The sequence below is a fragment of the Lupinus angustifolius genome, chromosome LG12, assembly GCF_001865875.1.
Source record: "Lupinus angustifolius cultivar Tanjil chromosome LG12, LupAngTanjil_v1.0, whole genome shotgun sequence".
Lineage (NCBI taxonomy): Eukaryota > Viridiplantae > Streptophyta > Magnoliopsida > Fabales > Fabaceae > Lupinus > Lupinus angustifolius.
In genome coordinates, this window is record NC_032020.1 from 13,426,813 (window position 1) to 13,546,762 (window position 119,950).

At 31.6% G+C, this 119,950-nt stretch overlaps 15 protein-coding genes and 1 long non-coding RNA gene across 25 annotated transcripts; 9 read left to right on the forward strand and 7 right to left on the reverse strand.

The window, feature by feature from the left end:
- LOC109362304 (pentatricopeptide repeat-containing protein At4g39530) lies at positions 3,866-7,335 on the forward strand. Its single transcript, XM_019608009.1, has one exon. The coding sequence runs from the start codon at positions 3,902-3,904 to the stop codon at positions 6,482-6,484; it is 2,583 nt and encodes an 860-aa protein (XP_019463554.1). The 5' UTR covers positions 3,866-3,901; the 3' UTR covers positions 6,485-7,335.
- On the reverse strand, positions 7,407-8,759 carry LOC109362312. Of its 2 annotated transcripts, none has more exons than XM_019608023.1 (2): positions 8,190-8,759; positions 7,407-7,672 (listed from the first exon to the last, which is right to left on the reverse strand). In XM_019608023.1, the coding sequence occupies exons 1-2, from the start codon at positions 8,435-8,437 to the stop codon at positions 7,474-7,476; spliced, it is 447 nt and encodes a 148-aa protein (XP_019463568.1). In that variant the 5' UTR covers positions 8,438-8,759; the 3' UTR covers positions 7,407-7,473. The 2 variants fall into 2 exon arrangements, with proteins under 2 accessions (XP_019463568.1, XP_019463567.1); XM_019608022.1 differs by having other exon boundaries at positions 7,407-7,678; positions 8,190-8,595.
- LOC109362310 (ras-related protein Rab7-like) lies at positions 12,072-14,701 on the forward strand. 5 transcript variants are annotated; one of them, XM_019608018.1, is made up of 8 exons: positions 12,074-12,284; positions 12,343-12,442; positions 12,568-12,594; positions 13,097-13,196; positions 13,330-13,476; positions 13,918-13,998; positions 14,203-14,348; positions 14,501-14,701. In XM_019608018.1, the coding sequence occupies exons 2-8, from the start codon at positions 12,384-12,386 to the stop codon at positions 14,562-14,564; spliced, it is 624 nt and encodes a 207-aa protein (XP_019463563.1). In that variant the 5' UTR covers positions 12,074-12,284; positions 12,343-12,383; the 3' UTR covers positions 14,565-14,701. The 5 variants fall into 5 exon arrangements, with proteins under 5 accessions (XP_019463566.1, XP_019463563.1, XP_019463564.1 ...); XM_019608019.1 differs by having other exon boundaries at positions 12,074-12,275; positions 12,336-12,442; XM_019608020.1 differs by having other exon boundaries at positions 12,074-12,442; positions 13,330-13,479; positions 13,921-13,998.
- Positions 16,245-20,210, forward strand: LOC109362309 (probable ATP synthase 24 kDa subunit, mitochondrial). Its single transcript, XM_019608016.1, has 7 exons — positions 16,245-16,367; positions 17,477-17,570; positions 17,777-17,921; positions 18,172-18,282; positions 18,697-18,843; positions 19,355-19,477; positions 19,910-20,210. The coding sequence occupies exons 1-7, from the start codon at positions 16,329-16,331 to the stop codon at positions 19,971-19,973; spliced, it is 723 nt and encodes a 240-aa protein (XP_019463561.1). The 5' UTR covers positions 16,245-16,328; the 3' UTR covers positions 19,974-20,210.
- On the reverse strand, positions 21,038-21,489 carry LOC109362313. The gene is made up of 2 exons (XR_002109387.1): positions 21,430-21,489; positions 21,038-21,346 (listed from the first exon to the last, which is right to left on the reverse strand). It is a non-coding gene; the product is annotated as an uncharacterized LOC109362313 (long non-coding RNA).
- Positions 25,964-28,898, forward strand: LOC109362307. The gene is made up of 2 exons (XM_019608014.1): positions 25,964-26,273; positions 27,406-28,898. Exons 1-2 carry the CDS (start codon positions 25,980-25,982, stop codon positions 28,714-28,716), a joined length of 1,605 nt encoding a protein of 534 aa, XP_019463559.1. The 5' UTR covers positions 25,964-25,979; the 3' UTR covers positions 28,717-28,898.
- Positions 31,273-33,568, forward strand: LOC109361767 (glucan endo-1,3-beta-glucosidase 8-like). Its single transcript, XM_019607307.1, has 2 exons — positions 31,273-31,675; positions 32,263-33,568. The coding sequence occupies exons 1-2, from the start codon at positions 31,326-31,328 to the stop codon at positions 33,368-33,370; spliced, it is 1,458 nt and encodes a 485-aa protein (XP_019462852.1). The 5' UTR covers positions 31,273-31,325; the 3' UTR covers positions 33,371-33,568.
- Positions 35,254-40,614, forward strand: LOC109361495 (S-adenosylmethionine carrier 1, chloroplastic/mitochondrial). Its single transcript, XM_019606962.1, has 12 exons — positions 35,254-35,388; positions 36,071-36,172; positions 36,646-36,728; positions 37,036-37,112; positions 37,528-37,618; positions 37,970-38,023; positions 38,112-38,207; positions 38,318-38,407; positions 38,686-38,737; positions 39,500-39,561; positions 39,752-39,832; positions 40,141-40,614. Exons 1-12 carry the CDS (start codon positions 35,334-35,336, stop codon positions 40,276-40,278), a joined length of 981 nt encoding a protein of 326 aa, XP_019462507.1. The 5' UTR covers positions 35,254-35,333; the 3' UTR covers positions 40,279-40,614.
- Positions 42,764-46,489, reverse strand: LOC109361902 (brassinosteroid LRR receptor kinase-like). Its single transcript, XM_019607429.1, has one exon. The coding sequence runs from the start codon at positions 46,487-46,489 to the stop codon at positions 43,139-43,141; it is 3,351 nt and encodes a 1,116-aa protein (XP_019462974.1). The 3' UTR covers positions 42,764-43,138.
- Positions 51,050-55,005, reverse strand: LOC109362054 (UDP-galactose transporter 2-like). Its single transcript, XM_019607625.1, has 6 exons — positions 54,909-55,005; positions 54,302-54,490; positions 53,243-53,427; positions 52,939-53,139; positions 52,422-52,583; positions 51,050-51,544 (listed from the first exon to the last, which is right to left on the reverse strand). Exons 2-6 carry the CDS (start codon positions 54,444-54,446, stop codon positions 51,212-51,214), a joined length of 1,026 nt encoding a protein of 341 aa, XP_019463170.1. The 5' UTR covers positions 54,447-54,490; positions 54,909-55,005; the 3' UTR covers positions 51,050-51,211.
- On the forward strand, positions 62,145-62,809 carry LOC109362159. The gene is made up of 2 exons (XM_019607769.1): positions 62,145-62,255; positions 62,498-62,809. The coding sequence occupies exons 1-2, from the start codon at positions 62,180-62,182 to the stop codon at positions 62,632-62,634; spliced, it is 213 nt and encodes a 70-aa protein (XP_019463314.1). The 5' UTR covers positions 62,145-62,179; the 3' UTR covers positions 62,635-62,809.
- On the forward strand, positions 63,863-68,793 carry LOC109362158 (26S proteasome non-ATPase regulatory subunit 12 homolog A-like). 2 transcript variants are annotated; one of them, XM_019607767.1, is made up of 12 exons: positions 63,863-63,993; positions 64,222-64,416; positions 64,922-65,029; positions 65,132-65,236; positions 65,329-65,385; positions 65,495-65,691; positions 66,362-66,461; positions 66,884-66,996; positions 67,080-67,230; positions 67,360-67,437; positions 67,866-68,121; positions 68,480-68,793. In XM_019607767.1, the coding sequence occupies exons 1-11, from the start codon at positions 63,991-63,993 to the stop codon at positions 68,082-68,084; spliced, it is 1,326 nt and encodes a 441-aa protein (XP_019463312.1). In that variant the 5' UTR covers positions 63,863-63,990; the 3' UTR covers positions 68,085-68,121; positions 68,480-68,793. The 2 variants fall into 2 exon arrangements, with proteins under 2 accessions (XP_019463312.1, XP_019463313.1); XM_019607768.1 differs by having other exon boundaries at positions 67,866-68,118; positions 68,477-68,793.
- On the forward strand, positions 70,903-77,167 carry LOC109362157 (RNA-binding protein 39-like). 2 transcript variants are annotated; one of them, XM_019607765.1, is made up of 13 exons: positions 70,903-71,369; positions 71,943-72,024; positions 72,305-72,361; positions 72,840-72,895; positions 73,714-73,942; positions 74,701-74,787; positions 74,870-74,944; positions 75,076-75,156; positions 75,626-75,684; positions 75,759-75,939; positions 76,016-76,104; positions 76,231-76,342; positions 76,974-77,167. In XM_019607765.1, the coding sequence occupies exons 1-13, from the start codon at positions 71,005-71,007 to the stop codon at positions 77,013-77,015; spliced, it is 1,515 nt and encodes a 504-aa protein (XP_019463310.1). In that variant the 5' UTR covers positions 70,903-71,004; the 3' UTR covers positions 77,016-77,167. The 2 variants fall into 2 exon arrangements, with proteins under 2 accessions (XP_019463310.1, XP_019463309.1); XM_019607764.1 differs by having other exon boundaries at positions 70,906-71,369; positions 76,228-76,342.
- Positions 79,010-85,749, reverse strand: LOC109362156 (cellulose synthase A catalytic subunit 2 [UDP-forming]-like). 2 transcript variants are annotated; one of them, XM_019607763.1, is made up of 14 exons: positions 85,158-85,749; positions 84,190-84,385; positions 83,876-84,096; positions 83,664-83,766; positions 83,393-83,576; positions 83,011-83,277; positions 82,521-82,866; positions 82,270-82,407; positions 81,812-81,937; positions 81,507-81,719; positions 81,155-81,419; positions 80,861-81,057; positions 80,412-80,762; positions 79,010-80,044 (listed from the first exon to the last, which is right to left on the reverse strand). In XM_019607763.1, the coding sequence occupies exons 1-14, from the start codon at positions 85,236-85,238 to the stop codon at positions 79,457-79,459; spliced, it is 3,276 nt and encodes a 1,091-aa protein (XP_019463308.1). In that variant the 5' UTR covers positions 85,239-85,749; the 3' UTR covers positions 79,010-79,456. The 2 variants fall into 2 exon arrangements, with proteins under 2 accessions (XP_019463308.1, XP_019463307.1); XM_019607762.1 differs by having other exon boundaries at positions 83,393-83,579.
- On the reverse strand, positions 100,759-104,488 carry LOC109362744 (probable mannitol dehydrogenase 1). The gene is made up of 5 exons (XM_019608749.1): positions 104,336-104,488; positions 104,096-104,209; positions 102,470-102,983; positions 101,719-101,872; positions 100,759-101,166 (listed from the first exon to the last, which is right to left on the reverse strand). The coding sequence occupies exons 1-5, from the start codon at positions 104,431-104,433 to the stop codon at positions 100,964-100,966; spliced, it is 1,083 nt and encodes a 360-aa protein (XP_019464294.1). The 5' UTR covers positions 104,434-104,488; the 3' UTR covers positions 100,759-100,963.
- On the reverse strand, positions 111,210-115,104 carry LOC109361771 (probable serine/threonine-protein kinase kinX). 2 transcript variants are annotated; one of them, XM_019607311.1, is made up of 3 exons: positions 114,772-115,104; positions 111,719-112,070; positions 111,210-111,613 (listed from the first exon to the last, which is right to left on the reverse strand). In XM_019607311.1, exons 1-3 carry the CDS (start codon positions 114,976-114,978, stop codon positions 111,492-111,494), a joined length of 681 nt encoding a protein of 226 aa, XP_019462856.1. In that variant the 5' UTR covers positions 114,979-115,104; the 3' UTR covers positions 111,210-111,491. The 2 variants fall into 2 exon arrangements, with proteins under 2 accessions (XP_019462856.1, XP_019462855.1); XM_019607310.1 differs by having other exon boundaries at positions 111,210-112,070.

The window sequence follows — 119,950 nt, forward strand, 5'->3', positions numbered from 1 at the left end:
CTTTTTGAAAAATAATATGAGTAAATGATAAATGATAAACAATATATTGATTGTATAAATAATAAATTTATTTGCATTATTTTATTTGAAGAGTTAATAATAATTAAACATAAATAATAGATAATATAGTGATATTATAAAAAACTCATATTATTAATTAATATTTTATATATTTTTTCCTAACAATTATTTATATTATAATTAAGTATAATATTTATGTATTGTTAGTATACAAATTATATTTACTTAAAATATTATTTTACTGTATTACTTATATTTATAAGTTAATAATAATTAAATATAAATAATGAATAATACAATAAAAAATATATACACTTTCAATCGAAATAAAATATGATGCGCGGTTTGGTAATTTGAATAGTATCTCACGTGATGTCCTCATCAACCAATAACATTGCATGGGAGGTTGGTGGAAAATACTGAGATCAACTGTTAATAGATTCTCATTCTCTATCTTAAACTAATCATATATTGACAGTGAATAAAAAAAAATCTTAAAAACAAAAAATAATAAAAGATAATATTCTAATTAGTACTATTTAGGATAGATGATTTTCATATGGTGATAAAACAACTTAGACAGAAAGGAAAGTGCATGTACATTTTATTGATATTACATCTAACGATTCAATTATTTTGGGACATATAAAATAAACAATTAAAATCAGCCTATGTTTGTTATCTTACCTGTCATAATCTCTCGATTATTTCATATTTAATAAATTCTAAAAAATGATAATCTCGTCTAATCTTAAACAATATCACAGCTAAAAAAATTAAATTTAATCATTAATCACTTTAAATTAAACTAAATCCGTCATAATAATAATTTTTTTCATACACAAATTAAACTAAAATCTTGTTAAAAAAAACTCAAACTCCTGATAGTTGATGGGTAAGTTGGTAAGAAAGAAGTTATTGACAGATGATAATGACATCAAGTCAACTTTGTTAATGAAATTAATTTTGAAGCATTGCATTCACAATATATTGTGAAGTCTGCTTCTATGGTGGTCTCAGTCACTATCAATGTAGAATGGTTAGGTTTGGAATCATTTGGGCCACACAAGATTTTGCAATATCTTATTTAAAGATGGATAAATTTAACGCCTGCATTTGTAGTTTTTGGTCAATTTTTTAAAGTTTTTTTAATGTGTGTCTTATGACGCATTTTAAATTAAAAATCATAATAGATAAGTTTGTAACTTTGTATTTAAAATTGATATATTTATAAAGTTTATATGCATGAATAATATAAATCTCCAATGCATGGTCACCCATTATAAATTTCTTAAAACACATCATAAGACACGCATGAGAGAATTTTTTTTTAAAAACTATATGTTAAGTAGGTGAATGTTTTTCGGTTGCTATTTTAGCTATCAACGGATTTTTATCTCTATATATACTCGTTCTCTTAATATAATTTCAATTACCGCATGTGATGTTGATTACTAAATCTTGAGAGAGATATGTGTATCTTTGAAGTTAAGAAAGAGTATGGAAGCTAGACTAAATTTATTTGACTTTTTTGACAATTATAGTGAACAAATAACAATATCTGTTTTTTTTTTTAAATTATTGCTATTGTTTTATCAAAGGTTCAACATGTGTGTTTTCAAAAGGTTAATTCATCACCAATATCATTTAGGCAATTAAATTGTGATAATGAAAAAATTATTGTCCTTTAGTTTGTAGATGAGTTTATTTAGATGTGAATAAAGATTGTTCCACTCCGGTCATGTGGATGTCCAATCTGTCTGAATGATCTTCTCTTCTAATTGACCAAGGTCTGGACATGACGGGTTGAACACTTTAAACAGACTCGTCATCGTTAATCGGACGTATTAGGTCAAAATTGAGACCACTCTCGCCTGACACTCTGCCAACAATGTACTGTCACGCCCCTTGTAAATCTCACCTACCCTCCTACCAACACGACAAGGACATGCCTGAAATACGGCCACCAGACTTGCCACGAGCAACAAGTCAACTATGCACAAAGTATGGATTTGTCAAATCTACTTGACACAGGAAAAGCAGCCTCCGACAGGCCAAACGGTGGCCATATCAGTAGTATCCACCGGAGTCAAGTCATCCATTATAAATAGGGGTTTCCCCCAAAGTGAAGTATCATTCTATTATATTTATCATCACTTATCAATTGTCATTATTATTCTTTACTTACTTCTTGCCTCTTATTTCTTGCTCCTGAGCATTACCTTTTTAAGTTTCATATTGACTTGATCGTCGGAAAACCTTTAAAGGTACCCTACCAGTAGGTCTAGGTCTACTTTCATCTAGACACTAGAAGAACATTGGTTCGGACCTCCGGTCTGACCAACCTAATCAACCAGGAAAGAATAAAGATAAAACGTAAAAATTTAAAGTATTTGATTTATTATAAAGAAGTTAAATTTATCGTCTGAAAAGAAAAAACTCTTTTTAGTTTAGAGGAGGGATCCACTTACTCCAATAATAAGTTTTTTAAACTTATTCACCATTCTAGTCATTAATTCTAGGGAAATCCAATGATTTGAATTAGTAACTAGATCTAAACTATTAGATTTCTCTAAAATTAATGACTAAAATAATGAGTAAGTTTAAAAAACTTATTTTTAGAGTAAGTGCATCTCACTCTATACTTACTTTATTACTTTAACATGCAGTTTGCATTTTGAATAATGGAAAGGGTAGGTTTGGGTCATAATTTTGCCAATGATTCATAGACTTTTGAATTGGTGATGTACAGGCTTACCCACCCAACGGTGACTTTGTTAGTCTTCTTTATCATAATTCATATAATTCAATAAAGTTGAACCATATATGTTATATGTGTATTATTCCTTATACCTCTTTTTTTTATTGATTAGAAAATTAAAATATGAAATGTATATTAATTTTATATTTTGTGAAAATAAATATCATTATCAAGAAACTAATTTGTTTTTAGGAAAAAAAAAATGTATACACTAACAATAATGTATTAGTTTTATACATTATTACTGAGTTATTCATTATTCATGTTTTATTATCATTATTAACTTTTCAAAATATACAAATGAGTAATGAATAATGCATTAACCATATATAAATCTTTACACTAAAAATATATAGTTATTATACTAGATCATAAGGATAGTAAAACATGGCAAAAAAAAACTATGTTTAATGAATATAATTTTAAGTTTTTTCAATTTAATAAGAATAAAATTAAAAAATTCCCCTTCTATGGCCAATTCCTTGTTTTTACATATACTAAAAGTTTAGGTGAGTTTAATCTCATTTAACCAAATTAGAAAATATTTTATGACTCACACTTTATACTTTATACAAATACACTTATACAAATATGAGTACAGCACCCATGTACTTTTATCAAAAAACATTATATACAATCAACACATTATCTATCATTCATTTGTATTATTTATATTTAAAAGTTGATAATAATTAAATATAAACAATTGATAATATAACAATAGTGTAAAAATTCTTTTATTGTCGATGAATACATCCTTTTCTCTACCAATATTTATTCAAACTTATTATTCATGGTTGAGGTATTGAAGTTGTCGAACTTACATCCTTTTAAAACATTGGCATTGAATGGACTCCCACTAAGAAACTAATTTAAGTCTTGAAAAACAAATATTACTCTTCAAAGTTCAAACCCAACGGCCTAAAAATTCAAGAGAATGTAGAATGCGATATAGTTGCAAAAAAGAATCTTGTCATCTTGTGTACTAGTAAATTGAGCCTGAACTTAATTCTAGTTGGTGTTAACATTTGTATCATCACATAAGTAGAAAATTTGTTTATATAAAATGTGTTGTCACTTTAAACTAAAACTAGACCATGCATTATTCTAAACCTTTCTATGATGCCAAGCCAACATAGACTATTACTAAGATCACAATTCAAATTCCTTCACCAAATCCAGTTGAAACAAAAATTTCACTTTTCCACCTTATCACCACATTCTCTTCAATCACATGATCCATATATAAATATTCTTCCAATCCCAAAACAATATGAAATTGGTCATGAATTGGCCAAATTACTGCAATTACCATGCCCAAAAAATCCCACCCCATATTACTATAAGAAAATCCATACCCACATTGTGGTTTTGGGTTATCAACATGATGTTTTCATTATTAATACTTTCTTGCACTCATACTCAAAACGGGGTCTTATTAGTGATGCACAGAAACTGTTTGATTATATGCCTCATAGAAACCTGGTTACTTGGTCTTCTATGGTTTCTATGTATACTAAACATGGTTACAGTGTAGAAGCACTAGTGTCATTCTGCCGGTTCAGAAGAAGTTGCGATGAGAAACCAAATGAATACATTTTAGCCAGTGTCGTTCGAGCTTGTTCGCAATTAGGTAGTCTTAGTCAAGCTCTCCAGGTGCATGGTTTTGTTCTTAAGGGTGGATTTGTTCAGGATGTTTATGTTGGTACCTCTTTGATTGATTTTTATGCCAAGCATGGTTATATGGATGAAGCAAGGTTGCTTTTTGATAGCCTAGAAGTGAAAACCACTGTTACCTGGACTACAATTATAGCAGGGTATTCAAAACAGGGAAGGAGTGAAGTTTCCTTGAAATTATTCAACCAAATGAAAGATGGTGATGTCTGTCCAGATAGATATGTAATTTCCAGTGTTTTGAGTGCTTGTTCAGCACTTGGGTTTCTCGAATGGGGGAAACAAATCCATGGCTTTGTATTAAGGAGGGGAATTGACATGGATGTTTCATTGCTCAACGGACTTGTAGATTTTTATTTGAAGTGCCGCAAAGTGAAGACAGGTCGGATATTATTCGATCGGCTGGTAGATAAAAATGTTGTTTCATGGACCACGATGATTGCTGGTTGCATGCAGAATTCATTCCACTGGGATGCCATGAACCTGATTGTTGAAATGGCTAGAATCGGGTGCAAGCCAGATGCATTTGCTTGCACTAGCATTCTCACTTCTTGTGGTTCACTTCAGGTTCTAGAAAAGGGAAGACAGGTGCATGCCTATACTATCAAAGCCAATATTGATAATGATGATTTTGTGAAAAATGGTTTGATTGACATGTATGCAAAATGTGATTCGTTGACTGATGCAAGGAAAGTCTTTGACCTTGCTGCTGCGATTAATGTAGTATCCTACAATGCAATGATAGAAGGATACTCAAGGCAAGACAAGTTGTATGAAGCATTGGATCTTTTTCGGGAAATGAGGCTAAGTTCAGTGCAACCAGTTCTATTAACGTTTATAGGCTTACTTGGGCTATCTGCTTCCTTATTTCACCTGAAACTAAGCAACCAAATCCACGGCCTAATTATTAAATATGGGGTTTCTTTAGACAATTTTGCTGGAAGTGGTCTAATAGATGTTTATTCAAAATGCTCATGTGTTGGGGATGCAAGACTTGTTTTTGAGGAGATATATGACAAAGACATTGTAGTATGGAATGCAATGTTTTCTGGATATTGCCAACAATTGGAAAATGAGGAAGCTCTCAAACTTTACAAAGATTTACAGTTGTCAAGACTAGCGCCCAATGAATTCACTTTTGCTGCTGTAATCACGGCAGCGAGTAATATAGCAAGTTTGCGACAGGGTCAACAGTTTCACAATCAGGTTATAAAAATGGGTCTTGATGATGATCCCTTTGTCACAAATGCTCTTGTGGATATGTATGCCAAGTGTGGAAGCATTAAAGAGGCTCACGAGGTATTTAGTTCTACAAATCAGAGAGACATTCCTTGTTGGAATTCCATGATTTCAACCTATGCCCAGCATGGAGAAGCAACAAAAGCTCTTGAGGTGTTTGAACACTTGATTAAGGAGGGACTAAAGCCAAATTATGTCACCTTTATAGGTGTGCTATCAGCATGTGCCCATGCTGGACTTGTTGATCTTGGATTTCATCACTTTGAATCAATGTCCCAGTTTGGAATTGAACCAAGAACAGAACATCATGCTTGCATGGTTTCTCTCTTGGGTCGAGCTGGTAGAATACTTGAAGCTAAAGAATTCATTGCAAATATGCCAATAAAACCAACAGCAGTGGTATGGAGGAGCTTGCTCAGTGCATGTAGAGTTTCAGGTCATGTTGAACTGGGAGCATATGCAGCTGAGATGGCAATTTCATGCGACCCCGCAGATAGTGGATCATATATATTACTTTCAAATATTTTTGCATCAAAAGGTATGTGGTTAAATGTGAAGAGGGTGAGAGAGAAAATGGACATAAGGGGGGTAGTGAAAGAACCAGGTTGTAGTTGGATAGAAGTGAATAATGAAGTTCACAGGTTCATTGCTAGAGACACATCCCATCGTGACACCACACTTATATCTTTAGTGTTAGATAATTTGATTTTGCATATCAAAGGGCTTGGTTCTGTGGCTAACGCGGCTGCAATTTTGCTTAATGATCGAGATGAATCAATCATACTATGATAATATCACAATTAGCCAAGCTTTTGCTTTCCTCATAAACTATGAAGTAAAAGTTTGTGACACTGCTTGCTACTTAGTTAAGGAATATTGGGCTTCAAACTGTTTTCTCCAGAAGATTCTTTTTACAAGTAAAGAATGTTAGTTTTGTGGTGCATGTAAACTTGAGCTCACTCAGTGTCAGCAAAGTATGTGACTGTCTAGTGGTTTTTCCATTGCATTGAATCATAGCAAGTTGGCAACCATATTCAGACTTTGTTGCCTCACATAACCAAAGATATGTTTTCTTGAAATTGACAAGTCAAAGGAAAAGCAACCTTCAGCCTATTTAGCAGGCCAATACTCCTCCAGATCAGAACCAGAATTTATCCATTGAACTACTTGAAACCCAATCCTGCATAGACCCTATAAAGAAATTGCTTCTTTTACAAGAAGAATGGGTTCAAATTCAAACAAAAGAAGCAAGTGGACAGTCTCTCAGAACAAGAATACTTGTCTCTGTTTCAGAAGGGCAATTGTGAGTTATTTAAAGTATCCGTTATATCGATTTTGTTTAAAAAAATAATTAATCAAGTTTCTGTATATTAAATCCTTAATTAAATTAAAGTATTTTAAATAGAGGTACACTTTTTTATGAATTTATGTGATTCCGTAGTTAGCTTTGACACTACAGGTGACAACTACAACTATTGAAATAGTTTTATTTGCTATGAATATCATCAAGAATCATATATGAAATCGACAAAAGATAAATATTGAAGGGTTGTTTGGCTATCAATGTAGTGATGAGAGATACTTTTTTGTAATATTAAAGAGAAAATCATGAAATGTTTTAAAAGCATTAAAGCTCATAACAAATTATGAAAATTCATGAAGTTCCTCTATTTTGAAAATACAATGTTGTCATTATAAGCTCATAACAACACATCTAAAGTTTTGATTAAAATGACCAAAAAACAAAAAAAAAACATTAAAAAGAAAAGAAGATTTGATCAAAGCTCTTCTTTAGATTCTCTGTCAGAGTCAGCACTCTCCTTCATGGTTTCTGTTGTCTTATGAAATGCTTCTCCAACCACTTTTGCTGCTAATTTAGCAGATCCCTCTACTGTTTCTTTGCTTCTCTCAAAACTCTTCTCAACAGCTTCTTTCATTTTTCCTTTGGTACCATCAGATCCTCCCTCTCTCCCACCCCTGAAACTGAAAAATACATAAATAACATTAAACTCCAATGTGTATTATATATGTATTATTACAACAAATGTTTCTATTGTTTAATTATGGTGAAAAAGGTGGTGTAAGACTGGTGTAAATTATTTAAGGTGCAAATATCATTTCTATATTCATATAGATCAAAATAGGGATATTATATTCCATGAGCCAATAGCCAAAGATTAATAATTTCTTTGGGAATGATCTTTTTATCCTATCTTTTATATATCTAACAAGAATAACATAGGGTGTTTCTTTGTTTTGGCAAAGTATTTTTAAATGTTTGATTTTTGCTGACGTTACTTGTTGAGAAGGTTAACCACACATCCCGAAAGATATTAATTTCTTACTTAGTTATATCAAAAAATGTATTTTTAAATGTGTGATGTCAAGTACAATGAAAAAAAAAACTTATGGTGTATACAATGTGATGTATAAACATGACATTTAAATAACAATACTCAAATTAAATGGGATATCTAAGAACCTTTAAACTTACTCCAAATTGGGTGGGGAAAACTGCATTTGTAGATCATGTATAACAGTTTTGAGTTTATCCCAGGAACTTTCTTGGGACTTCTTGAGTAGAGAAATAGTGTCCATCAGAATCTTGGGAAAACGTGGTTTTTCAGGGTGGTTTTGTTCAAAATTTTGGCTACCTTCATCAAGTGTTGCTGGATGGAATTGAAGAATGAACACAATGCAGAAAAGAAGAAACAAAAGGTTGGTTCTGCAGAATTTATCCATACTGATAATAAAGTAACAAAATATTTGAGGTAGGAAAAGAAGAATGATAGGTTATTTTGGGTTGGGTTGGCAGTTGCTACTGAAACATGTTCATGCTACGTGGCATTTGCATCTTGCATGTAGTGGATCCACGCTTGAATGTTTCAAACAGTAATAATACTAATAAATTTTCCATCGAGTAAAAAAGGGAAAGAATAAAACAGGTAAAAGATCAAATAAAATAACCAATAAGTAAAACATAGTAATACTCCACATATTTTCTTGTGACATGAGAAACATTTGTTTGGATCATTTGAGTACACTTGGTAAGAAGCACTGCGTATTATCCTTAACTTCTCTTCATCACTAAAATCTACAAGTAGCCTTTGGGGGGAAAAATCCCAAATACTAACCCTTGAACTTGTGGAATCCATGTTCAATAAACACCATCCATGTCTCATGTCCATTCTTCATCTGATTGGTAATATACATACTTCATATCACTCAAACTCAAGCATTTAAAGGCGGGGCGACATTGAATTGCACTATCAAGCAACATATAAGTGGATCTCCATGTAAAGGTCACATCCAAATGCAAGGCATATGTACTATCAATGCCACCAGCTTTTCAACACTGATAAAATTGTCTCAGCCTGGATTCTGACTTACTCACATACTTCACACTCTTCCTTATTTTGTGCATTACATCACTTGCTTCGATCAAACCCTCTTCAACTATAGGATCAACGAAATGCGCACAGCGTTTAACATGGAAGAAATCGCCATTACACAACAAACTATTAGACGAGCAAAGCCTCGCTTTCAAGGTTTGCAAACTGGCATCAGGTGGTGAAGTATTATCCAAAGTAACAGAAAAAATCTTTTTTTCTATTCCCCACTCTTCTAAACAATCAAAAACCTTATTTGATAGCTTAAGTTATGTACATGGAGGCTCCAAACGAAAAAAATTCAACAATTTGTCATTTAACTTCCAATCCTCATCAACATAGTGAGCTGTTAGAGCAATATAACCAGCTTTAGCATAAGAATTCCAACAATGTAAAGTCAAACACACTGCCACTAATTCTAGCCAATTGATTTTTCAACTTCTCTTTTTCAAGCAAGTAAGCTTTCATCACTTCAGCAGTAACAGTATCTTTAGAAACACATTGAACCTCATCAGAACACATATATTTAGTGAATCCCTAAATCCCTCCCATTCAACAAATTGTAAAGGAAGATCGTGTTGTATAATCATTGGACCTAAATGGTTTTTTCGCCTTCTTGTTAGGTGGTCGAGAATCAGCACCAACATTTGATAAGTACGATTCTATAATTTGACAATTATCTCCAACATGAGTATAATAATCACTATTACTATCACAAGCCATGCTGCAAAAATTAAATCAACAAACAATAACTCAAATTCAAATGGCACAAACAATTGCATTACAAAATGAAAACGCAGGGACACTATGCATTGATAGAAACACTCAATACAGAGATTCAACAAATCAGTAACAAGATAACAAACTATCGTTGGAAAATCATATTTGACATTGTAAATATTTATTTATTTTTTAAAAGACATGCATTTAAAAAATAAATAAAAATGACCGCAAAGATTTGAATTCATGACCTCCTCTTCAGAATTTGAAAATTACATAAATGAATGAATGTGGTTATTTTGTTAAGGAGAGATGATGATAAAATTAAAACCTGTGAGTCTCTCTTACTCGTCGAAGGTTTCCTTCAGTAGCTGCAGAAAAACAGAGCATAAATATGAAGAGAGAGAGAGAGTGTGAGGAGTGAAACTATGTTATCATTCAGTTTCGTTCATTCCCGCTAAAGGAGTAAATTTTGGAGGGAAATTTTACCTTATTCGGCCTTTGAGTTTCTTCTACCCCAATGGGCTTGAGTTTCACAAATCACAATCTTCTTATATAAATTTTTATAAAAAATTTATTTGAAACAAAAGGAATAAATTTTTTATCTCTATAAGCTCTTTTATCCAATTATACATTAAAAGTAAGGTTTCTACTTATTCAATACTAATCCTAGATTGTGTTATTTTTTAAATGTGAACTCGACTCTAAATCTAATCAATCAAATCAATTTTTGACCTTGAACTTATATATGGTTAATTATAATATATGTTCTTTTAAGATAAAACCTTCTAAATATTACTTATTATTATGAATATGTAATTTGATATATGAAATAATATATGTATATATTGATAATCATATATATGATAAAAAAGAAATAGAAAATCAATGATACTATCGACCAAAAAGAAATGTACTATCTTGTACATAATTGAATAAACACTCATAATGAATGTGTGATAACAGGACAGATTGAGTCATGTTTGTCTCTTACCCACTTCTAAATATTGATCAGTCTAACTTTTAAACTCGACTCTAGACCCGATGAAACCCGACAATATTCAAACCCGATCATTATCATACCAAATTAAATGAGTGGATAAGGTCAAGTCATACTCACCCTAATTAATTTTAGTTGGGATATGAGATTAAAAACAAGAATTACCATGCAGGTGGGTAATGTTTATCCACAAACTGTTCGGAGAAAAATATTGTAACACAAAAGACCTTCAAGTGTAATTACATAATGACCGTAAACTTGTCACCGTTCATTGTTTAGTTATGCTTACAATGGTAGAGAGGACCTCTCACACACAAAATGGCTAGTCTATCACATGTCGAAAGTTCAATAAATGAGAATCAAGAATGTGCAAGAAAAATAGCTAAATTTGATCTTCATTAATGCATTCCATCCAAATTTCCCTTCCATTCCCAATCCCCTTATTAGGGAATTATCAAAAGATCTTGTTAGTAAGCACTTTTGCAGCCCAAAGGGAAAGTATAAGCCTAAAATACATTATTCATCTATATCCAAATCTGACAATGCTTCATAAAAAATTAAAAGAAAAAAAATACATTTTTTTATTACCATGTCAATCAAATATTCATATGATAATACTAATAAGATAAGATAATAATAGTAAAGTATAAGTTGCAGTGGCAATGAGATTAAATTAGTAATAATTCAGTTTATCTAAAGGAAGAATATAACATGTATACTCTCCTTTTCTTCTCGTGATTCTAATAACAGAGAAGGTGAAATTAAATGCATGCATCAGTTCATTGAGAAGTAGTTGCAAGTTAGTTTCTCAACTGTCCAACTGTCAAACAATGAGATGCAAGCACGTATATCCAAAGTTTAATGTGTATATATACTATATATGGATTATCAATCTATTAAGTCATGGCAAAACTTGAATAGGTCAAGTAATCCATGAGCAATTATGTTATGAAAGTAATATCTATCCATTATTATTATAAAGATTCATGCATACTACATTATTTATTTATATTACTCTTGTTTTGAATAGATTAAACATAAATAATAAATGATGTAGTTATAATGTATAAAATTCGTAAATTGAGTGCATATATAATGTAGGTATACATTTTTTTTCCTTACATTATTTGGTTAAAACTTGGTGAAACCATCGAAAATATCTAATATTAGATTCAGGGTTTACATATATAGGAAATAGGTTACATCAATTTAAGGCAAAGATACATGTATACCTAGACCTAAAACCTTTTCTTCTAGGTTGAAAATATTAATGCTCAGATGTCACAAGAACGTTGGTTTTGGTTGGCGAAACTCACATGGTTCTCACTTGAATCATTGTAATGAAGAAAAAGGAGCAGAAAGGAAAAAAACAATTCCCTACATATAAGGGTATCATCAACAAAGAAGAAGAATCATGAAGTTTCTTTGATCATTGCACCCTTTGTTTTCCAAGTGTATGCTGTTAACACATGTTTCCTTCTTTTCCAATAATTTTCACATTATTTCCACCAAAGAGGAAAAAAGGTTAAAGCTGTTCTTTCTGCTTCTGTTGATCACAGCTTTTGATTGAATCTCCATAATGAATAATTCTCAGAAAATAAGAACTTTGTCTAAGGTCATTGTCCTTGGTGATAGTGGGTATGCCATATAGTTTTCTTTTATCATTTTTATCCATTCCAAATATGTCTTCCACTTTTCTTCTTCCCTTGCTTCTATGTTGTTTTACTATGAATTGTATTCCTCTTTATTCTTCTTATTTTCAGGGTGGGAAAGACATCTTTGATGAACCAGTATCCATTTAGCTTTAAGTTCAGTTTAAAAAAGTGATAGTTTGATCCTTTTCCAATGTCAGTATTTTGCTGTAGACGCATTATTAATTCCAAATCATGGGTGCTTTTGAGCTTTTAAATGTTTTTTATTATTTTATGTGTAGTCATTAAATATTGGTGTATGAGTTGGCATATTAATTAGCAGTGTAAATAAATAAAAAAATGTTTGGGCATTCAAAATAATTTATTACTTTAGTAGTTTGTATATTGGCGCAAATTGATTCATAAAATAATTAGTATGGATAAATTGTGATGTTTCCTTGGTTTTACTGAGATCAAAGTGTTCTATTTTTCATTTTATGTTGGTACTCCTTTTCTATTTATAAAAAATCACATGAAATATAGAACACAATCTATATCTTATATCTTACTTAGAACGTCTACCCAATAGTACCTTATATCAACACTATGCATGCAACTAGAAAGCAATTTAGATATTGTGGAGCATTAACTTCCAATTCAGATACGCCTATAAAAAATTTAGCCAGCAGTATAAAGCCACGATAGGTGCTGATTTTGTTACCAAGGAGCTACAGATTGATGACAAACTCATAACATTGCAGGTGAATAATATAAATTTACCTACTGTTCAGCTTTTTCTTAATATTTTCTCTTGCTTTATTTCTGAGCTGTAGACTATAAAACTTTGAACTTTATTACCTTTAATGGGTAAAAATGGGTACAATATTGTGGTAGATTTGGGATACAGCAGGGCAAGAAAGGTTTCGTAGTCTTGGGCCAGCATTTTACAGAGGAGCAGATTGCTGTGTTTTGGTTTATGATGTAAATATACACAAGACTTTTGATAAGCTAAACAATTGGCATGATGAGTTTCTTCACCAGGTATTTTTTACTTGTACATGCTCTTTTATTTTAGTACTGTTAAATATAGCAGTCATTGATAAACAGTTTTGACTAATAATTGACTAGGTTTACTTTATATGTTATTTACATGTATTGTGTTACTACAATCTTTCTAAGTGGTTTGTGACTTTTGGATACATTGTTCATTGGTTGAAGCTAAAACCAAACCACGCTAGATATGTCTTTCTTCTAATCATCACTGAAAAAAATATAGATTATATCACTGGTGTTGCTAATTTGTTAATCCACTAAGGAAGTGATGGTAATATGTGTAGTGAACATTTATAAAGATTTTTATAATGAGCTAGCTTTGGGTAGAGTTGAACTCAATTATTCTAACAACTTAGAGAGTTAGAATGAACTCATTTGAATAACTGATTCACATTGTTAAACTCATTTCATGTATGTTTTTAACCTTAGGCTGATCTGGATGGTTCTGAAACGTTTCCCTTTGTATTAATCGGCAACAAGGTTGATCTAGATGGTGGAAACAGTCGAAGGGTATAGAAATGACCCTTTAGTTTTCTTATTTTTTATTTTCACTCTTATTTCTGTTGTCATATCTTATCAACAAATTTTTTTTCTCATTTTACTAAAATTTTCTTTATTAAATCTATATTAAAAGTTAATAAAAGTGGATGTCGTTGAAAAATGGTATGCACTTATATAAACTGCCATCACTATTAGCTATGCTAGTTGTTGCAGGTTACAGAGAACAAAGCTAGGGAATGGTGTGCTTCTAGGGGAAACATACCATACTTTGAAACCTCTGCAAAAGAGGGCTACAATGTTGATGAGGCTTTTTTATGTGTTGCTAAAATTTCACTAGACAATGAACATGTCCAAGACATGTGAGACTTAACTATCTTTCATTTGTTGACCACTTCATTATTTTAATCAACATGTGTGTTTTTAACAAATGTGTGTTTAACAAACGCTGGTGCTACTCTTTTTTTGTTTGTTCTTGTTGTGTTAGCCTCTAATATTGTTCTGTTTATGGCAGTTATTTTCCAGGAATATCTGAAACTGCTTCAGAGGCAGAACAACAAAGTAGGTGTGCATGCTGAAGTTGAATGTTACAGGATTAATGTATTTTAATGGACATATTTTATGTTGTACTACTATGGTATAATTGCTTAAGGACTAAAGGTGTATCATTTAGTTGATAGATGATTAATTGATTAAGGTGGGTTCTTCTTTGTTCCTTCTTGTTGGTACATGAGAGTCCACATCGTTAAATATTTATTTGTGTTAGATGTTATAATCTCCACTTAGTAATGGACCCTCTAGTCTTAGGGAGTATCCAGATTCTTACATGAGTTTCTTCATCCTTTTAGTCATGAAATATATGTCTAATGGTTTTCTCAGTCTCAATATGTTTGAAAACCTTCTCTGTTTTCTCTGTACTTAGTCTATATATGATTATTTTTATAAATTAAATTCAGCTAAATAACATTTTATGACTTTATTGAAGTTATTTTGATTTTCTTTATTACTTTATCCACAACAAACTTTAGAGGAGGCAAACTAAAAGTCAACCGCTTATTTTATAAAAATAAATAAAATATATGATAGATGTAGTTATTCTTTATGGTACATGAGAATGTTCCTCTTGTGTAGTTTTCTTTTTATAGAAATTATATATTTTATAGCAAATCTTCTGTTAGTTCTTCTGACAGGTTACTTCGAAATTTTAGGACAAATAGACCAAACTACTAGAAATAATATCTGGATAAAAGACTATTAACCACACATACAAAAAAACATTGTTATATTTTCACATTTCACCACTATTAATCTATTACATTATTTTATCAGGTTATGCCACTGTTACATCTTGCATTTAGTTTGGTGAGTATTATTATTTTTAGTTTTATTTTGTAATTCAAAAATGAAGAAACGTAACAATAATAAGTACCAAATATACATGTCATAACATTTGACCAATTTATTCATTATATTTTCATTGGGCCACCAGATTCTCATTCATAGGCATAAGTGAGTGAGCCAGTGATAGTGCAATTTTTTTTACGGTCAGTACTAAGGTGTTACGTAATTAGGTGTCCAAAAACTGAGCCCAAATTAGATCGGGTTAGATCAGACATAAAATGGACAAATTTGGATTGGCTATAAAAGACATAATTTACGGGCCATGATTTTTTTTGATAAATGGTATATTCATACATTTTTTTATAATGAATTAATTCTTTAGGGGTATATATTTGGTATGGATAGTTTTAGGAATTGAACATTTGACATTTTGTTTATCTTAAAATTTTAGCGAGTTCTTACAGATCAATAACTTATTGGTTAGGTTTGTTATAGTTGATTCATAAAAAACACTTTGGAATATTTTATTATCCATATAATCTCTTTACAAGGCTTTTTTTAAGGAAAAATATATGTTGTAAGACCTATGTAATATTTATGAATAGTTAACATACAAATTTATATCCAATCAATTATTTATTTATATTTAAAAATGATTATATGATGAATAATGTAATTTCAATGTAAAAAATTCTTACTTTAATATATTTTTCTTTCTCTTTTTTTTATGTCTCCATCTATCACCTTTAATGTATTAAATACACGTTTGTATGAATAATAAATTAATGTTATCTCCTAAAATTTAGTTAGTAAAAATGTTACATTTCTTTTTAAATTCTAGTGGATTAATGTTGATATAATAGTGTAAATTCTAGTATAAGGCTACCTTTGTTAATACCAAAATTATATTGATTAAGATTGTAATATATTTAGGTTGTAGAGTGCAGATATATTGGAATTTACTTTTGAACAACACTGAACTTCTTCGATTCGATTTCAACATGGCACTCGCTTCTCGCCTCTTTCCCAAATCCAAATTGGTCTCTCTATTCTCTCATTTCCATACTCTTTTATTATTATTCAATTTCGTTTCGATTCCTTCTCTGCCAACACCTAGCATTTGTTTCCGAATACGATTGAATTTCATTTTTTTTATGTTCTGATTTATGAGTCTATTGCTGTAATATCGAGATTTACAAAGCTTCTGTATTTTTTATTTTTATGAATCGATTTCTGATTATTTCTCTGATTTTTAGGAATGAATTATTTGAAAAGGAGAGAATTGTGTCCAGGGTTTTCAATAGATTGGGTGGATTAAGATATCATTTATTAATTTATGTTGTGAGCACAAATTGAGGCTACCAAGGTGTTCTTTTTTCCTTGATTTTATTAATTGGGGCAGTTAAATTTTGCACTTTGGTTGAGCTAGAACTAGTCATTACATTGTGTTTGAGTTGCATATCAGTCTGTAAGTAAAAAATGGATAATATGATTGAATAATTTGCGTATACACATACAAATACTTGATTTCTCACAAATTCCACAATTGGATTGTGAAAAATGATAATTCATTAAGAAGCTATTGACGATGTAAGAATGTTTTTAGACATACATTGGTATAAATTGATCCTTCCTCTCATATATATATGTATATGTGTGTGTGAGTCTGTTCTTTCTAGACAATCGAAAAATAAAGAAATGATTGATATATTGAAGATAAGTATTTAAAATATATAAACTCAATTCATCCTATTTCACCAGATTTGGGATGTGATATGATTCTCAAGGATGAACTATCCCGTTCCAATAAGATTTTATTCTTGAACAAAAATCTGATACACTCATTGGTATTGTAGGGAGGGTCCCTATGGCGTGCATCCAGTTTGATTGAACCTATGAATTTGCCATTTATGAGTTATATATGTGTGTAATGTGTATGTGTATGTGCCACCTTATATTTTGTAGAAGTCATTATCAAAGTACCTGTAGAGTTCCCCCTGCTGGAACTGATGCTTTCATGCTTAAGCATCCTAGTTAATAATTAGTTAATGTAAGAAAACAATTATTAATAAAATTGATGGACTTTGTGATATATATGTACACCTACTGATTTCTTGGCCTTGTGCTCATTTTTATCCTCTTCTTGTAGGTCTATGGAAGTCAAGTACTTCTGCAAAAGGAGTATGCTGTTCCAGTTCGTCACTTTGCTAAAGAGTCTGCCCCTCCCGCCCTTAAGGGAGATAGTGAGTTCTCCTCGATTTTATTGCTATTTTACAGTTCCTTTACTGAGTTGATCACTGTACTTAGATGTTTCTCTGATAGTGTATCTGTGCAACTTCTATTTGCTTTATGCAAAACAGAAAATTACATATGCAGTTTCATCTTTAATAGAAATTTTGTTCTTTTTATGTCACCTTCTTACAATGTACTCTTGATTTTGTGTAAATAGCCATGCTTAAAAATATCTTTGTTGAGTTGAAGAACAAATATGAGACAGCCATTGGACTATTAAAGAATGAGAAGATCACCATTGATCCAGAGGATCCATCTGCTGTTTCTCATTATGCAAAGGTCATGAAAACAATTAGGGAAAAGTGAGATTCTGCTGTACCTTATTGTTTGCATCATATTCTTTCTGTTTAATACATTGTTTATTTCTTGTAATATTCCAATCATTTGCTGTACCTTTTTTAAGATGGTTTAATGCCTACAACTAAATTTTCGGTATAGGTTCAAATCCTATTGCTTGCAAATTATTTGCACATATATAATTATATATATAATTGATTTTTTGTTTCTAATAAGATTTTGAATGATTTGAGAATTGACTTGTGCATTTTGCAGGGCAAGTTTGTCCTCAGAGTCCCAACATATCCAAGAGTCCATCGAAACACAAACCGCGGATATTCCAGATGCTCGAACTTATCTTCTGACCCTGAAGGAAATAAGAATCAAGTGTGTGATGGTCTATTCTACTTTCTCCATTCTGTTACTAGATGAGCATATTGCTATATATTGTGCTTATTTAATTTTTAAGTTATACTAAGTTCAGTACTATTTTTGTGATATGTAATATGGTCTTTTCATTTTAATTTACCTTTTTGAGCTCATTGCTAAATGGTACTTTCACCTTAACACCTCTGGTTCAAAAATTTGCCAAGTCTTTGTTTTTTCCTGAAAACTGCAACTACTCTAAATTACTATTGGACTTTACCTGATTAGTTATCTTTACCAAAACCTTTGTGTATGGATGTGTTTTATATATACAATTTAGAGGAAAGGCATAACAATTCACACATTCCTTGCTTCAAGATGTCTTGAGTTATCTACTGTATGCATTCTTGTATTGATGTGTTCATTCTTTTACAGGAGTGGTCTTACAGATGACCTTGGTGCAGAGGCTCTGATGATAGAGGCATTGGACAAAATTGAAAAGGATTTAAAAAACCCTCTGCTGAGACATGATAAGAAAGGAATGGACCTTCTCTTGGCAGAGTTTGATAAGATTAACAAGAAGTAAGTTCACATCAATGTTCGATATGTTGAGCTAATATTTAGTGACATCTAGATTCTAGCCTTTCTAGCTTTCATCCATAATTATGTAGTTCATTTACATTGTTGTGAATTGTGAGCATGGTATTCTCTGTATAAATACTTATTTGGTGATTTTATAAATGATATTCTCTGTTTGAGCGGCATTTATTTACTATAAACCTCATGGAATTAGAAAATTCTTGCTTCTTCTGACAGTGGAGGGGAGATAGTTTTATATGATAAGTACAAGAGAGAAAAATATTGAACCTTTTGCATCAATGTTGATACTTCTTAGTAAATTGTTTAGTATAGCCTACTGGTTGCCAATTGACATGCCTCTTTGGCTGATTTTAAAAGGCCTTGTATATCAGTGGGGATTCTGACGCCTTTATTCCTATTCAGTTGAGTTGAATGAGTAGCTGGATTGTGACGATTTACCTTTTCACTTTTTGACTTCGTCTGTTCCTTTTAACACCTTTGGTGGTGCCACCAGAATTGGAATTCGGAAAGAGGATCTGCCAAAGTATGAAGAGAAGTTAGAACTTAGCATTGCCAAAGCACAACTGGAGGAGCTGAAGAAGGATGCTCTCGAGGCTATTGAAACTCAATCCAAGAGGTATTGTTCATGACACCATTTCTTACTATTGTGTATTCTGTTTTTTCTTGACACCATCCCCTTGATGATTTACACAGAACACCTTTGATAATCACATAGTAGTGGTCTTTGTTTTGGGCTAAAGTTTAACTCATAAGATAGCAGTACAGAATGATGATCCCTTGGTCTCTCCTATAATTGTTGTTTTGCTTTTGAACTTGTAATATATGAATGTGACATTGTGACCAATTGAGGGGGAAGGTTGTACCTTGAGATATTTAGGACTACTAGTTATTGCTTACAGCCACATGTGGAATACTGCTAAAGAGGATTATTCTCTTCCTCAAACCTAAATAATGATAGAACTACTACTTATTTGTGTTTATGTGCAATAGGATAGAAGTTTTTACCATTTCGAATATTCAATTTTCATTTTCATGTTCGCCATTTCAGGGAGGAATTCAAGGATGAGGGAACAGTTGATGTCAAATCTCTGGACATCAGAAACTTCATTTAAGATACCTGTTTGCTTGCGTACATTCAAAATCATTACGTTTGGATAATGGTGGAAACCTTGTTTCTTTAGTAAGTATACACCACTGATTTAGAAGTGCAACACCAATGCCAGTTTGAAAATAATTAAGTTTTCAAGGCTCTTTATATTCCCAATCACTGGTTAAAACTGGAAATTCGAGCTATCAAATTTAATAATTTTTGTGCTGTCACATTGTTTCTATGTATTTATTTTTACTGAGATCTTACGTGTGTTCTAGTTCATGATCGTTTCCATTATGTTCTTTTACATTTTAAAATAAGCGGCCTAGAATTCGTGAATAATATTATCATCTTCAAAAACCGTTTAAAATAAAGTAGTCCACAGAACGAAGGAAAAAGAAATATGTTTGGTTTCAAACATTAGTTACACTAAGGTTAACCTTTAGCAGGTTCTCAGTGTGTGCTATATTTAATCGTTCCAATTTTATGTTGCTTTCACCGACGTATATAGTGTTGGAAACATGATCCCTCTCAAAAGCAAGTGGAATTCTCTAACTATTTACGGTGGTGTTTCAATTTATTTATTGTATTCTCAGTTTAAAGTTATCACTATTTATTAAAAAATGTTTCTTTTATTTTCACTTTCAAGAGTTTGTATAAGTGCCGTAAACAAGACACTGTCCATGAGTTTGGAAATTTTGGAATTCAATTGAAAACACGAAAGTGGTGTTTTTAATCATTAATTAAAAGTGAATAAATTACAAATCAGGCATCACCTAATATTTTGCTTATGTTTGAAAATAATTATATTGTATTTAAGGAAATTACTATTGGTTTTTATACGTTTTACATAAAGATGTGAAGGATAAAGGGTTTTGTTTTTATAAAAGAACGATAATGACAGGAGCAGAAACTCCTATTACACCATTAAGGCAAAACACCCTTAAATCCCATTTTCTTGGCCAATCTGAAGCCTTCGTAAACTCCCCTAAGTCTAGCAGAACTAAAAGCCACTGTCCCTAATGACCATGAAAACATATAATAGCTAAGTATGTTCAGCAAGCACATAAATATAAAAATAAAATAAAAATGATGGTTCAAGTTAGCTTGACAAGCCAGGCATGTGGAATGGTATAGCAGCAGCCTGTGATCCCTCCACTGTCAAGAGCCAGAGGTGATCGCTGCTCTGTGAAACCAGCCTCACGCTTTGCCCTCCTGTTTAGGAGACATGATACTTGTGTCTTCACACAAGCACCATGCCTCAACTCTCAACTTGGAGTGGGCAGGCCAACATTTGCTAAGCCACTCCCACCTAGTGTGCTGTCTTCACACAAGCACCATGCCTCAACTCTCAACTTGGAGTGGGCAGGCCAACATTTGCTAAGCCACTCCCACCTAGTGTGCTGTCTTCACACAAGCACCATGCCTCAACTCTCAACTTGGAGTGGGCAGGCCAACATTTGCTAAGCCACTCCCACCTAGTGTGCCATAGCCATGTTCCATCACATTAATGCCCCCACTTGGGTTACAAGCTACAGTTACTTGGCTCGGCAGACTGACATAAATGTCTGACATTTATAAACACTAGTTTCTGCCATTAATTTGTTAATGTGGGACTAATATGGTTGAGATTGAAATGAGTTTTCTTGTTTATGCCCAACTAACTTATTGAGTAATGTAGTCTCATTATGTCTGAGCTCTTAGGATCACACCGTTGATTATAATTAGGACAGCCTGTTTGATCTCTTCAAATACATCCTCTGATTTGAGTTTTGTTTTCTGAATATCCTCACGTTCCTTTCCACCCAAATGAGGGTATATAGCTGCAGTCAAGCAAGCATACATAGTTTTCTGCTTCGTTCGACAATATTTATATTCATATAAAACAAACTAAATCCACCTGTTAGAAGTCGGGATGGTTCTGTAACCAATCCGGTGCTTTATGTGATTCAAAATAGTTAGAAGTAAGGGTACTGTGAAAGTTCCATCAGCAAACAGAGTTCAACTGCCACTGTTATAACATTTGTTCTGTTCTGTTCTAACCTTTGTCACTTTTTTCCAATACCAACTTGAGTGTTGTGGGGGCTATATAAGACCATAAGTTTCTCTAGTTCATGTAGATACCATTTATCCACCTAATCCAAAGGGAATCAGCCTTTCATGCTATATCCCAAACATACCTTTCATACTATATCCCAAACATACCTTCATTCTGCAGCTGTATTCCAAACATTATTTCTCCTAATTCCAAGCCTACCCAAGATTTTTTATCCCACAGAAAATCCTCACAAACTTTATCCATTCATTTAATAGTGGATTGTGGAAGAAGGAAAATACCTGCCTAATAAGTGTGTTAGGTTAACATCAGAACTAATGAGCTAAACTCTACCAGCATAAGATATAAATACTTAGTTGCCCAAGTTTTGATCCTAGCAGTAATTTTCTATACAAGAGATTAACAATTCACTTCCTCCAATCCAGTAGATAATATAAAGGGATTCCAAGGTATCTAAAAGGATTAGCTTCACTAAGGAAAAGTTGTCAACTGTTGCATCATTCAGCCCAGCTGTGGACATTTATGATTTAGCCACCACTACTCAGCAAGAGTAATGTGCTAAACACTCAGCAGCCAGAAAATGGTGTACCTTACATCATTCACTCTGCTATGAAAAGTTATGATTAAGCAACCACTCTTCACCAAGAGGAATGTCCAATCGAAGCCAAACAACATCTAAAGCACCCTTAGCAGCCAGAAAATGGTAAATTAGTTGAAGATCAACACATTTTCCAATTTACAATCGTAACAACTAATGAAAAGTTCTGATTCAAGAACATAATAAAAATAAGAGATAAATAACATACTCCAAAATGGATTTACAATCGTAACAGCTAATGAAAAGTTCCGATTCAAGAACATAATAAAAATAAGAGATAAATAACATACTCCAAAATGAATTAACCCAAGCAGACAACCTTATACACAAAATGAACAAATTAGTTCAAATAAATTTGTTATGATCAGGCAAGCCCAAGTTGCAGAAATAATTGAAACTGGAATTGAGAGGGGCCGCGCGAACGCAGGCCCCCACTGCCACAAATTATGACGTAGGCTCCACCACTTGGGTAGACCTTAGGGTAGCACCCCTCCTAAGTGCAATGGAGGTCACTATCCTAGACCATAGGCCTTCTTGATCACCCATTGACCCCGTCCAGGTAAGTATGTTTCTAGTTGTCACCCACTTTACTTTTATAACCCATTCTTGACACTGCTCCAATAACACTCAGCAATGTGGGACTCTGAGATCTTGGTGCTGCAAGTGCTTCCATGCAACCATTCTTGACTGTACTGAAAGGTGGGTCGAGAGGTTAGGCCATGTAAAAAATGAATCTTTTTATCTAAGAGTACTAAGTCATCTTCACATCAACAAGTTTTACTCACCAATCATTATAAAAATAATAGTGGTTATGTGAGATTGAGAAACGAGTAATTAGTGCATAATGGCCAAAATCTGAAAGTTTCAATGATGAAGAACTTGGTCCTGTTCTATAAAAAAATGGAACGATACTTGTACCATGTGGTAAAAACATCAGTTACAACAACAGAAACACTGGGGTAAGGTATTGAACATATGACTAAAATGTGGTGAAATTGCTTCAATCACAATGCTTGAAACTAATAAGGATGCAGCCGGTATAACATTTTTCCATAAGTGAACCTAGTTATTTTTTTCTTAGATCATACATAAGTTCAACAAAATATCCAGAAGCTGAAGAACCAAGAAAGTATATGATCACAACAAAGCCCATGAATTACATGGTACTTATAATCTAATTGGTTACTTTACTTATGGGTATGGAATATAGATCTTAGGAGCATTCTCACCTGCTACTTCAACATCAATTCATGTAAAAATTTGTCTAGAACCTTATGCCATGATACTACATATGTGAAAACATTTCATCCAAATATGGTCACGAGCTGAAAACGAATCTGCTATTATGATCATAACAAAACAACAAAACCCATGAATTACATGGTACTTATAATCTAATTGGTTACTTTACTTATGGGTTTGGAATGTCAATCCACATGCAATGCTTCAACCTGCACTAGTTTATTATGATTAGACAAATTTATCCTTCAACCTAAAGGGAAAAATTGCACTTGCCGCCTGACCCCGTTTGAATGAGACTCCTCTCCAGTAATGGAGATGCAAGTGATGCCAAAAACCAAAGAAAATGTGATATGCTTTTACACTTATACTCTTATGTTTATTATGATAAGACAAATTTACCCTTCAAACTAAATGGAAAAAGTGCACCTGTCTCTCCATTAATGGAGAGGAGCCTGACCCCACTAGTTTACACACTTTAAAGGAAAATCATATGCAAATTATTTGCTACTACTACGGTTAGTATGGTGAATAAATTAATATGATTACTGGAGAAACACTACATGCCCTGGATCTTCTGGTAGATCCTTAGTGACTGTCTTTAAAATCATGATAGAACATATTTTGTAATTTGAAATAAGATGTTGTTTTGTTTCCCCTTACCTGTTTATGATGATAACATTAGTAAAGTGTGAAGTTCTTATGAATCTATCTCTCTTTTTTATCATCCTTAATGATTTTCAATACAAAAAGTTGAAGTGACAAAATTATATAAAATAAATCCTATTTCCCCAGCTTAACCATGATGGTTATAAAATAATCTAAGTGGAAAGGGCCATAAAAAACCTTGAATCAAACAAAACCATTAGGTATACAAGTTAGAGTTGGAAAATAATTTATTGTGCTGCAAACAAAATAAAGAGTTAAGTGCAATTTTCCCCTTAGTTTCACGAATAGGTGGAATTAGTATAGTAAAATACTTAGAATTGATTCGAAAAGTAAAACTGTAATTAACTAAATAAAAAATTAATCTAAATTTTAATTTAACAAAATCCAAAGCTGAAAAAATGTCACAAAACTTATCAGCTCAGAAAGAGCTCCCCTCACAAGGTTTTTGCTCAGTGATGAAAATAGTTTAATATATATTTTATGATTAGTAGTATTTAAAAGTCAATTATAATAATATATAAATGATATATGATAAATTGATAATATAATTTTTTTTATAGATTATTTTCTCTAAAAACATAATGCAACTCCTAGAAAAAAACAATTTGATCCCAAAAGTAAATCATTAGAGAATGGATGTAACTCCATTTAATATACATTTTTTAAGTGTGCATTAATTTGATGAATAAGATAAGTAGTTGAGATTATTTTATTCAATTAATATATATAACACCTTTATCTAATATGGGCTATATAGAAATGATATTGTTTTATCATAAAGTCGTATTCATTTGATCTTTAAGTTTTTTTAATTATTTTATTTATTGTTTTTGACTTTCCTCTATAAATTAAACTAACATTCTATCATTTGGCATACTTTTCTTACAAACTATCAAACTATTTCCTCCAACATGTCCAAACAATTTAAGGTTTAATTCCACTGTCATTCCTATCTTATTTATAATATTATTTTATTTCTACAGACTTTTTAGTCCTCCAATATAACATTCTATTATTTTTATGGGTGGCACATTTTGTTTCCTAAAAAAAATATTACTGTCGATTAAAAAATATATATTTAAGTTAAAAATTTAGTAATTAATTATTTTTCTAACCAATCATAAATGATAATACAAGAATGACACATATTTTGGGACAAAATATATCATATCAATTTTATTATAGGCATATTTTTTATCCTAAAAATATATCAATCTATGTACTATCAACTTATAATTGCTCAAAAAATATATTTAAATTAGTTTTATAAAGAAAATTTTAATTGAAATTTCATTCACATTTTTTTATAGTATAATGTGAAAACTTCCAAATTAGAGCAAACTTTTCATGTGAAGAGAACACAACATGAAAACGCTAGAATGATGAAGTTACCTCTTAAAGTATAAGTATATTGACTATTGAGTGGTTATTCTCTCCCTGTTTTGTTTATCACTATACCAATTTTCATGTCTGTTCTATCACCGCAACCTCTACATGTTTTTCAAACAACATCCCCTTCTCTTCCAAATCTTGCTTTTCCTTCTCAACCTCAAGCCTTTCCTTTCTCACTCTCTTCTCGCCATGCCTTTTCTCATTCTCCACAATTACACCTTCATTTTCGGCCATCCGCAACCGTCTTATCCGCCGTCACGCCAGAGAATCAATCACCTGATGCTCCGGTGAGAATGGTGGCTGTCGTTGGCCATGAGGCTGTTAGCCCTCTCAAGTCACAGCCATGGGAACAAGTCATGCTTCATACTGTATGTTAAAAATCTATTGTTTCTTTATTACACTTTCACTGGTTTTTTTTTATTTAGCAGAATGTTATTTTATGTAGAATTATGTGTCCAAATCAGTTTTTAAGATAGAGTTACATTGGATTCCCGGTTATCTTACTAGGCCAAAGGTCAAAAATCCGATTCCTTGGAGAAACACTTGTTCGGAAGGACAACCACATACTCGGAAGAAGATTACTTCATTCCCTTGCCTATACCGGGAGGAGATACCCTTACTCATACCAAAAATATAATCAGATAGAGTTTTTAATTGGTGGGAATGTTAGGCTAAGTATTTCTACCTCATTAACCACTAGATGTGAGTTTCGTGTAATGAGCTGCCTTTTTTAACTTAGGTTATTGGATGATGCATGGTTTCAAACTGGTTGTGGTTACAGTCATGTTGTGATTATTGCAATTGCGGGAAAGAGCAGCTGCTTGCAAGGACAGCCATCGCTGTAATTTAAAACCTTGTGGTGGATTGATAGATGTTGTTTCAAAGCGCCTTTTGTTTTTATGGTCCAATTTTAGCATTCATTTAAAGAGAAAACTTGGATGACTACTATTGAGAAGTGTTACACGTTGAGTAGGAAAAGGTTGCTTGGGTAGTGTACTATCTATAAAATTTAGTTCCTTATCATTGGCTGATGAAGTTTATACAGATTTTTACGTCTGATAATGAATCAAATTCATTCAGGCGAAGTTAAGTTCTGCAACGGTATTGGCACAGCAAGGCTGAATGAGTAATTCAATATTGATATTTTCTAGGAGAGTAGAGTGCATACGTGGGGAGTCCATCTTAGGTGTACTAGAGTTGACACAGACTATGCTTCAAGTGGAACTAATAGTGGTGAAGGAGGAACCGAAGGATATAATGTGATCGTGATCTTATTAAAACAGCTAATTACTTTTAAATTAGTCTGCATAGCTAACATATTTGCTTAATGTATTTAAAAAATCAAAACTGTGACTGAAATATTTGGTATGTGATGTATCTTTTGCTACACCTAACACCTGTAGTATGTTTGTCAACAGAGTTTTTTTGTTATACCCAATCTGTGATTAACGTTTTTGTCGATCCAGTGCCACCATTAATAGCCCCTTTTCCTCTTATCAGGCAAAAAGATTGAAATGGGTTGATGAAGGGTATGAACTTCTTGTATTTACTGATGAATGCATTCAATCTGATGGAAAAAAGGCCATGAGACTCCAGGAAGAATTACTGAAGGCTGATATATTAGTAATTGTTGCTGTTACAAATACAGAGTCAACCAAGTGGATTAATATCAATGGCAATGATATTGAAAATGTAATATGTTTTGATTCTTCACCAGAGTTGAAGAACAAATTAGGAGGCTATGATGTTCCCACTCAAGTGAGAGGAAGTATATTTGGGAAAGTGTTGGGTAATTCTCAATTCGATAAAACTAAAGAGTCGTATGAAGTAGTCCAAACTGTTTCTGAAGCATGGAATCGACATAATTCTGATGATATAAGGTTCTGTTTACTGCTATTAATCAATGCATATATAAGGCCAGTTCCAGTGTTGAAGAACTTGAGAGCAAAGGGGTTTTCTACTCTAAACTGTATGTTAGGGAACTGTGGCCGTCAGGTGCTTAATTGTTTGTTGGATCCCAATTGTAGAAAAGCTCTTCAATGCTTGAATAAGTGCAGTCCTGTTGATCAAGTATGCAATTATCGATGTATTGCTTCGTATGAAAGTGCTTATCTAGAAGCCTTTTCACTCTGTGTTTTACAGAAAAACAACTGTCTAGAGTTGGAAGCAGAAATCCCTGATAAGCCATACGTGCCACCGATGGATAAGTTTCGGGCACAGGACCTAACTTTCGAACTGTCAGAAGATCTATTTGTTGGTTGGTTGGGGAAGTTGGAATGGAGCTGGCGTGTTGTGGCAGGGCAGAACCCAGCATATGATCAATTTCCATGCCAATACCAGCTATTCTACAGGGGAAAAGCAAAAGGGTCGTTCTGGTATGAACCAGTATTCCAGGTGAAAACATTCGAAGGCCAATTGGTCTGGAGGAGGAGAAAATATAGGGTTAAGAGAGGCAAGATACCAGGGACATTCTATTTCAGTGTATTGGATAACGGAGTTGTTTCGAATGAGTTTTGGACAATTGTGGATGTAGCTAATGATCTTAGTTGGGGCTTGTTCCACTATCATGGAGCTGCTCGAGCCGCAGGGCAGTCTTATACAGGGGCAGTACTTGTTAGTCCAGATGGAACATTCCCAAATGCCAGAGAGATGACAAAAGTAGTTGCTGCGTTAGAGAGATGTGGAATCAAAGAGTGGGAGCTATTTACTGTTGACAATTGTTCATGCATAGATGCTCCTTTGGGAATTCCAGAGGGTTCAAGTTTACATACTGTTGTCCAAATTGAAGATCCAAATTGGATATCTGTCTGATTGCTTGTGCCTGAAACTCATCAGATATTAATATTTTCTCACTTTGCTCATATCTTTGGTTGTTCTGTTATTGCTCATTGTCCTGTAAGTTACTTGTTTATTATCTCTGTCTATTACAATCGAATCATGCATATTCCAGATTTTAGTTTACTGTTGAAATGTGACTCTAAAATGCACCTCCACTCGCTTTAGTATCAAACAGATTCACTTATTGTAGTATTCCAAAAAACAATGAACACAAGTTATATCTATGTTGCTACTTCATGATAACATTTCAATAATGCTTATCACATTTCATACTAGAATCACGCTACCACAAAATTCTCAATAGACACTCTACTATCAGATATAACTTTTCTTGGAAAAAATTTATAGCATTGATATAGCCCCCCAATGAATAAAAAATGACAACTACCTTTTATACACTGCCATTTGTTTTGCTCTTCACTGTCCAGGGTTCTGAATCCTGTCCAGGACCACTATTCCTAAAAGATGTTTTAACTTTGACAGTTCATGTCATGGTCAAGATCTTCTCCTTTTGCTTGGTTTTGAGTTGTGTTTGTCTTTACCCTTCTTTAAGTCACTCTTATGCCTTCTCTTTTTCTTTTCTAGACTTGACTACATTCCTACTGGATTTCACACTAGCATGATCAGACGCGGGTATTTTTCCACCATTATTTTGTAAAACATTCCCAAAGCCAGTGTCACAAAAATGATGCCCCAAGATGAGCCTAAAATTATAGATGTATCAGACAAGAATTCAAGACCATTTAATTTAAGAGTGCATGTGGACATCCATGTAATATAATGATAAAGATAAAAAAAATGCAGCAAGAGCAAATGCTTTATAATTCAAGGGTATGTTAGTTAGGGAATATGAGATGGAAAAATGAAAGCAACTTAATTACGGGGTGTACATAGGACAAGTAAGATTGGGCTCTCACTCATCTCTAAATGTTAATTGGATCTGTTATTTTTAGATTGTTGGACAAGTCTAATTGTGTAGAGAAGAAAATGAGATGAGAGAATATAAAAAAAAAAAAAGTACGGATAGAAAGAAATAAGAGTTGTTTGGTAGGAAAGAAATATGAAAGAATTAGAAGAAGAGAAAATGTATTTTTACGAAAAGAACAATTTTACTCTTTAACTAATAATGAATATTTGATAAAGTTAAGGACATTATTGTAGATACCAAAAAACCTCTTCATTTACCATTTCTTCTCACATTTGAGAAAAAACTAAAAGTTGGTGAGTCTCACCACTTTTATTTTCTTTCTCTCTAACTCTCTCCTACCAAATGAGAGAAAAAATTTCTTTCTCCTACAATTGTCTCTTTCCTTTCTCTTTCTTTGCTAATTCTCCCCCGCCAAGAGGGTTATAATAAGTTATGCTCAACCCAAAATTTCAGTAATATAATAATTATGATTCACTATAGTCCTGAAACATCACATTTGGAGCTGCCTATCAGGAAAGTGAATCACATGCAAACCAGTAATATTTTCCCTCCTTTCTCTTGTTTGTCAGGTATTCTGCACAGCCATTCCTCCAACAAATAACACAATTATTTTGATTATGTGATCCATTTACCGCTTGCAACTTTATCCTCTAACATTAACATTAAAGCAAATGTATAAACAATCTAATATGCACAGTTTTGAAGAATAAACATATTTTAGAGCATCCACAATTTTGCAACCCATTTTTTCATTCTTAAAGGACCTCATTGATTATTTTATATTTGTTTACATATTTCAATAACTTAAATCAAAATTACTTCCAATAATACAGTTTTATTTTCGTTATTAAATGGATCCCACAAACCTACCACATATTTATCTTCTTCTTTACTTTTATTTTATTTTATTTAATATTGATTTCTTCTTTCTTCTCAACTATAAAATTAATGTTTATTTTATTCACTGTTGTGAAATAAGCACAGAAACAATTTTTCTTTAATAGTGAGATTGGAAAAGAAGAACATTATTATGTCACTATAAACTTAGTTTTTTTTACGACCACTGTGGGCGGTGCTGTTACAACTTACATACTCCATGTGTATTAGAATGGTGGGTTAATTACTTCAAATATTTTTCGGACACTATGGAATGATGGGCTGTAGAATATTGTATAAGGTATCACATTAAAATTGTTTTTATTTATTTTCCCCTCAATGGCAAACAAGAGGAGGGAAAATACATTGTGGAGATAGTGAAAATAACTTAATCATGCAATTTAATCACAATCTCACTATCCATTTCTTATTTTTACTTCATAAGACCAATTTTTAAAATTTCAATATGTGAAGATGTTATTGGCTATGCAAATTGTATAATAATGAATAAACCACACATGAGGCTCATCAACTAATTATTTGGTCAACGTATTTTTATTTCTTCAAAACTTTAAATTGATTGTGGATGATTGCAAATGACTACATTTAGAAAGATAGTTAACGACCCTAGTATTCTAATGCTTTATTTAGATAGTGTAACTACCCAAATTTGGAACATATGTTGCTGACCATTCAATCTTAACATGTTATTTATAAACTAACTATTTTATGTTCTTTCTAGTAAAAAGCTTTATCATTTTTGTTACACACTTTAACTATGGCTAGAACTGAGTTCCTCATGTGGATATTGGTTATAACACTTTGCCAATTACAAGATGCACAAACACAAACTATATCAAGTATTGGTGTCAATTGGGGTGCACAAGCGTCTCAGCCAATGGAACCTTCCGTTGTGGTGAAAATGTTGAAGGAAAATGGAATAAAAAAGGTAAAACTTTTCGATGCAGATTCATGGACAGTGAGTGCTTTTAAAGGCACAGACATTGAACTCATGGTTGGAATTCCTAATGATCAATTGAAGAAACTATCAAAGAGTAAGGATGATGCAGAAGATTGGGTTAAAGATAATGTCACCAAACATCTTAAAAATGGAGATGTTAACATTAGGTATTCCCTTACCCATATTGTGAGAACCAATCAAAATCTCATATACCTTTAAAATCATTCTACCATGCAATTTCTTATCTATTAAATTGTTACTTGATTAAGTATTAACTATTGTTAGATGTGTGACTCTCATTCTACACAAGCCTTTCAATACTTCCTTGGCAAGCTTTATCAATCTTGCTTGCTAAGATTGCCTTACTTCCCGACAAGTTTAATATCTTTGTTGCTAATTGATCCGATCTTATACTTAATAATTGCCTGTGATCAATAGACATTAGTTAAGCGATTTTGTTGAAAAGTAAGTCTCACATCGCTTACCTTATTGTTTCAATAATGGTTTGAATACATGTACTATTCATTTCATTGCCAATTGGTTTTGAGATGAAACCTTAACATATTTAGACAAAGTTTTGTTCATGTACTGGGAGATAAAATATTAACTTTTATATTATCCTACGATAGATTTTTATCCTAGAGCCAAATTTAAAAATAAAAAACAAATTGGAAATGTTGTAAATGGACAAAAATGTTGTAATGTCCCTACTATTTTTAGCAAATTATTTATCTTCCTTATTCATTATATGTAGATACGTATCTGTTGGAAATGAGGCATTTCTGAAAAGTTACAATGGTTCATATATACATATCACATTCCCAGCAATGCAACGCATTCAAAGTGCTATTGAAAAGGCTGGTCATGGAGACCAAATCAAGGTCACTACAGCTTTAAATGCTGATGTTTATGAATCTAGTTCAGAGAAACCATCAGATGGAGATTTCCGCAAGGACATTTATACTGTCATGAAACAAATAGTGCAGTTTCTTGATGAAAAGAATTCACCATTTGTTGTCAACATATACCCTTTTCTTAGTCTATACCAAAGTCCAGATTTTCCTAAAGAATTTGCATTCTTTGACAGTACAAATAGTCAAATTGATGATGATGGTGCACATTATTCAAACATGTTTGATGCAAATTTAGATACTCTTGTGGCTTCACTTAAAAAAATTGGCCACCCAAATGTGTCAATTGTGATTGGTGAAATTGGGTGGCCTACAGATGGTGATATAAATGCTAATATACAAAATGCAAAAAAATTCTATAGAGGGTTCTTCAAAAAAATGGCTACCAAAAAAGGTTCACCACGCCATCCTAAAGCTGTGACTGTGTACCTTTTTGGTCTATTTGATGAGAACCTTAAGAGTGTTGCACCAGGTAACTTTGAAAGACATTGGGGCATTTTTCGTTATGATGGAAAAGCAAAGTTCCAAGTTGATTTTTCTGGCAAAGGAGAAGATAAATATCCTATAAGTGCAAAAGGGGTTAGGTACCAAGAAAACAAATGGTGTGTCCTTAAGAAAGATGTCAAGAATATTACTAGTCTTGGAGGTGCTATGAGCTATGCTTGTGCTGGTGGTGATTGCACAAGCTTGGGTTATGGTTGTACTTGTAATGGAATTTTGGATGGTGCTGGTAATGCTTCTTATGCTTTCAACCAATACTTTCAAATTAATGAGCAAAGTGTTGAGGCATGTGATTTTGATGGAGTTGCTGATATTGTATCTAAAGACCCTTCAAAGGGTAATTGTCTTTTCCCTGTAGCAATTTATAGCAGTGGAAACATGCTAAAAGTTATGCATAAAGTTGGAGGCTTTTTTATCATATTCTCATCGATTTTCACATTATTTATGTAAAAGCCATGTAGTTTGGTGAGGATTGCATTATAGTGGTGAGAGATTTGAAGTAGTTTATAGGTTCAGTATGTTTTATAGCATAAGCTTTGATTTTTATAAAGACATGACTAGTACAGAAACTTTATATCAATTTTGTCACGCTTGGTTTATCTCTCTGTTTTTTTACCATGCTTCCAAAATGCAGGTATAATCAACTTTCTAAATAATTGCATTTGCATTAATGTTATAAAACTTTTTTAATTGAAATAGATGCAGAATTGTAGTTAGTATGTTTGAATTGACGAGTCAAAGATATATAGAGCAATAAAGAATTTCAACTTTGCAAAAGTCCCAACAAGAAACGAGTAAGAGAAACATGGCAACCTAGATTAATTATTTAATTGATATGCTGTTGAAATTAATTTTTGTGTTTGCTATTTTTAAGATTCTTCTTCCATAAATTATTATTTAATCCTAATAACAGTAGTTTTAGGTATAAATAATGAATTGATCTAGTAGTATAATGTCTATTAAATAAATTCTTAAGAGCAAATGCTGTTAATATAAACAGTTATGTACTCCAAAATGGATTATTTCTATACCATAAGAGATATCATTGGTAGTATAATAAAATAGCAGTTAAATATTTAAGAGCATGAAACAATGGAGTTCTTCCCCAATGATATGATATTTTTTTGTGTTTGTTTATTAACATTATTTTTTAGGGGTTTATAGGTGAGCTAATCAAATTGTTTGATAAATATAAGTTAATAATATTGTTTCGTTGAGGCCTTTTAAAAGAGTCCGCACTATAACTTGGCTTGATAAGTCAAATTGAATGACTTTTGAGATATATGTGAGGCATATAATTCATTTTTATATCATTTTATACTGGGATCAATTAATTTTATGAAACACTTCAAATTCAATTAATTCCCATGTCATATCTTTCCCATCTTCAAATAAATTTTCTATCTTCAGTTAGCTTTAAATCTTTCAATCAACTCAACCACACTTTAAATAAGAAATTATGATAATAGGTAGATTTTGATCCAAAATCTAAGAATACCAAGTTTACAAATCCATTTATGTATATCATAACTATTTTAATTTCTTATCCATGTAGATTTCATTTTACTCACTATTTGAAATGGTCACACCCTTTCCATGAGAATATGGTATACTCTTTCAAAATAATATAAATTTTATATATTATTATTGTATTATTCATCATTCACATATAATTATTATTAATTTTTAAAAAAACAATAAATTATAAATAATATATTAATTATATATAAATTTTTATCTTAACAGTACCAATACTAAACCCAATAAAATTTTAATGGTATTATTGAGAGTTGAACTCACCTTTTCAATTGTGAATAAAAGTTGGACACTTGTCCCACACACCTATATAGGAATGTAGCAACTATCATTTTTATGGAATAATCTCCAAATACTCTAATGGCTTTTTTTATAGAATACTATATTCAATTTAAATATTCAAATAATATTAATAATATAGTGACAACATAAAAAATACAAACTACATTTTTTATTTTAGTATAATATAATGAAAATTTTAAACTTTAATTATAATTCCATTTACTTCAAACAAAATAAGTAAAATAATGATTTTGTTAACCAACTTTAAGGATTGTATTCCAAAAATATTTTTGGACTCGAGTTAACTTTCCAACATCAAATAATAGATATTCACACTAACACTTATAAATTTCCTTTGTGTAACGAATGGTAGTCAAAGGTGATAACAAAAAAGCCAGAATAAAACTTAAAAAAAGTACAAAAAAATATATTTAAAAAATTAATTTAATATGAATTTTGGAGTGAGAATAAAAAAGAGATAACCTTTTTTTTTTTTTTTAAGATAACTTCTTATTCCTTAACACTTGATAGTTAGTTCTGTTCCGTTGCTCTCATCAACTTCATTTCACACTGTGAATTGTTCCGTTGGACCACGATGGGTCCGTTGACACTGTCAGTTACTGTTCAAGACTCTTCCATTTCATCACCAGGTAACACTCCAATTTTGAAATATCTAAGTAAAACTTTTTATCTCTGTGAATTTATTAATGTGAGATTCAAATTGTTAATGCAAATTACATTTCTGATGATTGGTGTGAAGGGGGGAATTTTTTTGAAATTTTTATTTCATGGTATGGCATGTTCAAATGGCATATAAGATAATGTGAAATTTACCAATTATTTGAGCACTGTAGGGTTGATATGATTGAATTTTTTATATTTTAAATTTTAATTACTTTTGCGGGAAAATATCAATTTTCTTAGATTTTCATAACTGCAATGCAAGTACATGATGGAAAAATATATAATTTTGTTGATATTTTTCGAGTCCGGATTATACTGGTATGAGCACTAAATGGAATTGGAGCTTATTTATTCGCCGTTATAGTATGAGGATAGGGAGAAATTGCACTTTATAAAGTTTAGTAGAGTTGATTTTTGCTGCTCATATTTGTTACGAGGATTTATGATGTATTAGCACTATGGGACAAGAGCAATTTTACTAATGTAACCATATTCTTGATAGTTAGGAAAATTTTGAAATTTCACTTTCAAGAAGGAAAAGAATGCTAATGAATAGTGTATTTGTTATTTAGGTAATGCTTTAGCACTCTGTTTGCTGCTGTATTCTGCTCTCTTCTTCTCATCTGAACAGGTAATATGTTTTTGCAGACGCTTGTACTAAGAGGAAACAAAACTCACGTGTGAGGAATTCTTTTGCATCAGTTAGCATTCGAGATGAAAATCCCTTCGACTTCGTACGCACTTTATTTGGTAAGTCGCCTACTCTCCTTCAGTGGTGTTCCTAATGAAGAATTTATTAGTGTTATCATTCCATTTTAGCAAAAGAATAAGAATAAGAAATTATCTGCATTGATGGAAAAGAATAAGAAATTAACTGATAATCGTATAGACATAGTGCTGAATATATTCTATTAAGAGGAAAAGAGTAAGAAATTTTTTATCTGCGTTGATGGAGGCTTATTCGTTTTATGAGAGAGAGACCATTATTGATTAATACTTCTCAAGGGAGTGCCAATAGATCATATATGTTGATTACCATTAGGCCCTCCTTAAGTACAAGACTGGCCAACAGTAAAATGCTATCCCCCAATCCTTCATATATGAAGGGACAGATTGGAGCATCCCCCCTGATATTATTCTGGTTAATTGATAAGTTGATATATATTACTATGATCTTGATGAGTTTATTTCAACCTTTCTGATGGACCCAATGTATTTTGCAGAGGGTGTTATCGCAGGAGGTACAGCGGGAGTTGTTGTTGAAACAGCTTTATACCCAATCGACACCATAAAAACACGTCTGCAGGCAGGTTTATATGACAAAAGACAAACTACAATAAATATTGAGGGTTATAGTTTCCTTTGTTCTGTACTGGTTACTGTTTGATGCTGGAATCTGGATGCAAGTTATTACACTAAATTTGGCTACTTTTTTTAAACTAAATTTTGCTTAAAAAAATTTGATGCACCTCAGTCCTCATGGCATTTTTATATGTGATTCTTTTTCGTTTCTGACTACACAATTATATTGACATGCCTCCTTTTAATAGGCATCTAAATGATTCCCGTTTGGCATAAAATAAACTGATAATATATACTTATGTTTTTTCCAGGCTGCTCGTGGTGGAGAAAAACTAGTTTTTAAAGGCCTCTATTCTGGATTGGCAGGGAACCTTGCTGGTGTCTTACCGTAAGAACCTCATGAATAGAATTATATTTTGAACATTCTAGGTTTTCTATGTAGACTACAGAATTTGAGAACCTCAATGCTCTTAATTTTTACAACGTTCGATCTTTTGGTGATATATGTCTGTCTAGCTCAAGTTTCCTTCTGTTTTTACAAAAGAGTGGTTTAGCATCACTTATCAGGAGTTATTACTTTTTGACCTTTTTCTTATCCAGGGTCATGTTCCAAAGAGTAGAATCATGAAAATGTAACTATTTTTTTTTACTGCCGTGCATATTTAAAGCCAGAGTTTTTTTTTATTTCATATAATAATTTAAGTGGTTTTCAATAATTTTGTTCTCTGCTTATGAAGGTAAGGATTCATGAACCATATCTATGTTCTTTATTTAAAACCTTCATATTGCTTTTAAATGTGCAGGGCATCTGCTCTATTTGTTGGAGTTTATGAACCTATGAAGCAGAAATTGTTGAGGGTGTTTCCTGAAAATCTGAGTGCTTTTGCTCATTTGGTAAGATACTGCTTATATAAACATTGATCTGGATATATCAGCATATGAAGATTCAAGTGAATAAAGGTCACATTACCAGATTTGAGCATAAAGGTCAATTTGATCTAATAAAATGCTATGCTAGCTTTGGTAAAATACACCTGCTAGATACTTTAACAGTTCAATGCTATTGCTTCTCATTGCCTTCAACTTTGAAGTCTGGTGCCAATTATGGCTTGTACTGCAGTGCCTTGTCTATGTTATCATTCCTTTGTCGTTGGATTGGAACATACTTTTCATGATATAAAATTCGTTAATATGCTTTAATTTTTGGGGATAAAAACCTTTGATGAGATTTTTTCCTTTCACCAGACTGCAGGTGCCCTAGGGGGTATTGCTGCTTCACTGATTCGTGTTCCAACAGAGGTAGATAGATTATCTTATTCGTAAAAGTGATGTTTCCATGACTGAAAATTGTTTCACTTGACAACTTAATTTTCTTTAATGCCCCCAGGTTGTTAAGCAACGAATGCAAACTAGGCAGTTTACTTCAGCTTCTGGTGCTGTTCGCTATATTGCTTCTAAGGAGGGATTTAAAGGACTTTATGCGGTATAGACTTTTTCATTATTTATCCCTTTAAAAATATGGATAAATTCTATTCGCCATGTTTGTGATGATATACTAAAATGTTTGTTTCATACTGGTCTTTGTAATCACAGGGATATGGATCATTTTTACTGCGGGATTTGCCCTTTGATGCTATTCAATTTTGCCTCTATGAGCAGATTCGAATAGGTTATAAGCTTGCGGTAAATTCCTCAAGTTCTATCTTTATGTGTGTTAAACACAGACTTTTGCATTTTAGTTTACCTGACACAATTTGCCATTTCCATTTATATTATTTATTATATTTTAAACCTTACAACATCTCACATTTCTGTCATAGAATGTTGTTAAAGTGTGAAGATATTCTGAGACATTTTAAGTTTTTAACAGATATAATTGATTGTGGTTGATTAAAAAAATGATGGTTGCTCCTCCATTTCTTTTCTCGATTGGTGATGTGACTTCCATTCATTTTTGTTAGGCACGGAGAGATCTGAACGATCCAGAAAATGCACTTATTGGTGCTTTTGCAGGTAACTAGACATGTACTCACAAAATAAAACTTTTTTTTATCTTAGATTATTTAAGAGATGATCTTTTAAGATTTATGAACAAAATGGGTTGGGTGGGGGCATTGTGCTTGTTGAGAGCACCTGTTTACACATGACAAATTTTATAATCTTTCATCTCCTATCCATGTATATAAAACATTAGAACTCAACTTTGTTACATAGTGGAGAAATCGGTAGGTAACAACAAGATAAACAGAATACAATTTTATTTGGTGTTGGTGATAAGCTAATTATTTTATATGAACTATATGCATGAAGTGCTGAGAAAACTAGCACCTCCAAAATTTCAGACATGCGAGTTTGTATCCTAATGTCCTAACCAAGGGTGAACCTAGAAATTAAATTTGAGAAGACCAAACTGAATATATATAACATAAAAGAGAAATAAGGGTGGCGGACCAAACCAAACATAAATGAGCATATAAAGATATTGAAAAGGTGGGAGGACCATGGCATACCCCAGTCCCCCTCCCTCTGCCTCTCTGGTCCTATCCCGACATGCTTACACAAAAACATGTGTTGCTTGTATCATTTTCCATTTTTTACTTTAATTTTTTACGGGGTTAGCCAGATGTGTATATGGCTAGGGAATAAGGATTAGACAAGGTAAATAATAAATTGCTATATCTGGTTTTCTTTGTACTGATTTATTATGCGTTTATGCTATGTCCAACTAGCCTTGTGTTTGTGTTCAAATATGATTAACAACCTTGTTTCTTGTAGGTGCGCTAACTGGAGCTATAACTACCCCCCTTGATGTCATAAAGACAAGGTTAATGATTCAAGTAAGATAATCCTGTTTCCTACTATTCCTTTTGTTCTCCATTATTTTTCTTATTAATCTTGTTTTTACACAACAGCCATGTAGCACCATACACAGATGATGCTTACTGCTTTGTGCATTGTAATCTGCATGCAAGTTATTTAGAATATTCAGTGTAATTAATTAATTATACTTTGTGTTTTCTTCATCAGGGATCTGGAAACCAATACAAGGGAATCGTAGATTGTGTTCAAACCATTATAAAGGAAGAGGGACCTAGTGCCCTTTTGAAGGTATGCATTTTCTTCCACACAATGTAGCTTGAGTGGTAAAGTAGCATGATCCAAAATCCAAATCCTCCCCATCATAGAAAAATACTTTTAAAGTCACATGACCATAAATCAATTTTGATGCTTATAGATATGATAAAGGGGTGTTTGGAAACATTACAAAACCAGATCTGTAACCTGAATTTAACCCTGTGCTTCTATGATTTCAAGGCTTGACTAAGAAAATGAAAATGTTATAAAATAACCTGAATTTATATGACCACATTTCTTAACTGCTTGAGAATTTTGAAATTGCTCTTTATTAAATGCAGGGTGTTGGACCTAGAGTACTATGGATAGGTATAGGTGGTTCAATATTCTTTGGTGTCCTTGAGAGTTCAAAACGTTTTCTTTCTGAGAGGCGTCCTGCATTGACTCAGTCCTCAAAGTCAGACAAACATGAAGATTAAGATATTTTCTTCTTCTCATTTTAGTCTTATTTTTTCAATTGTAACACTTTCCTAGTTCAAGGTTAGCCAGTAGCTAAAACATGATTGTATTTATTTTTGAAGAGCATAACATTGGGATTATTCTATTCTACTGACCTCAAAATCAACAATAAACTACCCTTTAAACCCATGGGACCTTGACCTTGTATCCCTTAAAAAAAATGGAATCCAATAAGTCTTCATTCTGCTCCTTGACACCACTGTTCAGCTGATTGCTCTGCACTTCACTCTAGAAGAGTGCATGTCTCATCTTTCATATCAAAATGATTGTAGACCTGTAAAGAAAGCACATTTTAATTTTAATGCTTATTCACAGATATGTTTATATATAGATATAATATTTGTGTGTGCTTAGTAAAAACAATGAGCACTACTATGCTTCATGGTTCATTTTGGCTGCAAGTTTTTGGAGAACCATGAGCAACTATAAGTTGGTTTATTTTATGCTTCCATGTGATTGAATACCATGAATTAAAAATTAACAATTGTGAAATTGGCAGTGAAAAAATGGATTGAATATATATAGAGAATAAAAAACATTTCTGAGATTTGTGGAGTCTTTTCTTTGAGTGAAAATGAAATAATGCAATCGTCGACCATATCCCAGAATTCATTCGTTTATTCATGTTAAATCCAAAACTATAGATGTATATGATAATATGCCTGATAATGATAGTGGCCCAACTACCAGGGCTGATGAGAATTATTCACAAAGGCCCATAAGAAGTAATCAAGTCCATTTCGTTTTCTAACTATTTTGAGAAGTGATATTTTAATGACTTTAATATCTCATATCAGTGTAAAGATTTATATACATTATACTATATTTGTATTTTTTTTTTTAAATAGTCAATGATAAGTAAATATAAATGGTGGATGATGCGTATAAAATATATGCACTACCAATGCATGTATTTTTTTCTCTATTTTTATTTCATGAAATGTGATATTAAGAATTTTTCACCTTGTTTGCATTTAGAATTAAGAGATTCTTGTGGGAATGACTCGTGGGCCATCTGGGCACCTTATTCTGTCGGAAAGTTTACCTTACAACGTGGCCTTCGAATGCCATTGATATAAACAGAAGCATAGAGTCATGCATCTGTGCCATGCTGAAAGGCCAAAGGAGTGAAAATAATACAAGATTGCTATAAGTGATATATATATATATATAATAATTTAATTCGTTATAAAGAAAATTATAAGTATTATTATATAGCACTACCGTCTTCATCGACATTGAATCCAAAACCACCATTCCCCTCATCGTTTTGAAGATTCTTTCCATAATTAGTTTTGATGCAGATTATTATCAGAGATGGTATGTCCAATCAATCTATTAAGAAATATATATATATACTCATATATATAAATTCTCTTATAAAATCATTCAAGAAAATTTTCAGTAAACATAAGCTAGTGATATTTGTTACACGTTAATATTTTCCTTATTAATATTTGATTTAAAAAATGATATATATTATTTTCTTATTATGGGTAAAAGTGTGTAGATTGCTTTTATTAACTTTTATGGTATAAGATCATATATATTATTTCTTCCATGTTGATAATCATGGGAAAACAGAGGAGCACCATGTCGATCACTTCCAACAGTTTTATTAATCACCCCATTGACAATTATAACCAAAGCACTGAGTTTCTTGATTTTTTTACTTGTATCTTTTGAGTTTTGACAACTAAACCTTAAAAAATGTCTCCAGTCATTAAAGTTTGTTGTCTTGAAATTCAACAAAGCTGAATTGATGAAAAAGATACAAAATAAGTGAAGTTATTTTTTTAATTGATTAGTTTATATTAGTTTTTGGTTTTAAATCTAATCCATTTTAATCTGATTAATTAGTATTTGTATAGTATTTTTATTGAATTTATATTTGTACTTATAGTATTTTTAGTAAATGACTATTGCAGTGTTCAAAGACATCTTTTACAATTTTCTCTCAACTTGCAAAATAGGGGATTTTCAATCATTTTCTTGGCTGAGAGAGACACGTGCACACAAGTCCTAAATTCAAGTGGTTTATCTTTTCCTTTTAGTTCATTGTACAACTTTAGGAAAATGGCTTATAGTCCTTAAATTAGCAAACAGAACAAGAGTTGGAACTAATTGATGAGGGAATGAAATGTACTTCTAATTCAAGAAATTGATGTGGTTGTTTGGGAAAAAGTTCACATTCATTTTCATAGATATGTATTGTTTAAATATGTACTGAGTTACTCTTCTTATTGTCAATTATTTTGAGAAGAAACATTAATATCATATGAGAATAAGAACTCCACTTATATTTTGGTTTTCATGAGCTAAAAAATATTCTTTCAATAGTTTAGTCATGCATCTAAATTGAGCCTTCCATACCTCTATGGATGCCATGTGTGTGAGAATAAGTCAACATCATCTACCAAACCTTAACCATAGTAATTAGAACACATGCTTTGACATATAATATTGCAAATCAGACAAAAGTTTGAAAGTGGTAAATAGTTGAAAACTAATGAAACCCTTCAAGAATGAACCATAAGTTTTATTCTATGTTTATATTTTGTAAAAGAATAAAATAGAATAGGTCACCAAATTAGTGAGATACTTCAATTCTACACAAAAAAACAAATAATAGTATAAGATCCATTTCATAGTGCACCTTAATAACCATTGCAGATTCAAAAGCCTTTTTTTTAAGGGTGATCTGGATGAGGACTAAGAAGTACATTGAAAATCTAGGACACAGGTTAATATTTGGATCATCCTACATTCTTCTTCCTTTGTGCACCAAGGAATCTTCTTGAGTCTTACTGATTTTATTGCCTACTCCTTGCTCAATGCAGTGGCTTCTTTTATGCTCATGTCCACCATTTCAACAGCACCTAAACCTCCATCTCCAGTGGCAATTGTAGACTTTGGAACTTTATCTGACCCTGCTTGGATTTTCTTAAACATTGCCATGACCTGAATCATTGTCGGACGCTTCCTTGGTCGGTAATCCAAGCAAGCAAAAGCAACATGTAAGTACTGTACAAGCTCAACCTCAGGACTAGGGTCCTCCTTCCTAAGCTCAGGATCGAGCACATCAAATTTCCTCGGTTCGGCATGTTGTTTAACCCATCCCACAAGATTGTCGTCACCAAAATCACTTAAGCCTGTTGGTTTTCTCCCTGTAAGAAGCTCCAGTAAAACTACACCATAGCTATAGACATCACCTTTGGTGGAACATCTAAAGCTTTGATAGTATTCAGGAGGAACATAGCCCGGGGTTCCGGCTAGTGTACTGACACTTAAATGAGTATCCATAACATTCACAAACCTAGCCATTCCAAAATCAGCAACTCTTGCTTCCAAATTTTCACCAAGCAGTACATTGCTGGATTTCATGTCTCTATGAATGATGTGTGGAGTACAGTAGTGGTGAAGAAAAGCCAATCCACTAGCAGCACCAATCGCAATTTTCTTCCTTGCTGCCCAATCCAGCTTGATCCCGGCTTTCTTTTCATCATGCAAAATATCTAGGCTTCCATATTTCATGTATTCATAAACCAAGAGCCTTTCTTCCCCACCCTGGCAGTAGCCGAGAAGTGGAACAAGGTTCTGGTGCTTGATTCTCCCTATGGTTTCCATTTCGGCAGTGAATTCCCTATCCCCTTGTCCACTACCATGTATCAGTTTCTTGATGGCCACAACACTCCCATCCTTCAATTTAGCCTTGTAGACAACACCAAAACCACCAGAACCAACAATGCTATCGCTATGAAAGTTGTTGGTGGCTTCAAGAAGATCTGTGAAAGTAAGCTTTTGAAGGGAATTCTCAAATGTCTCAAGGTTTATGCTAAGTTCTTCACGAGCACCGGTCAGCTTCCAGCCAACATTAGCTGTCCCTGAATGAGAATGGCTGCCAAAGTAGACACCAAACATAGCTTCCAATTCCTCCCTTCTTCTTATGGTCTCAATGGCAATTATGACAAAAACAAAGATGCAGAAGGACAGAATTCCCATGACCACATTTGCTGGTCGAGTTACCTTTCCCCTATGCAACTTCTGATGCTGGATATTTTTACTATATCGTGATTCTTCCCCACACGAAGTGAGAGTAACTCCACATAGACCAGAATTATTCAAGAACCTATTAGCAGGAAAAGTTAAAAATTGCCCTGATCTAGGAACCAATCCTGATAGATTGTTGTTTGACAAATCAATTTCTGTGAGTAAGGAAAGGTCAGTCAAGGATTGTGGAATTTGTCCTTCGAGCCTATTGCTACCAAGATCGAGTATGCCAAGATTTTTCAAGTCTCCAAGCTCTTCTGGGATGTTTCCAGATATACTGTTATGGCCCAAATTCAGAATGTATAAATAGAACATGCTCCCAATCACCTTAGGAATACTACCAGACAACATATTATTTGAAAGATCCAAGAAAATCATAGAACCGTTATGGTAAAATTTAGGTGGCTGCAGCTTACCTTGATAAAATCTAGTGATAGGCCAAGAAGTCCTGATTGAAATCCTCTTCAGCTGCTCCTTCCTGATCCTGGAAAACTCGAGCAAACTTCCTGCTCCATGGAACCCCTTACTACCGTCATTCTTGATGTACACAAATGTATTCCTTCCCATAAAATTAACTGCTATCTTGCCCGATTGCTTAAACAACTCTGGAGGAATCGACCCACTAAGTAAATTAGTATTCAGATCCAACCATATCAACCTATGACAATCACCAAGCTGCGGTGGAATCCTCCCAGAGAATGAATTATTACTCAATTTCAGGATAGCAAGATTTGATAACCGGCCAATCCCCGACGGAATCTCCCCACCAAGCTTGTTATTCGACAAAGAAATCCATTTCAAGTTGGTGCAGTTGCTTAGACCAGAAGGAATCTCCCCAGTAAATTCATTAAAGTCAAGAATCAAATTTTCAAGTGTCTTAACATACATCAATTGCTCTGGAATTTCTCCACTAAGACGATTAAACCAAATGATCAAATCACGAAGATTCGAGAGAGACCCTAAACTTGAAGGGATAGTGCCCTTCAAGTAATTTAAACTCAAATCCAAAGCAACAAGTTGAGAACAATTACCAATTGAAGGTGGAATAAAACCGGTTAACAAATTATCCTCTAAGTACAATCCCTTCAAACTATTCCTAGGATCCTCACACAACCCTTTTGGTATTGACCCTTTAAACCTGTTGGAACCCAAATGCAAAAACTCCAAACTCACCATTCTTGACAAAGACTCTGGCATCGGACCAGAGAACCCGTTGAACGAAAGCGAAAGCCTTCTCAAACTCTTCATTTTCTTCAATACCTCAACCGGTAATTCACCAGAAAATTTATTGTGTGAAACATCCAATGATTCCAAAGATGAACAAGAACTAAACTCAGAAGGTATTGAACCGGATAGAGTATTCAATGAAAGATCAAGTTCCACGAGGCTTGAACATAATTGCGCTAGCCTCGCCGGAATCTCTCCCCGGAAAATATTTCCGGCGAGGTAAAGGAACTTCATAACGCCACCGACGGGGAGCAAGGGAACCGTACCGGATAACTTATTGCTGGAAGCGTTCAGGTAAATTAAATTTTTGCAACCGAAAAGTTTACCGGAGATATCGCCGGTAAACTGGTTACCGGAGATATCAAGATACTCCAGTGAAGAAGAAGCACCAAATGAAGGAACAGTTGAAGAGAAATTGTTGTGAGAAATATTAAGGTAATGCAAGTTAACGCAACCCGAAAAATCAGTTTTACCGTTAAGTTCGTTATGAGAGAGGTCAATAAAAACGAGTGAGTTGGTGCAGGTAGTAACCGTTGGGAGAGAACCTGAGAGGTTGGTTGATCGGAGAGTTATATTCTGAAGGTGCGGTAGGGTGAGGAGATGGGCGGAGACCGGCGCAAAGGTGGTGGATAAAGCGACTCCGGCGAGGTTTATGGAGGACACGTGGCGGGTTTGTGGAGTGCATGTGATTCCAGTGAAGGAACAAAGGTTTGTTGTGTTATTTGGAACCCAGTTTGGGAGAAGAAAAGGGTTTGGTAGAGAGTTTTTGAAGTTGATAAGTTGTGATAATTGCACCTCATCAGTGAATGATGATGTTGATGTTGTTATTGTTGCTGTGAGGAATATTAATAAGAAGGAGTAGAGGTAGTTGATGATGCTATGTGAGGGTTTCATTTTAATTTTTCTGAATGGGTAAAGGGATAAAAGTGTTATTGAAAGTTATATTTCTCTTTATTTTTTGAACCATTTGTCTCTCCATTAATGATGAGGATTATAACTTTAGATGAATGTTAGTTCCATGACATAGTTAAAAGTTTGACAATTTTTAATATTATTTTAAGTGAGGAAATCTAGTTACTCTAAGAAGAGTAAGTTTGATAAGTTTTCTAATAGTTTCTAATTAATGATAATTAAAATCTAGAAGGTTAAAATATTCTTTAGGTCATGTTAGAATATCTCTATTTTGTAGTATACATTTTCCTATGGAGATGACGTCATTTTTTAATACAGTAATGATACTCTTTGAGTTTTATTGAAATTATAGAAATCATTTTTTTCTTTTTAATATCTATACAAACTACTTTTTTTTATATACATACATTAACTAGTATTCATGCACAATACATAAGTGTAACATTTTTTTAAATTAAAAAAATGTAATTAGTGTAACTTTTTTTAAATAAAAAAAATGTAACGAGTGTAATAAAATTAAACAAAATATGATACATATGAAATTAAATTAAAAATGGATGTTAAGTGTAATCAAGTGATATTATATTGTAATGAACATTGTTGTTAAAAGTTAAAATTGTTTCATACCGGGTTGGTTGAACCGGTATCAATATTGGTATCATACAATAATTATACCGGTCATGTAATTATACCGGCTAAAATCGGTCATACTGGTTGGTTTTCAATTGAATTGTACCAATCATACCGGTCGAATTTTATTTAATATTAATTTTTAATAAAAATTAAAAAAGATGGTTTTTTATTGATTTTTCAATATTAATGTTAATATGTTATATATCTAATTTCGCCGGTATATGTTTTAATTAGTGAACCACCAGTTGAACCATTATACCACTATACCACTACTCTGATCAATTTGATGACTAATACAATATTAATAACACTCATAATAAACCAAAAATAACGAAGAAATATTAACTCTTATATTATTTGTAGTTATCTCTACAATATACTATATTTTATTTAAATTAATTATATTTATCACTTTTTCTTAAAGATTATAATTATATCTCCCGCATGAATTGTAAATGTAATATATGTGTATAAATTAGGGTTTGTATAGGTATAGAATAAGAAGTGGTAGTTTGTACAATTCTAATAAAACTTAGGAGTGTGGGAGTAGTTTACTTGTTTTTCATCTTTCATATTAAAAACGTAATAATCTTGCATATAATATATATGTATTATCTGTATAAAGATTTATATATTATTATTATATCAACTTTTCCATTATGGTTCAGTGTATAATTGAAGATAAAATATTTCCGTTTTTAATAGACGTGATAAAAAGTACTTTAAATTTAAACTCAACGCAAACTATATGATGTGTAAAATATTTGCAATATAATAACTTAATACATATTATAAAACTTTATTTCCAACTTCATGTTTTTAAATATGGTAATTGAGATTAACTGGTAATTTAAAAATTACCTATACACAATAAATAAATATAAATCATTGAGTGGCATATTTGTTTGTTCAACCATCCAAATTCTTATATTGAAAAGTGCAATATTTTAATTTTAAAGTATAACAATTTTTCATTAAAAAAATTATTACCATTTTTATTACAAATGTATTTTAAAATAATATTTAATAACTTTTCTTATTTTTTTAACTAGTATTTTATTGGTTAAAAAACACAAAAGAAGCAAACAAGTATTGAAATATATTAAACATGTTATTTAATTTAAAGGCAAACTACATTTGTATGGATTTTTATTATTGGTCAATTTGGATATTGTTCGGTAATATAAGTTTATAACTTGTAGTTTTCTGTTTCTAGAGTTGTTCGATAAACAAAAAATTGAAGGGAGATTGTAGCTTTAAAAAAGATTGTAGCATTTAAAATCTACTTGAAGTAACATTTAAAAAATAAAAGTAGGTTTTAATAATTGACTTACCTATTTTGCCGTTCAAAATTTTAATAAATTACATAGTTACCCCAACTAAAAAACTTATTATTTTTATAATGCATAAATTAATTTGATGTTGGATTTTTCGTGATGCGTAAATTATTCTTGACTTTGGCAAATGTATAAACTATTTCCATGTTATATTTTGTAATGATGTATAGTGTCAACAATAGAATAATATTACAAATTTATGCAACTTAATTGTACTTTTAGAAATAAAAATATTAAAAATGGCTAAAAAAAATTAAAATAGACCAAATAAATAAATAAAATATTGCATGTCCAATTACTGAAAAATATTAAAATAAAGAATCTAAAATTTTGATTTTAAATTATCTATGTACTTAATTACTCCAATTATTAATTATTTAACAAATAAATAAATATTATATATACTTTTTACTAATTTTCAAATTTCAATTAATTACAAATCTATTTTACCAAATAACTTTAGTTTGGTTCTTATACAACTATAAATTTTCAACTACCCTGAACTACAAGTTGCAAACAACTACCGCTAGCTATTTTTGTTGGCTGGACACTTACTACACCATCATTCCTAACGTGTATATTTATGAAGACTTCATATCTCATATCTTATGATGGATGAGTTATAATCACAAGTCTAGTATACACTGAACTTGATGTATTATAGTTGTCATCTATGAAGTACGGATACTGATACATGTGTCGGATACTGATACATGTGTCGGATACGATACGTATCCGATACGTCGATACGTATTTTTTCTAAAATACAGGATACGATATGTTCAAGGATACGCGTATAAAATAATAAAAACACATAAAATATGATAAAATTATAAGTGTAAATCAAAATATCTAAAGTAAAAAATATAATGGAAATTTAAAATCATGCCCTCCATAACAAATCTATCTTATCCTATTTTAATGAAAACGAATCTATCCTAAAATCATTGCCCTCCATAACAAATATATATTATCCTATTTTAATGAAAATGAATCTATCTTATCTTGTTTTATTAGAAACGAATCTATTTTATCCTGTTTTATTGGAAACAAATCTATCTTATCTTGTTTTATTGAAAATGAATCTATATATCCTATATTTTACTGAAAACGAATCCATATATCCTATATTTTATTGAAAACGAATCGGATACGTGTCTTAATATTTATTTATTTAATTTTTGGATACTCTATGGATATGTATCATTCGCGAATCTGAGCGTATCCGTGTCGGATACGTGTCGGACACCGATACGTGAGGGTGTTTGACGAATCCGTACTTCATAGCTGGTTGTCATTATTCATGATGTATAATACTTGTAGGTGGCTATGAGATGTTTTTGGATTATTTTTTATGGATTAAAATTATCTACCAATAGTAAATTTAAATTCATTAAATTATATTTTAAGTATAAAATTCATTCATATCTAAACATAACTGATAGATTTTAATACATATGTAATCCACTTTAATGGTTGAATAAATATTCAACCTATTTGATTTTATTTTGAATTAGAAATAAAATCATTTTTTTAAGAAAATCATCATTTTAAAAAGTACTATTTAATGAAGCATTTTTTGGTATAATTAATGATATTTTTCACCCTATAGGTAAGGAATTAATCTATTTTGAAATATGTGATTGTCTCTCCCAATATGTATTTTTTTAAAACCACTTTCTTAAAAAAATCAATTTAAAGTGTTTTTTTTTGCCTTATACCACAAGACCAAATCTAGTTGGTTAAAAAACATTTTTTTAAAAAGTGATTTTCAACTTAAATAAACATTTTTTTTCTTCAACATTTTACAATAATGCGATATATGATCTACTTGTAAATATTTTAACATATTATATCCAATTGAGGCAAAGCCCTAGAGTACAAAACCTGAAAAACTGCATTGGAGGTATCCACTGACATGATTCGTTAAAAGAAGGAATTTTACAAGATTTAATGTGCTACATGTAGAGTAAATTAGATTATTAAATTAGTGACAAACTTATCATATATAATAGTTGTTAATTATATAATAATTATATATATATTAATATGCAAATATTAATTAAACTTTATGTGTCTATCCCGTGTTCTATGCCATCAAACTAAAATGAATTTACTTGTATAATTTTTATTTGTTAACTAATTTAAATTTAATTTAATGCAGGAAACAAATCTAAATGTAGAGGGCACCCAAAAAGAGAGGTACTTTAGAGCACCTCATTTTCATGATGATTGATGAGGATGTTTGAATTTTGATGAGTGAAGGTGAAGGGGTACCGCCTCGAACCAGCATCAATTAGTTAAGCTGTTGCAAACCAATTGAGCTGCGAGGCTGGTAATTATTTCCATTGCCTCAAAATTTCTAATAATATACAGAGCAAGCTATGGCACGTGGAAGTGGGTCGTTAAGAAAATCAAGAAATGAACTTATCCAATTCTAATTGGGTTCAAGGCCCACATAGGTTGAAATTTTACAATAAATACAATTTGGAACAGAACACACCAATTTGAGAGGTTGAGACACATTTTTGTTGTTCTTTTTAGTTCCTCTACTTCCTTTTGTTGTGTTGTGAATAGGTGTGGCGAGGTTGCTCATATAAACAATCTGTTTGGAAGATGAAAACAGGACTACAATATAGTGAATTTGATATTACAAGTAGTAACTGTTTAACAATTACTATGGAAAATGGAACATAAATATTTTTTCCTTTAAGTGGAACCAATTCACTGATTTCTATTTCTTCTCATCCACTTCAGAGGATACTGGTACTAGTACACTATACTCTTGTGTTGGAATGGTAGGAATTGAAATGCTACTACGCTCCTTCCCTTCGGGTTTAGAAGATGCATTGCCATACCAAATCATTCCTGCTATTGCAATTATCATGCCTATAACTACTTGTAGGTTGAGACCTTCTTTTCCAAAGAAAGTGAATCCTAAGATCAGGACCAGAATAGTTTTCATATGGCCAATGACTTGGAATGACAAGGCGGAAAACCTGCCAATACATATGAACTGGCTGAGGTTTGTCCCTACCGCAATTGTGCAAGACATAATGATTAACGACTGCAAAGAGAAATAGCAGATCATTTTAATAACAATAGTATTATAGTAGTTATAATATTCAAGCATGCACAAATTTTGTGAATATAAAGAGCTCTGTGTAACAAATTTGCTGCTAATATATGCAGAATAAATGCAGAATTACAAGAACGATTGTGCACCTTTCGAAATGCCTTCTACAAACATGGTATGGATACGCACACTATAATTGTATTTTGATTAGGCATGATCCTAAAGCATTATGTGCCAAAGAAATCAATCTAGAAGGCATTACTCTCATTAGTAATGCAGACTTGCAGAGAGACAAGTATTCAGTATCTAAGTGCTGGGACTGGAAACAATTTTTCATGTCATGGTAAATATACATAAGAACTATAAGGAGTAGGAAATGTCCCAACTCCTGAGTAGTGCAAGCACATAATACAGAAAGAATAATGGGTGACTTTTCAGGACCTAATAGTACTGGAAAGCTAAAGTAGAAAAATACATATTATGCTAGGAGTAAAAAACAGAGGAAGGGAAAAGAAGAATTCTTTTGCAAGAAAGACACTTCGTTTCCTCAAAGAGACTATATAAAAGGTAATATATCTCTGATAAGCAACTCAGGCATGAAAGGAAGTTATCTGGATAAGTTACAATAGCATAAACTTTTATTACTATTTACTACCCCTTTAACCATACTCAACCAAGGGATTTTAAACTTCCCAGTTGGCAATTTATTAAGTAACCTCGTACTGAATTCTGAGTTTTGACAGTAGAATTTGGCACCCAATCACATAGTAGACGGACACATGACCCACAAGATGATTATTAAGAGGTATACACCAAAGTTTAATAAAGCATTTAATTAATTAAGGTAGGCATTAGAAACAAAACTTACTATGGATGTCACACTATAGCTGTAGGCATCAACTCGTTTTTTTGTCAACCAATAGTCCAGAAAGGGACCTAATAGGAGTACGCTTGCTGCCTGTGCTGGTGCAGTGTGTCCCAACAAGTTAAACGATCCAAGAGAATATTTCCTCTGAAGAAAATGCACATACTGCGCAAAATATAAGTGAATCACAGAGTAACCCCGAATATGAATTCTTGAATCTAGATCAAGACACCTAAATAAAATAGGGAGTGTTTAGAGCTATAATGAACTAAATCACAGAGTAACCCAGAATATGTAATTGAGAACACTAATCAAAATCCAAATTTACAAATAAAATTTGTTGCAGGCTTGGGATTTTGTCAATATTAGATATATAACAAGCTGGTTAATTTCTCATAAACATGAACGTTAACAAGTATCATGCACCCAAATGTGCACATGACTAGGAATTCCCTTTTGATCTTTTTGATAACTCCCAACTAAGATTTAGGGTTTGATACAGTGTTAGTATGTTACTTACATACTGCTGAAGTGCGGTGCTCCAAACTGCTACTACAGCAGCTATGAAACCCTTACCATTGACACTCACATCAGTGACTGTACAGACAGCAACACCAAGCAGAACCAAACAAATGCTAAGCTTAGTGTCTGTTGAATATCTCACATTGTCCAAGACTACTTCCAGAAAACAAGATACTGGAATCATACTCAGCTTAGCAATCTGAAATTCACATTTCAACAATAGAAAAAATATTATAAATACTCATCTTTGTCACAGGGGAAGTTAAATTTTAACATTGTGCCAAAATCCGAAGAGCTTTTACCTGATAGAAACCTACAGAGTTCCACATTAAACTCACATTCATTCCAACAATAGAGAAATTTGCAAATAAGACATATTTGATGAGATCGGGCAAGGGAAGATGAGAGGCCTGGATATATCCCAGTCGCTTAAGAATGAATGTCAACAAGGTTGTTGTGGTAAAATGCAGACCAGTTAAAGTTGTAGCTGCAGAATAGTAGCATTATATGATACATTGATACATAAATGCAATCAGGACTAAAGAACAGTGCAGAAGTTCAGAAACAAAGTTGTTGTTTCACGTAAGAAGTCTACGAAACTTTAAATCACATTTTTTAATCTATAGTTATCTATATTGTTGGGTTTATTCGAGTCTGAAGTCTCACATTGGATATGTGAGGAGGAGAAAAGAAAAAAATGTTATAAGTGGAAAAACTCATGAAACTATTGTCTTGAGGTATTGGTTTAAAATGCGGGTCTCATTTGTACCTCTCTAGTCTTCCCATGCCCCATGAACAATTGGACTTCCTAGTGGTTGAAGGCTCCTTCCCTGGTCACGGTCGGGTCCAACAGATACACATAAAAAATAAAAAAGTGAGTTCAACTCCTCTCCAGTACTGAAAAAACCCGTACTTAAATTTGAGTAAGGGATTTTTTTGAAGAGTTTTTATTTATTTTTTAATAGAAAATAATATATAATCATAATCGTTTTTTTTTTCCACATATGTTACTCCTATCCAATATTGGAGAGGATCTCCACACAGTGTCACCTAGTGCTTTAGGATTTGTTTGGGAGTTGGATTTTAAGGAAAATTGAAGGCTTGAGAGTCATCTCATTTCATGGCTTCCAAGTCTTATCTTTCCCTTCCCTTCCAAAATCCAACTCTCAAACTAACTCTTAGACTCTCCATCACGAAGGTATGTGAACATTAAATATGCATAACATCATCCTTGCAAGGGAATAAGTTGTTTGGATTTCAACCCATGGCCTCACATTTGCAAAATGAAGGAAATGAAAAGTTGTGTAAAAATAGTTTTGCTGATGAAAATTGAGGAAAAAAATAGGAGGATGAGAGTATACCAAAAGTAAAACCATGTGTTGCTAGGAGGGATTTATTCACGATGATTATTCCTACAGATGTGACCACATTAAACATCCATGATGCTGCATCAATGTAAGCCTTCGTAATATTATTATCATCCTTGGTTAAAGAACCAGTAGACATATTGCACTATAGAGGTTCAAGATGCAAAGGCTTTATGCCTCTATCTGCATGGAAAAATGTGATCATAAGACGCATAGAATCCAATTAAATAAGTAAATATCGCACATCCCAATAATCATAACAAATAAAAACATGCATAATACCTTAGTTAGATTAATGAGAGGGACAGAAAAATGAAACTGAATTATAGCAAATAATACCAATGTGTTGGTTTAGTGATATAAGGCTTTACTGTATTCTAAAGTAGACTAAAATGTCAAATATTCAATTTTTGATAGGACACTTTCGGGATGGGCAGTCTCGCAAATTCCTCACGGCGACACCCTTTTTATACCAGAAAAACAAATATTGATGCATAAAAAGTAACAAATATAAATTAAGCTCAAACAAATTGAATTAAAATTTGAAAACACGGATCCGTAGTGAATGAAAAAGCATGGGAAGGATTAAACGGCAGCGTACGTAGCTGAAAGAGGAGTTTGGTGAATGAGAAGAAGGTTTCAGAGGAAAGGCATTAAAGAGAGAAGAAAAAGATGAGTGATGAGAAAATGAAGATAAAGACAAAAAGCACAACTCAGTTTTTGTACGTTATTTGAATAGGCTGCGTAAGAATTCTGGTATTGAGAAATGAGTTTCAGTTTTTGGGGGGAAAGTAGTATTGAAAGAGTTTCAGTTAATGGTGGAGAGATAACATGCAAAAAGAAAATGAAACAATAACATAATAAAATATTTTTATTATTTTATATGCAATAAAATAACACATGAAAAGTAATGTATTTGTCTCTCCATTAATGGAAATGATACTTATTCAAACCTAACATCATGCACATAATATTGAAATAAAACTAGTAGTATATCTTGCATTCACACATGTCGCTCCATCTTGGCTATATATAAATAAAAATAGTAAAATATAAAGGTATATACGTAAAAACTGAGATTAAACAATTTGAATTGATAAATTGTTAAAGTATTAAATTTAAAGTAATCAGCCACATCATGTAGTTAATCCTAAAATTTGTAGAAGTACAAATATAAAAAATGAAGAATATAAATCTAAGTAAGACATATAAAAATATTATGAAAATAGTACTACATGCATGATTTTTATCATTTCTTAAAGAAAACAACATGATTTCAGTCATGTTTAAAGTTTTCAAAAATAACTTAAAAATGATAAATAAATAATATTTGTTATTTATTGATATGTCTTCAATAAAATTGTATATAAAGAGTTTTTACACAATTGAGTTTTTCCAATACATTGGGCTAGCCAATTACCTAATAGGTAGAAGTACAAAATAAAAAATCAATAATATCCCTGAGAAAATATTTCTTAATGTATTGGAGCTAGCATTTTTGTTAAACAAATCCAACAAATCCTGGATATATTTAGTTGGAAATTATAATGCTATATAGAAAAATTACCTCCAAATCACAAACAAAAATATTACAATACACTTAAACAAAAGATTCCTAGTGTAGAACCAATAAATTATGTACAAAAAATAGACCTAAATGTTCTTTATTTAAAACATGATATTTTTAAACTCTTACACAATCTTAACTCCTCACCTCTTCAAAATTGAGTGATGTTGGAACTTTAGTCCATGCTTTATGACATTAAATCACCACTCAAATTTCAACATAATGAAAGCTAAGCTAGTGAACATCTAAAAACATGTTCCGCCAATTAAATTTTGTGTATATATATAATTAGAATTCAATATGATCATAATTTAAATATTATATGTTTTTCTTAAACTAAATCTAATTAAATGTGAGTGTGATTTGGAAATGAACTAATGCGAGAATAGCAATAATTTTTGATGAATGTCTAGTAAGCATAAACTTGTACTAAAATACTTCAAATAGATATGACCAAACGTACAGTACAATTGTTCAAGTAATTTAGAAGTTATACTAAAATTATTGGAATCTTTTTAATTTACCTAATAAACTTGATGAGATAATAACACACTAGAAATGCATAGAAAAAATAAGTTTTATTAAGCACAATACATAAAATAATGGCTCGTAGAAATGCATTAAATAAAGTCCAGTGACTTAGATAGTGAAAAATGTATGCTTAACTAAAATGCTAACTTTGGTAATATAACATGTTTTTCTTAATAGACATACAACTTTTCATTTTTTGAGCCATAGAATCAATTCTCTCAAATGCTAATAGTATTGCTTTTATTTAAGATAATTATTCCTATAAATAACTAAAAGCCCATATAAATCTGATATACATGGGACTGATAATAATATAATATCATACTTAAAAATTATTAAAGTGAATAAAGCAATCGTTAATTTATCAAGATAGCTACTTTTATTAAAATAACAATATACCAGTTATAATCAAATAGCTACTTTTGTATTTTTTTGGTGAATTGTTATTATTATAATATTATTATTTTATGATTATTATTACTATGATAATAGATATTCTACTAATTATTATTATATGATTATTATTTAGATATGCCGAGTCTAAGGTTCCTTGTTAAATTATTATTATTTTGTCCTTTGACCTGTATTCCCTGGTTCAAATCCTGCAAAAAAATTCTTTTATTTTTTAATAGATCAATAAATTGGATGGGAAAGAAAAGAAAGTCGATGACGACTTGCCTGGATGACATGGATTATAGTTTTTTAGGGTTACCATATTGATCCCCATCACCATATAGACTGATTCTAAGCATAACAAATTCAAATTTGGATTTCAATCAACCTACACTTAGACTTGTCTTGTGGACTGTATTAGAAATTGCGTATTCAACTTCCTAATTTGCTTACGTGATTTTAATGGCTTTTTTGTGGGTGGATATAATGTCAATTCTACACATTAGAGATGACCATGGGTTGCGACATTTATCTCTTACCCGATTCTAACTTTCGATAGTGTTATTTTTTTGTCTTACACCCGAAGTTAACTTAACCCTAGATATTGTCCGGGTCAATTTTTAAATTTGAACCTTATACCGGATTTAATATAATGTATACTCTTCTACATAAAGTCTTATCACTATTTTGCTTATTAATATGAATATATAAATTGACATATGAAATGATATATGTATATATATATATTATTAATCACACATATATATATATGATGAAAAATTAGAGAATTAATGATATTTTCAACCAAAGAGATGTCATTACTTTATACATTAAATAGAGACACATATAAACATGATGAGTGAATGACAATATGTAGAGTCATATGTATCCCCTATCTTGTAAGACTGAGATTGCAACTAAGAGAGAAAGTGAATTAGTTGACTAGAAAATATGACAACTTTTTCTGCAAAAGGAAGAGTTAAAGTGCAACAGATAATATTGCAGAAAATAACAAGAATAAATCAAAGAGGTAAGGGAGAAGAGAGTACACTGATGTTTTATACTGGTTCACCTTCTTGTCCACCGAAGACTACGTCCGGTACTCTTGTAGCACAAGAGATTTTCCACTAAATATTATGAGTTGTAATTACAATATTTCACCTCGAGATCTCTATGTACCTTACACACTCACTAATACTTATACCCTTCGAAAATACCTTTCCAAGTAACTCTATCTCCTTTCTATTCACACTATTGTGAAAGAAAATAATTACAATGAATGAAGAATTATAATGATGGTCTGGATTGCCTTTACAAGTATGAAATATAATAACACTTGCAATCCAATAAACTCTTTTTGTATACTTAGTAATAATGCTCTTTAAGTTTACAAAACTTTAAAACACTTTACTTCAAGCAACTCAGAAAAATAGCTTTGAAAGTTTGAGTTCAAGTTGCTAGAAGTGCAGAAAACTATTTCAGAAAAGTGTAGGAAAGTTGTGACAAAAGTGTGAAAGAGTTACGAAAGAGTTGTTAAATTATTGTGAGTTCTAAGAACTTTAAATAGGTTTTCCAATCAGTCATTGTGTCTTTATGAAAGATTAGGAATTGTTTGGAATGAAGGCATTTCATTTGGGATGAAAACTCTTGAGTTTTAAATCTGAAAAACTGATGTAACAACTCTCAGTAACCGATTACAGCAAGTGGGTAATCGGTCACCCAAACGTGACGTCTTGAAAAATTACATTGAGTAATCGGTTACTCGCTTTGAGTAATCGGTTACTCAAACTCTCTGTCCAACAGTGAATTTAAAATTCACTCAGAGTAATCGGTTACTCCAATTCAAATTTTGTTGGATAACTTATTCTCACTCATGTAACCTGTTACTTCAATTTCAGTAACCTATTACACATATTTTAAAAAATGTTTTCATTTAAAACTTGAAGTGTTTCAATTTCTTTTAAAATCTTTTGAGTATTACTACTTTGGTATATTAAAGAGTATAAGATAGAATTACCTATTTAGACTTAGACTAATTTTCTTGAAGCTTTAATCTTCTTGGTCTTCATAAGTAATCTTCCTTTTGGTGATGTTGGTATCTTCGTCAAAACCTTGACAAGGTCAAGGGCAAAGATCTTCGTCACATATGTGACCCTAAATATTGTATGAGTCTAATTTCTGAACTCAAACCCGACCATAAATCCGATGAGAACCGATATTACTTAAGTTCGATCATGATCAAAGTAAACCAGGTGAGCAGATAGGATAAGTCATGCTCACCCTTATACACATAACTACATTTAAGCTTTACTCATTGCTTTGCTTGCTTTCCTTTTGCTTACACGAGAAAATTTATCAATGCTTTATAAGACAACAAGAAGGATCCGGAGGAAAACATGCTTAGTTATACTTGGTATGAGTATGTGCGCTTATGGCTTAATGATTAGTCATTTACTCACTTTTTACATTAATTTTATAGAGTGATTCATGTAAGGATGTAGTGAATTAGGCATCTAATAGATGATATAAATGAGAGAATATGTAATTATGGAACAATGTGATCAATAAGCAAAAAACTATGCATTCAACATTCTCTAGCCGAATGAGTGCAAGTGTATCATTTGTCCTTTAAGTAATCTCATGTCATTAGGGAATGAAAAAAGGAATTAGAAGTGAGCAAGACTCAACCATATTTACTTTCTTAGTTTGGCTTGATTATGATTGAGCTAAAATATGGTCGAATTTCATTAGATATAAGATAGATTTTGGATTCAAAAATTAGATTCGGACAACATTAATTAGAATTATGTAAGAGACAAGATGATTTGTCTAATGGTGATAATAATAATAATTGAAATAGAGGGTGTTGAGAGCAATATAATATGTAGTTAGACGACGATGATAATAATAATAGAGGATGTATGACAACATATAAATAAACTAGTTAGGAAAAACAACAATAATAATAGATATTTATAACTTTTAATCAACATAATATATTTTTATTAGTCTGAGATAGATTTAGGGGAACATATATAATTATATATTCCTCAATCATTACCATTTATATTGTCAAAGCCTTGAATACCCCTCCAAATCATGTTCGGCTCATGCACAATTTGTAAGGGACAATGTAGGCCTCCCAAGTAGATGATTAACGAACTCTTCCCATGTGATATACGAAAACTGTCCATTGTCTTACACCTCTAAACAAGAAAAACATTGTCCACTGTCTTATCAGAAAATGGTGCTAGTCTCACCAGTGTCTGCTTTTCTCCCTTCAATCATTAATTAATCAAATCTCCTACTTATGCATTCTAACTCAAGGGGAAGGAAACAAGCATTATAGCAATTACAAGGCCAGATATATATAGTAAAAATCATACTTGCCATCATCTTAAACACCAAAGCAATTCACTGATTGATACTTGCCATAATGGAAAAAGTTGAAGTTAATTTTTGCTAATTAACGTAAAACAATTTATACATATTTCAAAACTATGTGATGCTTTTTTCTTAGTAAAAGTCCTAATCAATGGTTGCCATGCTAACAAATTCGTGATAGTTGTTGATGAACCTACGATAAATGAATATATGCATGTATGTGCATATGTGTGTATAATTTATAATTAACACAAGAGGGTGAAATTGTTGATATTTGAAGTCCAAAAATAATACACGTAACTTAGCAGGTTGGCCTAACACAAATGTTTCTCTTAATTTTTCAGTTTTCACATTTATAATTAGAGGGTTTGACATCAACAATAATCTTAAGGTATTAGTTTCATCTTTCATGAGCCCATCGAATGTTACTGACTTTTCATCTTTCATGAGCCCATCAACAATAATCTCAATGGGTGATTATTATCTCACTTGGATGTAACACAAAATGGCAAGAGCTTCTATACAAAATCAAGGAGAACAGATGAATCTGAGAAATCAAGGACTGTGCAGTTAAAATTTCATCTCATGTGACTCTAAATTAAAATATTATTTTAACTTTACATACATGTTATATTTTATGTTTTTTTCTTGAATCTTGAACAAAGGGTTATAACTTATAAGTAAAGCATGATAAGTAGGAAGTGTCAATGGCCTATATATTTGCATGTAAATAAAAATAATATTTGCTTATTGAATCCAAAGTCAACAAAATCAGGTCCTACTGGTGTTTCTTGATCGTCTGAATGAGTTGAAAAGATGAGTTACTTTAGTCAAGTTTTTAGAGACAAGAGTTATCACAAACTAATATGCATGTTAAATAGTTAGGGAGCATTATCAATATCAGCAATATTTGTTGTATAACAATATATGTGCATCATTTGATCTCCTCTCAATATTTGATGTCTCTCTTTTATAGTGTATTCTAAAAATGTGTATAAAACAGTAAGAGATATATAGATTATTGCACTGATACTCACACTCTATTAAATATGATATCTAAAATCTAATTTATCAATATTTTTTGGTACTATAATGATATTTTCTTACCTCATAGGTAAAGAATTAATTTCTTTCGAATCATATGGTTGTTCCTTCTAACAAATGTCACTTACATGAATCAAACTTTCACCTTTTGGTTATTATGGAGAACTAGTGAAGTCTTAGACTACTAGATTAACGTCTTGTTATTAATTTACGAATAATTTAGAACAAAATATATTATTTTTCATCAATTTGCTTCAAGAGTGATTAATTAGATGTGAATGACTCTTGTATTGCTTACATGTTTTCTACTTATATGATCTAAATGAAGCAATTAAAATTAAAGATAAAAGGGAAATTAAGGTCGCCCAAATACACATAAATTTAGAGTATAATATTGGAGGTTGACATTGAAGGAGGTGATGGATTTCTGGTTTTCTCCTTTAATCCTTTCCCTGAAAGCACATATCTAGCCGTCTATTTCAAGCCAGACAGCAGAAGACAGTGATTTGACCCTCCTACACCACTAGTACCCCTCATTTACAAACTACCCCCACTATGGTATTTATTTGTAAATGACTAATTAAGAATGCATCAATTATTTATTTAATTTAAAGTAATGGATTAAATAATTCAGAGATATATATATATATATATATATATATATATATATATATATATATATATATATATATATATATATATATATATATATATATATATATATATATATATATATATATATATATATATATATATATATATATATATATATATATATATATATATATATATATATATATATATATATATAAGCTTTATCCGGTTTATGCATAGCATGCCAAGGCAAGTGGTAGCTAATAATTTGTGTCTATAAAAGGGTCAGAAATGAACATGCGTATGGCATATTCAGAACAACATCTTGTTATAGAGCAAAAGTCTAGTAATTATTTAAGATGGCTGTTGTACATTGCAAGCGCATGCTACTCGTGCTTGTATTCATTGTCTGCTTCATCTCCATGCAAGCCAGAGGTATTTTACTATACATCATAATGATTAATATTAATTAATTTTGTTATCTATTTACGAGTTGAGTTTTGGAAAGAAATGATAATAATTGACAAGAAAAAACTTCATAATCATCTCACAATTATATTTTTCTTGTTTTTTTGCTCAAAACTCAACTCATAAATCGTACCATTATAATAGTTTTATTCACCTTTTATTTTCCAACCAATTTTATTAATTTGCGTTCACATGTTTACTATGTGCAGCTCGAGTTCTTAAAGAACCTCATAAGGAAGGGTTTGATGTCAAATTTAAGCCGAAAGAAGATGGAGAGGTTAATGAGAGCGAAGTGTTTTCAATGGATTACACTCCAGCTAGAAGGAAGCCACCAATTCACAATTGAGTTTTTAGCAATTTTAGTTTGCGCTACACTTTATTTTATACTCGAAAAATTGTATTAATATACTCCAAACATACCAGCCTTGGTATATAACATTTAATGCATTGTAATAAATTACGTTTGTTGTAAACAATTGAATAGATTAAGGATAATAAAACCGAAAGATAGAACTCGCGCATGAGCTGACCGATAATAAATCATAGAGTTGGGTCCAGAAGGATTCCTGGATATCAGCTCATTTTCCTTATGGACAAAGATTTTCTGTCCCATAATTTTCATGTCATTATATCATTAGTCAATCAAACTTCATAAAATAATATTAAAATATTATTTTTTTTTATAATTTTTTTTAATTGAATAAAACTTTCTAATTGACTTAAGACATAAACAAATATATATGATCCTCATCCTATTCACCAAATGTGAGAAAAGTAATGCACTAAAGGAATACTTCAATAAACCTATACAAGACAGTGAGATACTCATAAAGCATATTGAGGATATGTCAATAAAGTGCTATATACCCAAATAAAGCAGGTGAGAGTCATAGGTGATCAAGTAGTAATGATGAAAAACTGTAGAGAATAAAATGATAAGTATATTAAGGATTTAGTTTTCACTCACCACAAAAACTAAGATAAAACAATTTCTACCTTTAACCATAACACTATAGTAAAAATAACTATTGAATACATACTTCAAAAGTAACAACCCTTAAGCGATAATAAATATGTAATAGGGTACGTGTTTAGGGTTGTAATGGGGAAATTCACTAAAAATAAACCTATACATCATACTCTAATCATGTCTAGTACCCTTCCTCTCCATGGGGTATTGATTAATCCATTGTTTTAACGTATAAGGGGCCACAACATATAATTTCACACAATACAATGGCCACACTAAAAGTATAAAATGATAGAGAATTAATTATCTTCTGATATAAGGAGATCTATTATCTCCTACAGCCTCTAAAATTTTGATATATGTCATATTTAATCATTTTTTATAAAAACATTTCTAAAATTAAACAAAATAATACAAATGTCATACTTTTACTGGATGAAGGAGATAAATTATCTCAAATATATACTTTATTCTCAAAATCATAATGTAATGTATTTGCTTACTCAACCATTCCCTTATATGGCACATGCCAAATAAGGAACGAAGCCAGATGGGCCGAGGCCTAGCTATCGAAAATGTTGGGCTGCGGTCGGTGATGGCAACTGGGCCCATGGCCTAATAAAAGGAAGTGCTTCTATTAAATTCTTGCTCTCAAAGTTTCTTCCATTTTCATCAATTTTCAATCAATAATCGGCGAATACTTCAGCTTCAAGATCTCTCTCAACCCCAACAATGGTACTCTCTCTCTCACTTTTTCCCTTCACTCAATTCATCGATCCGATCTCTTCTTCTCCCTATTTTTATCACTTCTTTTATCACTTTTACTCTTCAATTTTGCACATTTGAATTTTCTCTATCTTGTAATAATACCTAGTTTGGTTATTTAAATTATTTATTTGTTCCAGCTGAATTTGACAATTGTGATAACTGTAAACAAACGAATCTTCTGAACTTGCTTTGTAGGCGAATACGGGAAATTTAGATGCGGCGATAGAGCAATTACTCAATGTAGAGAAGCAGATGAGGCTCGCCGGTGAGGTTGCCGGAACCAGAAAGGCAGCCACCGACATCTTGAAGCTCTGCTTTGAAGCGCGAGCTTGGAAAACCCTAAATGACCAGATTATTCTGTTATCCAAACGACGTGGCCAGCTTAAGCAGGTAATCATGGTTCATTTGTCCATGGAATATTGTTTTTAGATTTTGATTGATGCGGAAGGAAAGAGCCTTTCTTAGCTGTTGGTGCTTTTTTTGTGTCTCGTTTAGGGTTTTAGGGTGAAAATTGTTTGTTTATAAATGTTTAGCAATTTAGAGTGGAGAATTGATTGTTGATGGAAATTTTGCTTAGACAACCAACTCGACATTGTATAGTTGCCTAATTAGAAAGCAAGATTTTCAATAGTCATCCGCAACCACAAATGCGACTAAAATATTATGGTATAATGGTCTTCAGTGATTTTAGTATTTCCAATTAGTGTGCTAGGACCATGAGAATGTTAAGTCCGTACAGGTTGGAGTTATGTTTGAATAAGCTATCTGCAAAATCATGAGCATTTTACAACTTCCAATTTCATTTCTTGAAGTTCAGATGTTATATAGTTGTCTTCTAAACCTTACAAGAATCTCACTGTGGTTCATTATTAATAAGCTTATTTTGTTCTCATAGGCTGTAACAGCAATGGTCCAGCAGGCTATGCAATACATTGACGAGACACCGGACGTTGAGACTCGCATAGAACTTATCAAAACTTTGAACAGTGTATCTGCAGGGAAGGTGGGCATACAGTGTTTGCACAATGTAATCCATTTTATATTCACCAAATATAGCATTGTAAATCTAATAAGATGTGTATCTATATGTTGTATCTATTGTTAGATATATGTTGAGATTGAGAGAGCTCGATTGGTTAAGAAACTTGCAAAGATTAAGGAAGAACAAGGACTTATAGCCGAAGCAGCTGATTTGATGCAAGAAGTCGCGGTCAGTGTGGATGTGTCATTTTGTGTTGGCTTTTATATAACTAATAAGTACAATTAGCTTTCAATGTACTTAATAATGGGAAATCTCAACAGGTGGAAACTTTTGGTGCCATGGCAAAAACAGAGAAAATTGCATTCATTCTCGAGCAAGTATGAGAATTTCTTCTATTTCATTGAGTAATACCTCAGATGTAAGCCAGTAATTTCTCTTGTTGCAATTTAGCTGCCAATTTGAGAATTTTCTATGTTAAATGTGTAGGTTCGTTTGTGCCTAGATCGCCAGGATTATGTCCGTGCACAAATACTCTCAAGAAAGATTAGTCCAAGAGTATTTGATGCCAATGCATCTAAGGAAAAGAAAAAGGCTAAAGAAGGTGATAATATTGTTGAAGAGCCTGCTGCAGATATACCAACTTTGCTGGAGTTGAAGCGACTCTATTATGAACTAATGATTCGGTAATTGAACCCCCAGTTCCTTACTTGTTGCGTTCTTTTTCTTGTACCTGAAATTTGTCTATTTCATATCTCACTTTCTATTCAATCTTATTGTAAATATTGTGTGGTTCCAATTATCATATGCTATCCCACAATTTTTGCAACTATGTCCCATTCTATCTGATTGGCTAAGAAAATAGAATTAAGAATGGTTTGGATTTGACAGTTAGTCAACTTAATATTTTTTGACCAATCAAATACAATGGTACTTGGGATGACACATTGTCAGACATCTAATATCATCACCGTATGTGCAAAAACATTATTTATCATTTCTCATTCATGCCAAGTTGTTGTTGTTGTTGATGCCTGGTTCATTTAAATTATGTCTTTGAAAATGATTTTATTTGAGCTTGTTTGGAGAAATGTGTGTAACATGTGACTAAACTACAGTGAAAGGAAAATTTCTTAGTCAAGTATTATGTAGTAATTGCCAATGGGTTCCTCTCTGCTTTCCAGTTTGCTAATTTGCTTTTTGACTTCTGTATCACTTTCAGTACTGTGGAAGGAATGATATAGATAATTGTTTTTTTATTATACATATTCTGCAATATACATATTACATGTTGCTGCATGCTGTGGATATTAAAAATCTTTATCATCTTATGATGGTTTTTGTTTATGTTTGAAGGTATTATTCCCATAACAATGACTACCTTGAAATTTGCCGTTGCTACAAGTCAATATATGATATTCCGTCTGTCAAAGAAAACTCTGCAGAGTGGATTCCGGTGGGCTTTATTTGCTTTATTTGTTATTATTTATTGTACTGTTAAGAGGGTGAGCCCCGGCACAATGATGAAGTTGCTTGCCTTCATGCCTTGTGACATGGAGGTCATGAGTTCAAATTCTAGTGACAACTTCTTTGCTTGCGAGTGTAGGTTGCATACATCTATCCCCCCATATCCCACTAGGTGGGAGCCTCATGCATTGGGCTGCCCTTTATGAGGGTGAGCCTTGACACAATGGTAAGGTTGCTTGCCCGAGGTCATGAGTTCAAATCCTAGAAACAACCTCTTCGCTTGGGAGGGTGATGGTGCATACCTCTACCCTCTCTAGATCCTACTAGGTGGGAGCCTCATGCACTGGGCCGTCCTTTTTTTGTAGATTGTATTGTTAATTGTCCTTTTCTGAATATTATCTGTATGTGTAGATCCTGAGAAAAATATGCTGGTACTTGGTTCTAGCACCACATGATCCAATGCAGTCAAGCCTTCTCAATTCGACCTTGGAGGATAAGAATCTGTCTGAGATTCCAAACTTTAAGTATGTTTCCTAATTTTGATCTCATGTGTCTTCCTGCACATGTTCAAATGATTTGTTATGATTTCTTCGTCATTTTGTCATAGGCTGCTTTTGAAACAAATAGTCACCATGGAGGTCATCCAATGGACATCTCTCTGGGATGCATATAAGACTGAGTTTGAGAGTGAGAAGATTTCTGGAAAATCTTTGGGTGAAAAAGCAGAAGAAGATCTGAGGCAAAGAATAATTGAACATGTAATTAACTGGCGCCATTGTATTTCTTTCTTCCTATCCCATCAATTTAGTTGGTCGGTATAATAGGATGTGCCTTTTATTTCACACTTCTCGTGATCATTAATCTGGAGTACTTATCTTACCTTTCAGAACATCCTTGTTGTATCAAAGTACTATGCCAGAATTACTTTGAAGAGACTTGCCGATCTCTTATGTCTCAGTGTGCAGGTTTGTAATGCCTTTTTGATTATATACTGTAGGTGTTGCTGTGATAAATTGTCCCATCACTTATACTAGTTTTATAATGAGAATGCTATCTCCTCGCGATGTGAGGCTAGTGAGGGATGATAGGGGTTTGTGTTTCCTGTTGAGCTTAATTTTAATATGGATCTCAAGTGAATATACTTCAAATGTATTTCTTGATGTGTTCAACATATATTGAAGTACCAAGGATTATTTTGAAGATAATTGGCAGCACCTGTCTATGTGGTTTGCTGCTTTAGTTCACTCGCCACCTCAAGCTTGTTCTTTTCTCATTTTTTATTGAGCTTAATTTGAATATGGATGTAATCTGAATATACCTCACTTGTGTGTTAAAAAAATATTTTTCTCCACGTAGCGTGAAAATCCTATTTAATTTTCCTTATGAAACTCAGGAAGCTGAGAAACATCTCTCAGAGATGGTTGTGTCTAAGGCTCTGGTGGCTAAGATTGATAGGCCAATGGGAATAGTTTTTTTCCAAACAGTCAAGGATAGCAACGACATTCTTAACTCATGGGCTGCCAACTTGGAGAAACTGCTTGATCTTGTGGAAAAAAGTTGTCATCAAATACATAAGGAAACCATGGTGCATAAAGCTGCTTTGAAGGTTTAAGAAGGTTGAGGTCCATTTCAGCAATTGCAGTCACAGGGTAAAGCTTTTGTCCTTTTCCTCCTCTCCTATCAGTCGTGGACACACCCAACCATTTTGGTGCTGTGTCGTGTCTCCGATACGTGTGGGACATTGGCACTTGAATGACATGGTCTAACTCTAAAATTATTTTTCCGACTCCATAATAGACTGATGTTATGTCCATTTTCGTGTCGTGTCTCGAGTCCATATTAGTGCTTGTTAGCTCTCATCTCTAATTTCCTTATCACTAATGTTTTTGAAAGGGGGGTGTGCAGACAAGGGAAGATGCAATTGTGATATATGGGAGATGGTAGAATGTTTATTGTTCATGAGCATTTCCTATTTTATCATATAATGTTTGTTTTTGCTAATTGCAGGGGTACCTCAAATAGTTGGGGGTTTGGACTTAAGTTGCCTTGTAAGGAATGTTCATTTGAATTGTCCCGTCAACCGGGTTTGTGAGGATTTGCGTTTAAGGATGATCCTTTTTTTCATTCTATATTTTGTCATTCATGTGTTCAGGGTGATCAGATATATGCTTCCTAGTTCCTAGTACTGAAAGTAGCTTTATAGTATACTGCTGGAATGTACCTTATCCCTTACATATAACAGGATCCTAAATGGTCTTGTTTGTAGCAGTGGCAAGAAATTCAGTGCTTGTTGACTTATATTTGTGTCGTTATCTGTTTCATTTCTTGGGCAATTTGAACGTGTCATGTCAATGTTGTCCTCAACGATAACTTGTGAGCTGATTGTTTCAGTCCAGAAACTGAGTTCTGAACCTGTTCTGATGTAGGAGTTTGGATGTGAAGGGAAGCAAGGGATCGTTCATCATTTTAAGTGAACATTCTCTTGAAGAACGTTCCCTCTTAAATTAGAGATTCATGCAACTTTTTAACATCGCTTAATCTTTTATACATAATAAAAAAAAATCAATTTAGAGGAAAAAATATCACTATTTTCCCTTGCAAACTCCGACGCAGCTGCATTTATTTGTGCCGATAATTGAATATCTTTACACGAAATAGTACAGTGTAAGGAAAAAAAATGAAACGGAATAAAAGCAAACCCTAAGACAGGTCAACCTCAAAACTAAAATGTTTGTAATTTCATGTAAATGTAATTTGATGGGCTACTCCCTTTATTGTTAACAGTTTAAAATAAAATTACAAAAGGGGATGGTAATAGTTAAGATAAAAGGCTCAGCTGCAGTTTCCATTCCTCAGAAATTGTCCCTCAGCATTCTTTTGGAGCAATTTTAGTACTCTAACTTTTATATTTATGCAATTTTAGTCCTTCTATCATACGTCTAAAATCTAATATAATATAGGTGATGTCACTGTGTTTGTTGTTTGAATTTTGACAAAAACTTGATGGTGGGACTAAATCACTAAGTTTTGTAAGCAAAGTAGTTTAGGGATGAAATTCTTTGAATGAAAAGGTTGAAAATTGTATTTAAGGCATATAAAAAGCGAGTGCATACCTTGTTAGCTAGTTATTTATGTGACTATTTTTAAATGATAACTAACAAGTTACCAGTGCATTTAGACTATAGTATTTTTTGCTGCATGTTAAAATACACATATATGTGCATTGATATGTTTAAGAATACATATATTACTGTATATTCACATGATTAAAAACATACTTGTTACCCTTGCATATGTTGTATATTCACATGGTTAAATATATGTGACTTATATATTTTAATAGTTAAAAATACATGTTACTTGTAAATTTGTATTGCTAATAACACATGTTATATGTGTATTTGTATAGTTAATGATTAAATGTTATTATTATTACTTTATTAATGAATATTATTATAATTTTATAATTAAATAATATATTGGGTAATAAACAATGAAAATGAATATGAGTGTACTTTTATTCTGTTTGAGAGGATGTACATTAAAAAGTGAGATATTTTAGGAGTGAAAATTTTCGAAGAAGTTGTGACATGTGTTATAAGAAGACTTGGTGCAAACCATTTTTATTATGTATGTATACAGATGTCGTGACTCCATCATCCATGTGGCTTCCAACAAGAATGAGGAACATGTTAGAGAATGACAGATTGGTGCAATCCATCTTCATCTCATGCACACCAAAACTCTCCTTATATAACCAAGTGGATAGGTTTCTAGTCCCATGCACCCTATACTCTACAAACCACCGGCTATGCACCCGTCACAACGGAAGACTACACACACTTTTATTTTACCGAAAATTAAATATTATTGTCACGACCCGTTTGGTTAAACCTTGTACTCATTGCAACCTATAATTGTTTATTTAATTATGGGTGATATGCTAAATTTATGAAATCCTTCTTGGTATCATGGTATGGATGTTCTATTATGGGTTCGCATCGAAGCCTGTATTTTTTTATCTCTAAATTTAATATTGCATGTAAATTATAATTAATTTTTACAAGAATATCTATGTCCACCCCTAATATGTATTTCATATAATTAATTACTTGATAGTTATTTATATGTTATAAAAATATTGTTTTCTCTTAAAGTTGTTGTTTGGCAAAATTTCTTACGTCAGTTGTTTTTCTTATTCTCATCCTTATTTTTTATTGTTTCACATTGGCACTTGAAATGTATTTTCACTCACACATTCAGTCTCTACCTCATTAGAATATTCTGTTATATTAATTAATATAATATTTTAAATTAATATTAGGCACCAACTTGAGACGAAAATTTACTTTAGACATAAGGGATGAACAATAAAAGAATTTGGTTTCAAAACATTAGGTTGGATTCTAAAATTTAGTCCAATCTGTTAGATTTTATACTTCAAAAAGAACCAACACCACTAATTTCTCACTCTTCTCTACTAACACAACCCTTCACTACTCTAGAATCTAGTCAGGTTTCGGAATTAAGCAATGGATTTCGACGAATATGAGTATTTGGAGAAGACAGTGGAGGATCATAACGACAAAGTTCCCTCGAAGAAAAAAGATAGCGATAGGAGTTCCCGGAAGCGTGATGTCGATGATGTCCTGGACGCCGCCGATGACCGCCGCAGGAGCCGGAGGTCCAGAGGAGACGACGAGAATGGTTCCTCGAGGGAGAAAGAGAGAGATAAGGATAGGATAAGCACAGAAAGAGAGAAAGGAAGAGACAAAGATAGAGATAGAGAAAGGAGGGATCAGAGAAAGAGGGAGAAGGAGAGAGAGAGATATAGAAGGAGTAGGAGTCGTTCTGAGAGAGATACCAGAGAAGTAGATTTTGAATCCCGAGATGCACGGTAATTTCTGATTCATCTCAAATTTGAAGTTTTTTGTGGAATCTGTTTGTGAAATTAAGTATATGCAAAATCAATGCTATGGATTAGGTTGAACTAGGGAGAAGAGAATTTGTAATGCCAAACATGTTTTTTGATATATATTTTAAATTTTAGTGTAATCCTTAATTCAGCCATTGGTAGATTATGGTGCATTCAGAGAGGTCCTTGGTTATGCAATCTCTGACCTTGGCTCTTGTCTATCGATTTCGAGTAGCTTTGTCGATATCAGAAGCGAACTTTGCAATTTTGACTAATTTAACTCAAGAAACCATGACCTGAGGTCCTGTCCTGATTTACCTCAGGAAAAGTATTATGTGATTATTAAGTGCTGCTTTGAGGACTCTTCTGTTAATGAATTGTTTTTTGGGATTAATGGTTATAGTGAGTCATTATCTGTCAAGATTAGGTGTCTGATGCTAATGATGTATGGTTGGCTTTGTGCTACCAATTAGTACTATCTGAATATCAAGTTAAACAAATATGAGCTTCCTCTATTTGTTTTTTTTTCATAGCTGAATTTAATTTGAGCTTCAGGAGAGGATTTAGGGATAAGAAAGAGGCTGTGGAGCCTGAGGCTGATCCAGAGAGGGACCAGAGAACTGTTTTTGCCTACCAGGTTTTTTGGATTGCCTCCCTATTTTTTTGTGGTTTTAAAATTTAAATATTAAACGTTATAAGAGGGGGAACCTCAATGCAACGGTAAGGTTGCTCCTTAGTGACCATGAGGTCAGAAGTTCAAATACTGGAATCAGCCTCTTCGCTTGCAGGCGTAAGGCAACATACATTTACCCTCCCCAAACCTCACTAGTTGTGAGCCTCGTGCATTGGTCTCAAAATTATGTGGACATTTTTGGTGTCTCTTTTCTGATGATTGAAAATATGTGTGGTGATTACAGATGCCCTTAAAAGCAACAGAAAGAGATGTATATGAGTTCTTCTCAAAGGCTGGCAAGGTTTGTTGCTCTTAATTTTTACATTCGATTGGACGTTTGGAATTGTTATGACTTGCATACTAAAAAACAAGAGAAAAATGAACTGCTAACTTTTGTCTGCATAAGAACCGCGAGGATTTCAATTTCCATTAGTATTATCTTATTTCATATTTTAAAATAGATGGTTCTCAATTTATGGTGAGTGATAACAATCATATAGATTGTTCTAGTGTACAAGCGTATTAAATGCATTTGTAGAAACTTAGCTGTTGTCGATACTGCATATTCTCCCCTGCGTTTTGTTTCGAGTTGTATAGCAATTTCACTGTGTCTCAACATTCGGTTAATGTGTGTTGTGTGAAAGAAATGTTACATAATTATACTTTCTAACTCCTCAACTTAGGTGTTTGCATGCTTAGTTTAAATGCCAGTCTTAAATCTGCTTTACTATGTGGTATTTTCTCCTTTCTGTTAAGTTCTGATGTTCCTTATTTTTCAGGTGAGAGATGTCCGACTGATCATGGATAGGCACTCAAAAAGATCTAAGGGAGTTGGGTATGTTCTTTCTTATCAAATAACTAATCATTTATATGCATGTGCTATTGTGGTATTAGAATATCAACGTTCAAGAATCATGTTTAACTATATTCTTAAATGGAATAGAAATGCGATAATGATGAGGGATGGTGGGAATACCTTGCACTCATGTTTAATCAATTCCTGCTGCGTACCCAAGGTAGATGACATAATTCTGTTACCCGTTTGGTCTATTCCCAATTTTCTCCCTCTATGTTTGTCATACAATGGGAATTTCATTTGTGTGCTCATGAACATTTTCGGTTTGTGTTACTCCCTTTATGAATTGAAAGTCACTCATACTGGTTGTGGGGCTTGATAAGGTTGTTATTGGTATATCACTGTTGATGTCTAAGTGAGATGCTTAGGGATTTGACACTGCTTGGCTTTTAGAATTATTCGACAATGTAGTTAACATCTTATGCGGCTTTAAGTTGGGTTTCTTTTCTTAGTATTTGATTTGACATCTGCACATATATAATAAGTAAGGAGGCGAGTTTTTTGTTGCATACTTTCATGTCTCAGGAGTTCCCTATCTTTCTTTTTGTATATGGTCTTCTCTTATCCTCTCTTGATTGATTTGTCAATTTAATACATGCCTTAGTATTGTATTTTTATTACGACAGGCTAACAATTTCTTTCCGAGTCAGATATATCAAAAGAAACTCAGCTTGAGCTGTCTGCACTAGAGTTTTTGTTTCCCTACATCTCTGTGCTGCATGCTCTGTAAGTTTTTTATTGCTACTGGTTGTTTTTCAGTTCTGAAAACTTGATGCATGTTCTTGATGAGGATGCAGGTATATTGAATTTTATGATGCAATGTCAGTGCCAATGGCAATTGCTCTGTCTGGCCAACTTCTTTTCGGGCAACCAGTAATGGTCAAACCTTCTGAGGCTGAAAAGAATCTTGTTCAATCTAATGCTTCCAGTGGAGCTGCTGGTGTAGCAGGACCATATGGAGCAGTGGACAGAAAACTGTATGTGGGGAACCTTCACTTCAACATGACTGAGAGTCTGCTGCGGGAGGTATTTGGTTTTTCATTGTTTCATTGTCAAGTGTCGCGAGGGTATAGATGTTTGGCATGAGTTTTGCCACTGCCTTTATCTGGATTCAGGAAAATGAATCAGCAGTATTTTCTGGAATACGAATAATTTGATAAAATTTATTCACCCTTAAAACCAATCATTTAGTTTTCTCCGAACAGGACTAATGCTTCTAATTTGTTGCACTAATTAGAATCTTGATATGATAGCATTTTGTAGGGCTAGAAATGAGCCAAATGAATCTGAGCTCGTTAAATAGAGGAGCCGAACTTGAGCTAAATATAGTTCGAATTGTTAGGTTCATGAATTGACTAGATTAGTATATGAATATGTTATATATTATATCATATGGTGAGTTAGGTGCAATGGTAAAGTTGTTGCTTAGCGACCATGAGGTTCGAATTCTGTAAACAACCTCTCTGCTTGCGGGAGTAAGGCTGCATACATCTACCCTCCCTAGACCTCACTAAGTGGGAGTTTCGTGCACTAGACTGTTCTTTCTTTTATATATTATATAAAAATTAAAATTTCAGAAAAATTGGTGTGAAAGTTATATGTATAAACAGTTATAGTTTTAAGCAAGTCAAGTTTGAGCTGAAAAATTAGACTATGTTGAACTCGGCTCGAAACTCTCGTGCCAATCATTATCGATCCGATTTGTGCTAAGCAAAACTTGACTTGACTCATTTCCAGTATATTGTGTTATTTGTCATCTTTTGACATATTTCTTTATGTTGTAGATTTTTGAGCCATTTGGCCCGGTGGAGGTTGTACAACTTCCTCTTGACTTGGAGACAGGACACTGCAAGGGTTTTGGGTTTATTCAAGTTTGTTTCTAAAACTGAACTTTGAATATATTGTTTTGGGCAATATTGTGGTCAATATCTTTTATTGGTATTCATTGGACAGTTTGCCCAACTTGAGCATGCCAAGGCAGCTCAGAGTTTAAATGGAAAATTGGAGATTGCTGGAAGGATTGTCAAGGTAGAAATATCTGTGTTGGTCTTTTTTGTTTTTCACTTGTATGCCTTCAATTTTGTTGATAATTACTTTGCTGGTTCTTCTGTTTGTGACTGATCAAGTGTTCTTCTGTTTGTGACTGATCATCAAGTCAGGTTTCATCTGTAACTGATCATCTTGGAAACCAAGATACAACTGCAAAATCTACTGACTTAGATGATGATGAAGGTGGAATGGTAAGTTTACACATGTTGTATAAAATATTTGGTTTCCACAAGATGACATGTCTTTAAAAATTTGAAATCTATTTCGTCATGCAATACTGGAAGTTTATGTAATTCAAATTACTAAAATTTTAGCGTGGTTGGCTGGAATTTTTTGTGCTATGGTATGGTTTAACCATCTATAACAATTTTAGCTATAAATATTTAGAGATTAATGACAAGATTATTCATGTGTTATATAGATACATTGAAGTTTTATGGTGTTTTAGGATTTTTATTTAAGTTCTAAGTTCTAGCATTATGTTAGAAGCAGATACTTCTATCATTCCCTATTCTGGTTCAATACCTGAATTCTTGTTTTATATCTATGTTTTTTAAATGTCTGCCCTTTTCACTTTGCGTTTCTCTGCTGTCAGAATGTGCGTTACTCTTTCTTCATCACAATGAGGTCCTTGCTCATCTATTACGGTTTTCTATTCAGGTTTTAAATGCACAATCAAGAGTAGAGCTTATGCGTAAGCTGGCTGGTGATGCTGTGAGGTTTGTCGATAACATTTATCTTTTTATATTTTGGGAATCTGTTCGTTATATTCACAGGTTTTTCAACATCGTAGTGCTGGTGTCCCCATGGTGAATGGATCCGCTCCTGCTGCTATTAGCTTGCCTATTGGTAATCCAGGAGTAGTTTCCACAGCAGCTTTCCCATCACAATTTATCCCTACTCCAGTGGCAGAAACTGTAGGAATCCCTAGCGAGTGTTTACTCTTGAAGAATATGTTTGATCCAAGCACCGAGGTCCGTCATTATTTCATTATAGACTTAATGTGACTTCTCATTTAACAAAGTACTGATGATTAGTATTACAATGCAGACAGAGCCAGATTTTGATTTAGACATCAAAGAGGATGTAGAAGAAGAGTGCTCCAAGTATGGCCGGGTGAAGCATATTTATGTCCACAAGTAAGTTTATGAATGTGTATCATGCATATATGAATTGTCATTAATATTTTTACTTCGTGCTTTTCCTTTTTTTTCCCTTTGCACATAAATTGCAATTCTTTAATTGTTCTGGTTTGTCTACAGAAGAAGTGCAGGTTTTGTGTATTTGCGGTTTGAAACAGTGAAAGCATCAAGTGATGCTCAACATGCATTGCACATGAGATGGTTTGCACGCAAACTGATTTCAGCTATCTTCGTGGTACTTAGTACTCTTGTTTCCCTACTGGCTTGGCTTATTTCTTTCTTGTCTTTCGACTTCAAATTTAATACCGATTCATTTATCATTTAAACATTTCTCTCCTTTTAAAAAAAACAATGTAATATTCTAATAATTTCTTATTTAACCTCGTAAATATTTTATAGTTCTCTTAATTTAAAAATGAAAAACTACCCCTCTTCTCTTTCCCTTCAAACTCACTAATCCAAACATATCCTCATAGCTATATACTTGGCTATTTAAATTTTTTGGGTACTTCATTTCTAGGAGTGAAGCCTGGTTCCTATTCAAGGCAAACTTAATCATATTCCAATCCCATTCTACTTGTTCATTAAGACGTACCTAATCATATTCCAATCCCATTCTACCTGTTCATTAAGACGTGCCTAATCATATTCCAATCCCATTCTACCTGTTCATTTTCCATTAATACTTCATTTCAGTTTTAATCCGTCGGGTTAGATCAGTCTTTGCATCAGAGTGTCTTATCTCATGATAGATTTTTTGTCTTTTTATCTTTTCTTTTTTAATTTCAACAATTCTAAATGTCTTGCCATGGTATTTTTTTTTTGCTTGAAAATGAGTTTTTTAAGATATTGTTTCTCTTCTGCAGCAACCTCACGAATATGAAGCCAAGTTTAAAGGGGAATGTTGAAGTGATAGCTCTTGAAGATACAATCTGCATAATTTGTGGTTTAAGCCTTTATAAATTGTTATATTCAATAGAGTTTGATTTATGAATTGTATTTGATATATGATACAAGTTGTAATGTTGCATATTTCTGGTCAGTTTGCCGTCTCATGGTTCAAAACTTATTTCAACAATCTGTCTTGCCTTTTCGTCCAGTTTGTGTTCAATGTAGAATATCCTTTATATTTACATTTTTCTTGGCAGTGTTTTATGCTTGAGTTTAATATATACACAATGTTATGTTAAATTTTTCATATTATCATTATATTATCTATTATTCATAGAACGTAACATTTATATACTACCAGTATAAAGATTTATATACATTTGTTGCATCATATATCATTCAGAATATTAAAATTATTTATGTTTCAGAAAAACAGGTGGATTTTTTTTTTTGCAACATTGTGGCTCTATTAGTAGAGCTATCAAATGGATTAACTCAATCTTCAAAAGTAAGTTGAGTTTGTTGGATTATTTTAGTGGTGACTCAATGATCAACTTGGCTTAACCTACAATTTCTGGACAAGACCCTTACGCCAACCAATCTATATATATTAAGAATGGTGATTACAATTGAATCAATTTCATTTCTATTTCTGATAGCCTTTACCCGATTTCTTTTAAGTGAAATCGTTATTTATAGCGCAGGGTTACAGCACATAATTAATCAATTCATAGGAGACAAATTTTGTTTAATTTGACCGGTAAACAAAATATGATATCATATTTTTCTTTAGGTCTGCCTATGAATTTTGACTCATATTTCACAACGCTTCATGCTTTAAATCAGACAAGCGAGGTTGGTAATGTGAGCAAATGGAAAGCTTAATCTATTGCTGAGCCATCAATTATCTACTTGTCTGAGTTGGAAAGGGTCGAAGACACGAAACAAATGATCACAAACTTGGAATCAAAAGCTTCATTGGTGTCATTTTAACGCTCTTTCCTCTCTTATTTTTCTTGTCACATGTGCTTAAGTAAATGAAGGATCACAGTGCTTATTACATTAATACACACAAGTCTTATTTTTTATTTTTTATGTCAATTGTTTTGGACATATAAGTAATTTAGTATGTGTTATTTTTAAATAGAGTGAGAATCCACTTACTCCAATAGTAAGTTTTTTAAGTTTACTTCTCATTCTAACCATCAATTTTATAGACATCTAATGGTTTAGATCTACTCACTCATTCAAATCATTAGATTTCTCCATTTAAAAAACTTATTCTTAGAGTAAGTGGATCCTTCCCTTTTAAATATTATACTTGAACTACCATGTTTACTTTTTTTTCATTATATATGCTAACAATAACAATATATTCATCTTTCAACAATTCATATTATTGGTGAATATATAAGTGTATTCCTAATCGTATTATAATATTAATCCATATATTTTTATTTATTTAACAAATTTCCAATAAAAACGGACATGTATATTTTCTATTGGATAATAGGTTCACCCTTCTCTATTCAGTTTAACATTCACTTGGTTTACCTAAACCAAGCCAATACTATTAAATTGAATGAATTAAAAAAAACGCAAGGGATTGTTGATAGAATGAAGGACCAGGGACCACCTACTCATCCATAAGTCAACATACATGCCACATTATTCTGATGAAAATTTCTGACAAGATCTAACTCAATCTTTCATTGAGATACACTTATTTCATCAACAAACCTTTCACTCCCACACCTATATTTTAGGTGTCTTAAATTAGCTATCATTATTGTGCTAATTATTATGACAGAAGGATTGTCTTAGATGTGAGAAATAATTCAGTCCCTCAGCCACCAATGTAGTTTCTAATGATACCAAACCTGGAAAGTTACACATCTCAAAAGAATGAACAGATCTCTAAACCAAACCGCATTAATAATCCCCACATTATATAAGCATCAAGTTTCTAGTGACTAAATAAGGTTAAGTAATAGTACAACAGAAAAAATTGTGAGGAACAAGAATATCCATAACTGATGGTATTACAAATGAGGAAGACACAGCCCATAGCCCCAAAGGCTTTATAATTTAAACAAGAACGACCCTTCAAATATGACAACTAATTATTGAGACTGCATTTCCCTCATTTTGGAGAGGGAATAATTTATCATTCAAACGCTCTTTCTTATAAGAATACATAAAAAACATGAAAGAGAACACTAGAAAACCCACAGAAATATAATGAAAGAATAAATGAAGAACCCCTATTACAAGTAACAATGTGTAACCCCCCAAACCTCCTTTTCTTCTTCTTCTTCCCCTTCCCCTTTATCTACACACCCGAAAAATACAACTTCCATCCAAAAATTCGTGTAAGTTTGCGACGTGTCATATCAAACGCATTTGCTTGTTCAACATGCAGTGCAGCTGAGAAAACACCTTCAGCTAGTTTTTTTATTCATGACTCATCACAATTCAATCCACAAATTTCTAAGACGGGACCGTCTCTATTGACGAACGGGTTAATTCTAACCCACAAGAGAGTTAAGATAGAGGCTAGAAGGATTGACCACACCACTACAATGGTGGGCATCCTATCTTGTTTACCAAGTAAACCCTTTAGGAAGGGATAAAGATGGAGGATGACCCACAAGGCAAAGAATAACCTACCGAAGAGAGGTCCCCACGAGTCGTAACCGTTGTTAATGGCATCTGAGACTCCGACAACCACGCCAACAATATTCATGATTAATAAGGTCATTGGAGGGATTAACAATGATGTCCACTTGAAGATATAGAGCTCTGAGAATTCTCCATCATCAGCTGCTTTCGAGGTAACGGTGAAGTTTGTGTTGACACCAGCCAAAACCTTGAGTAAACCCTGGAAAAGGGCAAAGAGATGTGAAGAAGCACCTCCAATCACCCAAAACTGTTCATTTCTCCACCAATCGTCTATAGTAACACCACCCCACTGCATCTCAAGTATACCGGTTGCAGCAATGGAAATGAAGAGAGCCATGAACACGATACTGGCATAGTTGCTAATCTGCATATATATAACATAGAAAATTGCATGTCAGTAGCCACAAGTAAAAGAGACATGAATGATGCAGTAACATGCAATGGCATTGACCTTGGAAATTTTTTGCACGAGTCAAAAGGCAATGCAATAGACATGTAATTTCCTCCAAAACCATTTTAATTGAAGTTTCTCCACATTTAACATTATTATTTCGGCAGGCCAGGAATGTGAAAGCTAGCCTAAAACTAATACTCTTGAGACAGTTAATAAAACTCAAATTTACCAATCCATTTGACCTTTCAAAAATGAATCCTAACAAAACTAAGCACTTAATATTCTGTTCTGTTACTTCTTTCCAGACAAACACAATAGATACTACGTAAAATCTTACCTCAGGTACAATAAATTTTCCAGTCAGAAGACATATTGCCGGAAGAGTACAGTAGACAATCAATGGGAGGGAAGTCCAGGGATAAACAACTGAATTTATGTAGGAAAATCGTTCCAACATCTTCAACCCACCACCATAACCATACCAGATTGGACAATGTCTGCTGAAAAAGATTTCAACAGACCCTAGAGCCCACCGAAGAACTTGGTGTAGACGATCTGAAAGATTAATAGGTGCTGACCCCTTGAATGCAGGCCTTTTAGGAATGCAGTACACGGACCGCCACCCATGGCAGTGCATTTTAAATCCAGTCAAGATATCCTCCGTCACGGAACCATATATCCACCCACACTGGTGATAAACCAAAAATTATGAGCACAAGGAATAATTATAAGAATTAGATAAATAACTTTTAAATGATAAAAGAAATGTATTTCATAAGTACTAACTTCTTTTCCCCATTCCGTTTTGTCTTCATAACCACAGCTGATGACTTGGATGGCCTCCTTTAAAAGTGAGGCAGGACTCACACCAAATGGAACTCCACCATTTTCTAAAAGTGTGGAGGCGACAAACACCGGAGACTGTCCAAACCTCTTCTCCAACTTTGTTTGAGTCATGTTGGGTGCCTTCACAGTGTTGGATACTGAAAAAGAAACAATTTAGTCTTTTTACTATCTCGGAATTTCCTTACAGGAAGTGTTTTAATTTGTAAAGACAGCCACATGAACCAAAATTCTAACCTTCAGTCCCCGCCTCAATATTTTCAAGTGCATGTATCTGCTTTGATGCCTCGCTGTGCTTCACCTTCTTTTTATTAGAGTTCGCATTCTTTTTCTTTCTAGAGCCAAAACAACAGCAGCACCATTTTGGTAAACAGTTACATGTTTTGCTTGGAGGCTTCTTCTTCTTAGGCGCATCATATCCATAAAGTGCATGCCTTCTGAAAACACATCCAGTTCCAACATAAATTGGACCTTGAATTCCATCCAATCCTTTCATGTTGATCTGTTTGCAATTGAAGAGTTAGTACATGTATTAAGGGCAGAAAGAAAAATATCCAAATAAGCAAAGAAACAGGAGGCAAAAACTTACATCAAAAAATACAACATTCCTATTTGAGTATCTATCATGACGATCAATCCCATCAAATCTTTGAGGAAATTGTACATAACAAATCTTCCTCCCAACTTGAGGGTCCATCATAAAACACATAGCTTCCCTAAGTGCCTTGCTATTGTTAATGTAGTGATCACAATCAACATTCAAAAGAAAAGGAGCGTTTGAGATAATAGCTGATGCCCGGACCTGCAAATAATTATTATTACAAAAATGCATTATTTAAGGCTACTGGATCATAAGTTGAATCTGACCCTAAGTAAAAGTAATTTTACACTTACCAGCGCATTCATTGCCCCAGCCTTTTTGTGATGATCAAAGCCCGGTCTCTTTTCTCGAGAAACATAAACCAAGCGAGGTAGCTCATTTCCTTCAATATCACGAACACCATCATGACCAAGGAAGACCTGTAAAATATAAAAAAGAATGTCAATGTTTCCATCTTCAAAGGTCAGTGAAATGCTGATCACTAGAATCCAAATCCTCTAGTCAAAGCTTGAAGGTGGCATATGCGAGGACATTTGCAAAGCATGGATGCTTACAGTATATAATGCCAACCAGTTTGAAGATGGGTATACCGGGAACTAATAACTAGCAGACAATGGATGCTCATCAAATCATTTTTATGATTAAAATACCAATAAAAATGAAAAGACGGACTTCAACATCATCTCACCAGAAGCCCAGCACTACATACAAAAATACTTTAGGTATCTGCTAAACTGATATGTCATCTTACCTGAATCATGCCAGGATGATCTCTCACATTATTTCCAGGCCAAGGAGTCCCGTCCTGCATGGTCCACCCATCCTCAGGAACCTTTTGAGCTGTAGCCACCAAACTGTTAATCCTCACCTTAAATTCTTCGTAATCCCTCTGTAAAAAGACAAAATAAAAAGGAATTATTAATAGTGTCAAATGTTTGCATCCTTTGGGTTCAAGAACAAACTATATAAAAAGAAAAACAGGAAAGCGGAGAAAGCTGAAACCTTCATTGCTCTCCTTTCCCTGACAAATGCTGGATGTATTTTATTTTTCAGATAATCGATCTTCAGACCAAAATACCACTCTGGGGCCCGGGGCTCAATATTGTACTTTTTACAAAAAGGAGTCCATTTCCTAGCAAATTCAGATGTCTCGGAAAGTGCTTCAAAGGTAAGCATGGCGGCACCATCATCTGAGACATAGCATGCGACTTTATCAACTGGATAATCAACAGCAAGGATAGAAAGAACAGTGTTTGCTGTTATCAGAGGAGGTTCTTTCAAAGGATCAACTGTACTGACAAAGACGTCCACATTGCATAACTCAGATGGCTTCCCTTCTTTTTCATATCTGCAGCAATATAAGAAGCCATTATTGATCAACATAATAGGAACTTAAGCATGAAATTAGAACGAGAAATACTAGAATATAATGAGTACAGGATAAATGCAAGTCAAGAAATAGAAATCACCAAATATCGTAAAGCTCAGTTACCTCAGCGAAAGACGATCAAGATATGTTTCTCTCTGTATAGGGTACCATTTTGGAAACTGATCCATTATCCATGATACAGCAAACCATATTTCACAGATGACTGATGTCAGCCACAAGCCATATGCGTCAGTAACTGGGTGGAGAATTCTATAATGAAAGAAAAGGGCAAGGATTACAAGGCGGAGAATTATGATAATTCTGTATGGATTTATCTTGCTTGAAGGGATTGGTAGCTTCCGAGAAAGTGGCTGTCTGCCTTCGTCCATCCTGATATAATATATTGAGATAAAAATCTTAATACAGAAAGGAAAAAAACAATATGTGATGTAGCACAATTGAGAAGAACATAGAGGGGAGAAAAATAGAAAGTTGAGAGACTTACATGGGCATATCAGGGTCATCAAGCTCATCTCCATAACCTCCACCATTGTTATCCCCTTCATGTTTCACCACCTGAAGTTTGTCACTCTGTCTTTTCTTCCAATCCTCCATCCGGTCTTTCCAAGCCACACTTCCATACCCATATACCGCAATGTCTTTCTTTGGAACCATTGGTCTTGGTTGCACTGCTAAAAAAGAAGCATCAGGATGACAACATATACAGATAATATGAAATGCAAAATTGTAGTATCAAACAATTGTGCAAGACTTACATGGAATAGACGGATCAGGATAAGGCATGGGATGAACTCTACTCCCATTATTCATATATGGAGGGACAATTAGAGCATGTCTATCAGAAGATATATCAGGATCCTAAAAAGTCAGAAATAGTATTATGTAAGGATCATTGTTGCAAGTGTGAAGTAATCCAAAAATGGAAAGAAAAACAGACGTAACATAAACGGGAATTTTGAAGATATACCTCCTCCCCATAAGTCAAGAGAGGGATTTCAGAATTGAGAGGGGGCGAGCCATGCTCCAAATGTGTGTGGATACCATATATATTATTATGAGACCCGCGTCCGGAATACAGTGATTCTGAAATTGGTTGCTGACCATAAGCATCAGGGTTCTCATAATCAAACTCATGTTCCAAATCATCAATACCATCTTCATCCTCATCTCCTTCGACCCTAGGACTCCCTGTAATTCATCCATTGGTACTACGAATGTAAGAAAATGTCTACAACCGAGGTCAGTTACAAAATTCAAAGATGAATCCAAAAGCAATCTCACCTTTGATACGTTTGTATCTGGTCTTACACTGGGGGCATGCCTGATTCCCCTCTCTTCTCTCATACTCATAGCAAGGCCGACAAACGGGGAAAGCACACTCATTGCAGGCAACAAAGGGCTCCCCATCCACAGTAACCTCTATCTCATCCCCACAAATCTGACATATCTGTCCACTCAGCTCTTGGACAGACTTAATCTGAGAACAACCAAGTAGAAAAAACGGAGTTTAGTGTTATTAACTTAATTATGTAGCTAGCCAAGAAGATTATCATTCACAGAATTCAGCTCTACGAAAAGGTTACAAACCCAAGTATCAATCGATCAGAAATCTTTGTTGCGCAGATGAGTTAGAAAATGAAGGCAGAGAAAGAGACAAAGTTAATTACATAATAATACACACTAGTTATTGATATTTTCAAAGCTAATCCAACACAGGCAAATAAAATCACACATCAACATCAAATCTTCCAATATGTGACAAAACAATAGCCATTTGTAAATTGTTATATCCTCACCAAATCACCATTCCACTAATCTGCCAGTAATTTTGGGAGGGAAAAGGAGAAACACAGAATCTGAAGAAACTTTTATACATTGCAAACTATTAACTACTCACTACAAAGGGTCAAACTGCACCCCCGATCAATGAAATCTGAAGCTTATTACTCCAATTTTGATGAACAAAAGCTCCCAATCTTCATATCCAATACTTTAGGAGATAAATTGAGAGGCACTATAACTATTTCCCCAACCCAATAAAATAAAAAATCTAACTACAGAGGATGCATCAAAATACAAAATTGTTTGAAGACCACTGACACGGAAGAAAATGGGAAAACAAAAAAGATTAAGACTTTATTTGCAGAACCCAAGATCAGAATAAAAAATAAACAAAAATCCCAAAAACCCTCGTGTCAAAAAAACAAAAGAACCAGATATGCAAAATGAAGAAGGGAATTTGAACTAACCCTTGCATTCTCATCAGCATTGATGAGCACAAACTCGTTCCTGTTATGGGAACCAGCAACGAGTCTACCTCCTGTGTTCATCACTCACTTCACTCTTTCACACTTCTTAATCTTCAAAATAAACCAAACCAAACACCACCACCAACAATAACAACAACAACAACCTCAGTAGTGTGAAATACCAAGGAAGATCTAATTTTGAGGTTGTCCTTTACAAGATCCACTTTTGCATTCCACAATCACTACCATCAGAACCAATTACCCGATCCAACAAAAAACCCACTCCTATTTTTTTCTTGTTTTCAATAAATATGTAATGTAATGATTCGTACTTGTAATAAGAAATGACCAACAAGTTTGTTTGTGTGTGAGAGTATTTTTGATTCCTTGATAAAGCAGCCACCGACGGTGGCTGGTCCCAATCTAAGACAAAGTATCTAGACAGAGAAAGAGAGAGTAAGAGTTGTACAAAGAAAGAAGAAGATAGAGAGAGAAAGAGAGAGAGATAGAAATAGTATGTTATGTGTGAAAATGAAGACGCGTAAGAGAGAAGATACAATTGTATTGAAAGACAGAGAGATCCAGAGATAAAGCATCAATGAAACCACAAACATTATTAAAAAGACAGCTCAATAATACTATTACATTTTCTTTTTTATTCTAATATGACAAAAATAATACACCAACCAGAATAATTAAAATGGGAAGGAGTGTAATAAAATAGTAGGTATTGCAATAGTAAGTAGTAGTGAGGTAAAGGTGGAGCCCACAAGTAGCATTAAGTTTTTTTTTATATATAAGTGAGGGATTAATCTTACACGGAAGTTTATAGTTATTGTTTACAAGAATTAAACATTTATCTGCATATAAGAGTTTACTGAATAGTAATAGAATTTAATATTATTTGATATTACCTATTTTTAATAGGTATTGAAAAAATGAGTACATGATTTAGGTGAGGGGCAAAAAAGTGAATAAGAAAAAGGGAAGAAGTTTCGCCGGCAAAGTGTAATGTAGTGGGTGGGTGTGTTAAGTTATACATTAAGAATCTAGAAATGGAAACAGTGTTTGAAGTTAACTTATTTTACTTAACATGGCTTTTGTGTTTCTGTGTCCTGGGTCCAGGAGCCAGTAAGGTTTGTGAGTGGATTCAGTGGCAATTATTAGATTAGAACAAGTGAAAAGATAAAAGGATAAAAAGAATATAAGAAAGAAAGAAACTTGGACACTCTAATGTGGAAATAAAGGTTGGATGCAAATAGGATCTCCTACCCAATGCATACACTTTACTATGTATACTCATCAGTTATTACTTAATGTATGTAGGTTAAAGTGTGTAAGTGATTTTTTTTATACTAATAAAAGTATTTTTCCATCTTATAATTTGGGTGTAGTAGTCTCTCCCAATAAGTTTATTGAACTCTTTATATGTGAGTATTTTTATGAATTTAATAGGATCTTATACTACTAGATCAATATCCGTAAAACATATACAGGAGTGGATGTATGTGTGTAAGCTCTAGATTAAAAACTAAAAAAACATGAAGTGGTTATGTGTAAAAAACATGAAGTGGTTATGTGTATAAAACATGAAGTGGTTATGTGTGCGGACTTTGCTAGATTTTCGTGTGTTTTGACTGTACTGTTAACTTTTAATCTCTTCCTTTCTTTTTTATTTACAGTTCCAGATCTGAGTATTGCCTGGATCCACCTTTTTCAATATTGAAAAACAAAAGAAAAGCAATATAACATTCATTCCCCTACCCATAAAAATCATTCATCCATGGTTCAGTATTTTCACTTTTCAGGTAATTTTAATTACATGTTTTAATAATTGTATAAAATAGGAATTACAAATACCATGGACCGACCACAATGATTCCATTCATGTATGAGCCATTTTGGTGCAAAGTTGGAACAATTATAAGAAACAAAAATTGGCACATGCAAATCAATCAAGGAAGATGTTATTTAAAAGCTTTATCCATTTTTTCTTTAATCATTCAAAACTTGGTGATGTCTGATTGTGTAGTAAAGTGGACTACGGTGGTAGATAGATTGCAATTTGAGATGGCAGATTTTAATTATTATCAAATTGCTATTTTAAGTGTTTACAACTATATCATAAAAGAATACTTTATTAGGATTAAAAATCTAATGATTCGTATATACATATATCAATTCATTCTTCAAAATTATGGACACTGGCTTAATCTCCCACATAAAAGTTAATTCAGAGACTAAATTAATTTTTAAAAATATTTTTAGGGACCGAATATCTCTACTTCATTTCAATATAATTAACTTAGATTGGGAAAGGTAAGCCGCTAAGGTTAAGCGACATTTCAACTGAAAATTAGGCCTAAAATAGATTTTAAGTTGATACTTTTTAAACTAATAAAGTAATGTTGAAAAAAATTGGTGTCGAAATAATAATTTGGTGTCTTTTATGAGGAAAGAAAGTTGACAAATAGAAACATTTCTGTGAGAGATATTAGATTGAAGTAATAAGATATTGCCTTTGTGTTATAAGGACAAACAATTACTAATAATATTAAGGAAGATCATCAACTTCAAGGAGAATTTATAGAGTTTAAATGTTACCTACATAAAAAATGGATAATATCAAGGTTATACCGACTTTTGTTAACAACCATAGGTAATGTTTTCCTCCCACTAGTTAGTATTACCTATATGCATTAAACAATCTTAAGGTTTTGTTATTACCACTTTATGATGATGACTAATTTGAACATTTATAAAAGTATTTTTTTGCCTTAAATTTATTTATCATTTAAGAAAAGCATTAATAATAATGAGTGAGAAAATATTAATAGTGACAATGACATATTGAATAACTTAATCCTATGGGATTATTTTTATTAAGTCAAGACTAATTTCTTTTTTTTGACTTATCAACCATAAAAAGAAAATGAAGAAAGTAATAAATACTAAGTGGTTTATATATAGCAAAGGTATTCCTAATCACCAACTAAATATTAATTTCCTTAGAAGCACGAGTAATGATCCAACAATGAGTTTTGTCTATATAGATAAAATATTTTTCTAGAAAAAATGAAAGTTTAAGATATGTCTCAAGCATGATGAACCTTGTTATTAAAATATAGAGAAATGTTATTTTTCACACCAAATAACAATGAATATAAGAATATTTTTTTAATATAAAAATGTATTTCAAGTTATCAGAAAAATATGTCTTGTAAATTAGGGTTTTCTTAACAGCGACTCTTAGTGTTGAGGATGGGAGGCTAAAAATAATATATGTATAGTATAACGCTAAACATTTAATAGTTCAAGATGTGATAGATCTAGCTTCCTAATATCTTATTATCACTTTAATTATAACTCCTTATCATTAATTCTCAGAGTTTTGATTTCTTTTATCTACCCAAAAAACCCAAAAAAGAGCTTTGATTTTTTAGTTTGGGAGTTATATTTTGGAGAAAATAGGAAGGTTTGGATATGAAATACATTTCTCATATAATTTTTAAGTCTTTTTTTTTTATTCCTTCCAAAATATGAAATCATTTCGAAATCACTTTTAAGCCCTCTTATTGACTAATTCTATCTGATTTTTTTTTTGGCATAAGTTGTAGCCTGTAGATCTGACTTGATCCGCTGATTATTTAATGTGTCCAATTGATAAATTATATTCACCACAAACAGGTTTGAGATAATGAGCATGACAGACATGTATAAAGTATAAACCATTGACCCAAATATATTTCACCAAAACAAAACATAGAATGCTAGAAATAATAAAAGGAAATACACCAATACTTTATTGGCCCTAGCATACAATTACCACAAGAAGAACATGTTACCTTTTAAATTTTATTTAACGTGGTGCATTTAGATAATTTCCGTTTAACATGGTGCATTTAGATAAATACATAATATCTACCAGAGGGAGAGATTATGTTAACTTATTGCATTTAGATATATTGTATACCTCACCTATATTAATTAAATTTCAAGAAGCACACACAAATTCATGCAATAACATCAATATGATCTTTATATATTAATGCATAAAATTAAAATTATGAAGTGTCAAATTCAATAATATTGGTCAATATAGATCTCATTTCCCCCCTCAGTCATACTTTATGATAAGAAAACGATATTATACCAATTTGAGTATTCCATAAGGTAATAAGCAGTTTGACCTTTAATTTTCAGGCTTCCAGGACTATAATATTCTTTGTTGATTTTCATTATTGGGTAATTAGATCTGTATTGTGTATTCATTGAATATGGGTCCACTGGTTTAGTTCCCAACATATTAATTAAATGTCATAGCATAATGTTCACATTTATCATTATTAGTTATGTTTCTAAGTTTTAACTATGGTTTGGCCTACCCTCCATCATTGTCACTCGTATTGCTACTCCTCTCTTTTTTGCTTAAAAATTACACCAGAATTGAAATGGGCACGCCTTTACTTTCCTCCTTACTGCATTTTTTTCTTCATATTAATATTCCGTATTTTGGTAGTTTAAATTATGATCAATATTAAAAATAAAAGTCCATTTACTTGGACATGAAGTGAGGATAAGTTATTTTTAGTAAACGGAAGCATTGGCCGTAACATGTCAAATCTATTTATTTTCAATATTCTTAATCATAAAATAAATAAGATGGAATTAATAATTGATGTCTTACAATTTTCTATATATTCGACGTTTTGTTACTTTTAGTTATAGGAACAAATTCACGGACTTCTAATTTTTCTCTCCTTTCCGTCTTTGAAAAATAAAATGAGTAATTATGACTTTTGTGCCACATCGGCAGCCTCTGTTGTCGGTGGTGATATTTAATTGAATATTAAAACAAAAACTCGTTTTCCCTACCTTGTTATTAATTGAATATTAAATTAAAAAATATTTGTCCTTAATTTATTAAGTTTGTCCACGACTCCACGTTATGTAAAAAGAAGCGTGATTTGTGTATGACTACCTTCGTAGTTTCGCCATAAATAAGTATTATCTGATATATTTTTATCAGAAACAATAGAATATAGTCAATATACACCCTATTTTGGCAGTTTATGTTTTATTTTCCTATTTGTCCTCTATTTCCTAGCTGACAGTAATTAGACTTAAATGCACTTTAACTTTCGTATTTATTTTTTTGTGATTTTAGTTTTCTTTTACTTTATTTTTATTGATACTTTTCATGTCTTAAAAAATCCACCTAAACTTATAGGTAAATGTTATGTGTCCTTACTTTTATCACGTCAGGCCGTTAACATATAGACCAAAAAAGAAACGTGCATTTAAACCTAATAATAATCATATTAATGATTATTTTTCTAATCTCATAAAGTCCACCCGTTTTCTTTTTAAAATAAAAAGTCCCATTCGCTTTAAACTTTAAATTAACAACTCTATATATTTGTTCATATATAATATGTATTTGATATATCATCATGAATATAAAATTTATTGAGTTAGATTTATTGATTGAGTTGAGGTAAACCTAACTCAATTGGACTTGAAAAAATAAGGACGAATTTAACTTACAATTCAACTTAGTTTGATTTGAATTAATAAGGATTGATCTAACTATAAATTAAACTCTCTAATTTAGTTTGTCCATTTGAATTATTTCAATTCATCAACTTTTACACTTTATTTACTATCAATTTATTTTCACATAGTCATCAACATTTTTATATTATTAATTGCCACCATTAGTACAATGAAATATAAACCGCAATAGTAGACTACTTAAATGGCAGTTAACGTATTCTATGGCACCCCACATCAGCATTAGTCACCATATTTGTGTCGGCAAACACAACACAATCATTTTTTTGGAAAAGCCATTAATCATGAATTACCTTTTTATTTTTAAAAATACGAATGTGTTAGATCGCTGGCTTAGAGTTGTGTCTTAGTATAGGTTATTGACTTAAGAATGGTTTTCTACATAATTACAGTTTAGTATGATAATTCAGTTACTTTTTAAGGTTTATACAACATACTCTCTTAGATTCCTGCACTTAAAGGTAAGAGCAAATCAATTCTAATAAGGAGTTTATCCAATTATGTAATGTTCAGATAGATTCCAATATGTCGTATAAGACTGGAGGTCATAGTTTGAGGAACAAATAAACACAGTGACATGAATTACTTCTTATGATATCATTAGTTAACACACAAAATATAAGGTTTTCTATCTTCTAGACAAGGCTAATGGCGACCGTTATAAATTGCCATACTTTTTTTCAATCCTTGAGTTATTGAAGCAAATAAATGGTTATAACCTTACATAACTTGTGTGGTTGAAAATATATATCATAACATTTTAATTAGATATAATGCTTTTGACCAATACTATCTTTGAGTTCCGATATCAACCTAAAATTTGAGGCATCAATAAGCTCGGATCAGATAACGAAAAAACAAGCTCGGATCAGTTTGAATTTCCTTTACGCCACTACTAAAGTATTAGAACGGAAAAAGTTCAAAATATTGATTTCATAGTGTAAAGACGTCTTTTTCCCCGGAAGCTTATTAGAGTTAATAAGTTGTGTGTTGTGTTTCTACACCTTTTACACTCAGTTTTCCGTTTTTAAATTTTTATTATTATTTCAATTATATTATTTGCATAGATCCAACCAACTCATGTATTTGAGTTTCCTTAACCATTCTTTCAAGTACTCCTTAATTTGCAAGTTATTTGTAACTAAGCAATCAGAATTCTTTATAGTACTAAAGATAAGAGGGATATGAAAAAACTGATACAATTACAATTGTATTCATTTATTATAGTGATAAGTCATTTTTATCTTTAAATCGAAAAGGTAAAACATCACTCTTCTCTCCGATTCTGAAGAACATCATGAGTCACCCCATACTTCCACCACCCAAACCTCCACCATGTCTTCTTCATATGTTTATTCAAGTTCTGAAAAGACCAATGACATCCTTTATAACATTGCAATACCATTTGCATTCCTTGAGCTAGCCAAGCCAATAAATGACTACTACCTGATTGAGACATAACTATATGGAAATCACATGTCTAAAAAAATGGAGTGCTCAAATTTATTACTTTTTACTTTTAATTATTTTTTATTTTATCCATATATTAATATATGATTGACTTGAAAAATAAAGAATGGGACATCGTTAGAATAAGTGATCCTCACCCCATAACTATTATCTTAGTTGAAAATGGACATCACAATATTTTAACTGGATGAATTTATAAGCATATATTAATAGACTTTGAATAGAATATTTTTTATTTCCAATATCGACCCTAAAGTCGACAAATCAATAAGCTCGGATTTATTTTAATTTCTTTTACCATAGCACATAAGAATTAGGACGGAAAAGCTCCAAAAATAGATGTGTTTTAATTAACTAGATAAATTAAATATGCATGGCACTTTAATTTAAGTTTGTCAGCTTTCTCAAAATGTGGCAAGATCTCAAACATTTGGTACACTTCCCTCACCATTAAGTTATCTTGTTCGCTCAATGATCCTCTATCCAAAAATACTATATTCTTATCTCTTTAACTAATAATATTTTTTAAAATAATATAAAATATTAATTTTGTTTTTATAATTTTTCTCTCAATTAATTGACATATTTTGATTGGTTTGGTATATCATTAGGGACAGTAATAAATATAGAGGCATGCATCCATCTTGTTGTACCTTTTTCACTTAATTTCTTTTGTTGTTTATTATTTATTGATTATTATATTATTACTACTAATAAATATAATTTTCTTCCGAACTAAGATCATTTATCCCAAAATTTTATGTTTTCATTTTTCAAGCCAATCATGTAAAACCAAATAATATAAAAATATTATTTTATATTTTTTTTCTCTTTTTTCCTGATAGGTGACAACTTTTTATTAGATTATAATACAATAAGATATAAAAATGGGATAATTGATCTCAATTACACACTCTCTTAATTACAAGCTATTTGTATCTGTGCCATCCTATACACTCACCACCCTTAAGATAAACATTCACTCTAAAGATTTATATGTGAGAAATTGAGCTTGTTTTACATATGTAATAGATGATTTCTAGTAATAAAAAAACCACTCAATTTCTAGTAGTGAAATGAGCAAAATAATGGAGATTTGGATTTGGTATAGTTATGCCACTTCAGAACACGACCGTGCTAACTTCCAGGTCAGCTTAAAAGTAAGACGATGGAAAATGGAGATTACTTGTTCCGGTGTCCCATTTGTGTATCAAACTAATTAAAAAGTAATATCTAATTTGAAAAGAAAAATAATAAAAATATAAAATATATTTTTTATATCATATAGATAAATGTGATTAGCCTAGTACATGGAGACAGAAACTTTTTACAAAATGCCATCATAGTTCTACCAACGACCATAAAGTAAACTCTGTCACTATGATTAAGATTAACCTTACCAAATTTGTGAAGCACGATTATGCTGGTTTTGAAGATGGAACTTATCATTCAACGCTATTATATAAGATTTTAAATATCCTCTAATTATTCTCATCCAAGTTCTAGAGACCTTTATAAATTTCCATATCTTTTGCATTCTTTGAGTCAAACAAGCCAATAAATGACCATTACCTCCAATGCTTAATGTCTTAGTTGAAAATAAACACCACATCAGTTTAATTAGATAAACTTAGAAGTATGTATTGGTAGCTTTTGATCCGAATATCTGAGTTATGATATCAAGCCCAAAATCTAAGGCATCAATAAGCTTGAATCTATTTTAGTTCTTTATGGCACTACAAAAAGGTCAGAATCGGAAAGCTTTGATACATAGATGACATATTAATATTAGTTTCTCACATTTCTAAAAAAAAGTACAAAATCTCAAAGGAGCAAATATTTGACATTTTTCCTAAAAAATTAGTTAGAATTCCCTATTATTACTGAATTTTGACATTTTTTATTTTTATTATTGCAACTATATTATTATATAGTTTTCAACATTTTTTTAATTTAAAGAATTACATATACATGTTTATATTGGTATACTTTCAAAATAGAACATAATATGATAATATTATAACCATAATGTGTGTAGCTTAAAATTAAGGAACCGGTAATAATTCATACAATCATATTTTTACAAAACAATATTGTCATTTTTTAATTATATTTTAAATATTTTTAAACATTAAGTTGTACGCAAGATAACATATGGAAAGGCTATTCTTGCAATATCTTGAAATATAGTAGAGAAAGAAATCCTTATATTTATATTTATAAAGAGAGCATAGAGGGGAAATATTATTACATATCATGGATGAATAATAATATTATATAGTATCTTCATAATTTTTATTGTTTAATTATAATAATTTATACTTATTTTTATAACATCCTTCTTAGTTTTGTCATATATTGTGAATGAAGTAGATGTGTTAGATGCGATAAAGATTATATCTTCCCATTCCTATTTATTTTCCTGTCTCGGTCCAATGAAGAAGTGATACTTCATTAAAATGAAAATTTCTAAAAACTTTAAATAACATATCTGCATCATTGAGAGAAAACTCATCGGTTAGGAACATGTGGACACAATCATTTTGAGACAAGTGATTTTCATTCGCATGAATATGATTCCTCTCTAATACTAGACTCTCCAATACCGGAAATATGAGAGGGAGCAATTTTTTTAAAATTATTAATTTATAAAAAAATAAAAATATGAACTATTGAATTTTTATGATTGTCATGTGTTATAAATCATACATATGCACTGACCTCTCCATCATTCCCATATGTATGCGACATTAGTTATTTGTAGGCTACGTAGGAAGCCCTATGTTAATGGTTTAAAACCTCCCAATTAGGGTTGGGCATGGTTAGGAAAACATAATTCCTACCCATCGGCTTAACCCGAACAGTTAATGGAAACATTATAATAATTATACGCGTCTTATATTTATATTAATCAAAACTTATTGATTTTTATTTAAAATTATAAAAAAATTATGAAATTAATTTAATTATACTAAATGTTGTTGTTGTGAAGGATTAAATATGTTATCACTATCTTTATTAGACTTTTATAACATAATCTATCATCAAATCATACTTTGTATTCCAAATAATGCTATAAATAAATATTTATCATATTTTTACTGATTTTTCTATATTTATACTTCTATACTATATATAAAAATAAAATATGGTGTAATTTTCAATACTTAACATTATTTAATTTTCACAAAAAACCATTTAAATGCAAATAATCACCACCAACACATTAATTACATTAATTAATTACATATCTCACATTAAATTGAACATTATCATAAATAATAAAAAATATAATATAAAGTACACCCAACACAACAAATATATTCTAACTCTAAAAAACAAAATATATAAAAGGAAAATTCCTACCCACACGAAAATGATATATGTCACAATAAGATACTTTATTTATTATTGATTAATGTACAAGTGACATATATCACTTTTTGTAGGTAAAAAGATTAGTAGGAGAATTTAATATAAGATATAGGAATGCTCATTGTAAAAACAACCAAGCATGTTAAGTCCTGGTGGGGGCCAGGGACAACCAAGCAAGTTCCAAACTTCCAATATCATCACTTTAAAGTGGGTCCATAAAACAACAAGAGGCCACAGCTGGCGATGTTGTGTACTCTCAACTTTGGACCACACCATTACCTAACACTAAATATTAACAGGACCGTCTTTAAAAAAAAAAACTAACAAGGACAACATTTTTTTCTCCACATGTCACAATTTTATATTATAACTTTTTAATTAATTTAAAACCTAGTAATTAAAAATGATAAGAGATAAAGTTTTTTACTATCACAATAAATGATACATTGCTGTCACACACTTTTACGGAATACAGAGCACATACCAAACATATCAAATCTAAAACACTAAAAAGGAAAAAGAGAAAAATGGGGTAGCATTAATTGTCGGGGAAGTGATATTTGACATGTTGAATCAATGGTTACTGTCTAGAACTAGCACTACCCACCATTTCCAGAACTAGCACTATCCACCATTTCCAGAACTAGCACTATCCACCATTTCCTTCTAAACATCTTCATTAATTACTTGAGAATCTAATACTAAAATATATAGAGAAATTTATCTTATTATTTTATAAAATGTAATTTAAAATTAGGATTATAAGATATTTGTTATACCATGTGTCACAATTTTTATTGAGTACTAGAGTCTTGTGGATAGAATCTGGATACCCATTTTAAATGCATTGGCATATTATTTGTAATGCAAAATTGCAATTTCTCTCTTTTCTCTTCTTTTTGGTACGGATTTTGCATAAATCCCATGGGTTCAATGCTTTCTTTCTTAAAGGTACAACATAATGATCACAAACGACAACATAGGGTCTTGTCCATTTAATTTCTATATTTCTATTGGTTATTTTGTTTTGAGTTTTTATCACAAAAGAGGCTGGCAAGTTTAAATATCTTGTTGACTTGTAGTTCATTTGTTACCTAACGAAAGTGTCGGTGGCTTGGTGCTACTCTCACATTCTTCACTATTTTTATATTTTATGAAATATATTTTTCTCTATAATTGCTTTAAATAAGGATACAGATGTTCTGCACCACAAGCAAGTAAAGGTCATTTGTGTTATTATAATATGGGACAAAACAATAAACAAGTCTTTCCTTCCACCTGGTTCATTGAAATGTATAATTTGACAGGCCACCCACCTATAAGTATAACAATTATCAAAAGATTACATAGTTTGGTAGAACATGTATATCAATCAATATTCTATATATATGTCCAGGAGGAATATTACATGTATTGACATGAAGATCTTTATTCTGAGTGATGGACCCTTAATTTTTTATTCAAAAAAATTATAAAATATAAATAAAATTTAGCTATTTAAAGCAACAATAACATAAAATATTGATATTTAACTACTGAGAAGAAATATAAGATAAAAATACAAAATATAAAAGTAAAATTAACAAATAACTCTTATATAATGAAGAAATTTCCAATTGTAGTGAGTTTACATGCCCAAGCTATTGTGTAAGTGGGCCAGTCACTGCTCAGGCTTATATGCGTCAGTTTCATATATATTAATAATTTTAAAATTTTATGGAGCATGTTAATCCGAAGTATTTTATATTCTTTGTCATTTTAATCCAAAGTACTTTATATTCAATTTTTAATATACGTTTACAAGATGCAATCATGATTAACATAATGACTATGAATACCACTATTATGATTGTTGTTATTATTGTAAAAGAGAAAATCCCTCTTGCCGCGAAAATGTGACAGCGAGACCTGAGAGGAATCATAACTCAACTGTAACAATAGGTTTATAACAAGATGTGACAGCTATATATAATTTAAATTCTCAAACTCACTTTTATGTATGTAGACAAAAAAGGCAAAGAGAAATTAGGAGTTCCTTTGCTTCCAAACGTGAATGTGCAGTATACGGGGTTACCTTGCTCAATGCCAACGTGCCGATTGATTGATTTATATATAAATCAGTAACATTGTAAATTTTTAATGTTTGGTAAAAGAAATTAACTGTGAATAATAGGTAGATAGAGTGTATAGAGTTTGGGACAATAATGCGTCTTTAATTATAAGACATTTTGAATATAAAAAAATATATTGTAAAGACAGAAAAAGGTGGAATGGATGGTTGGGAAATGAGCAGTGCAGTGAGATTCAGAGGAATCACATCACGGAATAGATTTGTTATTACGATAGAAGTGTCACAGGCGTAGTAAACACTATAGGCAATCTCCATTACTATGTACCCCAGACAAGGAACGCAGATGAACTGAACAAAATTAATGACATAAAAGTGAACACGACTCATTCATTTTCCCTCATGGCCACAAGTGGATTACCCATTCTCTTATGGTGACAAAAACTGTTCTGTGATTTGACAGCAGATTAGAGATGCAGAAATCAATACAATTACTCACATTATAGGATTTATTGTCATTGCCAACTAGAGACCTTATTCATCAAATAGGAACCGTTGTTTTATTGTGTTTCAATCTAGTGAAAAATTGTTACCTAATTGAAAATAAAAATAAAAATAATATAAAATAATATTTTTATATTATTTAGTGAGATATAATTAATTTGGTATATGAGAATATGAACTTAACCTAAATTGTCACTTAGTTAAAGCTGAAGTAACTAACATATTCTCTTTGGATTATAAATAAAATAGGACATGTAATCATCATCATTACACTAATACTGGTATAGTGGTAATGACCCATGTGGACACACGAGCGATGAAGGTTCCTGGTTGCATTTTGTTCTTTATGTCTTCCATATATACTCGGATTGTTGTATCTTTCCAAAAGGAGTTAATAGAAGGAGCAATTACATTTATAGTACCCAAAGTGCATAAACCTTTTTATTTCTACAAGTAAAACATGAATCACATTATAATACCCAAAATATGGCATTTAGGGATAGTTGCAAGGTGACTCCTACCATACAATTGCCATTTTTTATTGGGCTAACCCAAAATATGGCATTTAAATGATCCATTGCTTTCTTTGCGGAAGGTTTTCACATTCATCTGCTTTCTTTCAATCACGGTGTTAATAACAGTGTTATATGTACAATTAAATTTTAAAATTTTATCTTATAATAAATAAAAGTATTTTCATTGCTCACTTACTTTTTTTATCTTATGCCTTAACATATTTCTCAAAAAGTCTACCCAAAAACCAAACGGTAGTTTAAAATTGTCACATTTCTATTATGAAAATAACATTATTTAACAAAGCAATTAAGCTCTAATAAATGGAAACATCTTATGTGTCATAATTGTTTGCGACTTCATGTCTCATTGCATTTGATTAGTTAACAAAATAGAGGTTAAAATTATTTGGATTTAAGAGTTCAATAATTTGATATTTTTAAAACAATCAAATACTATGTTACATGGAATCACATAAATTATGGGAACTATATATTAACCCGAATAAGGATTGTAACTAGAAAATTATATTGCTTAATAAATATGAGTAATATTCACTTGGGCTCTGTTTGTCACAACTTTTTTACAATTAATCCATAAACCAATGAAAGTTTATAAAGTACACCATTAGAAGTAAGCTAGAAGGTTTTAAGTTAGGAGGCTAAAATTAAAAATTAATAAGTTAGTTGAATCAGAAATATTCTACATGAGAATGTCATTTGGTTTCACTTTAGAAAATAATGAGGTTCAAAAGTACAATGGTGCTGAATATGGAGAAGCTGCAAGTCACTACTCCAACCACCAACCTTAAAATAACAGAAACAGAGATGCATAGCAGCAATTAGAACTATAACTAGAAAAAGGTTTTCCTCAAATTTAAGGGTAATTGTCTAATTACTTCCTCTTAATTTTAATTTATTGTAGATAATTGCAGCCTTGTTGGAGTGTTTACTCTCTTTGATTTTCTTTATAAAGGGTCAAAATATGAATCACTACAAGGAAATATTTGTAGTGAAGATTACAGAAATTGTTTGACTTGAAGGATATCCACATAAAGAGCTTTGATGAATAGAAAGTACTAGCAAAAGGTACCCACAAGCGACATTTGAAGTGTTTTTTTAATTTAGTTCACAAGTATGCATTGCTGCCTCTTAATTTAGTTCACGAGTTTGTGATCAATCATACCCAAAAGTAAACGTCAATCTTGGCAACTAATTCTACAATGACTCTAAACTCTGATCACAATCATATATTTTTATGGTTGGCCAAAACAATCAAACATAATTCATATGAAATCACCATTATTATTTGAAACATTGAAAGGCCTTTGGACCTTAAAATTTGAGTATCTAATGGACCAAGGATGAAAGCTCTTGTGTGGAATCCACGGCTGCTAGGTCTAGTGTGGTCTGATGAAGTGATGCATGATTTATTATAAAATTGGAATGAGTTTTTTCAATTTTTAATGTGTGCTAAACAATATATATAATTAAGAATCATAATGTAAGAAATTTTTAATTGATAAATAATTAATATACTTGTCAATATTAAAAATAATATATTTTTTTCCCTCGTCAGAACTTGTTTTACCATCGCCAGTTCACAATATATATATGGAATGATTGCATGACAGAGGAACATATATTTTTACTTTTGTTAAACCATTACTTTTAGCATAATATTTAAGAAATTTGACAATAAAAGTCAATATTAAGAAATTATGAATTTAATGAGGTGAAATAACTTCAGTTTGTAGGTGAAATGAGTCATGTGCTATTGTGTTAATGACCCAACCTTCAATTTGAAGTAAATGAAAATGCCACTCCTAATGTTAAGAAGCTATATCATTTAAAAGGAAACAAAATCCTTGAATGGAATTTGTTTCATTAAAAATATACCTTCACAGTTTTTTTCTTCTTCTACTAATGCAGAAACAAAGTTCTTTATAAAATGTATCATGTCAACAAAGTAAAATGGTTTAACCGTGTACAAAATCTCAGTATGCAAAATGTATTAGCCAAATGCATTTGGAAGCACTGAATCCAATAAAGGGGGTGAAGTTAAACATAAAAGAAAAAGGAGAGCAACAAAATTAAATAGCAAACAAAATCACAAAATAAGATTAGTACTTCATGAAAATAAAGCAACATAATATAAATTCAAGAGTCCAAACTATTGTGCAGAAGAAAATAGAGAATGACCTCATATCTAAAGTTTGGCATCTAACACCAATCTTATGTTTTCCAATATACTGAGACATCTAAGGCACCACATGCATAGAGTTGAAAAATCATGATAGCCTCTATGAAGTTGATAAGGAGTTACCCACATCAATCACAAAGCGATATTTGACATCAGATTTGACAAGCCTTTCCATGGCTGTATTGATTTGGTCTATTTTAATCAGCTCAATATCAGCAGTTATGTTGTGCTTCCCACAAAAATCAAGCATTTCCTGAGTTTCCTTTAACCCTCCAAAGTTGCTCCCCCCTATAAGCTTTCTTCCTGTATGTTTGGAATAGCATATTATACAACATTTCATTGACCAAATACATATCTAATTGTAAAGGGAATGACACTCCAATAGGCACATTCACATGATTTGATTTTTGTACTCATAAAATTGTGATTGGTTAATGAGAGTGTGAATATAGGCAAGTTTTAAGTTCCAATAATCCTTACTAGCAAACACAAACTTTCTATAAGTTAAAGGTATAAGATGTGTGCAGGTTGGAGAGTCATTCTGAGTAATCGACATTTTTATAATTATGAGTGAAAACACGTCAACTGAAAATTTATGCAAAAAACAAACCAGGCTTTGGAAAATCTTTTCACAACTTAAATTTGACGGTATTTTATAGAATCTTGACATGCTTTAACCTGTAATAGTTCAATAATACTCTTTCATGCAGCTTCTTAGAAACAAATTACACACCAGGTGCTTTTTCATCTTGGGCTATTACCAAGGACAACTTGTTTCAATCAAGTTCTTTTTACCTAGTCTTGTTTGGAACATATAAAACCACATTGTATCAAATAAGAGATTATATGGCTTACCCATAACTAGCGGAAAGACCGGCAGCTCGAGAGGCTTGCTAGGCAACCCAACAGTGACCAGCTTCCCATTCAGCTTCAGTAGAGCAAGCAATGAATTCAGAGAATGAACAGCAGAGATTGTGTCTATGATATAGTCCAGGGTCCCTATAGCTTCCTGTCGTATAATATGAACAAGAATACAAAGTCATCATTATAAGAATTCAATGACCCTTCAGTCAATTCTTGTATTATTGTTTATCATGAAAAAGCAGAACATGGTTGGTTTCAAGTATTCAACAGTGATAGGATGGTTCAGCTAGTCCAGTTTATCAAGCTCAGGGAGGAAGTGAGGTTTTCGAGTGTTGAGGCAAATTTCAATTCACAGCTTCAAATTCAAGCAATTTTCTATTACACTACTATGTCAGTAACCAAGCTTTTAAACAGTGACAAAAGATTGTCATCACAAAACAGTAAACTCTAGCAAACAAACAATTTTCCCATTAGATGAGGTTGACTACATGCAAGAATAACACCACTGTGTTATGTCAAAAACCAACTCTTTAGAAACATGGTTTATATTTAAGTCCTTTTAATGACTTTTCTCTCTATTTCTAGCTCTAACTATTCAAGCATATATTATTTGCTACCACATAGAACATCATTATTTATCCTTACCATTCCAGTATTGTAAAGCACCAGTAAATTTGTCAAAAGCAAAGCCTAGAATATGAAACAAGTCCTCCAAACGTTTTCAAGATTTATTTTCACTTACTTTGAATTTTGCAGGGTCTGTGGATAGAAGGAAAGAATCAGCCCCAAGTTTGTTAATGGCTTCAAATTCCTTGTTTGGAGAGCTACTGATAACAGTAACTTTCAGACCAAATGCTTTACCAAATTTGATTGCAACATGGCCCAATCCACCAAGCCCTGCCACACCCAAGTGTTTACCTGGCTCTGTCATCCCATAATAAATCATTGGGCTATACACAGTAATACCAGCACACAGTAATGGAGCACCAGCATCAAGGGGCAAATTTTCAGGAAATTGAAGAACATAATGCTGATGAACAACCACAAAGTCAGAATAGCCACCATGGGTTCTTGTCCCATCATAATAAGGAGAGTTATAGGTAAACACAGGTTTAGGACAATAACTCTCCAGATCCTGTTGGCAACACTCACATTCCTTACAAGATTCCACTATAACGCCAACTCCAACTCTATCACCCACTTTGAATTTTTTCACATTATCTCCAGTTTTTGTCACAATACCAACAATTTCATGCCTGAAAAATACAATTGCAAAAGCCAATGCAGGCCACACTCAAAGATGTCTTCTTAATAAGCAACAAGTATTACTATGTGCAATGTTGACTAATGCACAAATATATACAAGCCTCACTATACTTATCACTCAAGTATGAGAGAATTTAAAAACTAGGTCAATTTTGTTCAATGAAACTACACAAACACCCACCTAAGATGACAAAATAGTTTGTTAAGGGGATCTAACCAATTGTGACTATATCTCCAACAACATTGAAAGACTAACAATATATTTTTATATATTACAAACTCTAGCACAGGCATAGGCCCAAGACCCATGTATGCTTATAATTGGTATTACTAATTGCCTAATTGGTGAAAGTTATAATAAGATATTTGCTTCCAATATATTACATTATTTTCTCTCCACTCTAATAGTAAGCAATATAAAACTTCTTATAATAATATATTTATAATATAATCCATCTACACCCTTAATGTTAAGTAATATATTCATCGGTTGATCAGCACATGTCCACACAATTTTTAATGATTTTGACTAAAGTTCTACACACGGACACCCCTACATTGTGCTGCCTATGTAAGTTGATGTGGCGAAAATGTGTGCAACAATGTTTTTTCCCCTTTATTCTTAACAACCCGGTACACTAAAGTCCAAAGAGAATTTATGTCTATTTAAGAATTGAGATAAAAAAATACAACAACCTTAGGCTCAACATTAAGAGTCCAGTTCATCTCCACCTTTACTAGTATTGGAGAGTTCATTACTGGAATATAAAGTACAAAAAGTTTCCTTAATTTGTATATTTATTTTATTAAAAATAATTTAAAAGTAAAAGTAAAAACATTTTTTTTATTTTTTTAATACTTTGTCACATAAGGTGTTTAATAACGTGTTATCAACTTCTTAACCAAAATTTAATAACTATCTTTATGAGATAAATAAAGTATTGTTGGGCTAAGATTTGATCCACTTAGAAAGAAAAAGGAAAAGATCCTTAGTCCTTTAACAGAACTAGTATATTTGACATTAACAATTAACCATTTAGCTTTTAAATATGTAAAATATGGTTAAGAGGTATATAGTATAAGATGGTAAATATGTATGTACCCAGGAACAACAGGGTAAGTAGTGAAACCCCAATCGTTTTTGACGGTATGCAGATCCGAATGGCAAACACCACAGAAAAGGATTTTAATAGCAACGTCATCAGGGCCATTTTCCCTGCAAAAACAAATCACAATTATTACAATGTGTAAAATGACATGTGAAAATTAAACAAGTTATGAAAAAGAAAGAACGTTAAAATTAAGAATAGTGAGGAGTGGAATTAGAAGGTGAAAAGGGAACCTTCTAGAGAAATGGAAGGGAGAAAGAATGCCAGAAGTATCTGTGGCAGCCCAACCAAAAGATTTGTGTGGGTGCTCGTTTTCGGGTGATTTCGCCATTTCTAATTATCTCTATGCTCTATTTTTCTTCTTCTTCTTCTTCTCTGTTATATTATCTTCTCGTTTCGTTGTGATATGATGTGACACAGAAATGACAATATATAGGGAAAATAAAGCGCTACCTAAATATGACGCTATAATTAATTGTTGCTCCTACAGTCCTACTGCCTTTATCATACTAATAAGTGTTAGGAAATAATCCCACGTTGGCTACCTTTATCATCATAATTGTTAGTTTCTTTTTAGACTTTGATACCAATATCTATCCCCGTGATTATAGATTTATATATAATTATTATTATTTTGATTTTTAAAAATAAATAAATAATTAAATATAAGTAGTGATAAACTAAAAAAAATATCTTTGAAAACTCTATCTCACTCCGATTAGTATTTTAAAATAAAATAAAGATGAGAGATTCATGAACTCCTCCTAGTCATTTAGTTTAGGAAAATCTAATGATTTTAATTAGTAAGTAGTTCTAAATCATTATATGTCAATAAAATTGATGACTAGGAAGTTTAAAAAACTCACTCTTAAGTAAATGAATCATCTGTCTAGAATAAAAGTATAAAATATGTGCTCGGAAAGATTTATATATTGTTACTATACCACTCAATATTCATTTTTAATTATCATTCACTACTCATAAAAAACAATGTAACTGCATTGACTATATAAATCTTTATACTTGTATTGACAAATTTATTATATAAAAATATTATTATTTATATAATAAGTATTTGATTATTATAAATATATAATTAAATTCGAAATTTGCCTTATTATCCACGTGGATATTTGCAAATAAGTAGAGATGCGGATAAATAGCAACTATACTCGTGCTCACTTCATTCCCATCCCGATTATATCTCTCTGGTATATAAGATAAAAAATATTTATTACTTTTTTTTCTTTCTGAAAAGAAGTTCGTTTGAGAGGATTGTAATGAAAAAATATAATTATGATGGCATATTAGTATTAAGATCTTTGAAACTAGTAGCATATATTTTCATGTTTGATAAATCGGGTTGTTTTTTCAGAAAGGATAAAACTGGATGAGTATCACTCATCCGGATGTATATTTGTACTAATAATATAAAATTTTTCACATTAGTACTGTGTCATTTATTTTTTAGTTAGGATTAATTTTCAATTAAAAGTAATACAAATAAAATATATAAAATATTGGACTGTATATAAACTTTTATAGTATTTTTTTTGTTTCCCACAAGTATCATCGCATCAGAGGCAATCCTATCCGAGCCAGAAATATCTACAGGTACGTGAAGCTAACTATTCCAGCAGACATTTTTCCATCCACAAGACTCGAACCCGAGACATTACTTAAGGGGAATCAAACATGTACCACTTGAACTAACGCTCGTTGACAAACTTTTATACTATCAATCCATAGATATTAAACTCATTATTAAAAATGATGCAACATATCATTAGCATTTCTTTCTGCTGGGAATAATGGCATGTTTCATTAATGTGCATGTTATGTTTTCAAATCTTTTATCCATCTAACATGGAAACATTGGAAAAATATTCAAGTTTGTCATATTTTTATTGGTTAGTTGATTTTAATAAGAGTATAATATATATGTACTAAAAATATACAGATTTATATATAGTCAATGTATTATATACTATTTTTGAATTATTTAATAATCATTAATGATTCAAAATAAATAATAGAAGATATAATATATAAAACTCTTACATTATCAACTTATAATAATCTGTAATTTAAGTTAGAAATTAGGTTTTTCAAACCAACACCAAAAAAATGGTGCATAGTTATGAGAAAGTAATATACTAATATGTATAGATTTAATGAGTTCAACAAATAATAATGTAAATTATACCTTATTGTAAAGTTAAAATGTGCTCATAGAAAAACGTGAAAACTTGTCTATTTATTTGTTTTCTTTAATCGAATTACCTCGTCAAGTATACCTATCCCCAACTTTCAATACAATTTTGTCTTTATTTGTAAAGTTAAAATATAATATCCTCGTAGAAAAACGTGAAAATGTATTGTTTTGTTTTCTTGAATCGAATTACCTCTTGAAGTATACCTATCGATAAAAAAATTATACGAAAAATATGTATTTAATTAGTATCAATGGTTAGAAGAATATTTTACATTATTTGTGTATTTTTATTATATATATAAATTATTATTGATTTTTAAATAAAATTAAACAAGATACAAATAAATGATAAAGATTTACTGACTGTTTATGAATTTTTATATTAATTGTACATATATATTCCAATTCAAAACTATTCAATGCAATCATCCATTATTCCTTTTATATTTTATCATATTAACTCATACGATAGATGAAAGACAAATATCTTGAAATATGATCACATGTTTAAACATTAACCGATTTTAATAAAGAAATGATATATTCTCTTACTAAATCATTTTACTAATTTTTCTGCCTACATTAAAGTGACAATTATCAAAAGATAATACCTTATTTATTAATGATTAATTTATAAATATCATGTGTTATATTTTTGTAGTTAGGAAAATTAGTTGAACAATTTAATAACAGAATATATTACTCTTTTAACAAATATATTTTTCTATATATAGTAGAATCCATGATTTAATCCAAGATCCCATACTTTAATTTGTTGTCCAACCTTTTTTCTAATTATGCAAATACACATGAATTTTTATTTAATAGAACATTAATTAATTAAGAAAAATGTCAATCATTTCTTCAATTATAGGTATTAATTTGGCATTAATATTTATATGTAAATCCATTTAACAAGATAATTAATTATTTCATTATTTTTTAAAATTTTAATTATTTTATAATTTAATGACTGTCTAGGAATTTATTAGGATTATTTAAAATAACATATTCGTATTGAATATTAAATGTAATATCTATGCATGTTTAGTTTAAGATAATCTGTATATTATCTATCATTTTTTTGAAATTTATAATGATTAAAAATAAATGATATATGATATAATAATATTTATAAACCCATATACTAATATACATTTTTTCTTTCTCTTCAGTATTTTAGTTTTTCAGCTTCTTTGACGTTGGGTTTAAGATCTCAAATTATGGCTGGGAAGTAGAAATTTGTTCGCTTAATAAGATTATGCTTCACTTTTAAAATAATAAATTTTATCTATACTATTAATAAAGGGAAAACACAAAATAACTACCTATCATGGTGTAATTTGTGTTTTCCTATTTTGCCCTCAATATCTTTTTATTTCTACCAAAAAATCATATAATATTATTTTCTTATTTTATCCTTATTGTCTTCTTATTTTAAAAGTATATTTAAAAAATTGAATATTAGACCAATTGAATAAATTCAACCGTAAATTTAGCGCAAAAAATTATATTTGAATTTATAAAATACAAACTATACTAAACGATGGGAAAGCGGGTTGACATGCACGACACACGCTAGTCATAATAACGGGAAAAAAACTAAAACTCCGACCACCTTTAAAAAATATAATAAAATATTGTAATTTAACTTAAATTTATCTCTATACAGTCATTAATTTCTTATGCATATCAAGAAGGTGTTAAATAAATGTAAAATTAAAATTAATTAATAGACAATTGAATTTTTAAATGGGACATATAAAATAGAACCAAAAACTCTTCATGAGATAGATAAATAAATATATAATAAGTAATTATTTTTGGCTTGCCGACCCTCCCTTCTTTACATTCTCATTGTGTAGTTGTGCTGCATTATAAATATTACTGTAGAGGACAATCTAAACAAAACTGGTTTTACTAAAATTCCTTTAACTCAACCCTTTAAATCAATGTTAAATCAGACATCTGATCGGTTTGAATTATTCATTTAAATTTAAAATTGGTGATTCGGATAGTCAGGTTGATTGGACCTCCCGAGTCAATCAAAAAATATTTTTTTAAAAAACAACCAAAACAATGTTGTTTTAAGATGGAAAAAATTATACCTTATTTGTAGTTATATTTGTTAACTTACATTATAGCAAAATTTTGGTTGTTTAATTAAATTTTAAACTCATGTACAATTTCTCTTGCAATTAAAACATAATATATATGTTGTTTGATAACATTTCCAACTTGTTTGTGACATTTTATAATAGTAAAAAATTCTTTATTGGTTATTTAATTAGATATAGTAATATTTTTAAATTTGAAATATGGAGTTATTAAATAATATTAACTAATATTATGATTTTTTAGAATTTTTGTATAAGCTGTGTCAACCGATCTAATCAGTAACCCATTGAACCAACTAGTAACCATTGATTTTAACTGAGTTATTGACCGACCTGAGTTTAATAAACTCGATTTATTAAACATAATTTTATCAAACTGAAATTTACAGAATTGAATTTGAAAACGGGGTTCATAAATGCACCGGAGTAATCAATAAGGATTTAAATTTGAGTACGGTGTATGGAAAAATCAACCTACACTTTATCGCCTCATTTACATCTTAGTCTCAATTTGGAGACCATACCCTTTAAGGCAATACTGATTAGTATAACTATTATAGAATGCATTGACATATCCATTGAACAATAACAATGAGAGTAGTTAGAATTATAAATGTTGTTATGAATGTGTTACTAGTTTGTCAGAGCTCTCTACGAATCTCATTACTCCTTCATCGTGGCTTGTCTTGCAAGGCCGGTCCCGCATTAATTGAACAAAGAACTAGCCACATCGCTTGAAATTATGTACTACCAAATCAGAATTGTTACACCATATTTTTTATAAGATTTTTTTGGTTAGTTTTATGCATTAAAATATTATTAATTTCGTTAATGATTATATATAGTTCTATTGAAATTGTAATTTATTAACTAAATATAATATTTTCAACGAGGGAGTCATATATCTGGGTGTTCCTTTGTTTCCTAACAGATAGAGTGCTTTGGTTTGTAAAAGACTAAAAGTGTTGTTCAAAAAGGTAATTGTGGGACTCCTATATACCTGGGTGTTCTTTTGTCTTCCTATGGTAAAAATAGAAAATTTTAGTAGTTAGTATTGAATTTGAAAAGATTTATGATTTGTTTGGTTGAAAAGTAGAAAATAAAAGAAGTGAAATAATGGAGAAAGAGAAAAGTGAGAGACAAAAATAAGATAAATAAAGTATAATTTTGTATTTTTGATATGAGAGAAAGAGAAAAGAAAGAGAAAATGTAGATATGAATTTTGAATAACAAAAATATTCATACACCAAAAAGAATATGAAAAAATGTTTTGTTAGTAATTAAACATTTAAGAATTACTAGTTTAAAATTTATTGTAAGAAATATGTAAATATAATTTTAAACAATATTTATAACATAGAAAATAAAAATAATCGTGGAAAATGTGTATAATATAATATAGAGTAATTAAATGAGTTATTTTTTGTTATTTCATTTTCTCCTTACATATGGACAAAAATGATTTTGGTGGATCTCATGTACTTTTTATTTCTCCGCTTTTTTATACTCGGTTTGATTTAGAAAGGAAAATAGAAGGAAAAAAAGAAGGAAAGAAAATTCAAGGAAATTGAGTCAAAAAAATTAGTTATTTGGTTTAAAAGAAAAATGAATGAACAAAAGTTATACATTTTCTCTTATCTTGTTTGGTTGTGCAAAAAGTGAAAGAAAAATTATTTATGAAATTACATTAACATCCCATATAAGAAATGTTATATTTACGACATTGTTGTTACAACTTTGTTTTTAACATGTACAAAATACAGGAAATCTATATATTCTTTGACCAAACTAACTCCAAGAAGTATAAATACTAAATAAACACATTTATAGACAAAATATTATGTAGAAAAATCTAAATATATTGATTTGTGTATCACGTGAGGGGTAAAATTAAAAAATAAAGGAAAAACACTTTTAAAAAAGAATAATACAAATATATTACTCAAAAATCATAAGTTCTCCAAACATAATTAAAACTGAAAATAAAATAAAAATAAATGTATTTTTTTTATTGTGCAAAACATTCATACACTATCGCAAAAAAGGAATGAATCAAGAATATATAATAATAAAAGATAAAAAATTAAAGGGGTTGCAAGTTAGAACAAGTGGGAAAAGAAATACATTCTTAGATTGAAATTGGAAAATGAAAAAAAAAACTGAATTAGAATATTAAAGTTCTATTTGTTTTTGTTTTTTAATGATAAACTCATTTGAGGAGAAAAGATGTTTGAGGAAAAAAAAAAGAGAAAGTGAGTGATTAGAAAATAAGAGAAAAGAGAGTAATTAGAAATAAACAAGGGTATTTTAGTCAACTTATCAAAATGATTTTTTCATGTGTATTCCTCTCACATTTGAGAAGAAAACATTTTAACATGAGATCTACCTATTTTTTTCTTCCCCTCCTCTTTTCCTTTGTCAACCATACAAAGGAAAAATTATTTTTCCTTCCATACATTTTTATTCCTTCTATTTTCACTAGAAGCACTCACAATCTTACTTTCTTCTCAATCAAAGGACGGAAAAAGTTTCCTTTCTCTACAACTTTTCAACCCTCACCTTTTTTCCTCTCTTTAAATGAAGGTTGCTTAGCACATCAAATCAGTTAGTTGGGGTATGCATAAAGTTTAATAGCAAACTAATAATTGCATTATAAAATGAATCATATAAAATCAAATAGTCTTTTCAGCTCTTTACATTATTATACTAGTGCCATTCACGTCAGAAACAACAACATTGTTACAATAATTAAGAACGAATTGAATTACATGACAGTAATATGAAAAGATTCATGGAATTACCACTTACAAATCACAATAAAATTAAATTACATTGGCGATTTTTTTTGCTAACAATCCACATTATCAATAACAGGATGTAAAAAAATAAGTATGTCAAACAAAAACAGAAAATCAACTCTTCAAAAAACTAAAAATAATAACACATTTGGAAATTGAAAAGGATAGGTAGAAATCTGACACAATGTGTGCAAATTGCCATGGCCTATGATTCATAGTAGAACATCTTAGATTGTGAAATGTTGAACATAGACCCATTTCAGGTTTTAATGTTGCTAGCATCACTAGCCTTAGATTCATGCTCCACTTCATTATGGTTCTTCTCTTCTCTGCTACTATGTGTTGCTTTCTCAGTAATAATCTTAGGCACAGACCCTGTATCTGTTGAAAGAGCTTCAATTACTTTCTCCTCAGGCTGAGTAACTACCTTTGTAACTTTGGTCTCTTCAATCAGAGTCTCTGGTTTATCAGATTTTGAACCATGACTTGGTGTTTCCTTAGCATCTACGAATTCTTGTTTTGGTGTTTCAATTATTTGATTTTCCTCTAAAAGTTCTTCAATTTTTGACTCCAGTTTCGCTATTTCCTCATCAAGCTTACTGCTTTCATTTTGCACTGAAGATTTCTCCTCTAACTTAATCAGCAGTGGAGAATCTTGTTCTACAGGCTCATTGTTTAGTAGTTTATTCTTATCTTCTGCCTTTGAAGATTCATGTTTCACTATGGGTTCATTGCTTTTACTATCCTCCAAAGGTTTCTGGGCTTCTAATGTTTCTTGTTTCACAATCTCCTCCACTACGGTTTTGTCATTTTCGGTGGAAACGTTTGTATCATCATTCTGACACACACACACACAAACAACAATCAATTATATAAATAAATTAGTACGAAGAATTAATGCAACATGCATAGATCCAATGAAAAGGGACTTTTGTCATTTCTTATACATTATTAAATGTATAATAAATCCATTTAATTCAAACTAAAAATGTTATTTAATGAGGATAAAGATCTTCTATCTTAATTTGTATTCCTATTTGTGTCTTAAATTAATTAAAATGTCTCATTTTATTGAGAAAATAAAAATAAAAACATAAACTTATATTTTTATATTATTTAATGAACCCATGACCAATTTATTGGAAAACTTTGTTCGACCAAAAATTCAAATTTTAGGGAAATTCTTGTTACTCTAAAAACAATTACCACGTCATATGTTGATAAAATTTGCTGAGAAGTGTAAAATAAAAAATCAAATAAATAGACATTTTTTTCTAATTTTATGTTTAATTAAATTTTCCTATTATTAGCAACAACAAAAGAAGGTGAGCCTAACCCGTGATTTAATTATTACTAATGCATGCAACAATCGCTAGAATCCAAATGTTCACTCAAGGTGTTATTATATGTGGTGTTATTATATGTAGGTTCATTTCCTTGTCATGGCTCCAATTCCATTTTGTCAAGCTAGTTTTTTTTGGTACAATGGAGAAAAAGTAGAAGACTAGAAAACTAAGATCCATGGAACCATGCAATAGATAAGAGCAAAGAGTCTAAGCCAAGAGGCCGAAAATTAAAAACCAAAATTGAAAAATAACACTACTACAAAAGTTTATAAGAATTAGACCCAACTTTATACTAATATTAATACAATAGTGTAAGACCCCACTAGACTTCAGGATGATTAAAAGATTATGAGTTCGATTCCTATGAACGACACTTGTTGGAATGGATAACTACGCATCCTATAAAAAATTAATTTCTTAACCAAAATGGTGACACACCCTTTAGAGTAAAAAAGTAACATTATTGTGTTAGTTATTGTAAATGATTTATTAAACAATCAAAATAGGAACATGTACACCAGTACCTGATACATAAACCTATGATTTAGATAATAGTGTTGTTGTAATATTAGTAAAAAATAGTATCAAATGTTTATTTTTTTAAATCCTAAACTTATTATTATTATTTAATACTTATGTTATCATTTCTTATTTTTCCTCTCTAGCTTTCTTGTTGGTTGTATTTATCCAAACAGGTTATTTTCTTTTACCACTTGATAAAATTGAAACGATGAAACAAGTTGTTGTTTGGCTTACTCTTATACATGTTTGGAATCCTAACCATTGACTTCTCTTTGCTCAACTTTCCTTATTTTTCTCCTGCACGTTTTTGAGTGGTTTAAGTGCTGTGCCTATATATTATATGCGTGAAAATAAGTGTACAGAACCTAACTATCTTAGTCTTCTGAGCTATGAGATGGTATGATAAGGGTTTAAGTAATGAGGTGAAAGAGGTTATGAGTTCGTATTTCACTCATAATATATTTAAAATAAAATAAAAAGAGTTATAAAATAGTTTGATTGTTAGAGTTGATTGATGTTTTGAGTCTCATCCGCAACAAATACTAACGTGTCAAAAAACCATTTGGAGCTGAATTCTCGTTGCAAAAATTTCTCATTTTTTCCCGTCAATCTCTTATTTCCAAAAGCAATCTAATAAGTAGATCCATGTACCCTCATGGTGGTAAAAGGTTTTTGTATCCTAAAATGTATTAGTCAATAGAGGGCCCCCGCATCGAATGACATACTTTGAGGTGACTAAATACTTTTCAGCCTAGTGTATTTAGTGCATGTCTCAACCAAATATTAATATGATATTCCTTTACTTCTTTTTTTGCATATCATTTTGTTTCACGTATGCTATTTTTAAAGCATTTTTTCAAAACTCAAGTCATAATATGTTGGGTAAAGTCTTTAAGAGAAAAGTGGACAAAGAATCGGTACGATAAAGTAGGATAAAATATGCTAAGATCTGCTTTGCTTTATAGGGAAAGGAATGACACAAGAAAACTTATTCATTTGTTAATTAGTGAGAAAAGCAAATATCCAAATCCAATAATTGTACCACTATTCTCCATTTCGTCAATTTCTTAAAAAACAAAGAAAAAAATAAAGAAGAAGCAATGAAGTATAGTGATCTTCATAGAAGGGCAAAGCCAAAATAGATGGACATAAGAGATTCAATTTTGTGAATTTTAATTATGTGTATTTGGCAACACTTTTGAGTTGATTATAGACCAATTGATAAAAGTAAGTTAATAGTTTTACTTAGAGGAATTCTCAAAGGGAACTTAGCAGTGAAAATGGTGGTATCCATTTGCATTTGTACATGAGGTATGATAAGTCAATTAAAATAATTAACTTGTAGGATAAGAGCTTTTAAGTTTTATACACTTATTAATATACAAGTTAGTTAATTTCATCCTATAGTTTCAATTCATTTAGCTAATCATAAACATTTATCCCCTGATCTTAGTATTTTAATTCAACTTTTCATCCTTCAATTAATTTTTAATTAGTTACTTGAACCCAAGAAAGCTTATGAGTTTAGAGAAGTTCCTTTAAAGATAAAATGATGGGATATGATATACACAGAAAAGTGTGAATAAAAAGACACCATTCTATGGCAGCACATACACAACAAATTAAAAAGAAAGTGTTGAAACTAAAGAAGTTGAGAATATAGGTATATACCTCTTTGTTGAACAACAAGCTGAGGGAACGTCTTTTGTTTGTTTGGTCATCATCAACACCAGTATTGATCTCAGGTTGTGGTTCTTCTGACACATTGGTTTCATCAACAACGTCTACCTTTGATGGTTCAGGTTCAAGTTCAGGTTCAGGTGCCTTAACATCGGAGTCATCCTTCAAAACTTCGGGTTTAGTTGCACAACCTCCCATTTTCTCTCTTTCTTCGTAAAGTTCAAAAGTAGCACAAAAGCTTTGATGTGATGAATTTGTCTGTGTTTTCTTCTTTTATGTTGACTCAAAAGTTGTAAAAGTTAAAAAAGAACAAGGAGAAGGAGAAGGAGAAGGAGAAGGTGATGTACGTGCGCGGAAATGGATGTTAGCGAGCGATGTAAGTGGAAGAGAAGAGCTTATAAGGGAACCAATTTAAAACGACACTTTCTACTTAGTTCCCTTCCTTGTTCTGCGGCAAGGAAAACAGTAAAATCAATGCCTATTTTATATTCACGTATTTACACGACTTTGTCTAAGTACAAGTACCATAAAATGAAGAACAACCATAATATAATGAGATTAGCTTTCCCAATTTTTTTGATAAGTGTGTTAAAGGCTACCATGTAATTATAATCATTATTAACAAATTGGAAGAGCTCTAAGTTTAATCAGTTAAATCGAAAGATTCTATATAATAAATAATCATCTATGATATATTTATATATAAATACAAAATTTATATAATTATAATGAAGTAACATTTCTCCATATTTTTCTTAGACCAAAGTAAAATCAAATATTAGAGTTGTATTCAATTTTTTTATTAAAATATTATGTGACTAGTTCGGTATGTTTTTTGGATTATTGTGGTTTAAACCGGTTCAAAAACGGTCTAATCCCTCATTCAGTTAATATTGTAAATCAAAGTCATTTTTAAGTTTGGTCATCGCCTGATCCGGTCTTGATTCTCATAACATTGGTTTATTTCTAATTTTTTGGATGCAATGTGTATTTCTGATTTTATACTGTAAATGTATCTCTTACCTTGAAAAAATTAAATTCTTAAAAATAAGAAGATTTAATTACTATGTTTCAATACATTAATAAGTGAGAGGAGGATATTGGCATTAGTTATTTATTCATATTTTTACAAACCAGTCACGATTTTATCCATATAATATAATATGAGAGAAGGTAGGAATTCAGCAAAGCTGTCAAGCTTAGACTTTGAGGAATTGATGGAAGGGGCAAATGTGCACACAACATCGTCATGTCTTTAGGAGGAAAAATTAAGAAAACAGCTTCTGAGTTGTAGTTGTAGTTGTGGTGTGCTTATAATTACGTCGTGTTGGCCTATTAGAGTTTATATACTTAATTAATCTTGGACTCACAATAACAATACTACCAATTTTTGACTTGGTTCAAATGTGAATTTCTGTTGTTGTCAAATGATGGGTAATCTAAATTCTCTTAAGTCTTGATTAACATTGTGATCTCTTATTCTAATTTAAATTGACTTTTAGAAATTAAGTTTCTAAAAATTCAGTTGCATTAAGTACTTTGTAGAAAAAATATATTTTTATTGGACTCAAAATATGATAGAAAAATGTCCATGTTTCAACTAAAACAAAGTTTTCTTCATCTAAATCAACAATCTTGTTTTAATTTTAATAGTTTTAAACATTTATACATTATTAATGTGAAGTTTTTACACAATAAACTTATTATTCATCGTTCATATACTGGTAATATAAAATGAATGATACAATTAATACATAGACAATTTTATCTTATTTTAAAACCAATAGAATCCCCTGACATTTACACTTTTGGGGACCAAAATAATTAGATCGTGTTGCCCATCATTTGTCACAATTTCCATTACATACATGTCTCTTAATTCTTTAAAGAATATAATGGAAGGACAAAGATTACCAGTCTCCAACCATATTTTATTTTTTATCTCAAACCTATCACATTTTACCACATGAATAAAATGAAAATTATAAAAACAAAAAATAACAAAAATCACATTTTGATTGGTTGAAGACATGAAATGGAACACCGATTAGGACAGTTGATGTCTTAGAACCCTTTTATGATCTTATTTTGCCTCTATAGTCGCCGCTTGTCACGGATAATAAACCACTTCTCATCTATGGTATGCCCAATCATTCAACTCCATGCGCAATCTTTTTCACCATGTCCAGCTGGATTCTTTGAAACTTAGAACACTCTAATTTCAAGTCTCCGAACAACTAGCAAGGTATTCTTAAAACATTATTTAGATTGAATTATATTAAAAGAATCTACAATATTTACAAATAAGCATGTTAAGAGTTTATCAGGTGTATATGGTCCAAACATAATGCGTATCTATTTTTGCTAGGTGTGATATTATTATATATTGGAACTGTAAATGAATAAAGGTTAAATTATAGTTACATATATTAGCTCGTTTCTTAAAAAATGATGTTTTTAACCTGTGAATATATTAAAAATATATTAAATGATGTATATAATTTGACATATTTTGATTAAATTACTTGTATTTAGTTCGTCTACATTTTTTATAATTAGGAGTGCGAGAAATATAGAAGGCGGAAAAAGAATTTGATAAGTGAGAATGTAATTGAAAAATACATAATTACATTTTAGGTTTTTAAAACACTGTGGAACAAAATGAATCGTAGAGGGAGTATATGTTAGGCAAAGGGGGGTGTGTAGTAAATATCGGTAATTGAACCTTTTTTTTGTTGTCAATTTTCATAATGTTCCAAGAAGCTTAGAAAAGATTCTTGGTTTGAAGATAAAGGAAAATACAAATAAATCTTTGATATTGAAAATAAAAAAGAATCAAAACTCATGTCTCCAGACCTTTCAAGAATCTATACGGTGGGTTGATATCTGAGACGGCTGGATGTACAGATTTTGAGGGCATGCTATATTTTTTATAGAGTAAATTACACTTACATTCATTAATTATATATATACATTATACTCACTATTCCTATAAGATAAATGTAATTTTCTTAAATAAAAATTGTGATGGACATAATTAAGTCAAACAAAATATGGTATATTGTGAGTACAAACTCAAATAGTATAAGAATCGATGTCTATTATTTTAATTAGTTATAATACAATATAAGAGTAATTTAAACATATTCTTAAGATTATTTATGCAGTTTATAATGAATAAAAGATAATGAAAAGAGTAATAAATATAAACTTTTATACCATTTGGATTGTTTTCACATTATACCATATTTTATTTGACTTAATTATATGTATTACTATTTTTTGTTTAAGAAATTACACTCATCTCTCTTATAAGAGTTGTTAATGTAATGTATATATATATAATTAGGAATGATGTGTGTTGGTTTTGAAAAGGTTTGGATGATATATATAATAATTTTATTAAAGTTTAGTCTATCTAAGTGTAATTTACTCTTCTTCTTTTTTTGTATAAAGAAATTTCATATATTATTCTTGTACTTTGTTGGATTAAGTATTTCCAAGTTCGTTACTAGCTTTTGCCCATTTCATTGTCCATTGTGTCTCCCTGGGTGCTTTGGTTTTATGTCAGCTATGTAGTCATTTTATGATGATAAAATATAAAATTTGTCATCTAAGTTATTTTTAATTTGGTTTTATAACAAATTTATCATACATTCATACTCATTTGGTAGTTATTCGCATACTTTTATTACTCGATATATAAATAACATTTCTGAAAATAATTAGTAAATATGTTTTTTTCAAACAGAACAACGTTTATTAAAAAGACTAGGTAAAACAGAACTGAACGGAACAACTGATGTGGTTTCATCTGAATTTAATACGGTGCCATCTAGTTCAGACTTTCAGCCACAGAAAAAACAATGGCGGCAAAAGCTTTGGGTTTCTCTGTAACTGATCTTTCGAACCATTAAGGTTCCAAGTCGCGACCCATTTCTCAAAATAAATGATAATTTTGTGTCATAGTTTTAACTATTGATCATTGACACTTAGATGATTAAATTTGCGTATACAAACGTTGATATTCATGGGCACATCAGAAATTTTGTAAGGGGGGTGCTTTAGATGTTGTCTTAATTGTTCCGATTTTTTGTCAAGGAATTCTTGAGTTTCAACTTTCAATGAATTGGATAGTGGGTTCTATATTATGTAAGCATAGTTGCAATGGGGATAAGGTTTGTAACATAAGATTTTATTAATATTGTTATTTATTATATTTTAGAAAATGAATTTCTGGGCATTTTCAGTAAAGAATTAGACGAAACTCTAGTTGAGTTTTAGTCGTGTAATTTTATTTCCTATTTTGTGTTAAATTTTGGTAATTTTCGGAGACAGTCGGTTCTGAACCACTGTCGGGGCTGAAATCCACTCGGTACGGCTCAAAAAGTGGTTTTTGAGTTCCGTAACTCGGAATCGAATTCTGATTGCACCATTGGCTTCGTAATCACATTTCGAGTCGAGATAGACCCTGATCTAGTCCATACCTATTTGCTAAATATTTTTCTCTCGGAATGCTGAAATCCGAAATTCTAATCGGATATTAGGATCGGACAATTTATAATATCCGATCAAGTATTAGCCGATAACACTCGAGCATATTTATCGCACGTGCTCGCGAAGTGGTCGTTTCGCATTGGGATGCGAGATTTGCCTTTCCATAAAGCAAACCTCACATCACTCAATCTCATGAAATCATCATTAGTTACCCTAGGAGATTTTTCATGATTGCCTAGGAGGAAAATCTGATTTCCTTCTCTCCATCAACTCCACACTTCACTCCCACACTCTTCATTTGCAAAATTTTCTAAGAGAAGGTAAAAACCTCTCTTCATGTTTCCTCTCTTTTCTCCTTTCTTCTTTTATCTTCAATCCTTGATCTCTCAACATTCAACCAATGGATGTTGATGAGATTTAAGTTTGTTGTTCATGAGTATGTCAAGAACATATTCAACCGTTGAAATTTTCTAAAACACCTTCTAACTCATTTTCTCCTCAAAACCGAAAATAGTGATGTTCTTGAACTTATGAAAATATTTTGTTAAAACCATGAATAACTTGTGTTCATGAAGTTGTTATAATGATTTATTACATGTATTTTGTTGTTTTAGCCAAAGGGGATGATGATGAAATCAAAGGAACCTTTAGGAAGTGTTTTGGAAAAATGAGA

Coding starts and splice junctions, on each gene's coding strand:
- LOC109362310 (XM_019608020.1), top strand. CDS start 12,384: ATGAATAATTCTCAGAAAATAAGAACTTTGTCTAAGGTCATTGTCCTT. Junction 12,443..12,567: donor ATTGTCCTTGGTGATAGTGG/GTATGCCATATA, acceptor TCTTATTTTCAG/GGTGGGAAAGACATCTTTGA. Junction 13,999..14,202: donor ATGGTGGAAACAGTCGAAGG/GTATAGAAATGA, acceptor TAGTTGTTGCAG/GTTACAGAGAACAAAGCTAG.
- LOC109362156 (XM_019607762.1), bottom strand. CDS start 85,238: ATGAACACAGGAGGTAGACTCGTTGCTGGTTCCCATAACAGGAACGAG. Junction 83,278..83,392: donor GATGACCCTGATATGCCCAT/GTAAGTCTCTCA, acceptor ATATTATATCAG/GATGGACGAAGGCAGACAGC. Junction 80,763..80,860: donor AAACGGAATGGGGAAAAGAA/GTTAGTACTTAT, acceptor GTTTATCACCAG/TGTGGGTGGATATATGGTTC.
- LOC109362307 (XM_019608014.1), top strand. CDS start 25,980: ATGTCTGTTCTATCACCGCAACCTCTACATGTTTTTCAAACAACATCC. Junction 26,274..27,405: donor AACAAGTCATGCTTCATACT/GTATGTTAAAAA, acceptor TCCTCTTATCAG/GCAAAAAGATTGAAATGGGT.
- LOC109362744 (XM_019608749.1), bottom strand. CDS start 104,433: ATGGCGAAATCACCCGAAAACGAGCACCCACACAAATCTTTTGGTTGG. Junction 104,210..104,335: donor CCCTTCCATTTCTCTAGAAG/GTTCCCTTTTCA, acceptor TTGTTTTTGCAG/GGAAAATGGCCCTGATGACG. Junction 101,167..101,718: donor GGTCTTTCCGCTAGTTATGG/GTAAGCCATATA, acceptor CCAAACATACAG/GAAGAAAGCTTATAGGGGGG.
- LOC109361902 (XM_019607429.1), bottom strand. CDS start 46,489: ATGAAACCCTCACATAGCATCATCAACTACCTCTACTCCTTCTTATTA.
- LOC109362309 (XM_019608016.1), top strand. CDS start 16,329: ATGGCACTCGCTTCTCGCCTCTTTCCCAAATCCAAATTG. Junction 18,283..18,696: donor CTGAAGGAAATAAGAATCAA/GTGTGTGATGGT, acceptor ATTCTTTTACAG/GAGTGGTCTTACAGATGACC. Junction 18,844..19,354: donor TTTGATAAGATTAACAAGAA/GTAAGTTCACAT, acceptor TGGTGCCACCAG/AATTGGAATTCGGAAAGAGG.
- LOC109362304 (XM_019608009.1), top strand. CDS start 3,902: ATGATGCCAAGCCAACATAGACTATTACTAAGATCACAATTCAAATTC.
- LOC109362157 (XM_019607764.1), top strand. CDS start 71,005: ATGGATTTCGACGAATATGAGTATTTGGAGAAGACAGTGGAGGATCAT. Junction 71,370..71,942: donor TTTGAATCCCGAGATGCACG/GTAATTTCTGAT, acceptor TTTGAGCTTCAG/GAGAGGATTTAGGGATAAGA. Junction 75,940..76,015: donor TGTTTGATCCAAGCACCGAG/GTCCGTCATTAT, acceptor ATTACAATGCAG/ACAGAGCCAGATTTTGATTT.
- LOC109362159 (XM_019607769.1), top strand. CDS start 62,180: ATGGCTGTTGTACATTGCAAGCGCATGCTACTCGTGCTTGTATTCATT. Junction 62,256..62,497: donor CATCTCCATGCAAGCCAGAG/GTATTTTACTAT, acceptor TACTATGTGCAG/CTCGAGTTCTTAAAGAACCT.
- LOC109362312 (XM_019608022.1), bottom strand. CDS start 8,437: ATGGATAAATTCTGCAGAACCAACCTTTTGTTTCTTCTTTTCTGCATT. Junction 7,679..8,189: donor TTTTCCCCACCCAATTTGGA/GTAAGTTTAAAG, acceptor TGTATTTTTCAG/TTTCAGGGGTGGGAGAGAGG.
- LOC109361495 (XM_019606962.1), top strand. CDS start 35,334: ATGGGTCCGTTGACACTGTCAGTTACTGTTCAAGACTCTTCCATTTCA. Junction 36,173..36,645: donor CTTCGTACGCACTTTATTTG/GTAAGTCGCCTA, acceptor TGTATTTTGCAG/AGGGTGTTATCGCAGGAGGT. Junction 38,208..38,317: donor GATTTAAAGGACTTTATGCG/GTATAGACTTTT, acceptor TTGTAATCACAG/GGATATGGATCATTTTTACT.
- LOC109361767 (XM_019607307.1), top strand. CDS start 31,326: ATGGCTAGAACTGAGTTCCTCATGTGGATATTGGTTATAACACTTTGC. Junction 31,676..32,262: donor AATGGAGATGTTAACATTAG/GTATTCCCTTAC, acceptor CATTATATGTAG/ATACGTATCTGTTGGAAATG.
- LOC109362158 (XM_019607767.1), top strand. Junction 66,997..67,079: donor TCTGAGATTCCAAACTTTAA/GTATGTTTCCTA, acceptor ATTTTGTCATAG/GCTGCTTTTGAAACAAATAG. Junction 67,438..67,865: donor TCTTATGTCTCAGTGTGCAG/GTTTGTAATGCC, acceptor TATGAAACTCAG/GAAGCTGAGAAACATCTCTC.
- LOC109361771 (XM_019607310.1), bottom strand. CDS start 114,978: ATGGGAGGTTGTGCAACTAAACCCGAAGTTTTGAAGGATGACTCCGAT. Junction 112,071..114,771: donor GCTTGTTGTTCAACAAAGAG/GTATATACCTAT, acceptor TGTGTGTGTCAG/AATGATGATACAAACGTTTC.
- LOC109362054 (XM_019607625.1), bottom strand. CDS start 54,446: ATGTCTACTGGTTCTTTAACCAAGGATGATAATAATATTACGAAGGCT. Junction 53,428..54,301: donor AACACATGGTTTTACTTTTG/GTATACTCTCAT, acceptor ACTATTCTGCAG/CTACAACTTTAACTGGTCTG. Junction 53,140..53,242: donor ACTCTGTAGGTTTCTATCAG/GTAAAAGCTCTT, acceptor TGTGAATTTCAG/ATTGCTAAGCTGAGTATGAT.